This window comes from Candoia aspera, chromosome 2 (assembly GCF_035149785.1).
Source record: "Candoia aspera isolate rCanAsp1 chromosome 2, rCanAsp1.hap2, whole genome shotgun sequence".
In the NCBI taxonomy this organism is placed as follows: domain Eukaryota; kingdom Metazoa; phylum Chordata; class Lepidosauria; order Squamata; family Boidae; genus Candoia; species Candoia aspera.
In genome coordinates this window covers 41,863,252-42,007,430 of record NC_086154.1, presented here as the reverse complement: position 1 = coordinate 42,007,430, position 144,179 = coordinate 41,863,252, and the positions used below count along the sequence as shown (strand labels likewise).

General features: G+C 41.0%; 5 protein-coding genes across 7 annotated transcripts in view; 3 read left to right on the top strand and 2 right to left on the bottom strand.

The window, feature by feature from the left end:
• Window positions 1-60,592, top strand: part of LOC134489160 (netrin-4-like) — a 63,980-nt gene extending 3,388 nt beyond the window's left edge. The window contains exons 2-10 of the mRNA XM_063291670.1: window positions 8,145-8,677; window positions 21,705-21,968; window positions 38,077-38,203; window positions 43,532-43,720; window positions 52,178-52,391; window positions 53,519-53,655; window positions 55,747-55,815; window positions 57,665-57,835; window positions 60,095-60,592. Of these exons, the coding sequence (XP_063147740.1) occupies window positions 8,145-8,677; window positions 21,705-21,968; window positions 38,077-38,203; window positions 43,532-43,720; window positions 52,178-52,391; window positions 53,519-53,655; window positions 55,747-55,815; window positions 57,665-57,835; window positions 60,095-60,231 (1,841 nt within the window). The 3' untranslated portion in view covers window positions 60,232-60,592. The remainder of the gene's footprint in view (window positions 1-8,144; window positions 8,678-21,704; window positions 21,969-38,076; window positions 38,204-43,531; window positions 43,721-52,177; window positions 52,392-53,518; window positions 53,656-55,746; window positions 55,816-57,664; window positions 57,836-60,094) is intronic.
• A 7,256-nt stretch (window positions 60,593-67,848) lies between these two features.
• Window positions 67,849-78,713, bottom strand: CHCHD4 (coiled-coil-helix-coiled-coil-helix domain containing 4). Its single transcript, XM_063291669.1, has 3 exons — window positions 78,335-78,713; window positions 75,628-75,726; window positions 67,849-68,932 (listed from the first exon to the last, which is right to left on the bottom strand). The coding sequence occupies exons 1-3, from the start codon at window positions 78,354-78,356 to the stop codon at window positions 68,637-68,639; spliced, it is 417 nt and encodes a 138-aa protein (XP_063147739.1). The 5' UTR covers window positions 78,357-78,713; the 3' UTR covers window positions 67,849-68,636.
• Window positions 78,714-79,005: 292 nt separating this feature from the next.
• On the top strand, window positions 79,006-102,415 carry TMEM43 (transmembrane protein 43). Of its 2 annotated transcripts, none has more exons than XM_063291685.1 (12): window positions 79,006-79,084; window positions 83,695-83,847; window positions 84,988-85,122; window positions 86,017-86,111; window positions 88,318-88,367; window positions 89,552-89,621; window positions 95,723-95,793; window positions 96,754-96,875; window positions 97,091-97,165; window positions 97,269-97,370; window positions 99,768-99,885; window positions 100,493-102,415. In XM_063291685.1, exons 2-12 carry the CDS (start codon window positions 83,707-83,709, stop codon window positions 100,693-100,695), a joined length of 1,182 nt encoding a protein of 393 aa, XP_063147755.1. In that variant the 5' UTR covers window positions 79,006-79,084; window positions 83,695-83,706; the 3' UTR covers window positions 100,696-102,415. The 2 variants fall into 2 exon arrangements, with proteins under 2 accessions (XP_063147755.1, XP_063147754.1); XM_063291684.1 differs by lacking the exon at window positions 79,006-79,084 and adding an exon at window positions 79,352-79,433.
• A 2,360-nt stretch (window positions 102,416-104,775) lies between these two features.
• XPC (XPC complex subunit, DNA damage recognition and repair factor) lies at window positions 104,776-124,756 on the bottom strand. 2 transcript variants are annotated; one of them, XM_063291676.1, is made up of 16 exons: window positions 124,446-124,756; window positions 122,896-123,088; window positions 121,160-121,275; window positions 119,506-119,620; window positions 118,564-118,648; window positions 116,741-116,898; window positions 116,403-116,517; window positions 115,704-115,793; window positions 113,881-114,780; window positions 112,608-112,768; window positions 110,747-110,828; window positions 109,260-109,394; window positions 108,720-108,889; window positions 107,979-108,072; window positions 106,877-106,966; window positions 104,776-106,072 (listed from the first exon to the last, which is right to left on the bottom strand). In XM_063291676.1, exons 1-16 carry the CDS (start codon window positions 124,600-124,602, stop codon window positions 105,863-105,865), a joined length of 2,871 nt encoding a protein of 956 aa, XP_063147746.1. In that variant the 5' UTR covers window positions 124,603-124,756; the 3' UTR covers window positions 104,776-105,862. The 2 variants fall into 2 exon arrangements, with proteins under 2 accessions (XP_063147746.1, XP_063147747.1); XM_063291677.1 differs by lacking the exon at window positions 124,446-124,756 and adding an exon at window positions 122,573-122,639 and having other exon boundaries at window positions 122,896-122,985.
• A 732-nt stretch (window positions 124,757-125,488) lies between these two features.
• LSM3 (LSM3 homolog, U6 small nuclear RNA and mRNA degradation associated) lies at window positions 125,489-130,318 on the top strand. Its single transcript, XM_063296424.1, has 4 exons — window positions 125,489-125,547; window positions 127,157-127,267; window positions 129,574-129,669; window positions 129,971-130,318. Exons 1-4 carry the CDS (start codon window positions 125,527-125,529, stop codon window positions 130,049-130,051), a joined length of 309 nt encoding a protein of 102 aa, XP_063152494.1. The 5' UTR covers window positions 125,489-125,526; the 3' UTR covers window positions 130,052-130,318.
• Window positions 130,319-144,179: the final 13,861 nt, after the last annotated feature.

Genomic DNA, 144,179 nt, shown 5'->3' with positions numbered 1-144,179 from the left:
CAGAGCCCCTTGCTGTCAGTGCCTCCTTCAAGGTCCTCTTGGAGGAAAAGTCAGTCTTAAGTCTGGCATGGACTCTAGACAGCTTCTACAAAAATAAAGCAATCAGCATAACTCTCCAGAGCACATTCTGCCTTGAGGCCTCAGTCTGAAGAATCCTGAAGATTGGTTAATGTTTCCCATCAATCTCACTTGGTAATGGTGAACGATTTGAAAAAAGCAGGAAGCCCGTGTTACATGACACACACTATTAGTTTGCAATCTTTCCCCATCATCTCATAAACAAAGGCTGGGCAGAAAGTAAATCTGAAACCCTTGCTAGATATCTCCATGATGTACAGGGAAGCTTTCCAACTTCTATTTATTTAACTAAAAGAACCACAAAATGTGTCCTTTCCTCACTATTGTACATTGCTCAAAAGCTCAGAATAACCATCTGTGAATATTTGTATGGAGGAAACACAAGCTCTGTTCAGTTCTGTAATTCAAAACAAATTCCTGGACACAGGAATCATTACTATTGAATTTATATTTATTTATTTATATATATATATATATATACACACACACACATACATACACATATACATACAATACATACTTACACCAGGCTCTCAGACTTGTGCAATAATAATCAACAAAAAGACAAGTAGATCCCACTATCCTTATGTCAGCCCATTCCTACCAAAATCATATAAAATGGTCTAATTGGTTTAACAGCAAACATAATGACAGGATTGCATGGGGTACAGCAGAGGCACTCTGCTAGGCAAAGCTGGTGGAGAGTTTTAATCCTGGGTTAAAACTTAGTAGGGAGATAGAACTCTTCCGGGTCTCTGGTGACCCAATAACATCAGCCATGATCTGGCTTCACACAGAGAACTATGTCATGGTATTTCGAATGAGCTACAGTGGCCTGGCTTCTACATAATGCTAAGCCATAAACAACATTCAGTGGAGTTCAACATCACACTGACCCAGAAAGCCAAACAAAGTATATTATTGCTTTAATAGAATGGGCAGCATATAACATTTCTAAATGTGATGAGTGTGTTTGTGATGCTCAGAATGACATGTAAATCCAGCCTCATTCTTTCATTGGGGTTCTGTTACTTGATCCCACTGGTTCTCAGTTCGAGAGCCTGTTGTTTTTTCTTCTTTATAGAGCGGAATAGGAATACTAAAGCCCTGCTTGTTTACTTGACAAGTTGATGCATGAGATTAAGTTCAGGTGGATGATATTAGTAGGGCCCCACTGTAACAGTTGTAACTTTTCACAGAAAACTGTCACACTGCTATCTTGGTAGTCAAAATAGTTTGGTTACAGTGATTACATTCTCCCTCCCATCAACAATTAGGAACAAAGAAGGGGGCCAATGAGATATATGAAAACCTCTGCTAGATGTGGTTGAAAAGGGTAAGTGTAAGATTGATTTAATCAGAGTCTCTGCTGCAGAGTACATAAGAAAATAAGCAGAGCAGTGTAGGTTCAGGCCAAAAATACTGTTTTCTATATGGCTATGCCAGTAGGAAACTCATGGAAAGGACATGAGGGCATAATTTTCCCCACTTTTTCCACCAACATTACTACACAATAAAATCATCCTGATGAGTAGCCCGATAGCCTTATTAGTTTTCCAGTCCCCTTTTATTACAAGTGCTTTTATGCCATTTCAATACAGAAACGTAACTGAAGCAGCTTATACAAGTGGTATGCAGTAAACTATACAACACATAAAATCTAATAAATAAAAATAAAAATCACAATAATTGTGACCATTTCATGAACAGCACCCACATCTTCCGCATTTCAATCCTGAATGCCTCTTTAAGTAACAAAGTTTTCACTAATTTTCTAAACATGAACAAGTGCTGATCTTATTTCTGAGGAAAGCCAGTTCCACAGGAGAGAAGCTCCATAAAACAATGCTTACCTCTGAGTTGGGTGGTGGAGGATTATTTGCCAGATGTTATGGGCATACCTGGGGCGATCAGTTTCTACTTGGATAAGTGGTCCTGGTGCTCTGAGCCCCAAGCAGCTATCATCATACATGGGAACTGAAATTCCCTACTAGCAACTGTGAAGTATCACCTTTTTTTCTGTCCTGGTTCAGTCATTATTCATCTTCAGTGGATAAGAATTAAAAAGTAAGTTAGCATTCTAGCTGAATGTCACATCTGTGTTGGGTGAAGGCATGTCTTCATGCGGTCTCTGCTCCATTCCCAGATCAGATCTGTGTCATTGTGATTCTACACTCTTATATGGTTCATCCCCACCCAGATCTGCCTAGATCTAGGTGGGGCATTCTAGAGGGACAGGTGAGAGACATCACCACCTTTCCATTTTCCTGATTGGGACCCACTGACATTTGTCTCTCCCTCTACAAGAACTGGCTTACACATGATGACTATCATACATATATTCATATTCTATCCATTTTTTTCTTCTGTGGTTCCTCTTAGAAAATTTTGGTTCCTCTTCTAAATTTTAAATTGACTTCAGTGCATTGGTAGAATTGCAATATATTAAATCCCAAATAGCAAGGATAGGACAATCTAGAAAAATGCACTTCTAAAATACAACAGTACCATCATAAGTAAGTTTACTTTGAAGTAAGCCTGACTATATTCACTTGCCCCAGGGAAACCTCCAGCATGATCTAAGCTAGTGAAAACCATTTTGTGTTGTGAATATCAACTGAACATCCCTTATAAAGGCAGAATTTTTCAAAAACCTCTGAGTTGTGAGCCCACCCCTTAAGACAGAATGCAATCCCATCTGGAGTCAACTGTAAGATCATGCACTCTGGCTTTATAAACTTACAACACACTGACAACAGAAGTTCTCATGAAAACAAACATAAAAGACCACACAATACTAGTCAGACCATCCCTGGTCTTTTTTTAAAGTTCATTTTCTTACTTGATAATAGCATCGTCTGGAGAAAAGTACTCAAGGACAAGGGAAAAAAACTACAGAACTAATTTTCATTGAAGAAAAATGCAAAAGTGTTGCAAAGCATACTTAACTGCTGAATATTCGTTTATATGGTCCCACACCAATGATGACTGCATACATCTTTCTTTTTCAACATACATACAGGCAGCTGAATTCAATGAGAAAATTTCAGCTGTCTTTGCTGATAGTTTGAGTTCATATATGCTTCCAAAAAGGATAACAAATTGCATATTTACTAGTTAACATTTAATGTCCATTGGAATTGTCTGATTTAGCCATCACCCATTGAAGAGGTTGCCCAGTTCTGCTTTTCCAGCTGTGTGACTCACCCTCCATGGAGCCACTCTTCAATCAAGCCACCTCCAGCAAACAGCCACCTCTCTGAACAGTCCCCTGGGGACTGGAGTAAATACATAAATAGCCAAGGGGCAGGGATTATTTAGCAACCCATCCATCAAGAGCCAAATTCTCAATGACATGCAGCACCTGGGGCCCAGAAAAGAAAAATGCATTACAATCTGGGTTGTTTATCCCTTCTATGAATTATTCAAGGAGCCCCAGTTGGTATTCAGGCTAGATCCCAAGTTGCTTCTGTCCCTTCACCCATAGTGCCCCATGGCTGTGACCCCACATTTCAAGGAATAAGTGAGTGATAGATGGGCTGCCTGACTGGGAAGCCAAGCAATCTCCAGCACATTGATTTCTTCCAATGTGAGGCTCTTAATCAGCCCCAGATTTTGAACCATCCCTTCCCCCGCCTCCCCTGTGCTCATTAGTCTTGTCTTCTACTTTGCTGTTCCTAACTACACAACATTTCAGCAGAAACCATTTACTTACTGTTTTTTGTTTGTGCCTTCAAGTCAGTTTTTGACTCCTGGCAATGCCTGGAATAGTCCCTGTGGTTTTCTTGGCATGGTTTTTCAGAAGTGGTTTGCCCTTGCCTTCTTGAGTGACTGGCCCAGGGTCCCCCAGCTGGCTTTGTGCCTAAGGTGGTACTAGAACTCCAGGTCTCCTAGTTTCTAGCCTGGTGCCTTAACCACTACACCAGACTGACTCTGTATGTTCTGTAAGCTAAAGCTAAGAAACAGAGAAAGGGGAAAAGGTTTCCTGATCTCATCTATAAGAGGGGGGGTGGAAGTTTGATGCTTGCTTGCTTTTTTTTAAGTGGTGAAAACACCGACCTTCATCACTCCCACTCTCATTGAGTGCTTGCTGCTGATAATTCTTATTAATACCTAGGCAAGTTTCTTTGTGAAACAAACTTAGTGCAAAGGTTTCTGTTGGGCTGGATCCCTGTGCATGTGGAATGCATCTTACTCACCAATAATAGTTTTATACTTTAAGCTTGAGATCACAAAGAGAATTTCCATTTGCACAAGCCAAAGTATGGAATCTGCTCTTCTCCAAGTACATTTTGCTCCAATCTGGTGCTCTCAAGTCTTCGCTGTTCTAACTCTCAAGCAATCCTCTGTAAATAGTGTTAATAGCTGTCTTATTTCAGTTCACATTTGCCTTTAAAGCCCACTCGTTGATTTCTGGAAATCAGTAATGTACCCTAGTTTTCTCCCTCTCCTCCTTCTTGATTCCTCCAAATAAGAAATAAGAAACATCACACAGCTGACTGGTGTTTCATGCTGAACACAACCTAACAAAGGTAATCTGAATTAAAAGTCACCCCCAACACCCTGCTGCCAATTCTGATTGATCTACAGGATAGAGACTGCACCACTCCACCACACTTATTGTCATAGAATAAAAATAAATGTTGGTTTGCAGAAACTAAAGCAAAAAGCAAACCACAAATTCAGTTCACTAAACTACTTCTAACAACAGTGAGAGAGATTAGTGATGAGCTACCATAGTAACAATACTAATCAAAGTGAATATTTGTAGCTCAGGGTTGACCTGTGGAGTCCTTGGTGCTCTCTGAGCCTTGTTGTTTTCTTGCAGACATTTCATTGCCAGACTAGGCAACATCTTCCGTGCAAAGAGGGAGTGGGCCTTGCTCTCAGTTTATATACCGTGGCTTGCCCTGCTTGTGTTGGTGGGGGTGTTGTTCTCTCCTTGGGAGTTCCTTGATTGGGCTGTTGTTCACTGCTTGGTTGATTGCCTGAGTTAATAGTTCCTTGATTAACAACCCAACCTCCCACAAGAGAAGCTGTGTAAGAACATTATTCAGACAAACACTTACACACTGCAGCAACCCAGAACACCAGAAAAAAAAAGATCATCGGCACAGCATCTTCCAACAAAATGGATACCCGCTCAACTTTATCAAAAAGTGCCTCACCACCCAACCCACTACAACCCAACCAATGGAAACTATGGAAAGGATAACACTGCCATACATCAGAAACATCTGAGAAACCACCAACAGACTGTTACAACCACTTGGCATCACCGTAGCACATAAACCAACTAAAACTCTTCAAAACATATTAAGCAACCCAAAAGACCCAATAGCCCAAGAAGAAAAAACAGGAGTTATTTACAACATACAATGCAAAGACTGTAACAGCCACTATGTAGGGAGAAGACTAGCAGAGCGCCTCCACAAACACCAACTAGCAGTCAGAAGACACGATGAGAACTCCTTAATCTCACAACACATGGACAGACTCAACCATAGTTTCAACTGGGAAACTGAGCATCCTAAACCAAGCCAAATCCAAAAACGCCAGAGAATTCCTGGAAGCCTGGCACTCAGACAAAGCAGCCATCAACAGACACATAGAGGTAAACAACATTTACAGACCATTCAAAAGAGACAATAGAAAAGTCAAAAGACCAGGACACTCCCTTGCCAGCAATCAACACCCAGATATGCAAAAATCAACACTAGGATTAACACCAGATGAACCACCAAACAGCACAATACACCCTAATCAAGGAACTATTAACTCAGGCAATCAACCAAGCAGCAAACAACAGCCCAATCAAAGAACTCCCAAGGAGAGAAGAAGACCCCCACCAACACAAGCAGGGCAAGCCACGGTATATAAACTGAGAGCAAGGCCCACTCCCTCTTTGCACTGAAGATGTTGCCTAGTCTGGCAATGAAACATCTGCAAGAAAACAACAAGGCTCAGAGAGCGCCAAGGACTCCATAGTAACAATAGACTAATTAGCTAGTTAAGTTGTGTATCATATGGAATCTGCTTTGGTGTTTTTCAATTCTCATTTAGGTATACTGTGGACTTTCCACAAAAGGGTACTAGATCTGATTTGACTAATTGTTTAGAGCAACCACAATTTCTCAGTTATTAATAAACAAATGGCTGCTAAATTGCCATGCTGTCTTAGACTTCTGAGAACTATTATTTCCTATGTCTCAGGCCAATAGGATCTAGTGGCCATAGAATGCTGGCAGCTGCACATGGTAGAAAGGTGCATATGCAGGGACTTGCCCAGGAGATACTTCTGTCTGTCTGTCTTTCTACCTTAAAAACATATAGCCACCCATCTTGTGCGCTATGACCTTGGGCATCTTACAAAGAGCAATAAAACAGCAACCCATTTCACAAAAATTCTGCCCCAAAAATGACACTGCTCCACATCAACATTCAACTTTCCTGGGCTCCAGCCTCACTGTACCCCAATGTTTGTGAGAACAGCCAGTTCTTCAAGGCCTTCCAGAAGCTAAGAAGGTAGGGGCCTACTGGATCTCAGGAGAAGAGTGTTTTAAATGTCAGGGGATACTACCAAGAAGTTCCCATGCTGTCAAGGTCCCCTAGATGGCAACATTTAAGGGAAGGGACCTGGAGTGCACCCACCCTATCTAACCTGATGGAATAGGCAGATACCTTCAGGGAGAAGTGGTCCCACAAATAACCTGGCCCTATGCCATTCAGGGTTTTAAAGGTGATAACCCGCACCTTGAATTGTACTCAGAAACTGGAAGCCAGTGCAGGTCATGCAGCAGCAGTGTAACATGGGCAAACTATGCAGGATTCAAAATTGCATGCACCACTGCATTCTAGACCAGTTGTAATTTCCTGATGGTCTTCAAGAGCAGCCCCCTGTAGAGTACTTTGCAGTAATCCAGCCAGGAACTGACCAGGGTTTGAGTGGCTGTGAGCAAGGGCTTCTATCCAGGAATGGACAGAATTGGCAGACAAGATGAACCTGTACGAAGCACCCCCCACAAGCCACAGATGCCACCTACTCTTTAAGCAGTAGCTATGAGTCCAGAAGGACCCCCAAACTGTGGACCAGCTCTGTCTGGGGCAGTGCAACTCTGGCAAGTGTCAGGGATAAAATCTCATCAGATCCAGGGGGACCAAAAACCCAGAGCCACACTATCTTGCTAGGGTTGAGTTGGAGCTGGTTCCTCTCCATCGAAACAGTGGGGACAGCATTGCTTGGTTGGCCAAGAATAGAGATATATAGCTGAGATACTGTATATAGCTGGGTATCATCAGCATACTAATGGTACCACACCCTGAGGCTGTTGGATGGCCTCTCCTTGCAATCTCAGGTAGATGTTAAAGCGGAGGGGCAAAAGGCCCAAGCCCTGAGGCACCCTACATTGCAGGAGCCTAGGGTTGACCTCTCCCCACCCCACCAACACTGACTGGAACCAGCCCCTGAGGAAGAACCGCCTCAAACCCTGCCCCCCACTGCCAATCCCCAGAGCCAGTCCAAGGGGAAACCATGGTTGATGGTATTGAATACTTCTGAGAGATTCAGGAGCACAGGATGGATTCACCACCTCCATCCTGGGCCCTCCACAGGTCATCCACAAGCACAACAAATGCTGTCTTGGTGCTATAATGTGGCCTGAATGCTGACTTGAAAAGGGTCTGGATAATCCGCTTCATCCAGGGCCTTCTGAAGCTGTAAAATAGGTTTTCACACCTTGCAGATTTTTAAACTTGTTCTGTTCTGTGACCTCAGTTATTTCTGCTCGTTAATTCTCACTAGATACCTTTGCTGATTTTGCACCACACACCTTGCTTCTAAAATAAAGGGTTTCAAATAATTTAGTATATTCAAAAATGGAAAACCAACCAATCACTCTCTTTAACAGCCACCCAACAATATGGAAGATAGAAAGGCAGGCAGGATAGGGAACCAATAATAGTATGACCTTAAGTGTTCAGGAAGCAATTGGGGCTAGGGCAGGTGGAACAGAATGGTGCAGTGTATTGGTTTGTCATTGTTTTGTTTCTCTCTGTTTTTCTTGCAGATTCAGCGAAGCCACGAGCTTTCCGTTGTGACGGGCATTCCTGCAATCCTGCAGTGGGGAATCTAGCAACAGGCAGGACACCAACCACACTTACCACTTGTGGACAGAACAGCACAGAACTCTACTGCTTTTATCCAGAGCACAACCTGCACCATGTCTCCTGTGGATTGCCCAAGTGTACCAAATGCAATGCCAACCAGCCTAACAACTCTCACCTCCCTGATGAAATGACTGATGACTTCTTCCTGCATCCTGGTACTTGGTGGCAGTCTGCACAAGGGGTGCACAGGGAAGAAATCAGGCTGGATCTGGAAACAGAGTTCTACCTGACCCACGTCATTGTAGTCTTCAAGTCGCCCCGCCCAGCAGCCATGGTACTGGAGAGGTCCCAGGACTATGGGCAGACCTGGAGACCTTACAAATATTTTTCTGTCAATTGCACAGCTACATTTGGGCTTCCAGATGATAACAGTGAAGAGGGATCTCTGTGTACTTCCAGATATTCTGATGCAGTGCCTTGCACCAGAGGAGAGGTAAGTGATGGTAACTGAAATTGGATTTACCTTTCAAAAGTTACTCTGAACTTACGCTTAACAAAATTAGAGAGTTCCTCCAAAGAAACTGCTCCTGGATAATTAGTCAACCATACAACTGTGGGCACATATCCTATTTTATTGAGGATGGTCCTCCTTTGAAAGATTATGAGAGGATAGTTCTCTGTTTGAAAGCATGTTCTAGCTGAAGGATCGCTCAGTCCAAATAATTTAAAGTTTAAGAACTCTAGGGAAGTGGCTTTGAAGTTGCCTATCAACAGCACCTGGATAGCAGACTTGAGCAGGTATATTTTTCAAAAAATGCTGAGCCAAAATTCTGTTCAAAGCTTCCTGAAAATATTGTAGCCAAGGGAAGAAAAAAAATGATGTACCATATTCTTTTTATTTGAAAGAAATTGAACCTGGCTACTCTGCCTGGAATGGATTGTGAACAATGTGAAGCTACTGTATGTTGCATCACTCCACAGACGTGGCTGGAGAGAAGGGGCCTCTGAAAGCCTACAGTTCCTGTAAATAAGACTGAGGAAACAGATCATTTACCTGTCTCAGTATAAGGCAGTTCCTAGCACACCGTGACATAGCCCAGAGTTATGCACATTTATTCAGAAATTCCTTTCTAAGAGTGTTTAACGGGTTTATTCACAAATTATATACATAAGATGACAACCTTAAAAGCAGAGCGTTCTGTTATTTTGAATACTGTTTTACAAATGAGGTATATTTGTTCCCATCCAAAGTGTTGAACAGATGACCTGAACTTACACATTCTAGATGTGTTCGATCACAGCTACCATAATCTATACCCAGCATGGCCATAGTAGTTGAAGAAGATAGGAGCTGTCATGCAACACATCTGTAAGGTGCCAGGTTTTGTATCTTAAGATACAAAAAATGCATGAAATTGCATCATAGTGCATTTTTGTAGAGGATGAGTTTCACAGGATTTTCTGGTAGAACAAATACTGCTGGTGTAAGGTGGTGTCAGTATAAAAATTTGTATTTAATTTCTAGAGCTTATTTTCTTTGCTGCTAAGATATGTTGATCTAATAGAGACCATCGTCTAACTTCACCTACGCTGAACAGAAGATATGATCAAAAGCAGAAGCTTAGCTTAAGGTACTGATGCATTGAGCTTAAGGTCCCAAGTGAGATAGAAATAGTTATAGAAATGAAGATTTTTTTTTCCCATCTTGTCCACCTGTACAGCCAAGGGATCTGGGAAATGAGAAGCACATTTTTTAATAAAGCAGAGCATCCGGAAATGAAGACAGGAGTCTCTTCAGGAGGAGGACCTTGGAGCAATGGAAACCAGCCCATTACAACATTCTCCTTTAATGTCACAGGAGCTATACGTCAGACTACTCTTCTAACAAAGAGTACAAACACTTGCTTATTTCCTTGTTTATTTACACTTCTATTAGAATGTAGAGAAAGTTAAACTATCAAAAGGCCATTCATTTCAGACAAGAGCCTGTGTGACAGATGACACCAATGAAGTGTGCTAGAACGAGCCCATTACTGGAATTCACTAGGAAAAGAAGAATTGTGTCTGCTTGAATAAGGTAACCTGTTGCTATGGGAGCATGTTAAACATGCCTTGCTTGGCAGACTAGTTTAAGCTGTACAGTCCAAGCCATATCCTGCCCAACTGGGGGGGTGGGGGGATAGTTAAAATAAAACCCAACCAAGTGGGTTTTTAGAAGGCTTGAAACATATTTCAGAACAGAAAGAGGGTCAAATCCAGACCTATTCTGTTCAGCTTGTTCCTGAACTGGTAAACATGATTCTGATAGAAACTATCCTTGGAAAAAGTCCCAAGCTTAGAATTGCCAACACCTAATTTGGGCTAGTCCTGCTGTGCTTTTTAAAATGGCATCATAAAAAGATGTTCAGGAATTGCATTCTTCTCCCATCAGTAAAGCAACAGTGAGGGACTTCTGTCAGATCTGAGTGTGGACTCCCCTAGATCTATAACTGAAGGTGGATGCAAACATACACCTTCCATATATTTACAGAAAAAGTAACAAAAATGAGTTTTGTTAAAAAAAAAAGGTAACTTTCCATTCACTGTTCTCCTGACAATCATCATAGGCTGGAGCAGGTACCTGGTGTTGTATGATATAGCAAACAGGTAAGACCAGAAGTGACTTTGGGGGAGGAGGTTGTCTCACGGGGTCATGCCTATAAGGAAAAACAGAAACTTACACTAAAAGGACAGAGTCGCTTGCCGAGATGGGCGGTGAAGAAATGTGATAAATAAATAAATAGACAGATATGCAGAGCGCTAGAAGGAAGGAGGTTCAAGGCTACTTGTTAACATTATTTTCCTCTGCTTGTGAAACTCTTGAAATACTGTTCTGAGGTGGCAAGGTGGCAAGGTGGTGAGGTGAGGTAGCCAAGTAGATGGCATATTTTTGGATGCTGACTAGATTACTGGGTATGGGGTCATAGGAGAGGAAGAGCCTGAAAAAAAGGTAGTGAAGGATGCATTTATCCTTCTGAGCTCAACTGGGGTGATGGGAGAGAAGAGATTAAAGCTAGCCTGGAGATAGCCTCTCCTACAAATCAAACTTGACTCCTGGTGATTTCATGGACAAATCCATTCAGGTTTTTTGGCAACAGCATGGCAGTGATTTCTGATTTTTTTCCCCCAGTCTAGCCATAGCCTAGGTATTTCTTGGTGAGCTCCCATCAAAATGCTAACTGAGTTTGACAGTGCGTAGTTTCCAAGCCCAGACAGGTCAACCAGCTGCTGCCACGTGCTGATATATACACACAGGCCAGGACAGCATATTTTTCCATTGAAAATCAGGACTAGGAAAAACTCAGCAGGTTAAGCCAGACCCCGCTATGGCCAAGTTGCAACCTCAGGGCCACCTATTGAATAACAGGTCTTTGACTCAGCATTTCCGCTTTGGCCATCATGCCAAAGAAAGCTCATTGCAATTCTGTAGTTATTTCAGCTTCCAGCTGGAAAAGATCAATCCAGGGATTAGTCACTGCTAAAGGCAAGTGCCCAAATGTTATGACTAGGGCTGTCTGTTCAGTATTTCATTGAACTTGAGCTGCAGAAGAGATAAAATGCAGAGGCAGTGGTGGGGGAAGTAGTTACCCACGGCAGAATAAACACACAGATAGCACAGCCAGGTTCTGCTTCCCCAGAGGAAAGGCTTACAGTGTGCATTATGTGCTTTTGAGTGGTAGTAAGGAATATGGTCTTGTGCAGAAAAGACAGAACAGAGGCTCAGTCTACTGCTGCCCCAATGCAAAAGGAATTGTATTCTTCCAACAAGCATTTTAACGAGCAATATCAACAGGCTGGCTTTTTCTTTTTCTTTTTCCCTTTCCTTTTGACTTGAAATCCAGCCAGGAATAAGCCCTGTTTTCCCTAGTATTATTTCTTCACTTCCTGAACCCTAACAGAAAAAGGATCATGGAGGTGTTCTTAACTGAACTTGAACTTTCTCCTACTTCTTCCAGAACTTATTGTTGCTAGGCTCATGTCTCAATCTTCTTTTCAAAAGCCGGGAGACTACTCATAGGGGCCTCAATGATCTCCCGTGCAGACATTAATCAGAAGGGCATCTACTTGGGTTGCACGCTATTACAGTAGCAGAGATTCACAGACCCATCTCAGGAGTCTACCTTACGGTATCTCTCAGACCAGTGGTGTACCTTATAAGCTTTCTTTTTCCCCCAGCTAAGTTCATTTGAGTTAACTAGTTCAAATCTCAGTGCAGTTGGCAAGCAATGAAGGTAGTCAATTACTCTCCAGTGGCAGTGTGTGCGTGCACGTGTTTGTGTGTGAACTGACCCTGATAATTTACTGTCCCAGCTATCCATGCCACATGATTAGTACAGTGACCTTCAGAAGATACACTTGCTACTGTGTGGAAGCAAATTTGCAGAGCAATTAGTTGTTTATATATTGCCTTTTTATGTTGGATTTTATATTGCAAGTCCATTCTCCAATATGTAAATATGTCTGAAAAATATGTAAATATCTCTAAAAACACTCCAGGCAGGTGCTAATTTGCCACAGCACTTTTGTTCAGACGTAATTGAAATATTTAGACAGAAACAAAGATCAATACCGGACCACCAAAGATGGCTAGTTTGCTCCCTCTTTTTGGATACTTTAGAAAGTAAGCACACAGTGATCAACATTAACTTTAAAAAGAAATACAAGCAAAGATATTAAAAAGGCGTAAGAACAGAAATTGCATAAAAGAAAAAAACAGCTGAACACCCCACTTAGTTTGTGTGGTGTAGTGAAGGTGTTAAGCTGGCCTCAGGAAGACCCAAGTTCTAGTCCCTCTTCAGCCATGGAAGTGAACTGTGTGGCTCTGGGCCAGTCACTCCCTTTTACCCCAATCCACTTCAAGGGGGGAAATCTGGGGAGAGACCACTAGCTATGCCACCTTGAGCTCCTGTTCAACAGGTAGGATAGAAATCTAATAAATACATTTTAAAAATACACATACAACCAAGGAGAAATTTAAAAAAAAAACTTTAAATCCATATTCATTATTTGTATCTGAAATGTCAGTTGTGTAGACAGAGGTAATTTTAGATATATTTATATATCCTACCAAAGATGGACAAATATAGCAGTACACAAGGATTATTTATTGAAGATGGCAAGGTAATCTTTTCAGTTTCCTCAGCTTAATCCAAAACAAGTAATTAAATGGGCTTTGTCATCAGAGAGGGTAACACCTACCAGTCTGATTACAATTCCTCTTTCTTTCCAATCTAGGAAGCGTTTGCTTACAGTTTAAGGGGTTGTGGTACCATTTATGAATTATTTTATAGTCAATTCTTGCTGACTTTCTGAAATAGGTTCAAAAGGAGTTTTTTTGTGATAAAGAGTTCCAAGCTGAGTCATCAAATTCTGATCCTATATCTTGCCCCATATTTTTTAAGGATTTTCAAGAGAGCCAGTTGTATTTGACAGAAGAGTGCTATATGATATTGAAAATGATTGCCCTTCTTGAACTGGAATTTGTGACCAATTCTACAATATACTGTAAATTCATTGGAAATACCTCTCTTGTCAAGCTTCTAATCCTATAAAGCCTGCCATATACCCATTTATTGAACTGATCTTGTTTAAAACTTTGAGTCATCAAGGAGTGGGTGGAGAGAAACAAGCATTTTTAAGAGGGTACTGGATTATTTTAGTTCTATGAGGATCTGCAGCACCTACTGGACAACATGCCTAAAAGAGATGTTATTTTCATCACAGGAGACTGGAATGCTAAGGTGGGCAGTCAAATGACACCTGGAATTACAGGTAAGCATGGCCTGGGAGAACAAAACGAAGCAGGATATAGGCTGATAGAATTTTGCTAAGACAACTCACTCTGCATAACAAACACTCTCTTCCAACAACCTAAGAGACGGCTTTATACGTGGACTTCACCAGATGGACAACACCGAAATCAGATTGACTATATCCTTTGCAGCCAAAGGTGGCGGACATCTATACAGTAGGTAAAAACAAGACCTGGAGCTGATTGTAGTTCAGATCACGAACTTCTTCTTGCACAATTTAGGATCAGACTAAAGAGATTAGGGAAGACCCACAGATCAGCTAGATATGAGCTCACTAATATTCCTAAGGAATATGCAGTTGAGGTGAAGAATTGATTTAAGGGACTGGACTTAGTAGATAGGGTCCCGGAAGAACTCTGGACAGAAGTGCGCAACATTGTTCAGGAGGCAGCAACAAAATACATCCCAAAGAAAGAGAAAACCAAGAAGGCAAAATGGCTGTCTGCTGAGACACTAGAAGTAGCCCAAGAAAGAAGGAAAGCAAAAGGCAACAGTGATAGGGGGAGATATGCCCAATTAAATGCAAAATTCCAGAGGTTAGCCAGAAGAGATAAGGAATTATTTTTAAACAAGCAATGCGCGGAAGTGGAAGAAGACAATAGAATAGGAAGGACAAGAGACCTCTTCCAGAAAATTAAAACTATCGGAGGTAAATTCCAGGCCAAAATGGGTATGATCAAAAACAAAGATGGCAAGGACCTAACAGAAGAAGAAGAGATCAAGAAAAGGTGGCAAGAATATACGGAAGATCTGTATAGGAAAGATAACAATATCGGGGATAGCTTTGACGGTGTGGTCAGGGAGCTAGAGCCAGACATCCTGAAGAGTGAGGTTGAATGGGCCTTAAGAAGCATTGCTAATAACAAGGCAGCAGGAGACGATGGCATCGCAGCTGAACTGTTCAAAAACTTGCAAGATGATGCTGTCAAGGTAATGCATGCTATATGCCAGCAAATTTGGAAAACACAAGAATGGCCATCAGACTGGAAAAAATCAACTTATATCCCCATACCAAAAAAGGGAAACACTAAAGAATGTTCAAACTATTGAACAGTGGCACTCATTTCACATGCCAGTAGGGTAATGCTCAAGATCCTGCAAGGTAGACTTCAGCAATTCATGGAGCGAGAATTGCCAGATGTACAAGCTGGGTTTAGAAAAGGCAGAGGAACTAGGGACCAAATTGCCAATATCCGATGGATAATGGAAAAAGCCAGGGAGTTTCAGAAAAACATCTATTTCTGTTTTATTGACTATTCTAAAGCCTTTGACTGTGTGGACCATAACAAATTGTGGCAAGTTCTTAGTGGTATGGGGATACCAAGTCATCTTGTCTGCCTCCTGAAGAATCTGTATAACGACCAAGTAGCAACAGTAAGAACAGACCACAGAACAACGGACTGGTTTAAGATTGGGAAAGGAGTACAGCAGGGCTGTATACTCTCACCCTATCTATTCAACTTGTACGCAGAACACATCATGCGACATGCTGGGCTTGAGGAATCCAAGGCTGGAGTTAAAATCTTGGGAGGAAACATTAGCAATCTCAGATATGCAGATGATACCACTTTGATGGCTGAAAGCGAAGAGGAACTGAGGAGCCTTATGATGAAGGTGAAAGAAGAAAGTGCAAAAGCTGGCTTGCAGCTAAACCTCAAGAAAACCAAGATTATGGCAACCAGTTTGATTGATAACTGGCAAATAGAGGGAGAAAATGTAGAAGCAGTGAAAGACTTTGTATTTCTAGGTGCGAAGATTACTGCAGATGCTGACTGCAGTCAGGAAATCAGAAGAAGCTTAATCCTTGGGAGAAGAGCAATGACAAATCTAGATAAAATAGTTAAGAGCAGAGACATCACACTGACAACAAAGGTCCGCATAGTTAAAGCAATGGTGTTCCCCGTAGTAACATATGGCTGCGAGAGCTGGACCATAAGGAAGGCTGAGAGAAGGAAGATCGATGCTTTTGAACTGTGGTGTTGGAGGAAAATTCTGAGAGTGCCTTGGACTGCCAGAAGATCAAACCAGTCCATCCTCCAGGAAATAAAGCCAGACTGCTCACTTGAGGGAATGATATTAAAGGCAAAACTGAACTACTTTGGCCACATCATGAGAAGACAGGACACCCTGGAGAAGATGCTGATGCTAGGAAGAGTGGAGGGCAAAAGGAAGAGGGGCCGACCAAGGGCAAGGTGGATGGATGATATTCTAGAGGTGACGGACTCGTCCCTGGGGGAGCTGCGGGTGTTGACGACCGACAGGAAGCTCTGGCCTGGGCTGGTCCATGAAGTCACGAAGAGTCGGAAGCGACTAAACGAATAAACAACAAACTGGATTATTTTAAGATTTATTTGGGGATACAATTGCTTATCTTGGACTCTGCTGTTGAAACCTAATTTTTTTATTTTTTTTATTTTACATTTATATGACTGCCCATCTTGTGGCACACAACTCTGGTTGGCTAATAAGAATAATAAAAACACAAGCAATAAAAACAATACCAAAAGAAAAAGAAAAAAATCAAGAAAAACCAGGCGTCCAATCCAGAACTATAACCATTCATCTCTTTGATCCCTGAGCAACAACCTTACTATCTCAGTGCCTGGGGGAAAAGCCAGATCTTCACAGCTTTACGGAAGATTAAGAGGGTGGGGGCCTGCCAGATCTCAAGGGGAAGGTTGTTCTACAAGGCAGGGCTTGCTATGGAAAAGGCATGCTTCCTAGGTCCCACTAGATGGCCGCACTTAAAGGAAGGGACCTGGAGCCCATTCTGTCCAATCTAGGGACTGGGCAGATACCTCCAGGGAGAGGTGATCCTGCAAATAACCTCGCCCTGTGCCATGTAGGGCTAAGTTGATAACCAGCACCTTGAATTGCATCTGGAAAGAAACTGGGAGCCAGTGCAGCTTGCGCAGCAATGGTGTAACAAACCGAGAAGTGCCCAATACTGTGCACACTGATATATATTGGACCAGTTGTAATTTCCAGGTGGTCTTCAAGGGAAGCCCCCTGTAGAGCACATTGTAATAACCCAACTGGCCATTTACACTTCCCAGTCTCTCACTGACTGATTTCAAGCTGATCTGCAATTCTCACTTTTGCTGATCTTGAAGGAGGAGAGAATTCTGGGAGTCAAACAGGGCTTGTCCTCCACCCACCCAGTAAGAAGTGTAAAAAACATCATTCAGTCAATGCCTCCCACCCCAAGATGCTGTAGATTCAGGAGCAACAAAACTCCCCTCACCTACTCACCCTCATTTTGCTTTATAGAAAAGGGAAAAAACAAAGAGTTGCTAGCACCTATATCCATTCATGAGGCAATTGTTGGAAGCACTTTGTGTCCTATCATAGTGCACTGAGAAACAGAAATCTTGACAATACCATCCCTGTCTACTGCACCTGAACTGTGTCCATGAAGAACTAGTTGTAAGGATCAGCAAAGAATTAAAAGGGAAAAAAAGATAAATCCTGACTAACTTTTAAGATCATATCAGCAGGATGGTGTTTGTCTAATTGTATGCACACATAACCCACCCCCCACCCCCAATTAAGCAGTTGTGAAGAGGACTGTGAAGCCATCAAGCCATCTTTCTACTTTATCGACCTATGAACAGCTGAAGCACAGAAACAGAAATGTGGGTTGAGGCAGAGGTCTTGCCCAAGGGAAAACAAGCCATCTACCAGCTCTGCAGAGCTTTAGCATACAAATGGAAAGGTAGCTGTGTGTGTGTGTGTGTGTGTGTGCATGAGAGAGATTTTCGAAACACTGCAGTTGAACTACAACTAAATCATCGCAGCTGCTGACCTCAGATAATGGTGTGAGACAGAGAGGTCCTGAGGTGATTCTGGAGTGCTCAAAGAACTTATGTAGAATTAGGGTTATAGTAAACATTTTCAGTGCCTTTTCTAGGAGAATCTAATGATTAGAACCTCACACCACCCACCTCTTTTTGTTCTGCACATGACCTATTGGAGGTGGTGCATAAGACATGCTCTAACTCCATGACTCATTCATTTTTCTTGACCTTACTTGTGTCTGAATTCCTGATAAGAGGACCTTTTGTTGTGACCCCATCTTCTGCCTTCAGACTGAGATACTGGACTATAAGAACAGAACAGAATTCTTGGCATTGAGGTTGGAGAATCACAACATGGATGCATGGATGGTAGGAAATAAAAGAACAGAGACATTGTCTCTAGGATAAAGATGACCTCTCTGATAAAGATAAAGTAAGAACAAGATGAAAAAATCCCAGCTGCTGGAAACAAAATGGGAGAGAGAGAACATTCTCTTCTTGATTGTTGTCAGCTCCAGTTTTTATGTAGCTTCAGGGCACACCCAAATTTCCCTAAGTTTCGTTAAAGGTCAGGGACAGAGAAAACAATATTCTATTTTATTATTAATTGCAGCCAAGAGTTTAGAAACAATAGCACTTGGGAGATGAGAATGAAAATTCCAGCAACATACAAGCCCCCAGCATGATTCTGGATTATAACAAAAAGACATGGTTTACAAGGTCTTTTTTAAGGCAAGTCTGGAATGTCCACAATAATCTAGAAGATTATTATATTCTATTAATCATGGAGAGAGGCAATCAATAGAAGTTAGTTAGGATAGAACTGAAGCTGCAAAGAAGGACTTCTAGCTGCATCTTAGGCTAGTCTCTTAGCTTGCTTTGATTGGTCTCTTTACCTGGCCCACCTGTTCTGGAGGAAACTCAGGTGTTCACTTACAACAATAGGCAGGAAAGAAGGATAGGCAAGGGAGAGTTAATGAGTGGTGATTCTAGCTGGTCCAAATGCAAGAGAAGCCACCTGGATGGACCACAGAACCAAAAGCAGTCAGGCGCGTTCTAAGTGAGCAGGCTGAGAAACCAAATCATAGCAAATTAGCTTGCCTTGAATGGTATTCCCCTGGGCACTTGCCCAAACTGCCTCTGGTTGTTATGAGTCACTGACATTCCTGCCTTTCCTTTCAGAATCCTTTTTTACAGTAGACCGCTGCTCCTTTCCAGCCAGAACCGTTCCGCATGTTTTTGTTCTCCGTGAGCGTCAGTTCTCTTTCAGGAAGATACCACAAATGAATCATAAAACCCCGCTTTGAGACAGAACAGTGAACTTTATAAGAACGATAGGAAGATCTCATTGGAATAAGGCCAACTTTGCTATTAGGGAGGATAAAGTAGCCACTAAAAGTGATGTGAGAGTTAATTCTTGGTGTGATAAGAAGACCAGCAGTTACAAAAACAGTCAACAGCTGCATGTTACTCCACCTTAGCAAAAGAGGTGGCCTTACGCACACCCAAATATGTGAGTGTGTGTGAGAGAGAGAATTTCTCTTTCAAAATAAGGTGTTTGATGTAATTATTTTGCTGTGTCCTTAACCTTCCTTCTAGTAAATGTCACCAATCATAGCTGTAAGAGTAGGTGTCAGTGGGAGGGCAAGGAGAAAATGATAAAATGTGCAGACGCAAATATAAAAGGCTGAGGTTTGCAGTGCAATATGGCTGTGCACGCTTCACCATTTTTACATCTTTATGGATGATACTGGATGCCTCTGGCTATGGCGAGGAAAGCAAGCTGCACATGAGAAATGGCAGGAAGGTCAGTAAATCAGGATGCAGGCTTGCCCAGCCCCACCTCATTCCTTTCTGGTAAATTACCTTCACAGAGAGGTATTTAGGCCAGGAAGGAATGGACATTTGGCTGGGAAGGAAGATGGATGGAGCACTGCTGCTCTGGCTGCTGTCAAGAAGGAAACCAGCAGTCCAGTGTGCAAGCCAGGTGGGGATGGGCCTGGTTGGATGTAGGTGGCTGAATAATATGGAGGCAGGATGGCTTGATGCCAGTGGACAAATATACAATGATAGATATGTCTGCTGATGGCAGATTTGTTATGCCTTGTACTTAAAAGCATAACATAAGAGAGAAATGTTTGGAAATCAATCCCTTCCTGAAATGGTGTCCAGGTGCTACCTTTGTTGTGCAACTTCGACATCTCTTTTTTCCCTTAAGAAGATTCTTTATTTTTAAGACAGATTTGAACTGGACATGATCTACAGCAGAGGATGGCTTCAGAACAAGCCTGTCCTGTCAGGGACTGTCTTCTGTACAGGAAATATATGGCCGTTCATGTAGATTCAGCAACAACAACAACAGGAAAAAAAGGTTGTTATGCACAAACACACAATTCAGCTAAGATTCAGGATCTTTGGACCTCAGAATATTGGACTTCAGTAAAAGGAAATGTAGTCACAGATAAAGTCTTTGGGGGCTTTTGAATTCATGTTTTACTTCAGTGCTTTTTCTAATCAACAGTGAATTGGTGTGATCTGAACTGAATAAGCTGGTCTGTGAGTCTTTGTTTCCTTTACCCAAACCAAGGCAGGCATGTGCATTGAGTAAACTTGGTCGTTGGCCCTTAATTCCCTGGGTGGAAGGAATGCTGGGCACCTGTGCTAAACAGAATGGGCTATTTGCGCAGGGTTTCTTTCATTAGGGGAATGCAGACAGCTGGCCGGAAAAAGCCTGGGTTGTTTTCTCATGCTTTCATTGATCAGGGGAAGTGCAAGCACCTGCACTGCTTACACAGGCTGGGCAAGTTGCCCATTGCTCCCATGAACAAGAGACATCTCTGGTTTGAACCCCAGGCCATCTGCAAAGCTGTGTGTCCGAAAGAAGGTGAGAATGGAGCAAAGCTGAACTCAAGTAGCGGAAGAGATGCATGGACTGTTGGCCTCTCTCTGTTTCTTTGTCAGGCATACATGCTTCCCCAGCTCCCAAGTTAGACAGCTGAATTCTGTTCCTTCGACAAGGTTCATCTCCCAGGATTCTATTGGTGCATCATTAAATGTATGTTTCCAGAATGTTATTCCTTAATCTGGAAAACAAGAAATAGGGAGACATTTTTATGCAGAGCACATTTGGGAAGGAAGGTTGTTTACAAAAAAATGTGTAAGTCCACAAAAATGGCTGGAGAAAGTAGCAATGTCTATAGAAATACTTCAGCCTCACTGCTCAAACAGAAATTGCTGCTGCACAAAATATGGAGCAAGTGAGAGAGCCCAGAGTACTTTTGCTGGAACCCCAAGTTGTGATTCATGAATCTGCAAAATAGTACAAGCATATTTGTCACTCTGACCCTAATTTCTTAAACAGGTGGTCTTCAGTCTAGAGACCCTTGTCTGATTCTCTTTCGTGCTGTCATAAACCCTTGCAAATTTACTGGAATATCCTCTGAAGCCATGTCACTTGAAGTGCTATAAAAACACTGGTTGTGTTTTCACAACCCTTAGGTATACTTGTGTGTGTGGAGGGTGACTTCATGATGGAAGCCCTGCAAATTACATACCTGCATCTGACATCAAGATGCAAGTATGAAAGGGTGGCTTTGTGTTATGATGTCATGACATATGTTGCATCATTCTTTCATCATTTTGGTTTGTGGACATCTGTGGCACAAGCTACACATTTTAACTGTGTTTACTGAAGTAACCCAATTTTCACAAACCCGGAATGTTTCTGGGTTTGTGTGTCATGCTGAATCATGGGCTGACTTTACCCAACACACTGAGCTGAAAAGTGCTTGGTTGATTTCTATCAGATTACAAGCTGTTGATCATACATGTTAACTGCTTATTAACAATGCCATTCTCTCCCCTTTTTCAGGTGATCTTCCGGGCCTTAACTCCTGCTAACAAGATTGAGGACCCCTACAGTCCTGAAGCACAAGCTGTCTTGAAGCTCACCAATTTGCGGCTCCTCTTATTAAAGAGGCAAGATTGTCCTTGCCAAGGCTCAGGACTGCTGGAGAAACCGCATAGATTTGCCCATTACGCCATCTATGACCTAATTGTCCGTGGCAGTTGCTTCTGTAATGGCCATGCAGAGGAATGTCAGTTTGCCAATGGGCCAGGTGCTGGCAGCAATGTGGTGAGTATCAGTGCTGCCCTTTCTTATAGTATATTCAGCAAGAAAAAACAAATTCCCCTGAGTCACTGATGTCTTCCCAGTAGCATTAATTTTACCCGTGTAGTTAGTGTTGCATTTATTTATTTATTTATTTAATCCAATTGATATAGCCACCTATCTTGCAACAAGTGACTCTGGGTGGCATACAACAAAGATAAAATAATTAATAAATATCTAAAACAATTACCATCATCATTATTATTAAAAAACATTAAAAACTATAAAAAACAAAGCTAAAACAAAGAAATAGTAGGCAAAGGGATGCTGATAATAATGGAGCCACCTCACTAGTTCACCCGTCCCCTGGGGTCCCCAGGCCTGCTGGCATAACCAGGTTTTGAGGGACCTTCAGAAGCTCAGAAGTGATGGAGCCAGCCTCACCTCAGGGGGGGAGGATATTCCACAATGCGGGTGCCACAGCAGAAAAGGCCCACCACTTAGGGCCCACCAAATGAAGCTCCTTAGATGACAGAACCCATAACATACCCTCCCTGCTGGATCTGGTGGGATGGGCAGATGTAAACTGGGAGAGGCGGTCCCTCAAATAACCCAGTCCCATGCCATGTAGGTCTTTAAAGGTCAACACCAGCACCTTGAATTGGATCCAGAAACAAACTGGTAACCAATGCAGCTCGCGAAGCAGAGGTGTAACGTGTTCTATCAGAAACACACATAAAACTGCTTGAGCCATTGCGTTTTGCATTAGCTGAAGTTTCTGGATACTCTTCAAGGGCAGCCCCACGTAGAGCATATTACAATAGTCCAACTGGCAGGTAACCAGGGCATGAATGACCATGAGTAGGGCCCCTTGATCTAGGAATGCAACTGGTGTACAGTACGAACTTGTGCAAAGGACGGCCTTTGCACCAAAAAAACATAGATTTTATATATTTGAATATAACTTTAATGGAACTTTTGGGGGCCAGAGGCTGCACTTAATGGTTTTAAAGCCTCCCCACCCCTCAATGCTATATGTGTGAGAGAATAGCTACTGTATGTGCCCAATCTTATACTCTATCACCTTTGCCGATTTAAGTCCAAGAGGGACAGTGCAAAGGTTTGTTCATTCCTATTATTATTCATTGGTGCTGAATAATATCCTGAGTAAGATAACCCTTCCTTCCTTGAGTTATTTTAATAGTTAAGTCCACTACTAATTAATCACCATTTTCAATTCCAAGTTTAGTTTGGGTTCTGGAAAAAAACCGATATTTGCAAGAAGTCTGGGAATTCCTTGGAGGTTTTTGCAGGGAGAGGGGTAAACTGAAAACAACTTCATGATTATTTACTTATGCCTTCAAGTATTCCTCATAATAAATAAATAAAAATACATCTAAAATAGAATTATAGAATAAGAGCAAAATTGCAGAACACATTTGAATTTTGTGACTCATAAACAAAACCATGTACATATTTTTTCTCAGCTTTTATCTTTCCCAGTGGCTTAAACTGAGATTTAATACAATGAGACTGGCACATGTTGGCTTGATCTGAAAAATGCTGATTATAGAATAGAGGGAAAAACAGTGGTCCTTATAGGAGATCACCTGACCCACACACATTCTTTGTGTTCAGTTCCTTTTCCCAAATCTAAATCCATTTTATATAGCTAGATCCAAGGGCATAAATTTTATTACTCATGAAGTCTTTGAATGTGTAGACCAGTACTGGGGAACCTCTAACCTAAATCTCCAAATTTTCAAGTAACCCCACAACTACTTTCCTTCTAAATTTTGGTATTATGATTGCTGAAATTCAACAGCATGTTTTCCACCCATTTGGGGACAGAAAAGACATGAGAACTATAGTGTACACACTAAAATGGGCTTAGCACCCTTAAAAATGCAGAGGGGATTTTTCCCAGACTTTGGAAAAACAGATGATCCTAGGTCTAGCACATGTATGATAGGACCCCAGACATTTTGCATTATCACAGGAAGTAAGGATTGAAAGGGACCTTGAGCATCTTCTAGTCTAAACAGTGCAGTCAGTACACAGCTGAAGAATCCACTACCATAACATCACCCTCAAACTTTTGTTTAAGCATCTCCACCAAAGTCCATCACCTTCCTATAATATTGTTGAATATATCTTATTGTTTGGACATATTTTTCCTGATGAAGGACTGCTTTTTTGTGTGTCTTTGAGTCAGTTTTGACTCCTGGCAACTGCATGGATTCTTGGCAACATTTTTTCAGAAGTGGTTTGCCATTGCCTTCTTCTTAGGGCTGCAAATCACCCAGCTGGCTTTGTGTCTAAAGCAGGACTAGAAATTACAGTTTCCCTGTTTCTAGCATAGTACTTTTAACATCAAACAGTAATTTCTGCCTGCTCTGGGGAATTTAGCATATTTAACAAATAATTAAAAATTGAATAGAATAAGCTTATATTAGAGAAAATCCAAATTTTAGATGTTGTAGAAACCCACCAAACTTTAGATATAGTATGAACCCACCAAAAATGGTTTCCACATTGTGTTAAACACTGTATCAGATTTGTTTTTCAACTATGAAATTAATTTTGACATTGAGGCATATTCCCATAACTTAGTTTGACATTCTTCTACAGAAAGAATTGCTTGAAATTTCCAATGAGAAGCATAGAGAATCCTAGCAGCTATTTCCATGTACAAAGCCAGTTCATTATACTTCTGGGGGGAAAGGTTTAGTAATATTTACTGAAAAAAAGGCTAAAAAGTAAAATCCACATTTAAAATTTGTTTCATTCTACTATAAATCAATTTCCAGAATCATTAAGCTTTACGTTGCTACTAAATATGAAAAAAATGATCCAAACATATTTAGAGAATGAATTATCTATTTTGGCAATCAATTCTGGAGTGATATATTATCAGTAGAGCATCTTATACCAATTTTCTCTAAGTGCAATATTGGCTATAAATTTGATATTTTCCTTCCATTGATACTCCCACTGTTGCATGTTTATTGTTTTATTTCAATTCTGCATTCAGTTAATCATACACACTCTGACTTGTTCACTTTCTGAATCATATTTCAGAAGCAATTTATAGATAAGCCCGAAGAAGTGATCTGAATTTTATATGATACCTTTTTCAAATTCAGTCAAATCTCTAAATGCAGATATTAAAACCTGTGGGGTAGTTCTTGGCATTCTGGGGTTGAAACTCCCATTGCATGTACATTGCACATAAAAAATGAGCTGTGGTGGCAGAGTTTCAAACACAATTTTGTGACTTTTTAAATCATATCCTGCAGTCATAATTTTGACTTTTTAAACCATATCCTGCAGACATTCCTGCTTCATAGGGTTTAGTTTCCAGACTCCTTATCTTCCTGGTAGCTATCCTCTGAACCTGTTCCAACATTTCCATGTACATTTTAAAACATGCTGTTTAGAATAGGATGCAGTAATCTCAACGCTACTGCTAACATAGCCCCAAACTCCACACACAGTTTTAGTGGCTGCATCACATGGGTCACTCATGTTCAGACCCTGGGCCACTACTATCCTAGATCCTTCTCCCACTCACTGCTGCCAAGCAAGGTCTTCTCAACCCTTCATTTATGCAATGTACTTTTCCTCCCTAGATGCAGGAGTGTATGCTTGTCACAGTTGAACTTTGTCCTGTTTGATCTGGTCCAGTGTCCAAGCCTGTCAGGATAATTTTGTATAGTGATTTGTCATCCAGGGTATTAACTAATCCCCATCGATCGGTGTCATCTGCAAATTCAATAAGTGTCCCTTCCAACCCATCCAAATGGGGCAGTTGGCAGGTATGGCTCAGCTGTCTGATTTTTCAAAGCAGCCTAAATCTCTCAAGGGATGAGAATTTTTTTTTAAAGGTTCATATTATAAGTTTGTATCTGGTGATCCTACCAGATGGTATTCAGAGTGTCTAGTGACATGTGATTATAATTCGGGCACTTAGCACCCAACATATTGTACATGCTGTTATAATGTACCGATGCATTTTCCTGAAATGTACACCTGCTCTGTCATATTCTGTAAATTCCCCAGAAGTGAGAGTTTAACAGCATAAAATGCAGATTCTCGAGGAGGATTTTAAGAGAGAGAGAGAGAACACAAGGGGGAGGGAGAGAGAGAGAGAGAATGGTGATATACCAAAGCATGGCATGCCTGCAGTTGACTCCCTTCTTAATTCAAAGCCCTAGTACAACATTAATACAGCAAATCCTGGAGCAACGAAAGTCACTGAAAAAAATAGCAATCCTTTAACATATATTCCAGTACAATGAGACGAAAGCAATGTACTTTAAGCTTACAGTATAAGCATGGCTCAGTGCTAGTTTAACTTGTCTGTCCTCACAAGTAAGTCAGGAAATCCTTTGTGAGGGATTTCCCTGAGAGGGGTCCTTGTTTCTCCCCAGAGTGCTTGAGAGAGTTGAATGTGTAGTTTAGAGCATGACTGATTTTGGATTTCTCCTGTGTGAGAGAGCACATTCCCAGCTAGAGAAAATAAGAAACTTGGGAGAGCAGAGAACTCCTCCTTCCCAAATGCATTTCAGAGACTGGTATGTGACAAACTTCTCATTCCAATGGGAAATCTAGATGGATTTCTCTGTTTCTTTCTTAAAGCTCAGTAATCTTATTCTGGAACGATATCTTCTATTTAGCAAAAATTTTAAGGAGTTTCAAGGATTTTTTTTTTAAAAACTTCCTCTGTGTGATACTTTCAGAATCAAATGTTTTGTGTAATTCTGCTGTAATGAGGTTCCTGATATACTGAATATTTGGCTACATACAACCAAAGATGCAAAAAGTCTTTGAATCACTGCATAGGGAGGAAAAATTGAATAAAATTGCCCTCTGTAAAGAAGTTTCCTTGTTAGGGATGTTTAGAAAAATTTCCAGATTCAGGATGCAAACAGAATTTGACTCCTTTAATCCTAAACAAGCAACACCAGTCAACTACTGAATGCAGCCAATATCTCTGTTTGCCTGTTGGCTCGCTAAAGAAATACAAAAGCCAAAGCAGTTTGAAATGCTTTAATCTTGGCAGAGCTTGACATTAAAAAGTCAAAGCTCCTTTCATAAACTAATTTCACATCTCTCTAGACTTTTGTCATTTTGGTTTGCTTCCTTCTGAAAGAAAATTCCTGACTTCCCTTTCACTGATACCTTGACAGGATCGACAACTGCAGGGATTTCATGAAATGTTAACTGAAATTCTAGGCTACCACACCTTAATCACTGGTTAAATAAATAAATAAATAAATCTAGGATTCGTCATAGTATCCCAGCAACAAAGGATGTTATTAAACTCCACCTATGACAAATATGGATCCACTTAAGAAACAACACAAGAAGAAAATAAACTGCTAAATATTCTAGTTGTCTCATCAGATGAATAATACATTAAATTAAAGCAGCTGGTAGAAGAATAAACAATCTGCCCATCACAAGAGGAAACATAAAACGCCCCACACAAATGGCATAGGGAGTATAAACCATCACTAGATTTCTCTTTTTAATTTTATTTATTTTCCACTGCATGTTATGCCATTAAATGACTTCATCTAGCAGCAGAAAACTAAATTGTTTTGTTTAACCAAAATTCATAAGTTACTCATTTCTCAGACTTCAGTGAAAAGAAGAATGCATCCTGGAATGCGTACTGACACATTAACAACAGTTTTATTCTTCTGAGAATAAACTTGATGGACTGTTCCTCCTTTTCCCATTACATATTTATTTTATGATCATGGAAAAGTACATTCCATTTTGGGTAATTTAATTTAGGTTGCTTCCCTTTCTCCTCCTCCTTTATTATCAAGTCTCATCTGCAAACACTAAAAGTTGTAATTGATGTCAGTTTTAGCAACTGATTTGATGTTGTGGGTGATGCTGTGGCTTTGCAGATGACAGGGTGATGCCACGGGCACATAAACACTATCTTGGAAGCAATCGTGGCCAACAGCACTGAATGAAAGGAGTGAAAGTGAATGAGGTTCAGGATACTGAGGGTCAAGATGACAAAGCAGTAGCTGTGGGCATAAAATGAAGTCAGAGAGCAAAGTTATGCTGCCATTTTGTGAATCTGTTGGTGGAGTGGATCAAGTAGGAATTGAGTGAGAGCAAGCGAAGCTGCACAGGACCAATCAAGCTGTAACTTTGGTCACAGATACAGTAATTGTTCACAGCCAATATTTGTGCGTTGTGGGACCTTAAGATTGTAAATACCCAAACTTTCTCCAGTTCTAGTATCTAGAAATACTGTAAATTCAATGTAACATAGACATTGTTTTGTTAAACAATAGCCTTCATTGCCATTCTGGAAACATTCTCCTTGTGCAAGAAGTTTCTGGCTTTGGTATATAACAGCACCAGCTTATCAAATTTACAGTCTTTTATTTGTTATTCCCCTCTTAAGTTTACACTTGCTGAATGTTCAATCCTTACCCCAGAACAGGATTCTTTGGGAATCTTGTTCCTACGCCACTCTTTTTAATCTCATTGCCGGTATAAACTCTTTACCTTTGAACCACCATTCCTTTTTCTGCTGTTCCTGTTGTTGTTGATTTACTTGCAGCCTTTCTGCTCTGGTGAGCACTTAAAGGCAGCTAATAAATTTTTAAAAAACATTAAAAGTTTAATAATAGCAATATTAAAGTAAATACTAAAATCAGCTGTTTAAAGATTGGTAACAGAGATGCGGTTTTTACAGATTCTCTAAACAATGAGGGAGTGAGAGCCAAACACAGTTTTTCATAGGAACACATCCCACAGCCTGAGAGCAGTGCAGGAGAAGACCCTCTTTTGACTGCCAGAAGATGAGCCTTGGAGAACAGGGCCATAGATCTCCCAAGGGGTTGGCCTGGGATGCAAGTGATGAAATGTGCATTGTGATTTCATGATTCAAAAACCACAAGGTCAGGGCACAAGTATGTGAGGGTGGAGTTTCTGTCATGATGTCGCCACGGGCATGTTGTAATTTGAACCAATGTGTGGTTTGCTCTGGATGGCTTTGGAAGGGAACCTTCAAGAGGGCATCTCCTGTTATTAACAATAAGAGAAGTTTGTAAACTCTATTCAAATTGTAATGTGGGCACCAACGAGTTGCTGGGAAATAACAGTTTCTTCAACAACATTATATTGCAGTTTGAGCACTGGGAAAATATTATTTTGTTTTTATTTTTATTTATTTTATATCCCACCTTTATTATTTTTATAAATGACTCAAGGCGGCTAACATACCTAATACTCCTTCCTCCTCCTATTTTCCCCACAACAACAACCCTGTGAGGTGGGTTGGGCTGAGAGAGTGACTGGCCCAAGGTCACCCGGCCGGCGATATCCATGCCATACATACGACAGGTATATGGACCCTCATAGCTAGTAAGTAACAATTTAGCATGTATTATACAAATACTAAATTGGGTCCTCAGTGCAGGATCTCCCAGCAGAGCCTGGCAACCAGGGGCAGTACAAAAAGAGATTCATACCCCAAGAAATAAACATTATCACATTTCATATAATCAGTTCTTACTACAAAACCTGTACAGTACTGTTTTCTCACTATTTTTCACTCAGTTTTGTTGACATCAAAGAGAGATGAGAAAAGGAAGTCAAACAAAGGTAATTCATTTTCTTTCACATTTCATTTCTTACTACTGTTATACACTGCCCTAATCATGAACTGACTGCCAGACAGAGCATCATTTATTAAGCCAAGAAGTCTATTGCCTCTTTTAAAATATTTAAGCGATCTACAAGAATGCTAGTTTGTAAGTGTGATGCTCTGGGGAAGTGGTCTTCCTTGTGATAGATGATATACTCCTTCCTGGTATTTTCGCATCAGGTTACAGACTTGTGGGTCCTCCTGGACTCTGTTGTACCCTGTCCAGGAGCACAATTTATCAACAGGCTGCTGGAAGACAATTTATCAGCTCCATCTGTTGCATCAGTTTTGCCCTTGTCGGAATTCTGCCAATCGTTTCATGCTGTTACAGCATTTAGGACAAAGTCCCATGATCTCCTTTATCTTGAACTACCCTCAACAGGCTCTCGCACAGAAGGCGCCGTGGTTGCATTTGGGAAGTAGGACCATAGCAGTCCCATTTCCCATGTGCTTCTGAGCCCAACTGATGGTGCCAGGTTTTAACTTTGTAACCCTCTCAGAAAATGGGGAATGGGAACAGTGGGCGCAGAAGCAGTCTTCCTCATATATCTGGATAGCAGCACAGAAATCTGGGTTATGCAGGATAAAGGCTGCTGTTCTCTGGCCTACACTTTGTGGTCCCTTTTTCCTATAACATTTATCTCTTTCTCAGTACTTTTGCACTGTCCCAGTTTTAATTTCCTACTGTGTGCCGGAGAGATGGTTTTTGAGACAAAAGACTACATATTGCCATTAGCAGTAGTAGCTGTAGCAGCAGCAGCAATAGCAATGTCAATATTCAATTTGTTACTTTTTTTCAGTACAATGATCTTAGTCATAAAGCTGGTTAACCTAAAAAAACATTAAAGAGACATTTGCAGTAGCTTGGAAAACTGTGCAGATCAGTTTCTGCTGGGGAGAATTTGTCCACAAGGGGCACACTTTGTGTTGAATGAAAATTAGCGTGAAATGTCCCAGTGAACTTTTGGTTGTTGGGAAAAGCTACTTCAGACAGCAGAAATTAAACAGCAGATGCGCTAGTTTGGGAGAGAAAGCAGGTTTTCCATATATGCTGTCCTTCCAGTCTAACCCATCCTTGTCTACAGAATGTTTTTCCTCCCACAGGAAGTTAGATTTATGTTTAACTTCGTACCTGTGCAGTGCATCTGGGATTTCACACTGGGGGTGGGGGAGGGGAAGGAGGAAGCAGCTGGAAAGTGTTCTCTATAGGAACCTTGATCCTATTTTATATTTATATTTATATTGTCGATGTTGTATTTTATGTATTGTGCTGTTTTAGGGTATTTTAACTTTATTGTAAGCCACCCAGAGTCCCTCTTTTGGGGGAGATGGGCGGCGATCACCTGGTGGTGTTCTTAATTACCAAGGTAGGCATCAAAGTGCTCCACAGTTATTTTGGACTTTCACCCCCTCAGCCCTTTGCTTTTGGGTCAATGGGAGTTGAAATTCAAAATAACCTGAGATCCTCAGTTGCTTACCATAGTATAAGATGTGAATAAACCCAAACAATGATTGAGGTTAGAACCGCAACAATTAATAGATAGGTGCTGTGATAGAGACAAATCTATAATGTGGCATGTTGAGCCATAAATTGTCATAAATCAGTAATCCAGCTGCAGACCAAAGCTAACATCTGTATCCTATTTGGATTGTGGTACTTCATATTTTCGTAAAGTTATAATGTTAGAACCCTAAGGGCATTATTTCAAATATAGAAAAGGGAAGCCAATGGAGAAAAAAGCAGGCAATGAGATGGGGGAAAATATTTGTTCCTGGACCATACAAAACAGAAAGAGCTATTTCAGCACTTCGGTATATCACTGGAGGTGTCCCAGCTGTGCAAAAAGGAACCCTGTAGATGCAGGGATCTTTGTAGGGAGCGGTAGAGAGTCCCTGCATCGCATCTGCTCCAAGCACAGAAGCCCCAACAGTGACTCTGGCAAAACATCCTGGGCACTGAGGAACTGTCAGTCAGGATTTTCAGTCAAGGAAAAAGGCAGGCTTAAAACCAGAGCTGAAGAATAGAGAAATGGATACTTATCATACAGATGTATGTGCTTCAAGAGAAAAAATAAGGCACACATGCGTGTTTCATGCATAAATGCTGGAATATATCCTGTGGAGAAAGCAAACATTCTCAGTTTTGTGTATGTGTATGTGTATGTAATGTGGATTTTAATTTTGAAAGCCACCTGGAGTCACTGTGTCTTGTTGAAAGCTAGAGAAATCAAACCCACAACATTAGATTTGTGTTGTTTAGTAAAGTCCAGGGGAATCTATTATCCAGTTGCTGGTGAACTATAGCTTCCAACAGAACCAGCCAGAATGGCCTGTAGTGAGGAATGCTGGGAGTTGTAGTTCAGCAACATACTCACAGAATGAATTCCTCATACTTATAGAATATCCAGATTTTGACATTTTGTCATCTTTGCCATCTTTTATTCTTTATTTTGATTTCTTATTGCATTTCTTATTTTATTTTTTCTTTAATGCTTTTCCTTGTGAGCTGCCCAGAGTTGTTGGGAGTTGGGCGGAATAAAATTTTAATTTTATATATATTCCGCTTCAGTTTCTTTCCTACTTAACTTTTAGGGACATATGGACTAAAATCAATTGCTTAAAAGGAAAGCTACAAGACATTTAGAAGGAGACTGACTTGATTTTTAACTACTTAGCTACTTGCTGAAATATTTTAGTTGTGGTAGATCTATCAAATCTGAGCTGCAGAATTCAAGATGACTGTAAGATGGCAGCAAATTTAGACTTTTCTATTTCTCTTTGCTGTCATCTACTGGTTGCCTGGATTTTTGTAGATCAGATATCATAATTGTAATTTATAGCCTTCTTTTACTATAATTTCCTGTAGGGAAAAAGTAATCATGCAAATCAAGGCTTTTGACTGGAAATATTCATAAAAGTTTCATTGATTATTCATTGATTCCTCAAAACAACACTACATTTTCCCAAAAGAATATTTTGTTGTTATGTATCTGTTACTGGTACTTTATAAATAAATTAACTTAATTGGAATAAACTGCAAATGAGAATTGTTCTAAAATATGTTCCTTTTATTTTTTCTCCAACGGCAGCTATTGGCTGGTTCTGTATACCATCTGTATACCATTTAACTCAAACATTATGTTCTGCCAAAGCCTGAATGAATAGCCTCTTTTCTCCACAGCTGGTAAATGTCAATAGTAAGCAGAAAATTCACCTCATGTGTTCTCTAGACTGAAATAATACCTGTGATAAAAAGATATAAAGGGAGGAGTTTGGGGTTTAATTCATGCCCTGTTTTCATTTAAGGAAGATGTAAATAGATTGCCTGCTGTCCTTTCTGAAAATAATGCCAGAAAAAGACATGGTTTAGCTTCTCTCTTCGAGCAATCTCAGGAAGTTGTATATATGCTTGGCAGTTTAAGTTCACAGGAGCCAGTGGCCCCATGGATGGAGCTGATAAGAAAGGGCATGAAAACAGAGGGATACATGGTAAGGTCAAATGGGGTGTGTGTGTACAAATGAAAAAAGCAACACTGCATTGTCATATATGCATTTTGTGACATCACCCATGTGTAGACGAAAGGCAGAGCTTGTATCATGACATTCCAACACTACTTTCATGATTCTGACAAAGCATCAGATCCTGTGGACACTTCTGCACCAGAATAACTTTGGCAATGTACAGAGAAACTTTTCTTAAGATACCTTGATAATCTCTTATCCAAGCACTTTTAATTATCAGACCTTCATAGTTTCATTGATAGAAATTATTACAGTGCCTAAGTTCCTCTCGCTGAAAAACCTTGGGAGAGAAACTACTGCTGCTTCGAACCTCATTCTTAGGAGGCCTTAGGCTTTCTCTAGAACTTCTTTTGGTGGTGATTTGAAATTTTGATGGAGGTTGGTGCACACCTCTCCATTCTTCTGCATCCATTGCTGCCCACTTCCTGATCTGAAGAAGCCCCAGGGAGTTTTGTGCAAATAGGGAGCTGAAGGTTAGTTGTTGAATGAAGAGTGGTATATGGTGAAGGTAAAGCACGCGTAAGAATAAAGCAGTGTTAGTGAATGATTCAACACTGAGCAGGGAGTAAGACAAGGATGTGTGATGTCCCCTAGCTGTTTGAAGTTTTTATGGATACGTAAGGAGTGATTATATGTGGTCTGTTGTGTGGAATGAATGTGAGAAATATAAATTGAATAGAATGGCAATTGGTTACTTCAGAAGTGTGTATTGTAAAAGGGTCAAGAATGAATGGATGTTGAATGAATGGAAGTTAAGGTTGGAGAGCATTGACGAAATCCTCAAAAACAGAAGTTGAAGTAACAAAAGGCAGTGCATGGTTATGGTAGAAACAAGGATGGTTTGCAAAGACAGAAAGATAAGGAGAGACATATAATGAATGGCATTGTTGTAAACTAGCTTTAGCTATGTTTTATTTCTGTTGAGTGCAGAAAGGAGAAATATTAAAGTCAGATAAATTAATAGCTTTACTTATCTCAGGCAATTAATCTATTTGACATAGTATTTCTTCTTTTCTGCACTCTGCATAACATTGCTGACCCTAAAGGAGACTAGTGTGATGAGTATAAATGTGTATGTTTATAAATACTGTATATGTGTGTATAACATTTTATGTCAATACTGTTTATCTCCTTGTGATTGTGAAACTTTCAAAGTAGGAGACGGTATCATGCTTATAAATCCTTGAACATCAGGGGTAGACAACTTTTCTGGGGTCAGGTGCTTCCTGCCTCAAAATGTTGGGAAACTGGGCCATTGGGTTTTTTTGGCAGTTATGGTCTGAGAGGGCTCTAGGGTCTCGGAAAAAAATATTTGGGGACCATTTGTCACTGTGAGGCTTCAGGTTGCTGACCCCTGCTATATTTTCAAATCAAATCAAATCCTTTATTACAGTCACAGAGGTAGGTACAATTCAGCAACAATATTACAGAGGGGAAAGGGGATTGGGATAAAGGGGTAGCTGACCAAGTTACACAAAAGACAGAAGAGGAGAAAAAGTAGAAACAGCAAAGAAGAACTGGAGTGCCCGCCCATATTTAAAGGCAATGAGAACAGCAAGAAATGTTTAAATGTTAAGTAAATACAAAGCTATATTGCTGTATGACAGTCTAGTAGAGTACTAAAATATGAATATATTAAAACATTTAGATAATTAAAAATGTGATAAAATGCAGAAGTATATACTAAAATAATAAAGTTCTACCTGGAATTGAGAATGAACATAATTGAGAATGCTTACTCAATACCTACTTAGTTGTTGATTATAATCATAATTTAGGTCATATAAGAGGAGGAGGAGGAGGAGAGAGAGAGAAGGGGAAGAAAAATAAAATGGCCCAAGGATGTTGAGTTATCAGGTTGAGTCTGAAGTCAACTGTCGCCTTCTTTAACTGCTGCAGTGATAAATTTCACTGCTGTGTAAGTGATGTCAAGATCCGATCTGAAAGGAGGTATTCAGTGTAGAAATTGTCTGTTCTCCCCGGCACTCACAGTAAAAGGGGAGTTCTAACGTTGTTTCAAAGATCCTTGTAGAAATTCCAGTAAAGGAGGACTTTAGTTTGTATATACTATATGGAGGACAGGAACACATAACAGCAGAAGAAATTTCTATTCTCCCTGTCTCCCTGTTCCTTGAATGCTTACATTTTTTGTGTGAATCTTTGAATCCTGGATATGTATTCATATGGATATAAAAAAGCAGCATATGCAATACTTCCCTCCATCCACTCTGAACACCCTGAGTACTTTTCAGAGATGCATTTTGCAACGAACCCAGAATGAAGAGTGTTCCCTTCCTAGGGCAAGCAAGTTTTGCTGATTACAGGCAAATCTCTCCGAGGCCAAATTGGATTTGGCATCACAGCAAAGTGAACACGCAGCCCAAAGACAAATAATGTTGGCAAATGAGTGACTGTTGCCCAGTTCTGGAATGGTTCCAAAGCCCTCATTCAAATAGGGTAGGCAGGAGGGGGGAGGTCTGTTCCCCAGATATGCTGATGACAGCCAGGAAGTCACAACCAATACTACCAACAGCAGCAACTATCAGCAAGAGGGTGAAAGGGGATGAGTGGAGTAAACAAAATAGGAAGGAAGGATGAAGTGAAACTCAAATGGTAGGATAAAGCTCGGTCACAATAGAGAATAAATCCACAGCCTCTTCCCTGTGAGAACCCTTCAGGTATTGGAAGGCTGCTATCATGTCTCCCCTTAGCCTGCTCTTATTTAGGCTAAATAATATCTGACTGTAAACCACCCAGAGTCACTGGCTGAGATGGGCGGTGAAGAAATGTGAGAAACAAATAAATATCTACAGTATGTATGAATTTCATGGGTTAGTAGCAGGGTTGGCCTTTCATTGGGAAAAGGAGCTGACAATCTTTTTATTATTATTAATTTTTCAAGATATAATTAAAACAATGCAGAATATAAGACCGATAGAATACAAATCTACAAAAGAAACAGGAAAAACTAAAACGGTGCAGGAATAAACAGAAAAGCATATCAGACAAGTGGCTTTTGACCTTTTCCAGCACAGGTATAAAAGTACTTAAAAGTTAATCTCTTACTATTAATTAAGCATTTAGTAACATTGTATCACTAAAATCAAACCATTCAATCATCAAAACCTAGAATCAAGACTTCATTCTTTCGCGTTACAAGCAAATAGTCCAAGAGTGGCTTCCAGATGGAAACAAATCTAGTTATGGTGTTTTCTCTTATCAATGCTGTCAGTTTAGTCATTTGCGCCAATTCCATCAACTTAATCATCCAGTCCTCCATTGAGGGTATTTGTGCATCCTTCCATCTTTGAGCATACAAGAGTCTTGCTGCTGTTACTATATATAAGAACAGAGTTCCATGTTGCTTTTTAAGCTGTTGGTCCATCAAACCCAAGCAAGGGAACAACTAGAATTGGAAGGTTATACTTGTCAAAGGAGCTGACAATCTTGACCGGCAGCAGCATAGCCAACCTCATGCCTTTTCCTCTAGCTCTTCCCTTCTCCTGACACTAACCTCCGGTATGATGAAATGTAAGCGCTGAAGTGAAATGTCCAGCTTCTAATAGGCTTTCACTCACGTATGCCTAACTGCAGCACAAATGTGCTGGCAACCTTTTCTTGTCTGCTGTGTCCCCCATGACACATGTTGCCCCCCCCCCCCAACCCATAAGAGTGACAGGTTTCAGTCATCCTCAGCTATATCAGTGTTAAGACAGGCTTAAAGGGGATAAATCTGTTAGGGTTTACTTTAGAGCAGTGTTTCTCAACCTTGCCAACTTTAAGATGTGTGGACTTCCAGACTTCCAGACACATTGGCTGGCTGGGGAATTCTGGGGGTTGAAGACCACACATCTTAAAGTTGGCAAGGTTGAGAAACACTGCTCTAAAGGGAAGTTAGGTGGCTGGCAGTAAAGGAAGGCAATAGAGGCAGGAAAGAGATTGGCAGTGGGGATTCAACTTTTCATGCTGGTATATTTTTCTGCCAACTCAAGGATGAGTGGAGAAAACTTCAACTCCGTGCAGGGAACAGGCTCTGTGTGAGATGGAAAGAAGTCTCCATCTTGTCCTTTCCCGCAGGCAGCAAAATCTCATGGCTCAGTCTTGAAGACAGAGTATTTCTGCCCCTGCTTTATCCAGTCAAATGTTTCTTTCAGTCCTGCACTCATCTATATACCCTTTGTGAGTTAAACAAGGAGTCTGAAATGCTAAAGGCTGAAGCCACAATATTCTGTTGTTTTCCAGCCCCATCCTGGAAAAAGTCATTCTTCTTACATTCTAATCATTTTAAAACTTTGCACGACCATGTTCCTAGAGAGAATACCTAGAGATGCTCTGTATCGTGTACCCTATAGAAAAGAAAAGCACAAAACCAGCTAGGCTTTGGAAATGAAGGGAATCCTAAAGCAATTCTTGGCAGCTGTGGAACCATAAGGAGCCATTTTACATTCTGCACCAATTAAAGTAAGGCTGGCCTAACATCTCTCTTGCAAGTTTTCATCAGTAAATCTGCCATGCCTCTAATATATGTTGCTGCTCGGAAGGAACTACATGCCCAAAATTCTTACAGCACATCGTCCCCATTTTCATATTTAAGCCTTTCCCAATACAGCTGATTCCAAACAAACCCTTCCCAGAAATCTTGGAACTGCTGGAAGAGAGAATGGGAAGTAGGACATAAATTCTGGGGAGACAGCAGATAGAAGGCAGGGTTCCTCCTCACCCCTCCTTGCGAGGCATGTCAGAGCAAAGAATCCAGCCGAACACTTCTTTGGGATGCAGCGGCCGTATGCCCAAGCCGTACAGACCTTCTCCTTTAAGATTCTTGCCTGCCTGTAGCCATTTTTCAGAACATTCCAGTCCTTTTAGTGCTTGCAGCAACTGTTTACAAGTATTACTTTTTAAAATGATTTTTTTTTCCTTTGATAGGTCCATGGGAAGTGCATGTGCAGACATAACACTGCAGGACACCATTGTGAGAAGTGTGCACCATTATACAATGACCAGCCATGGGAGCCAGGCAATGGAAGAACCGGGGCAGCAAATGAATGCAGAAGTATGTGGGTCTGGGGGAGAGAGGGAAGGAGGGAGCAACAGAACGATGAATCTTTCCAACCCAGTAGGACAGCCCTGTGACTAAATCTGTATTTATGATGCTCTAGCAGCAGATGGAGAATTGTCATGCGCTGCCTGCCTCTGAATAATACTCAGACACTGGTTCGATGGATCAGGCTCTGGTTTATTCACAGCGCAGTTACAGCGTCGGAAGAAAAAAGCTGAGAGTGACAGGAGCGCGCCGGTGCGGGGTTTAAATACCCCGCGCCGGTCAGCGCCCCCTCACTCGCGGTCACGTCACCCCCCTTTGTCCAATACGTTGCCCTGCCGGTGGGTGAGGGGTTGTGAGGCCCCGCTGGCGTTCCGGGATCGCCCATCATCGGGTTTTCTATTCATCCGGTGATTGCTGTCAGCTGGGCGATCCCCGTTGTATTGGCGCTGATGGCTCGGGTGTGCTCCGTGATCCGTTTAGTTATTGTTTGTTGGCCGTTAGTCGTTGTGAGTTGATGGCTACTTATCTTGAGCCCCTTCTCCTGTTTCCTTGCTATTGTCATGTGTGCCATTGCGCTGATGACTTCAGCTCAACGGCACTCATGACATACTGCCCCCTGTCCGAATAGTGCTCCCCCCCGGTTTTCTTAATTTTTTTTTTCTTTTTCTTTTTTTTTTTTTTTCGGTGGAGCTGTCAAAACGGCACTTTTTTTTTTTTTTTTTTTCAAAATTCCCACCGGAGTAGTTGTCGCCCCTCCCTTTGCTCCTCCCTCTACCACGTGCCTTCCCAGGGTGTGTCTATGGTGCGCATGCCCGGGTCACGTCCTGGCGTGCGCATGCTCCAGCCACACCCTGTTTGTTTGGCTCAGTTCGGCGAGGAGAGAGGCGTGGCTGGTCGGGTGCTTATCAGCTCCAGGTAGGGCCCTTCTTTTTTTCATTTAAAGTGCGTCGCCTTTGTTATATCTCCTGGGCGTTGCCCCCAGGTTGCCCTGTTGACTTGCTTGCCACTCCCCTGCGGCCGGGGGGCGGGGGGAGGGTGCTGGCGAACGCTTGTCACCACCTCGTGGGCCCGGGGCGGGGGGAGTGAGTCCCGGGGGGGGGAGGTCCACCCAAGTCGCGGGCTTGGGGGGGCCCTTTCCCTTGGGGCACGGGAGGCGGGGGGGGCCTGCGGGGGGGGGGGTTTGCAGGGGACGGCTTGCTGACCTTGGTTGTGGCTTGTCGGGGTATGCCCGGTGAAATGCTCTGGTTAGGTCAGGCGCGTTAACGTTGTGCGCCGCCACCCATTCCGGGTGGGGGAAGTGTTTCCACCTGACCAGATAGTGTAGAGTTCCTCGTTGCTTGCGGGAGTCGCATTCCCCCTGGTAGTTGCGGTTGGCTTCTTCCGGTCGCCAAATGTGAAGGTGCGGGTCTCCCAGTTGATGCGCGGGTTGTTTGTCGCGAGCCATGGCATCCCCAGGACTGCAATGGGCCGTCCGATGTGAGTGACGACGAACGATGTGCGTTCGGTGTGAGTGCCCATTTGCAGGGTGACCGGCTCGGTTTGCAGCGTGGCTGGTTTCCCTCCCGCTGTGGAGCCGTCCAGCTGGTGGAATGCCAGCGGCGTGGGGAGGGGGAAGCAGCGGAGGTCGAGTTTGGCGACTAGGTCGGGGTGGATGAGGTTTTTTGAGCACCCCGAGTCCACTAGTGCCGCGGCCGTGGTGGCTCCGTTGCCGGCAGAGAGTTTGATTGTCGCCATTATTACGGGGCTTTCGTCGTTCCGTCGAGGTGGTCCGCGCTGCTGTCCCACCGCCTGCCTCGCAACGCGTTTCAGGGCAGGCGGGGAGCTTTTCCCGCCGGCTGGTCGGGGTCTACGTTATCCTCTTCCCCCCAGTAGGCGTCCCAGCCTTCCTCTGGTGTCGCTGTGGCCACGGTCATTCGGCAGTGAGGGGGCGGCCCCAGGTTGGGTGGTTTGGGGCTAATTTTCGGGGTGGGTTTAGGCGCACTGGTCGGCGGTCGGTTGGCGAAGCAATCCACCGTCTTGTGCCCTAATTTGCCACACTTCCCGCAGGGCTCCCGATTGAATTTCTTTTTTGGATATATGGGGCCGGCCATCCCCACGTGTGGTGCGGGTACCTTTTTTCCGGCATAGTTTGTGTCTTCCGTGGTTGTCATGAGGAAGGTGCGGTGCGCGTGTTCGGCTTTCCCCGCAAGGTGGATCCACCCGTGTAGCGTTTCTGGGTCGTCGCAGTAGAGGGCCCATTGGAGAACGTCGCGATTGAGCCCCCTTTTGAACATTTCCAGCAGGGTGGTCTTGGACCAGTCGCTGACCTTCCCCGCAAGGGCTTTGAACTCCAGGGCGTAGTCAGGGACCGTGCGTGTGCCCTGTTTAAGTCTTTGGAGTGCGCTTTTCGCCCTTACTTTGGCTAGGGGGTCTTCGAAGTAGTTTTTCATCTCATTGATGAAGGCAGGGAAGGTGGCGAGGGCGGGGGAGCTGGACTCGTACAGTTGGACGTACCAGTCCGCCGCCCTGTCTTGTAGTTTGATCGCCACGGCGGCGATCTTGTCGGCCTCGGAGTCGTAGGAGTGTCCGTGCCTCCCCATGAACTCCCTGGCGTTCATTACGAAGAACGAGAGTTTCGTGGGGTTCCCATCGAAGAAGATGGGGAAGTCCTTTGGGGCCCGGGCATTTTGCGCGGCCCTGCCTCTCGCTTCCCGGTCTGTGGTGTCGTCCGCCTGTGCCGTCTGCTGACCCTCCGCTGGCCCGTGGGGGTTCGGTGCTTCGCTCGGGGTGTGGGCCTGTGCGGGGACGTCGTTGGGTGGCGCGGGGGGCATAAGCGACTGGAGCATGGTCCAGAGTTCCGTCAGTTGAGCCCGCATGGCCGCGAGTTCAGCTCGTGCCTCCTCGTCCACAGCCCGCGCCGCCGCTGGGGCCGGTTCCGTTGGTGCGTCAGCGGGGGTGGGTTGCCGGCGGGGTTCATCCTCCCTCTGCCGCTGGTCCGCTTCCTCCGCCGTCTGCTGGGTGTCTCCATCGTCCTCCTCCGTGTTGACCGCCGTTGGGCTGTCGCTCCACGCCCGTTGCTGGGGTGCGATGTGGGGCGCGAGGTCCTCCGCTGGTTTCGGAAGGCATGCTGCTCCCTCCCGCGGTCGGGTTGCCTCCGTCGCCATCTCCCCTTGGGGTTGGAGCTGAGGCTCGGGTAGGGTGGGGTGGGCGTCCATGGCTCCGGGAGTCCGCGGTGCCTCTGGCCTTGGTCGGTCCTCCTCTGTCTCTTGCCGCGCGGCTCGCCCTCCTTGCCCGCGTCGCTCCGGCTTCATCTTGCTGGTCTTCTCGCCGTCTATTCCTCCCGCGGCTCGTTGTCGTCTGGTGGGGCTCGGCGAGGCTGAGTTTATGACTCTCAGCTTTATGTCATGCGCTGCCTGCCTCTGAATAATACTCAGACACTGGTTCGATGGATCAGGCTCTGGTTTATTCACAGCGCAGTTACAGCGTCGGAAGAAAAAAGCTGAGAGTGACAGGAGCGCGCCGGTGCGGGGTTTAAATACCCCGCGCCGGTCAGCGCCCCCTCACTCGCGGTCACGTCACCCCCCTTTGTCCAATACGTTGCCCTGCCGGTGGGTGAGGGGTTGTGAGGCCCCGCTGGCGTTCCGGGATCGCCCATCATCGGGTTTTCTATTCATCCGGTGATTGCTGTCAGCTGGGCGATCCCCGTTGTATTGGCGCTGATGGCTCGGGTGTGCTCCGTGATCCGTTTAGTTATTGTTTGTTGGCCGTTAGTCGTTGTGAGTTGATGGCTACTTATCTTGAGCCCCTTCTCCTGTTTCCTTGCTATTGTCATGTGTGCCATTGCGCTGATGACTTCAGCTCAACGGCACTCATGACAAGAATGGACTAAGAAAATTTATGAAAAACCTTTCAGGTCCTTCTCTCTTTTGCTCTTTACATGCAGAGAGACATCAGGCATGTTCTATGCCCCAGCAAAATGCAGGTAATCACTAAAATCATATGTTGATTAGAATTATTGACAAAGCAGAAATATTAACATTTAAAAGCAAAATAGTTTTTGACTCCCTCAGCTGTGTGATATGAATCATACATTCATTAGCAAGTGTGTTTCTATGTGTGCATTATGTTCATGCATACAAATATATTTAGCCTACTTGATATATTGTAAATATCAGTATATTATAAAATAGAATAAAGTTCTAGTTTTAAAGAGACTTGTCCTTTTTTACTGTTTTCTACTAAAGCAGGTGACAACATGCAGTAGGATTTTAAAAATTCACCAGTTCTCAGTGTTTTATGAAGGAAAGCATTTATTTCACTGACTTAAGGGTAAAAACTTGCAGCCATCGGTCTGCTGTTGTTTATTGTTATTAGGCTGACTATAGAGTGTATATCAAGCTGAAATAATCTTTGGTAAGAATAAGCTGGATAAAACAAAGCTTTAGCCATAGGGAAGTTCTTGGTATTTAGATAAATGATTTCTCTTTGTAAAGTTTCCAACTATCACAATCCTTTTGTCTAAATGCTGTGGTACAACCCACCTTTGCTTTCTTTTTGTTTTACTGGCAAGGTTTTATAAGCAGGTGGTCAGTATTCCAGAAAGAATCAAATTGAAGCTATTCAAAAGAGTAACAACCTAAAATTGGACAATGGTTATTCAGGTCAAATGCAGCAATAGACAATTTTTATTTATATCCCAATGTCCTTATAAGAATTAAAGGAGGGGCAGTTCTCCATCTTTCATATTTATTTAATAGTAAAAAGCAGCAAGCCAGCCAACTCATTGACTCATCACAATAATTGCTTAATTAAGAGCACAAAGGAATCAACAGAAATGTTATATTATTCAATTCTTTTTTTTTTTGAGTGCAGACTTAGCTACTCTTACAATAGATACTGAAATCAATCCTACATTCCTATACTCAAGGTATATATTTTTCAGATAGATAGATGGACAGACAGGCATCATGCATGCATGCATGCACACACAGACACTGATCCACCAGCTGTGATGCCAAGGCTTCTATCAAATGTAGATATGTGCACATTATGTCAGTCTTTTGCACAAATGAGCATACTGTAGCTTGAGAATAAGTTTCCTCGCACTGAATTTCTTAACAAGCTTGATCAGTTAACAGGAATGAGCAGCAAATGTCATTTGGGAGTGAAGTTTTATACTCACCTTTCTGTACTTATTGTAGACATGAGTAGCAAGCCCATCCAGAAGAAAAAGTTCACTGTGTGATGCCCCACTCACTTCTCTTAAACTGTAAGCAAGAGCCATGCTTTTCTTTCATTTAACCTCAATTTGTGTTTCTCTTTTCCCTCCCTCCCTCACCCCCCTCCTGCCTGCCACAGAGTGCCGCTGTCACCATCATGCAGATAGCTGTCATTTTGACCACAGGGTCTGGCTGGCCTCTGGAAAGAAGAGTGGGAGTACCTGTGACAACTGCAAGCACAACACTGAGGGCTCCCGGTGTCAAAGGTGCAAGCCCGGGTTTTACCGAGACAGAGACAGACCCCTGTCCTCCCCAGATGTTTGCAAACGTAAGGGGCTTTGCTTTGCTGAATGTAATCCTGAGAAATGCACAATGAACGTGTTTATAGATAGCAAAAGGAAAATGTCTTTATTCATTTCTTTAAAGGGGCTCATTCACTGCTTTACTTTGCTTTTCAAGGATGGAACCTCCACCCAAGTCTAGGAATAGGAATAGAGACATTCATTTGGATAGCAGTTGAATGCAAACATAGCTTATTTTACATTTTTGACCAATCCATGAACTATATTTAATGATTTTTCAGTTCTCCAAATTTTGCAGTGTAATTTGCCAACAGTAAGAGGTGTATTAGCAAAAAGAACCCTTAGATTTATTTATTTAATGCCTTTACCAATGAAATCAGGATAAATATACACATATTGGTGAAAATAATGTATAAAACTGTATTATATAAGAGAAATTTATTTTAGAAAGTGATGCAAAATTGCAAAGCAAAATGCAGGCTTAGAGAAATGTCCATCAAACTACATATGGATTTTAGTATGTCTGTATTTTTAAAAAATATATTGAGAAATCAAATTTGAACTTGGCATTCTCACAAAAATGGGTTGCCAAAGAAATCAGCATGGATAGATTGGTCTATCCATGTTGAAGACTTGCAAGCAACCTGAATCCATTACATATTCCACCACTGATTTCCTTAGCCGAGAATGGTTTGCTAATTTCACTACTGTAAGACTTTGCATCTCATGAGATTATAGTATTTTTACCCCAGTTTCAGATTTCAGAACTTGGATGTAAAATATTTCCATGCAAACACCTCCCCTAATTAAAGAACAAACTTCCATTTTGGAGGAGTCTTGATGTTCAGGTTCGTGGGATAAAATTATATTCTGCAATTATTATAGTTGTGCAATTGCAGTTGTGGCTGTGGTGTGAAAACTGCTGCACATCAGATTTTTAGCATGCAGAATGGATCATACCAGATCACACCAGAAGTCCTGTGGAAAGATGGAAGGGTGTCCAGAGGGCCCAGGACTTAAATAAGACCAGGTGATGCCTGGTATGCCAAGAAGCTGGACTGCATTGGTCTCAAAGACATAGCTTTTCATACTTGTTTGTTTGTTATATTTATAAGCTGCATTTGCTCTAAGGAGCTCAAACGTTAAAAACAACAAATGAACTGTCAAAGGCATTAATGTTCATTTAATATGTGGCGGAGGGATTATCATGGGGAGATTGGGCTAAAGTCTGGCTCGTTCATTAGAAGTAAGCATTTCAATTGCAAAGTCAAGATCTCTTTTTTGTAGTACACCTGCTTTCACTCTGACATTTCTTTAATCAACTTACTGACTACTTCTGGGGTTTCTCCTGCTTTGATAGACTTGATCAAGGTTGCCTTTAAACTCAGGTTACATAGGCTTTTCACACTGCGATTGCCAGCCCTCTGATGTTGCTCAAGTGGCCTCCAGTTCACAACACTTCCTCTGTTTGTGCTCTTTTGTGTTTGCCTTTCTTGAATGCAAGTGATCGCTCAGCCTCCATACCGCCAATGCCCCCCCCCGCTTCACCTATTTGTAACATTTTGTGTGAGCACATGGATCAAGGATCTGCATAACCTACTGGTATGCCCGACTGTGGTGCGTGACACCAAAGGGCTTCTCTTGTGGCTCTTTCTCCCAGTCTGAGAAGTCTTGCTCAAAAGGAAGCTTTGTAAAGTCGTCATTGCACCGGATTAAATTTCAAGACTTATGGCAGTTGAAAGAGTTTGGGTTCTCTTCTAAAGCCTCGTCGTGCTGCCAACACTCTCTAATCAGAAAGAAGTATTATTAGATAGTCACTTGGATGGGAACAACTTAGAAGTAGAACCATTATATGCTGTAGAAAAGACTGCATGAATGAAACTGTATCTCAGCTTTCTCCATGGCGCTTTTATCTGATCTGGCCACCGACTGCCCAATACAGTGGAGGCAATTTTTTTCTCTAATACTGAATTCTAAATTCACCTCTGTGAACGTTAGCGTGGGCAGCTCACCAAACTATTCTCATCCAATAATCCTCTTTGAAAATTACGGGCTATACTGGATATTGTTGTATGTTGTATCTGACAGCATTTGATACCTGCGTATTCAGTGGTGTTTGTTTTTTAAATCCTTGATCGTATGCCACCTGTGGCATTTGCCATATGCAGTGGCATTTAGTGCTTAACAGCTCATGAGATTTCATAATTGCCACCTGGAAACAGGACAGATTAGATGCAAAAAGGTGTAAAGCGTGTTAAGAGAGACAAATACATTTGAAATTAAATTTCGGGTTTGAAATTTCAGACTCACTGCTTAATTTTTAATTAATTTTTCTTTTTTAAGAAATAAATCCTGCCCTTTTATTGTATCCACATCACAAACTTTTACCATGTCTCATTTGTAACAGTCAGAAACTTTATCACATTTAACTTTTTTTTTTCCGGTTTTGCTAAAATCTTGCTAAAAAGAAAGAACAAAGAACAGTTTGGGGGCTACCTTAAGGATGCATAAACTGTCTTAGCACAGCTAGATTTATAGTCATGTGCCTCTTGTAGTGCTTGCCTTCTTCTATGGAACTGCATTTGCACTGCAGGTGCAGAATGCATGACCCACCTCCTGAAGGAGGGCACATAGCTTTGAATTTCTTTGGTCACTGTCCTAACAGTCAGGAATCACGCTGAGATGAGGAGTAGGTCTCTAGTGTTTATTACTGCTACATAAGACAGAAAATCCTAACAAACTGAAGAAGCGTGGGAAAAACCCAGACAGATAAACCTCAAACGTTAAGGCGGGTCTGATCTGTGTCTCTTTGAATGGCTGCTTAACTCCTCAGTACTACGCATGCGTTTTCCCCCCTGGATAGGGGCCCCCTCCTGCTCACCATCAGTGCTCATGACAGTCACTCTGAGTTGCATTCCAAGCATCATTCAGGTATGAGATGATGTGCTTGCATCACAGATGTACAAATTTGCAAAATAACTGCATCACACAAGGAGAGATGCTTGTTTCCCTCTTTTAGTAGCATAAGATGAATATGCTTATATAGATTGACAATCAGTATTAATTCTTATGTTATTGGGGATGGTAACTTGTAGATGTAACGGTATGTGGAAATGACCTTGGGAGATAGGGGGAAGAGACGCAGCCAAGGGAACTGTCAGATAAAAGGCAGCTTAGCCCGCTGAATAGTGGGCGGGGGAAGAGGCTCAGAAGAGACCCTCCCTAGTTTCTCCGGCTGTAAAGGGGATGTTGGGGAGAAATATACTTTCAGACTTGCAAGATTCTGTTAGTGTAACCTTACGATAAAATAGAATTAGCTCATCTGGCTGTGTTTCCTGTCTGGTGTAGCTCGCATGCTGAAAGTCTTATTGCCAAGTATTGTGTGGGGCTGCTTCAATACAACTCCACAAATGTGCTTCCCATTTGTGCCCATTATTTTTTATTTGACATTAGTCATATAAGAAAGGCAGAGACTCATTCCCACAATCACATTAAACTTGGAAGATGCTCGAAATACGGCAACTGTGCCTTTCTTGACAAATTCTGGCAACCATACTTTCTGGCTCATTTACCAAGGCTAATGACATTTGTGGATCCCTGTCACTGTGTGTGTATTCTCCTGAAACCATGCATATACAGTATGCATAAAGAAGTCACTAGTAGTCTTACGTTATGAGTCATTTGGTCGATGCTAAGAAAACATCTACAGTATATGAGGCTAAAAGCACCTGATGATTCTTTCTTGCAATGTTTGCATATGCTTGGTATGAATGCTGCTTATGTCTAGAAAGTGGAACACAATGAATTCTCTCTCTCTTGGCTATTCATTCTAATCAATTACTGAGAAAACATACCATGTGTTGTCAGTGTTATGCGTGTAAAATTGCTTTAAATGTCTGTCTGGCATCAGTAGATGTTTCTAATTAGCGTTTCATGCTTCTTGGTTTCCCAGTTGGTAGGTGATTTCATGAGAGCCCTTTTGCCTGATTAGTTTGAGGACTAGCAAAAACATTTTACTGCCCGAAAAACGTACTGTATACTGTACATACTGTATATGCATACAATAAGTTAATTGTGTGCATGTGTGTATCTTTTTTCCTATCTGCAATATAGCTATTTATCCAGCCATGTTAAGTCTATGAAGCTTCTGCTGTTACTGAATGCACGTTTGAGTTTCTGGAGAGTTGATACTTATTGTCATATTTGCTGTGAAGTCTGTCAGCTGGGGACTTCTGGGGGAGGCATGGCAAACTGAAGATGTCTCCGCAAAAGCGGAGCCGATGACCCTGGCAAAGACCAAAGAACTGGTGAGTAGACTGGTTCTTCGGAACCTCTCCAGATAAGGAGAGGATGGGAGATCACCTGCATGTGCTCCGGATGGCTGCTTCTCGTGAGTAGACCTCAGGACAGCAGTTTTCCGTGTGTTGGAGCACCAGGAGATGAAAGGATTAGGAAAACAGGAGAAGGAAGGAGTATTAGGTAGGTTCGCCGCCTTGAGTTATTTATAAAACAAAGATAATAAAGGCGGGATAAAAAATAAAATAAAATAAAATAAAATAAAATAAAATAAATCTTGCTCACAATTATGGCAGAGCCTTTTAAAGGACACTTTGCAAACCTCACTTTCTAATCACCTTCAAAGATTGTCTATTAACCATCTTAAAGCTATTAGAGAGTTTCAGAATGACAAGTGTGAAAAGTCGCTGGGTGAATTTAACCAGCTCTGAACAAAAGAAAAATTAATCACAAGCTTAAAAACTTAAAGAATTTGAAGTAAACAGCAAAAAACTAAATAAGATTTTGATCTAAAAAAGTTATAAACGGATTAGGGGTCTAGGTAAATTTGGATAATTGACTTGTACTATAAGATTTTGGAATTAACTATAAAAAATAAATAGCTTCTTATGGGAAACAGACTTGTTTTGGCTATCTTGGTTCATAACAAAGATAAGTGACTATCGTTTTAGAAACTGGACAGTAGAGGGGACTAAAGATTCTGAGTAGAAGGGAAAAAAAATACAAGCCAGCTTTTGGTGTTGGTTGAGATTTAGAGCCAGTTTGGTGTAATGGTGAAGGCATCAGGCTAGAAACCAGGAGATCATGAGTCCTAGTCCCACCTTAGGCACAAAGCCAGCTGGATGACCTTGGGCCAATCCATCTCTCTCAGCCCTAGGAAGGAGGCAATGGCAAACCACTTCCGAAAAACCTTGCCAAGAAAACTGCAGGGACTTGTCCAGGTAGTCTCTGAGAATCAGACATAATTGAACAGATTTTTTTTTTTAAATGGAGACTTATAAAATGACACAAAAGTCATAACATTGGAAATATTAAATGAGATCTTTGAAGAATGGAACCAGAAATTAGTAACTATATTATCAACAGTGTCAGTAATGATGTCTGATTCTAGGGATAGATTATGTCCAAAAGATGTCAATGAGAGAATGACAAATGTGGAGCAAATTTTGTCTGACAAGACAGAGAAAGTACCAAAAGTGGAACTACAAATGACAGGGTGAGAGAATGATTTGGAAAAGGACACTTTATTGGATACACAAAAGAAACTGGCTGAAGTTTTAAAAATCAAAAGGGAAATACAAGTGACCTGAAAAATGTTTTCTTACTGTATCTACAAAAGAAGCTTGTTAAATCCTTGAAGAAGAAGTCTGTGCAATGGGATAAAGAATTGAAGAACTGAAGAGAAATCAAATCCTACCACAACATTTGAATGAACTGAAGATTAAGGCTGTTAGGAGTAAAAGGAAGGAATATAAAGTTTGTTTATTTGATCAAGGTTAAAATATGACATTTATTTGCAAAGTTCTGGCAACCCTTTATGGACTTTTTGCTGACGCCAGGATTGAAAAGTTGATGTTCTATGGATTTGCTTATAGATAAGGGATGGGATATGGGATGAAGAGATATCTGTTTGTAACCTTAAGGGAGTGAAGAGTTACTAAATTTGTCTACACTTGTAATGAAGGTTGGAAGTCACTTCTTTATATATTTCTTTTCTTTTTCTTTATCATATTTTTTTTTCTTGCACTTTTTATTCTTTCTTACTATTCTTTTTCCTTTAAGTTTAGTTTGTATTAGTTTTTACTCTTGTAATCAAAATCCTTAATAAAAAATTATACATGAAAAGGAAGTCTGTCAACTTGTTAGATCTGGTAAAAATCCCACAAATGTGTTATGTCTGTTGTAATGAATACCTTATTGCTGTACAGTGATAATGAACAGTATTTATTGACATATTTATTCATGGTAATAAAAGGTACAGTATAAGCTATATTTTCTAATAACTAACTGAGCAGTGAGGAGGGAGCCATGTATGTAGGCAGAAAGAGTACCTAAAAGGGCAAAAGTATGTCACTAATCTCCTCAGGGGTCTTATCAGCCAGTTTTAGAGATGCTGGTTTCTTCCTTTTTTTAAAGAAAAATTCAACACTGTTGCTTCCTGTCTCAACTCTTGATGTGCTGACGCCACGCCAGAAAAAACAGTCCAGGCTTCCAACCTGCCTTGCATGCCTTGGCATCCAAAGAACCGTAATGGAGAAGATGAGATTATACCCCAGGCTCTCTGTTCCCCTGTGCACACTTAGAATAATTCTGAAAGAGACTGTGAACAAACTCTGAGTAGGATTTCTTCTCATACAGTCTGAGCCTATCTACATGGACAGGTTCTTTCATCAGTGAAGGCTCCTTCTCAAGCCTTGCAGAAGTTGATTGATGGGTGCACTCTTATTCCCCCTCGTTATGTACATTGACAGTAAACCAGAAGATGACATGTCAACAGCTGAACTGGCTGTCCTTTAATCAGGTTTCATCTTCAGGAGCTAATCCCACACACGGCTCCCCCGCTCATGAGCCTTCATTTGTGCCACACTTTGTCCAACAGATCTTAATTAAGCAAAATGCCTAAGGGTTTGATATCATGTTCCAGGAATAACTCATGTATCTGCTTCTTTTCACTGGGAAAACACCCTGATAAAAATTGCTGTGAAATACCTAAGAGAAAAATAACAAATTTGTCACAGCAGATTGCACAGATGTTTGTGAGATGAGCAATGCGGTTCTCAGCTCCCTTATGAGAAAACCACCCTTGCTCGCTCGCTCGCTCTTTCTCCCCAGTGGGCAGCAAGTTTGGGAGTGAAGGCAGATGAAAAGTCTGAATGAAATTCTTTATTAATCCCATAGCGAGAGCCTTTTTAAAAGAAGTCTTCCATTCAGAGACTGGTCCCTGGGCTTGTCCTCAGGGATAGGTTCTCAGGCGCTCTGGGGAAAAGAAAGGAACAGGACTCAGATGTGAAGATATCCCTCTGGTTTTGTCATAATGATCAAATACATTCCCACCTGATCACCATTGCTCACCTGAATAGCAAGTTCAAATATTCAAACACTAGGCAAGTCCTCCTTTACTGACTTCCTCTCAGTAGTAATGCTCAAACATCTCTTCAAAATATGAAATGCCTTAGCCAGAATAGGACTAACTGTGAAGCTATAGCTGACATTTCCGGCGATCCCATTAGACTGTTCATCTCTGACCTTTCGTGTGTGTGCTTGTATGAAGTGGCCACTGAATGACTGGTAGGCTGCACCCACATCTTTGTTTTAACCAAGGTGGCAGCTGTTTATGGTGGAGAAGATCCATGGCCAGATCTCCTCACTTAAAAAAGAAATAGCTGCCAGCAGCACTATTTAATCTACTTCCACCTACTGTACTTGTTTCCCAATCTAAATCACACACACCAAGTTGCTACTAATCTCTGTGAGAAAGAGGGTGGAGAGAGTCCAAATATAGGAAAGATTTAAGTTCCTGTACTGGAACTTAATAACAGAACTCCAAGGGAACAGCATGGGAAAAAGAAACTGAAGATTTCCTAACATGTCTGTCTGTCCTATGAATTGGTAGATGAGTTGCAATTTAAATTTTAATAGGATTTATTCAATCCAACTGTACAGGGTTGTAGCCTAGGCTTACCACCTTCTGGTTTGGCCAGTTTAGGACATTTTGTTCCTAAAATCAAGTCTAAAAATGCAACACTAGGAATAGGAAAGCCATCAAGAATCTTAAGTAAGCAGGCAGAAGGTTCATTCCTACAGAAATCCAAATACTTCGTGAACCTTTTGTTTACGGCTAGTGATAGAGGCAGACATTTGGTTTCCATTTAAACAGAACTGACCTATTCATATTTCCTGACATACTTCAGGAATCAGAAAACAATTATCCTTCAGCTTTCCCAGTTCTCTGTATTTTGGGACATATAAGAGGAAATGCATGCGGAGATTCATCAGCAACAGCTGTATCTACTGAATATTTGGAATAGAAATTTAATGATATTTCGTCCTAATTACAGCACTACACAATAATGAAATAGTCATACCAGTATTGCAACATGACTTTAAAACTCATTTGACTTAACGGCTTCCTGACCTAGAGCCCTCACTTGAAAGTTTTCAAGAGAAAAACTCACTTTCTTTTCCAGCTTGCTCCTGCCAACCCATGGGCTCAGTGAATGTAACGCTGAACCAGAATCAGAAATGTCACCCGAAGACTGGCTTCTGCTACTGCAAGCCAGGTGTTGCAGGACCGAGATGCGACAGGTGCCTCCTGGGATATTGGGGCTTTGGAGAAGACGGCTGCAGACCCTGTGCCTGTGCTAGAGACTGTAACAAGCATACTGGAGAATGTTTCCGCAGGTAAACTGGCTCTCTGTTACTGAAACGGAGGGCATTTTGAAACTTAAGAGTGTGTTGGGGAAGGATCTCCAGGGCAATTCGCTTTGGGTCCTCCTGACCCACCCTGCTTGGCCCCCACCAGCAACACTGGCTATTCCTTCTCCCTCTTGCTGGCAGGAGCCCCTAAAACAAGCCAGCCAATAGCTACTTGTCATTTTAAAAACAATAAATCCTCAGACTATCAAGCATAGGCAGCTCAACTGATCAGATATTGCCTTGGGGAGATCCTTAGCCAATCAGGACATGGGAATGGGATAGCTATGGGAGGGCCTTGTTGCTGATCCAGTGCTTTCCTTGGCCATGCACAAGGTGGCATCAGATTGGCTCCAGCGCCTGATGCTTGGATTTTAAAGAATACCATCACAGCTGTCTCTAGGATTAAGTTGTGGAGCTTCCTGAACAATAGAAAATACGTGCTGGAGTTCCATTTTTAAATAAATATAAATATTTACTTCTTGAATTTGTATGCACATATTTATAGTAAAATCAGCCCATGGCAATTTAGAGAGATCAGTAACAATAACATCTTTAGTTAAGATAAATAAACTGATTTATAAATATATCCGATTCTTAGAATAGCCATCAGTACCTAACATAAAGGAGGAGGAAGGAGTATTAGGTATGTTCGCTGCCTTGAGTTATTTATAAAAATAATAAAGGGGATAGGAAATAATTTTTTTTAAAAATGAAGTATATATCAGGAAGGAAATGGTGATTTAAAAATTTTTTCAAATTATTTTTAAAATAAATGAAAGAGGGTGAAGGGGAAGAGATTCCATAGCACTGGGGTCAACACAGAGAAGGTCCTGGCCCTAGTCATTCCAGCTTTCTGGGCAGCACCCTCAACAGACCCCAGTGGATCAGCAGAATTCCCAGGCAGTGAGAAATTGATGAATTATTTTCCAAGAAGTATTGTATCTTTTTTCATAGCAACTGCTAACAGTTGGTTCTTACAAACATTCCATGTTGAATTGGCTCATTGGCACTGCTTCTGTATTATTGAAAAAGATTAAACAGGTGTCTCTTATGGCTAATAAAACATCCTGTAATCTCACTCTTTTCTTGTCTTTCTGCTCTTCTCTTTCCAGTTATGACAATCCAGCTTTTCTCAATATTCCAATTGGTGGGAGAATCCCTCACTTCCTTCAACCCCCCACCAATGAAAGCGAAGATGAATGGCAGTGGAGTGATCATAAGCAGGGGTTTTCGGCCTTAAGACACCCAGGTATGATTCCCTCCCCTCAAAAAAACAGACTGAGACAAATGACTACTTTGATAAGGTATGAGAACATTTCAGAATACTTAGCAATATTTATCATTTTATTTATGAAGCATTGGCTAAATGATAAAAGTTCTAGGAACTTTCATAGCAGCATATTCATTCTGAGTATGGAATATACTGCCTAACTTCTTTTAAAACTGGTGGAATCCCAACATTAGATGTTCTAAGTGAACATGCATTTAAGGATGTCCAGTTGAGCATTGTGGTAAAACAGGGTTTATTTGATCAAAAGTGACCTAATTTGGTCAATGTTTATTTTGGAGATAAACAGTATACTTTGAAAATCTTGCTCCCACCAAAACATAATGAAAAATTCAGATTTTTTTAAAATACTGAAATTATCTCCTCTCTCATCCATTCTTTTCCTAGTAGCATAATATTTTAGATTGTGTGATTTGTGTGTGTGCCTGTGCCTGTGCCTGTGCCTGTGCTGGGGGGCATTTTATTGTATTCTGCCCCACATTCACTCAGAGGACCTGTTGATAAACAAAACTTTATGTAACAATTACACTGTATGAGCAGACAACATAGGATATAAATTGTCTTTAAAGAAGGACATCAACAAAACTTCTTTGGTGTGCTTTAATGATGCAAAAGGGGGACAGGAGTGGGAGGGGGTAAGTCATGAAAATGTGTGTGGTGCTGTTGTAATGCAAGCTCTGCCTCTTATAACACCTGCATGCAATACCACCAGCAGACTTGACTACTATTGGTGTTCTTCTTTTATTTTTTATATGCAGGTTATTTATTTTTCCTTCTTTTTTTTAAGCTGTCCAACTTTCAACTACCTTTTTCCTCACTCTAAGTTTTCTCTTAGAGTCCCTTAGCTTTTTCCTGTCTTTCTGCTTTAATTCTAATGCAGCAATCTATCATTTCATCACAAGTGTATATTTGAGTTTAGCTGGATTTGTCATAACCTGTAGACATCTATATATTTAGGATGGTGGGTCATATCATTGCTGGACTATTTTTTAAAGAAATAATAGAGCTTTCTCTGTGATGGCACCTGCCCTCTGGATGATATTCCCCCAGAGATCTGGATGACTCCCATCCTGATGACATTCAGGAAGGGATTGAAGACCTGGCTATTCTAGCAGGGTCTGGGGCAAAGTGAAGGTAGAGCTCCCGTTGGATGTGGTTTCTTTGGTTATATGTTGTTTCTGGGGCTGTTTACGATTCTTTTTGTGTGTGTTTTGTATTTTTTACTTTTAATTATAAGCTGCCCAGAGTTGTTTGGAGTCAGGCAGCCTATAAATCGGTGTTTCTCAACCTTGGCAACTTTACGATCTGTGGACTTCAACTCCCAGAATTTCTTAAAGTTGCCAAGGTTGAGAAGCCCTGCTATAAATTGTATAAATAAAAATATAAATAAAAAAGAAACAGTCATTTTGGGAGAGAAGAGGGGAGGGCATTTATAACCCATTATTCTAAATCCTACTAGCAGAGGTGATTTAAACAGATTGGAGAAGGTGAATTAAATATATTGAATGCTTAAAGTAAAGGTAAAGGTTTTCCTTGACGTAAAGTCCAGTCGTGTCCGACTCTAGGGGGCGGTGCTCATCTCCGTTTCAAAGCCTTGGAGCCGGCGTTGTCCATAGGACACTTCCGGGTCATGTGGCCAGTATGACTCACGGAACGCCGTTACCTTCCCGCCGTAGCGGTACCAATTAATCTACTCACATTTGCATGTTTTCGAACTGCTTGGTGTGCAGAAGCTGGGACGAGCAACGGGAGCTCACCCCGCCGCGCGGTTTCGAACCGCCGACCTTCCGATCGACAGCTCAGCGGTTTAACCCGCAGCGCCACCGCGTCCCATATTGAATGCTTACATTTAGTTATTTTTCACAACTGGAAAAATTTAGACAATATCTCAACTTTGTAGCTTACACTCCACAGCTGTTTCTTAAGTAAGCATTAATTTATTATAAGCTGTTACGAAAATCTGAGTGACTGGATTCTCCCTCTCCCTCTCCCTTATTCTTTTTTAATGCAACCTATCTTCTTTGACACGTTGGTTTATGATTTCCCGGCTAGAAAAGTGTGTATGCAAAGAGAGGATCCTAGGAAGCGTCAGCAATTTTTGTCAGATGAAATACGCCTACGGTAAGTGAGAGAAATTACTTTAAAAAATGAAACGCAGAACAAGTTTCTTGTTGCTTTTTCCATCTTCCAAAATTCTGAACTCTGAATACAGAATACTTCTGGGTCAAAGAAACTTAGCTTCTAGGCATCCTCCTAAATCAAAATTAGTCAATAAATGCCAAAGAGGCCATAGTAAAGCCTTTTAAAGTTTTCCTTATCCATACACAGAATGGGCTGATTCATGCACACCATTTGGCCAATCCTAATTACACACTCTGCCCTCCTTAACAGTGTGACTTTTCTGTATTGGGGTGGAAACCTTCTTTAGATGTTTGCTCCACTAGGTAGACCAGACCAGGAAATCAACTCCACAGGAAGGCTACTTTCATTGACACTGTCTGTAACAACAGAATCCTGCAAGTCTGATCATGTTGTACCTCCTCCTCCTTCTCCTTCTTCTTATACTCCAGTGAATTATACTCAGGGAGGCATCTGCCTGACAATTTCCCAGAGTTATCTTGTTTCTCAGGGCTTAAAAAACATTTCAGCCCTTTTTGCCTAGGTAACGGTTCTTGCATATTCTGCAGAGCTCATCTTCCTTACTTTCTACACCAGGATGGGTGGGTGAGTAGGTTGCAGTTTGTCTTTGGGCCAGAAGCATCTGCAGGATGGGGTCAAAGCAGTCAAGATGGCTGATGTGGCATAGCAATGCAAGCTCTATCCTTTTTGTACACATGTGTGTGACATTGACACACATGCAAAAGGGTGGGGCTTGAATCATGATGCCACATCTGCCTTCTTGCCTGTTTCAAGATCCCCACCCCACTGATGCTGCTGATTTGTGCCATGCCTGGTGGTTGCAGCCAGTAATGTCATATCATCTTTGGAGTGGGCAAGGCCCCGGTTCTTATATTTTAAGGTGAAGAGGGAGGAAAGATTTATAAGGAGTCGAATAATTGCCTTGAACTTTGCAGAGGCTTAAGATAGCTTTTTGCCCCTTCAAACCCACCAAAATAGGGGAAATCAGCCTGGTTTTGGAGGGAGGGATTTCTGAACTTTTAAGGGTGAAATCGATGCTCAACCTTCTAATCCTCAAAAAGCAATTTAAAAAAGGCTCAAAGGTTCAAACTTGCCCACACCAAGTGGCCTCTGGCAGCTACAAATGGGGGTTCCCTGCCCCTGTTCTGTGTGATTCCTGTTGCATTCATACTGCTCCTGGGAGCAGGCCTGTTTAACTTCAGTAACAGAGTTGCATCATTGGTTTCATGCTATTCTCATTCTAAGGGAATCAATCCTTAGGTAGCAGATAAATAATAGAAGGGGATAACAGCCATCTGCCTGGCAGCGATTATATATATTGATACCAATAGTGAACAGGTACTGTAGTTTGGTGAGGGCAGATTTTTAAGATTAAGATTGCAACATGATGGAAAGTGTGAACCCCCTTCCTTTGCAATACTGCTCTAGTTCTGTTCTGATGTTCCTTATGCAGTTGCTGTAATGTAATTTATGTTCACTTACAACCTAGCTGGGCTTTAAAAATGCTGAAAAGCCCTTCGGCTTCTCCCAAGGAACTCGTGAAAAAGGCAGGGCCTTTTGGTTAAATCTGCTATAGCATCCTAACTGAGCTGGGATAATCTTGATAAAAGCTAAGGAGGATCAGACCTATTTAGCACTGGTCAAGAGACCGTTAGGAAAACCCAGGGCTATAGAGAAGACTGGCAAGTGAGAAAAAAAAATTCAGAAGAAGGAAGTGGCAAGCCACGTCCATATTCTTGCCAGGAAACAGCATCAGTGTAGTGATCTGAGCTCAAGCTTGGTTCAAGGAAGACTTGAAATTACTTAGGTAGTGCATTGTGCTGTTTTGCAGTTCTAAGAGCAAAAGTTCTATCTGCTCATGACAAAGGAACCCATGCTGAAGTGATTGTGAAGATAAAGAAGGTTCTGAAATCTAGCAAAGTAAAAATCGCCAGGACTAACCGAAGTATATATCCAGATTCTTGGACCAACCGGGGGTGTACATGTCCTATCCTAAATCCTGGTAAGTATTCTTCTAGCAAGCTGAGGATCACTATCATGTCTTTAACACACAACCATAAAACCAGTGTTTTTCCAATTCATATGCACAGAAGAGACCCCTTAGTTCACTGCTGGAGCATAGTGTGGGCATGCTAAAGGGCTTAGGGTCCATCTCCGGCCCTTCTGGTTAAAGAGCTCAGGCAGCAGAAGGAAAGATTTCTCTTAGAGAGTTGCTGTCAGCCAGCACATGGACCAGGGGATTGATTCAGATACTGGGTTCATGCATTATGCTAAGCCAAGTTTGTTTAACAATGGTTTGCTGAAGTCAGGGTTGGTGCAATATGCTTAGTGAAACAAACCATAATGGTTGCTAAGCCCAAATCAAGCAAGCCAGATTATTACTGCTGGTAATGTATATGGCAGCTTCCTCCCTGCAGTTGGGGGCTGTATTTTTTTTTCCTATCCATTTGGGGAGGGGCTACAAAGGGCACAGGTGGCGTGGCTGTGAGGCAGAGGTGTCCTCAATGGATGGGACTACGTATTTTCCCTTTTATGCATTTTTCATGAAAGCCACGTAGGTACATTAAGCACAATGGAGACATAGCAGATCTATTGTTTGCTATTTCTTTAATAAAAAGTGCAGGTCTGGCTACTCCTGAATTCCACTGATATGTCGATGGATTTCAGGGACATCATCGTTGAGCTTTGAGGGCTCAGTATGTGTGTGCAAAAGAAGAGTGGCTCAGTCCGCTCTGCCTGAGCAGAATGGTGTGTGAGGGTCCTTACTGAATGCAGATAGGTGACATGCATGAGATTTTGAGTAGAAGAATAACTGTTTGGGGCTCTGTTTATGAAAATACCCCTCCAGGTGGCAGGGATATCTATGTATATGTCATGAAAAAGCAGACTGGTATCCATTTTAGCCCTGAACATTTTCTTGGGACCTTTATGGGCCAGCATTGAGTTGGAAGTGATTACCAGGTGAAGCAGCTGTCCTTTAAAATAAATGCTGGTGCTTTTCTTAGTCTAGAAGGTCCGCTGCAGCCCTGAGGGTTCCATCCAACAGCCTTAAATCATAATCCTCAATTTATGGAATCATGCAGTGGAACTGCTGCATCCATTTAAAAAACACCACATTAGAAACATCAATAAAGTCACATTTTTTCTTACTACTTCCTAAATATGATGTTGGGTTAGACATAGTAGTTGGCTTCACACATCACACCAAGCCATCACATAGCTTCTTTGGGTTTGGCTTAGCATGTTGTGTGAACCCACCCACTGCAGTTTTTCAACTACAGTTTATGGTTTACTATATTGTGGTGTGCATTTGGACAATCATGGTATATTCACTAAACCATAATTAAACCAACAATGGCTTAGCACAATGTGTCAACTAGCCCACTGTGAACTAGCATAAGACTGGATATATGATGTGATATCTTGTGATGCAGGAGCAAACTAGGAATTATTGCCCACATCCTGGTGCCCTTGGATAAGTTGTACTTTAACTCCTGCAGGCTGGCTGTGCTGACTAGAGACTACGAGAGTTAAATCCAGTCCTTCTGAAGGGCACAAGTTATAAGACTGCCTTGGAGAACTCACCAAAAATATGCATGTACATATATGCAGATCCTGTTGACTTCTCCTCATTCTTTAATTCTTCATAGCAGAGGCCCTATGAAGCAGCCTGAATCTTGTTCCACTTTTCTCTCTAGATGTTTGTCAGTCTTTTTTCTTTTTAGTTTATTTTATAGAACCAGTAACTATTGTTATTTTTCACAATTCAGTTGGCAACTAATCTATCCCTACAATCCATTGCACCATTTTGACTTGCATATCAAATTAATTATTTGCACTCACTTTTTAAAACATTTTCCCCAATCCAAAATTACATGCTTCACATGGTGCCACAAGTGCACTTGAAAATAAAGTCTCCTTTGAGTTGAGTTCAACTCTTGAGGACTTCGTGGACATGCCCCAGTATTTTCTTGGCAACACTATGAAAGCAATTTGCTATTGCTTTCTTCCAGGATTTTTAATTTCCCAGTCTAGGTTAAGTACAAATCTTGTTATGCAAGGCCAACTCATTAGCCTTGTAGTTAAGGATTCTGCATTTTAAGTCATCTTGAGCACTCTGTTCTGGTGGAAAGGGAGGGGAAGGAAATTTAATGAATGATCTTAATATCATCCGTGTAAAGCCTTCTGAACAATCTTTGGTTCTGTAGACAATGAATATTAAGAATCTATTCTCACAATATGTAATCCTTTTTCAAACCAGGTATAGACTACTTAATAGCAGGACAGGAAGACGCACGGACGAACAAACTCCTTGTGAACATGAACAGTTTGGTGAAGCCCTGGAAAGCTCACTGGGGGAAACTTGTAGCAGACATACTTCGAACTGGATGCAAATAACGTATTTTTTCCAAGTCAAGTCACAAACTTTTACATGTTAGTAATATGGCAGTGAAAAGCCTAGTTAGTTCTCTAATGGTTAATCAGAACATTTATCATTAAGCAGAATTTAAAAGCGAACTCTCTTTTCTCCATTCCCTTAAGCATTTTAGGCAGGAATCTTGTTCCATTTTTTCCAAGACAATAATCCTCTCTTTTTCGCACACAGGTACACACACTTGTAAAAAAAACTTACTGCTTAATTAACCTCATCCCTAGGCTCACAGCCTGGCATACAGCTTGCTTTATGATTATAGTATCCGGAGCTTTCAAACCCACCAATACATAAACTTGTAACTGAGGCCAAGATTACATTATGCTATTGATGAGCTATCAATTCTATCAGAAGAATAGAACTGCTGCACTATTTATTTTTCTAGAGCTTTTTTTAATAGTAACTATGAAGGAGGAGCGACAAATTTGCTAAGTTACAGTGCTACAAAATACTCATTGGGTGGCCTGTCACAAGTCTTGCTTATATTTGACTAGCCTCTTAAAAAAGTTGTTGTTTTAAGTTACCCTTAAAATAACTCAATGGGCTTTGGGATTCTACGATGTCTATGTCTACGATTCTATTGGAATTTGCACTGGAAATGAAAAGATACTGTAGATGTCTTGTAAAGTGTCTTTGTATCTACTTCATCAGAAAAGCACACAGGCAAAGCTGTTGGAAGCGTGGAAAGCAGCCAAAAAGATTCCCAGGACTTGGAGCTCCAGGGATTCTGGGAAGTAGAGCATAACAGGTCCCTGTTCCTGCTGGCAGGCATCCCCATAAACTTCCTGACAAAATTCCTGGGGAAAGGAGATGGCTGGCAATCTACAGATTAGAAATAGGAATAGCTTACTGTCCAAAACTTGATTAACACCAGGATCCAAAGATTTGCTTTCTGTACTGATGTTCTCACAACAGTGCAAGAGCCCAGCAATAGTTCTGGTTCTCAAACTGACCCCAACTACTCTCAACAGCTTTCTCCCACTTTGTCCTGCATTTAGCATTCATTGCATTAGACCAATTGCAGAACGACCACTGCTATGAAGGACTTTAGAACCCTACAAAGTTCTCTTAGGAGGAAGAATGCAGCAAGAGCTCACCTTGTGTACATAAGCAGCAGAAGTATTGGGCTTCGCTTTGGGGTTAGTAGATTTGCCAAAGCACTCTGGAGGAAGCTGTTGTTGTTTATTCGTTTAGTCGCTTCCGACTCTTTGTGACTTCATGGACCAGCCCACGCCAGAGCTTCCTGTCGGTCGTCAACACCCCCAGCTCCCCCAGGGACGAGTCCATCACCTCTAGAATATCATCCATCCACCTTGCCCTTGGTCGGCCCCTCTTCCTTTTGCCCTCCACTCTCCCAAGCATCAGCATCTTCTCCAGGGTGTCCTGTCCTCTCATTATGTGGCCAAAGTATTTCAGTTTTGCCTTTAATATCATTCCCTCAAGTGAGCAGTCTGGCTTTATTTCCTGGAGGATGGACTGGTTTGATCTTCTGGCAGTCCAAGGCACTCTCAGAATTTTCCTCCAACACCACAGTTCAAAAGCATCGATCTTCCTTCTCTCAGCCTTCCTTATGGTCCAGCTCTCGCAGCCATATGTTACTACGGGGAACACCATTGCTTTAACTATGCGGACCTTTGTTGTCAGTGTGATGTCTTTGCTCTTAACTATTTTATCGAGATTTGTCATTGCTCTTCTCCCAAGGATTAAGCATCTTCTGATTTCCTGACTGCAGTCAGCATCTGCAGTAATCTTCGCACCTAGAAATACAAAGTCTTTCACTGCTTCTACATTTTCTCCCTCTATTTGCCAGTTATCAATCAAGCTGGTTGCCATAATCTTGGTATTTTTGAGGTTTAGCTGCAAGCCAGCTTTTCCACTTTCTTCTTTCACCTTCATCATAAGGCTCCTCAGTTCCTCTTTGCTTTCAGCCATCAAAGTGGTATCATCTGCATATCTGAGATTGTTAATGTTTCTTCCAGCAATTTTAACTCCAGCCTTGGATTCCTCAAGGCCAGCATGTTGCATGATGTGTTCTGCGTACAAGGTGAGAGGATACAGCCCTGCCGTACTCCTTTCCCAATCTTAAACCAGTCCGTTGTTCCATGGTCTGTTCTTACTGTTGCTACTTGGTCGTTATACAGATTCTTCAGGAGGGAGACAAGATGACTTGGTATCCCCATACCACTAAGAACTTGCCACAATTTGTTATGGTCCACACAGTCAAAAGCTTTAGAATAGTCAATAAAACAGAAATAGATGTTTTTCTGAAACTCCCTGGCTTTTTCCATTATCCAGCGGATATTGGCAATTTGGTCCCTAGTTCCTTTGCCTTTTCTAAACCCAGCTTGTGCATCTGGCAATTCTCGCTCCATGAATTGCTGAAGTCTACCTTGCAGGATCTTGAGCATTACCTTACTGGCATGTGCCACTGTTTGATAGTTTGAACATTCTTTAGTGTTTCCCTTTTTTGGTATGGGCATATAAGTTGATTTTTTCCATTCTGATGGCCATTCTTGTGTTTTCCAAATTTGCTGGCATATAGCATGCATTACCTTGACAGCATCATCTCACAAGATTTTGAACAGTTTAGCTGGGATGCCGTCGTCTCCTACTGCCTTGTTATTAGCGATGCCTGGAGGAAGCTACAGGATTGTATATAGGGCCTACCCAGTTGGTGATTTAAACACTGGCTGCCTCTTGAACCAGCCACATGGTCCTTTTTTGTTTTCTAAGTTACTATTTGATTGTCAATTTCTGTTGCACTCATTTCACCTAAATGATCCATATTACCACTTTCTAGCTTCAGTCACTTGCCTGCCTTTACACTGCATATTCAAGACTTCTCAAAAGACGGATAGTTTCTATTCAAGGTATTTATTTACTACTAGCCAAGATTCTTCTAACAGAGAAACAGATACAGATAAACAAGGATACAACACCAACATTGCTGCCCTTTGCTCAAGAAGAGGCTAGTCAGAAAAGTACACAGTCTGTGCTGCAAAAAAGTTAGAGTCAATCCATAGTTCCCTGGCAATAATTTGTGCTTCATTAATGTTACATAATGTGCAAAACGTGGTTGTGGTTAAAATATTCCATAATCAATAGTGCTTGCAGTTGTAGTTTGGCAACATCTGGAACATCAATTTCTCCACCTCTGATCTAGACTCATACCTAATACCTGCATTTGAATAATATCACATCCTCAAGGTGATAAAAAAAGAGAAGAAAATTAGTAGTTCTGACCATTCCTCAAGGTGTTAGATACTGATGCTGCATAAAGAAGTGTTCCATTCTAAGGCAGCCATTAAACCTAGACATTTCCATATAACTTGTACTGGAGGAGTAAGATTGATGTGCGTTGTTCCATTTTTTGTTCTAGACTATGGAATTTCTTTTGAAAGGCACTAAGTGTTTGCACTAAAAATTAATCTCTCCTAAAACATGGGCAATAAGTTAACAGAAGAAAAAGTTTAATTTTGAATATATAGTAAATGATTTGTACTTAAGCTTTGGCCAAGGCATTATAAATCTTACTGCTCTTTTATTGTAGGATCTGATATGCATGTCAGTTAATTTATGGACACAGACCTTTGTTTTTTTAGCTCATCACAGTTTCAATTAAAGTGCTAAAGTCACTTTGGACACATTGTAAACTATATGTTTATGTTATACTGTCTGTATTTTTTTCATAGTTTGTCTGATGAATGTTCTGTCAGATAAAGAGCTAGATGGTCTATTGCTAGACCTAAGATATTACATATATCTAAAACATTTTCTTAGAAGCTCTGCTTTTTTAGCTGCAGTTCTGTGTCTGCTGGTAAGTGAAAAGGCCGTTCAAATATCCAAAATACCCAATTTAAATGCAGAGACTGAAGGGGGGAAAAAATGGTAAAATAGGGTATGAAGAGAAAGGAGAGCAACTCTTCTACTGCACAAAAGTAGGTACCAGAGAAGAATGGTGTTTGCTCCATTTTCCCCGGCACATTTTGAGGTTCTGCTGCATTTCCAAATAATTGCTTTTGGGCATGAACAGTGTGGATTGGACCTCGGGAGTCCCAGGTTCAAGTTCCCATCTACCCAGGGAACTCGCTGGGAGACCTTGAATCACTCTTAGAACAACCCACTTCACAGAACTGTTGTGAAGATAAAATTGGGGGAGACCTCATGTATACTAACTTGAATGCCAAAGAAAAACAGAATAAAAGTGGAATTAGATACGTGAATAGGAACAAAAAACATACAACTAATCCAGGCGTGTGACCTACTGATCTTAACATATAGTCAGTGTATTTCACATCCAAATAAATAGCACTGGTGTTAACTTTCTGGTGAAAATGACCTATAAAGGGAAGCGTTCAGCTAAAATTGATGGAGTTGGTTGAACTTAAGCCCTATTGCTTGCACTGGGGATTTATAGCTCATTTGCTGCGGTGATTTCAACTGAACCCGCATTTTATTGCAATTTATATAGTAAATCACAATTTATTAAATTCAGATTTAACCTGCTACCGTATTCAAATGCAGACCTAGCAGCAATGCCTTTATATATGGTAGCCCTGTGAGAATCCTATGGTGAACGGACGTATCCTACAGGGCTGTTGTAATGGTTGACAGCATTACAAAAAAGCAGTTCCAAAGCATTCTTGCCACAGATGTCTTATTAACCAGACAATACCAAATGAGTAGTATAATATATGTATGTAATAAATCTTTAAACCCAAGGGGGGAGACGACATTTCACCAGCCAGGCACCAGCTGTTGATAAGTCAGCCACTGATGTCCCTTTTGGCCTGGTCTGGTTCAGGTAAGCCCTATTCACAAATGCACTCCATCTGATTCCTCAGAACTTGCTCTCCATGGACGGCTGTTTAGGGGCCACGTTTATCATCTCAGCACCTTTGGCGTCTGTTTCACTGACACTGCATGCAGACTGAAGAGGCTTTTTCACACACTTTCTGAGAGGGTCAACCTGGTGCTTATACTTTACTTCACTAAATGAAAAATGGCGGAGATCAGAGAGCTTCCTTGGGGCCTTAGAGGCAAGCAAGCAAACCCTTTTACTTCATATTTAAATTAAGAATGGACTTATTTGCCTGTTTTCCTAACTTTTTATAGGGGTTGTTTTTTTTTCTGTCTCGCTTTTGTGCTTTTTCAAAACGGAAACTTCACACATCTTCTGATCCAAAATACAACATGAAGAGAAATGCAAAGAATCTGGACAATTCCGGACCATGCATTAGTTCAAAAATACACACTAGTTTGGTTTGTATCATGATGTGAACCAAAGAAAATTGACTTTCATCCTAACGTAAGCAAGCTGAAAGCCATGCAGATTATTTTATTATAGCCTTGAAGAAATATGGGCTGCAACATTACAGTACTAACTTTTCAAGCTTCTTAATAAAATTCTAAACATATCTTAAGTTGGACCTGGGAATGCCAAGGTTCAGGGGGTAGGTCAACTGATGGAGGGGCTAACTATTAATTACACTTTTTCAGAGTGTATCAAGTATATATTTGATTTCTAAATGTAGGCTTGGAGTATTTCTTCCTCATTAGATAATTGCAGGAGTAGGGTGCAAGCGATCCATTAACTCAGCCATAACCTTGAGCCAGTCACTGAGAGGGAAAAGCTAACTTCTCTCTCAGCACTATTTATTCTGCCTTGAGCTCTGGAGAAAAAGCAGGATACAAATTTAACAAGCAATTCTAACAAATACATGTTTAGCATTATATAGTTTGGGTTGCCGTGTTATCTTCCAAGACACAACCAATCCACCTACATCGCAAGTGATTCAGAATCACCTCCTCAGCAAGAGGGCAAACTCAAATTTCATATTCATCAGCTACTAGACTGAGTCATCGCTTGCAAGAAAGAACTCCATCCATGGAATGTCACTGAGGATTCATGTAATATATTTTTCTACCGCATTAATCCTATGTCTAGAAAACAGAAATAAATGAATTTCAAACATTAGACCAGATAGAGAGGAGGAAACCACTGAGAATGAAGAATAGAAAAGGGAAGGAGAACTCATGTTCAGAGTGCTCTGACAGCTTTAATACTGAAAGCACAGAATAGAAGTCTTTAACAGTTTGTATTGATGCCTCTCATATCGGCTGCTGCCAGACATAAAAACAGAATGCGAGTAAATCAAGGTCGGCAGATGTATGGTGTGTGTAATATTGTGTGCTTCCATCCAATTAAGATTATTTGGTTCAGTAGAGGCATCCATGAGAAGAGAACAAACTTGATTCTGCAAAATCTCCCTTTTTTACAAACACACAGCTGACCCCACTGTTTATTACATTGCTCCACAGGTTCCTCAAGACCCCATTTTGGCAGGTGCAGGGCATCACACCAAAAGTGTCAGTGAAATCACCTCTTTCCTTTCCATTCACATTGGAGTATTTATTGGATCAAGCCCTTGTTCAAATGGAAGGGCACAACCTCAAAGATTTATACATTTATTACACACCTGCAGTATTTTGCAGCAAATAATCTGTACTTTAAAGATGATTTAACCACCACGACTATATAGGCCATGTACATTTAAAATTTTATTATTAAGCTAAATTTTTGGACAGGTTGGCCTAGCACTAAGAACATATATCCACTGATGATTCCAGAGCCGCCACCTCCCAGAATGCAGTTCACAGGAGGCCAGAATTTTCCTCCGAACAAATGAGGGTACGGATAGCCCTCACTTAGTGACCCTAATTGGGCCTGGAATTTCCATTGCTAAGCGAAACAGTTAGGTGAAACAGTATCGCAGTTCTGGTAGTCCTTGTTACGGTCGTTAGACGAGGACCTCACACTTCTTCTGCCCTGCATGAACTGCTGACTCCGTCCCGCTGCCTCCTCCCCAGCCAGGCCTGGCAAGCTTCCTTCAGTAGGCAAATCTCTGCCACCTGCCGCACTTGCCTCTGCTTCATCTCCCCCCACCCACCTATCTCCCCCCAATCTCTGCCCTTTTGGATGCCTTGCACTCTGCCACCACTCCCTATAGCTGACCTTCACTGTCTTCTTCCTCCTGCTGCTGGCCTGGGACCCAGTGGCTGGGTGAGGCTGCCGACCCAGGACACACACAGCAGAGCCTCATTTGTTGAAGGAAGGTTGCCAGACCTGGCCGGGGAGGAGGCAGTGGGACAGAGCTGGCGGAGGAGGCGGGGCGGTGGTGCAGGTGGCTAGCATAGCGCTGACAGCTATCACCTTCTCCCGGAAGAAAACAGTGAAGGTCAGTTGGGGGTGGCAGGGGTAGGCAGCAGTGGAGTGCTGGGTGGCCAAAAGGGCAGAGATGGGAGGGAGGGAGGAGTCGAAGCACACACTCTGGTCATAAATGCGGGCTGGTTGCCAAGTGCCCAAATTTTTATCACATGACCGTGGGGTTGCTGCAATGGCCGTAACTTCCGAGGACAGGTTGTAACTACCATTCATTCAGCACTGTCATAACTTCGAACAGTTGTTGAACAAATGGCCGTTAAGCGAGGACTACCTATGTGCCCATTTAACAAAACAAAGTAGCCTGTCACAGGGAACAGTCATTAGCATTAACAAAAGACACAGGGGCTTCAATGCAAAGTAAAAGGAATTCACTTTTAATATACAATCAAATCACAATATCTATGGAGAGGTTTGTTACTCCAGGTAACATTGCAGTTCTCCTATCAAGGTCAGCAATCTGCCTGGAAGAGAGAGGGGTTTGAACAAAGGAAACCCCACAAACAGGAATTATTAGGAACATTAAGGAACACAGTGGCCAATGTTTTTCACTGTCAATTCAGTTATGGCAAGGCCTGATGAACATTTATTTTAAAATGGGAAATCAACACACTAACATTAATTTTCTATTATTGGAAATTAATAGTATATGCAAACTTCCTGTGTCATCAGGCACATAAGACTGACCAAGTGAAAATTTTACCCATATTTCTGAATCTTTCTGGTTGTTCTGAGAAAGAAATTAATATTAATTTTCAGCATATAAAATCTTGAAGACAGCTAATGACTGAAATTTTGCTGATCCAATATCCTTGCCGATGTGGTTTTCCCAAATAAGCATTGGCTCCATCTCTGTTTTTCTTCAAGCCAACCTATAGACTGAACATGACTGGAGAAGGAGAGAAAACTGATAAAGCACTGGTGGTGTCTGCATTTCTTTTATACTGACTTCACTGCAACTTTTCTTTATTAAAACCATAGGGCTGAGGTTTCTTCTTCACAGTAAGTTATTTCACATGATACAGTATACAGAAGTGCATTCCTTGAGGGATCAGTGGAGTCAAGAGAAAAAAGAGGAGAAAAGATACATTGCCTAAGTCTGTATGTCTTTGAATATGGAAAGGAGACCACAGTCTCCGCAGTCTTTCATTAGCTCGACTTTTCTTTGCCAATAGAAGGTGTAGTTTCTAAATCTTTGCTTTGATTATCTTCTTCTTCATCTTCATCATCATCATCATCATCTTCTTGAGGATACAGATCTGGGTATTTCTGCATACATTCTTGCATTGCACGAAACTGGTCCACACAATCCGAGCCCTTAATTTCTTCCTTGCTATAATGAAAACAGGAAAATGCTGACTTGAATTGTTCCCCACAAGGACCACTAGCCATTCCACCAAGGCATGGGCAATTCCAGTTGATATCTCCATTAGGCAATATCAAACCTAAGAGGAGAGGAAAAAAGCAAGTAAATTACAAAATTATTTTACATTGGGACTTTATATTGGGACTTTACATTGGCTGGGTTCATGCACAGCAAGGCATAGATTCTTTAACCATATTCAGACTCAAGGTTTAGTGAATACAGTAGGTCATAAGCCAAACATTAGTTACATTGGCTGTTGAAATGTTTCAGTTTTTATAAGCTGCCCCAATATGTAGGCATGTTCACCATACCCTAAACCAAACAAATTACATTTTACTGAGCATTGTGTGTGATCCAAGTCACTAAGTTTCATAGTCTGTAGGAACCTAAGTGATAAATTCTGTATTTTGGAGTAACATCAACCTATTTGGTGGTGAACATACTTTTGATCTTCCTAAGAAGCCTGAGTGGTGCCACAAGAAAACAAAAGAGAAGAGCAACTTTGTTTTTAGGTCTATGGCAAAAAGGAGGAGGAGGCCACCACCAAATTTAGGATAGAAAATACTAAGCCAATGAGAAAAGGCTTTTGTTCGTTTCTTTCACAAATGAAAACTTACAGAAAAAGTTGCCTGACTGTTCAGGACATTTATAAGCACTCAAAACAGAAATGTGAGCAGTTTTCAGAAGCCAACTTTCCTTTTCCTAACCGTAGCCACAAAAACCTCCAGATGCAGGGCACTAAGGTCTGCTGCTGCCCAACTAACATGAACATGGATAGAACTGGACATGAATGGTTTTAGCTCTTGAAAGAGATCATTTGCCAACTAATGTGTAATAAACCGCCGTAAACAGAGAAAGGCTTCTCATAAAAATACGTGAAAACTAAAAGGAAGATAATTTGAATGCCAAAGAGAGAGAGAAAAAGCTAATTTGGATTTCCTAGACCTTTTATTAATGTCAAAAGTCCCTATCCCATTGTGTATATAACTGATCCTAAAGGAGAAAAGAAACCGATGACTGGAAATTACATTGTGTTTCCTTCATAGGAATGTTTGCACACGTCATTATTACATCACTCTTATGCAAATCTGTTTCCTGTTAACTGAGATCTGATTTGGATGTAACATTAAACAACAGTTCTGCATTTTATGCATAAGCTCAGACTTCTTACTGACACACACCCCTTTCCTGCCCGTATGCTGCAAGGAAGATATTAGCAGTTTTTTTCAATTATCCATAGCTGATTGTTTTATCTGCACCTGGGACTGGTTAATAATTTACTACCGTTTCAGGAAACAAGCTAGCATTGTAAACCATAATTTGAAGTTGGTTTATTTTCCAAATCATACATGTTATCATACAGCATTATTTTTATTATGACCAGGTATAGACATAAGGAGAGCAAAAGCTTCTGGTTTTCTTCTTGCAGCAGTGCCAGAATAGGGAAGGGGAGCATGAGCAAGCACAAAGCTCATTCAGAAAACACTACCCTCCAGTTTAGCATTAGGCAGAAGTGCAGTTACTATCTCAGTTTAATGGCAAAACAGAAAGAAATCTGCCTGGTTAATTAATGTCTGGGAACCTGCATAACCTGGAGAAGAGTTGGTTCATTTTTTTTTTCAGGTTGCTGATGCATCACAAACTACAGAAGCCCAGACAGGTGGCCCTTATTATCAATGTTTCTTGTATAGTGGTTGGAAAATACAGACCAAAACGCATTATCTGTTTAGTATATCTGCTGTTATTGGCAAGGTTTTTGTCTATTTTACGCATATGCAGAATGGCAGATTTTTGCACATGGCAGGCATAAAGCATTTTTTGCAGTCTTGCTATCCATGGTAGTTTGGCTAGAACAGAATCCCCATGAATAACAAGGGCCCCCTGTACAGGCAGTGAGGCTATGTGCCTGTTTTAAAGGATTCAGTATATGATGCAGTCACAGATGGCTACCAATATACCACCTTGCTTGTGTCTATGCTTGCTAAAGAATTGGAGGCTCTTAACGTAAGATTTAAAATATTAGATCTTGCCTGATTTGTTACAATAAAGAGACTGTCTCAGATTAGATATTCTTATTAATCATTCACTATGACTGATTATTATTATACTGGTTGCCTTTGTTAATTATTCAATATTGATTTGATTTTAATAATGATTTTGAAGTGCTAATACAAGGTCACCTTTATTTGCAGTACTAACTTAACATTACTTCAAAATTGTTATTCAATTTTATACAGCTTGTAAATCACTTTTCTTTTTACTCCTTTCTTTTTCTGCTATGTTTTCATTGTGCTTTCAAGTATCTATTAACATAAATAAACAAACAACTGGGGGCTCCACTAGCAACTACTGTCAATAAAAAGATTGTTGTTTATTCGTTTAGTTGCTTCTGACTCTTCGTGACTTCATGGACCAGCCCACGCCAGAGCTTCCTGTCGGTCATCAACACCCCCAGCTCCCCCAGGGACGAGTCCGTCACCTCTAGAATATCATCCATCCACCTTGCCCTTGGTCGGCCCCTCTTCCTTTTGCCCTCCACTCTCCCTAGCATCAGCATCTTCTCCAGGCTGTCCTGTCTTCTCATTATGTGGCCAAAGTATTTCAGTTTTGCCTTTAATATCATTCCCTCAAGTGAGCAGTCTGGCTTTATTTCCTGGAGGATGGACTGGTTGGATCTTCTTGCAGTCCAAGGCACTCTCAGAATTTTCCTCCAACCAATAAAAAGATACATTTTTATAATATAGTTAAATATTAGTTAAATATTAAGACTACATGCAGAAAATAGTAACATTTTCCAAAGAAAAAGATTTTCTTTCTAATCAGTAGGCATTTTTGTTCATTTTTGCAGAGTTTGTTTTTAAAATCTTAACTTAGTTTGTCCTCTATATGATAAAAAATAAAAATACATGCACAAAAGGCCAGTGCATTATAAACCCTGTTTCTCTTGATCTATAATTTTTGTACAGAATTTTTCTAATAGACATTTTATAGGCATGGCCACTGAAGAGCCACATCACAACTATAAGAAAAATGCAGTACTGATCATTAGTTTTGGATTGTTAAATTGCACATTGGTATATTAAGTTAGGTAGCTTTTCATTAGTACAAATCAAAAATTCCTCAGCTATCATTGTAAAAAACTCAAATAATAAGCACACACATAATCCACTTGACCCTCTAATGTATTATAACTTCACAGGAAAAGAAGAGTTGATTCATAAGAACAATGCAACTCCAGGAAAGCTAAAAATTGGTTCTTACAGTCAATTGTGACACACAGTTGCAAAGTAGCTTTATAGGACTAATTTAGTTTCCATTTCTATAAAACCAATTGGCTCTTTTATTTGGAAACAAGGATTGCTTCTAACAAAATTGCCTTCAACTTTTCATGTTGATTTTCCTCTGGACAGACCTGCCTTTCACTAAGGCAAATAGAAGGGTAGGGAGAGAAGCTTCAGTCATTCTTTGTTTATGTATGTATATGTGTATTCATGGCCAGTAAGCAATTCAGCTTCAAACCTTTACAGAAGCTGTGGCAGGAGTCACAAAGCAGAGATCATTTCTATCCATTCTAAACACTCTGCCCTGGCTCCTGGCCAGCAACACAGCCTGTCTGAAATTAGAAAGGTTGAAAGATGGATTTCTCCACATCCTTTGGCTATAATATACAGATGGCACTTAAGGTCTAAGAGCTGCGGGAAAGGTATCAGCAATTCCTTTTCATCTCAAGAAGGGTGCAAGGTTAACTTCAATCACATCAAGGCTGAAAGTCGTTTTTAGTATCTTACTATGAAGTGTATTAACTAGTATGCTCTAAGAATGGCTGCTTCCAATTACATAATTGAAATTATGTTTCTGACCAAGAGTCTTCCCTAATTACTTATAACATTTTGATGTATCTTCCTGATGTTGTGCCCCTTGCAATACCCTGATTTAGTAGGCAGCACTTGAACATATTGTTTCAAGTGACAAGGTTTTGATCATTGTTGGATCAGAAATAGTGCTCAAGATGAGAAAAAACAAAACACAAAAATAATTAATGAAACCATACATGAAAGCATAAAACAAAATTACAAACATTGGAAATAAAAGAGTGATATAATAAAAACAATTATTCAAAAGATTAATATTTCGCAATTCTCCAATAATTCTCCAACTTATACGTGCACAAAATAGGAAATGTATTTTATTATGAGTTCAAAGCAAAACTTTAAATATTCTGTCTGTCGGGGCAGACTCAATTGACTATCTTCTGTCAGAACAAAACTTGAAGTGTTTGGTTCCCACATTCAAGCAAAACTTTTGGAACATAACTATGTTTTGTTTCAACTCTGAAACACTCAGACACTGAAATTGGAACATCCCATTTTAAGTTTGTTTTCTTTAACTGTAACACTAAAAACACAATCACCTGAAACTTTGTTCCAAAGTCAGAATAAAACAGAGTGCTCTGTTTCAACCTCAAAATGAAACTTTTGAAACATGAATTTTGTTTCACTCAAAATGGCCATTTTGGGCTCAAAATGTTTTGTATACCTCTCATACAAACCTCTTCTTTCATGCCTGACAAGGGGCTAAGCATGAGTTGGATTAAATGCATTATGAAGGCCTTGCTGTTCCTATGGCACCACATCAGCAAAAAGACAGGTTTTTTTTCACTATCCTAATATTGTTTTTATAAAACTTAGATTAGCCTTGCCCCACAAAAGGCACAGGGGTTTCAACTGGCCTACTCAGGTTCTCCAGTGTGGCCCACAACTTGAGCATTGAGTCTGCCTTGCTAAGGCTCTATTGGCACTTGCTGCAAAGATATCAAATAATCTCCAGACTTCCTTCCAACTGAACAGCTGAAAGGTGGCAGGAATGAAGCCTAAAAATTATTAAGTTACAATCAGCACTGAGAGTTTTGTTAAAGCCACCATTCCCCAGACATACAATATATTAAAGGCACACTTTTTAATATTCATGCTATACCATAGAGTGATTGATTGATTGATTAAATTTATACACTGCTATCTCACTGTGCCAGTGACTCTGAGCAGCTTGCAAGTAAAAAAGACCATAAAAAATCCATACAAGAAATATACAAAGTTAAAAAATTAAAAAGAGAGAGCTTCCTCAAGCCACCAACCACCCCTAGGGCTGCATACCACTACTGAATCCCCAGGCTAGTTGACAGAGCCAGGTCTTAACACTCTTCTGGAAGGCCAGAAGAGTGGGGGCCAACCTCACTTCAGGGGGCAGGATATTCCACAGGGCGGGACCAATGGTAGAAAAGGCTCCCCTCCTAGACCCCACCAGTCGGAATTCTTTAGCTGACAGGGTCCATAGCATGCTTCCCTTGCCAGAATGGGTGGGATGCGTTGATATGATGGGGACGAGATAGTTCCTCAGGTAACCTGGGCCCATGCCATGAAGGGCTTTAAAGGTCATCACCAAAACTCAGAATTGGACCCGGAAGCAAACCATTACCCAATGCAGCTTGCACAGCAGAAGCATTACATGAGCAGCCCTGGAGGTACCCATAACTGCCCGTGCATGGATATACAAAGTCTACATACCCCTGGTAAAACACCAGGTTTTTGAGATGTAAAAAAATCAGATCAAGATAAATCACTTCAGATTTATCTTGGTCTCTAGGCTTTTTAAGTTTGAAACACCTGATTTAATTCAGAGGATTGATTCTACTCATGAAAACAAGGAATGTCACACAATCCTTTTTTATAATGCACATCCTATATTATACCAATTTACAGGTTTAGTATATAAGCTGCTTTACTCTGGACAAGTACAATTAATGGTGTCCATTACCAGCCAAAACCATGTGACTTAGGTTTACGCTAAGAAATAAAGCTCAAAGAGGATCATATATAAAAGACAACCAACATAGCTGTGTTTGAACTATCAGAGTGAACAAATGCTGCCCTCTAGAGATTACACTGAAATAATAGATTTTTCACCTACATTTTGAAATAATAATAATAATATGCTACCTGACTCTCAACAACTCAATTCAAAACTGACTTTTGCAAATTAGAGTATAGGAAATATGTTAAACATGAAGGAGTACATGTAAAATATACATTTTAAAAAAAACCCACTCAGCATACTTCTCACTTCATTGAGAAAATAATTCAATTTTGTTTCACTTGTAAAATGCAAAATGACAATCTGCATGTTTTCCTTTAATACTACTAAAGAGAGACTCTCCAACAACTGCAATATTCTCCATACATCATAAGTGCCTACTTCTATCTTATTCCAAGTTAATGAGGATGATGAAAGAAGAGGATAAGATTTATTCTATATCTCTAGACCCATCCACAGGACCAGAACCCCCTTTTTGAATAAAGTGTGAATAAACTGGGATGAAAGATAACAGTCTTAGCACATGAGAGAGCATATAAGTGGAAACTCATTCTCATGAAGCTGAAACGTAGGTTGCTATTATACCTCAACAGGCTCAAGGTCATTTTTTATTACAGTCTAAGAAAACATAGGAAAAACTGTTATACCCAGTATCATCCACAATATTTGGGTGTATCCATATTGAATATGGAGAAGTTAAAACACCAAAGAGATTATGCTGTATAGCCAAGGAGAGTTAGACTATTTTTTAGTTTTGAGATGTAATTTAAATGATTACCTGCTATTTTTTTAGATAATAGAGGTGCGTAATGTAACAAATCTCAACATTACTTCAGTAAAACACAAAACCCAAGACAATGTTAACATGCTTAAATAGAACCCAATGCTTATCTCCATTCCACTGACCATGATCTTCATAAGGATCATTGGGATCATCAGCCACCAGTTCAGCACTGCTTGGTGTTTCATGGTCTTCTTTGGTCACAAATATAATTCTGTCCTTTCCTAATTATTAGGGAAAAAAAGCATAACCAATATCAGAAGAGCAGATAAGGGACTAATCTGCCACAAGCTTCTGAAGAAGTTCATTGACAGACGACACTGTCCCCTGGAGACGCTTCAATATAAGTCACGTATGTCTTGACATTAACTCTGGTTAAACAAACTGAAAATCGTTAAGGATAAACATTGGGATGAATCTGAAGATACCTTAACTCCTTTGGATCCTACTTATTTCACTTTTCAATTTTTTTATCACTTGATCCAAAACTTTACTATCTATCTATAATTTTTATTAAGAATTTTGATTATAGTAGTAAAATCTAATACAAATTAAACTTTTAAAAAGAAAAGAGAATAGGAAGTAGTAAAAAGTATCCATGTACCCTTCCTTTTACTTCTAACAGTCTTAATCTTTAGTTCACTCAAATATTGTCGTAGGATTTGATTTCTTTTCATTTTTTCTCTGTCCCATCACACAGAGTTCTTCAAGGCTTTAACAAGTCTCTTTTGTAATTCCAATAGGAAAAAAATTATCCAGGTCACTCTCTTGGTTTGTCATTTGTATTTCATTTTTAAATTTTAAAAACTCAGCTAGTTTCTTTTGTAGATCCAATAAAACAGCCTTTTCTAAGACATTCTCTTGGCCTGTCAGTTGTAAATCCACTTTTGATACCATCTCTAAGTTGTCAGATAAAATTTGTTCTACATCTGTCATTTCTTCAATAATAATATTATATCTTTTGGATATAATCCATCCATAGAAACAGACATCATTACTGACATTATTGATATTTTCTGATTTCATTCTTCAAAAATCTCCTTCAATATTTTCATTGTGATAATGTTTTGCAACATTTTACAGGCTTACAGATCTTTCTTCTACCTAAAAACTTTAGTCCCGTCTAGTGTCCAGTTTTTGAAATCATGAAATTGCTTCTTTGTTGTGTCTTGTAAAAACCAAAACAGAATTGATTACCCACAAGAAGCTGTTCGTTCTTTATAATTAATTCCAAAATCTTATTGTAAAAGTTTCAATATTCCAAGTTTATCTAAACCCTTAGTCCATTTATAACTTTCTAAGATCAAAATCTTACTTAGCTTTTTGCTGTTTATTTCAGATTAAATTCTTAAGCATACAATTAAAATTTTCTTTTATTCAGAATTGAAGCAAACTCACCCAGCATTTTAAAACTTGTCATTCTGAAAGTCTCTAAGAGCTTAGAAATAGTTAATAAGCAATTTCCAAAAGCGATTAGAAAATTAGGTTTGCGAACTTAGTGTCATTTAAGTCTCCACTGCAGTTGCCAGCAATATGGCTAATTCCATTGTCTCCTGGCTCTCAAAGCCATGGAAAACCACTGTCCTGTGGGCTCCTCGCGAGGAGCAGCCGTCAGGAGCACATGTGGCCAATCTCCCACCGTGTTCTTATCTGGAGAGGTTCCAAGGAACAAGTCTACCCATGGTTCCTTGGTCTTTGCTGCAATTGTCGACTCCACTTTCATAGAACTGCCTGCAGTTCACCATACCTCCCCCAGAAGTCCACAACTTGATACAAAACATGAGAGTTAAAGACTGCGTTATTTTTAAAAATCAGATTGCTTTGTACAAATGCTTTAGAAAAAGATAGAATGCTCTCCAAAATTCCTGCTGCAACCGTCGTAAGTGCAGGCTGGTTGCCAAGCACCCAAATTGTGATTACATGACTGCAGGGATGCTGCAACAGCTGGAGCTTCGAAGATCGGTCATAAGTACTACTCATTCAGCACCATTGTAACTTTGAGCGGTTGCTGAATGAGTGGTTTAACTCTAGGACTACTTGTATGGTTTGTGAGATGGATCTACCTCAAAGGGGATGTGTGTTTTTGCTGATCTCCCTAGTTGCACATCTTAATGGTCTTGAGGCAGGAGGTGGCACTATAGAATTTATTTCCCAATTGTCATTTGGTTTTTTTTTTTTTACAAATAAGGTGCACAGACTGCGAGGGCCATTGCTCTCTCACACACTCACTCACACTAGGGTTAGTGAGGAGGGTGCCAGGAGGAAAAGACATCACCCTGGAAAATAGATAGTGACAGCAAAAACTACCAAGACCCACAGGAATGCAGGAAGGCAAGGCCAGGACCTCTAAAGCCAGAAGATTTCTGGGAGAAGAGAGTTCAGATCCAACTCTCACCCCCAAAGCTCAGTCCTGCTATTACAGGAATGTCCTAATGAAACACCTACATTCATTTATTTCCTCTGATGGGACAGCATAAATTTTATTCATTCATTTATTTTCTATCTCACTTTTATTATTTTTATAAATAACTCAAGACAGGGAACATACCTATTCCTCCTTCCTCTTCCTCTTTTCCTCACAACAACAACCCTGTGAGGTGGGCTAGGCTGAGAGAGAGTGACCGACCCAAAGTCTCCCAGCCGACTCTCGTGCCAACCTCCTTGCCCCTTCCGGCACGGCCCACTGTTTCTCTGGGCTCCAGAAGGCAGAACCGCGTCGCGGCTCGAGGACATAAAGGCCCAGCAGGAGCACAGTCCAAGGAGCCGGCCCGACCGCGGCCATCGCCTCCTTCCTCCTCGCGCAGCCCCTTCCCTCCTCGCGCGCCCCGGTACCTTCTTGCCTGCAGTAGGACATGTCTAGGGCGAGCTGGGAGCGACTCCGAATGACCCAATGAACGACCCGTTAATCGGCCACAGCTACCCGGCAGCACAGCGAAGCGCACGCCTCTTCCCTCGCGCTCGCAGGCTCCCTCGCGACAACCTCTCACCCAGAGGGAAGGACCCCAAAGAGAAGCCCTGAAGCCGCCTGAGCGCCTCTCTCCCCCGGGCATTCACATCCGCAAGGGGGCCCACGAATCACGCAGCCCCGCGTCAGCTGGAGCACAGTCTTTCCTCCTGAGTGGCCCGAAGTTGAAGGGGGAGAAATGAATAGAAAACCGAGCAGAGCCGTTATTCATAACGGACTACATGTTCCAAGAGGCTATGCGAAAGAACCGGTCCTTCCGCCGCTTTCCCGACAAGCTTTGCGACCTATGCGGGTTCTCAGTTTCTTCTCTCCTTCCCGCCTTTGTATGCCTCGAAAGTTCAATGATATTCCCAGGAATGCTTTGCGAAGGACAGGCACGTCAGGACTCTATTTCCCAGCATGCTCCAGAGCTACATTTTTCGCCTCCCTCCTCCTCTATCTCTATCTCGCACGCACGAGCCGTCCCAGGTCGGTGGAAGAGGGCGGGGTTTGTGCTGGAAGGGGAGGTTCGGGTCTGGTCCGTAGGAAACTTTGGCCGTCCGATCTCTTCCATCCACTTTAAGAATAGCTCAGGGAAGTTGATACAGTCATTAAAAGCTCAAAGCACACCGAGATATGTAAGTATGGGCTTTTTTCCCCCCTTTATTAAGAAAAACCGTTTAGAGATTCTTTGCATTGGGAAGCAGCATAGAAATACTTCTAATAAATAAATGTATATAACCAGTAAGAAACAGGCAACCCTCCAAAGTGTGTTGGCAGTCAGGACTGTGATCCAGGCACGCTGATTTCAGAGGAAAGGGATCGTATAGGAAAGGCGCGTGGCTGATTTGTCAGCAGAGGCTTTTTTAAGGAGAAACACATTTGCTTCGTCCGAGAGGTGATGATAGGAAGACTCTCGCTACTTTTGATTGGCAAGCGTGAGAAATGAATCGTTTCCCTCGGACCAATTTTTGCATGAAGGATAGGGTTGTTGCCGCTGAACCATTTAACGGAATGAGCTTGCGTGTATGCGTTGCTGTGTGATTTCATGCTGCTTGCAATGAGCACATAAATTCCCATGGAAAAGGGCGTCTGCTTGTAAATTGTTGTAGGGTGTTGTCGCTTGCAGTGTTTAAAAATGGCCCAATGCATTCCGATGTTTGCATACTCTGGGCAGAAACTTTTCAGATTGCCTTTAATAGTGTCTGCTCAGTTTTGAAGTGCCTTGCTTCCACTTTCTGTCTCACCATAGCAATGTCCATCCGTGTGTAAACAAATAACAACATGAGAGAGGCTGCATGGACAGCAGTTGTGTTACAGCGTTGTATTTAACTGAAAGTAAGCCTCTTGAACTTAACGAGGCTTATTTCTGAGCAGGCGTGCAAAAGATTATTTTGTTTAAAAGGCATGGCTGAGAAAACTAAAAGCAATGATTCGTGTAGTAACGATCAAAAGTCTGCAGCAATAGCATTTCAGATTTAAATGCTGTAAAAACTAAGCTTCATCACAATCTTAAAAAAACAAGTAAAATTAAGGGAGCCAACTAAAAATGTCAAAATACTACTGAATAGAGCTTGGAGAGAGGTTTGCAGTGTAGTTGTAAGCATATCAGTTTAGAAGTACATTCTTATAATTTTAAATGTGATTTATTCCAAATCAGTGTATGTCTAGCCAGGATTAGGACTATGCATGACTGCAGCACATAGATACCCAGGATTAAACATCATTTTTAGAGCATTTGTACCAACTGTTCCCACTGAATGGAACAGTTATCTAACTTGGGATTTATGAAGAAAAGTTCTCCAGTTCTTGAAAGCTTCAGTGTCATAGTTGATAACCCATCACTAACTAATAGCCCATGTTTCATATCCACATTTTTGAAATATTTATTTATTTATCAAATTTGTCACCGCCCATCTCCTCCCACTGGAGGGACTCTGGGTGGTTTACAACAAAATACTCAGTAAAACAATAAATATATAAAATACATTATAAAATTACATATTATTAATAATATAAATAAAAATAAAGTCCAGATGGCTGTATCTCATTCAGTCTTCATGTGGAAGGGGGTACTTCAAGGCACTAGCCAACCCCAGGCATGACTCCTCACCGCCCCAGGCCAGCTGGCAGAGCCAGGTCTTCAAGTTTCTCCGAAAGGCCAGGAGTGATGGGGCTAGCCTCACCTCCTGGGGCAAGATATTCCCAAGGGCGGGCTCTACTGCAGAGAAGGCCCGCCTCCTGGACCCCGCCAGATGGAATTCTCTTACCAACGGGGTCCTCAGCATGTCTTCTCTGCAAGATTGGGTGGGGTGGGTAGATGTTACGGGGAAGAGGCGGTCCCTCAGGTAGCCTGGCCCCATGCCATGTAGGGCTTTAAAGGTCATAACCAACAACTTGAATTGGACCCAGAAGCAAATTGGTACCCAATGCAGCTCACACAGCAGTGGTGTTATATGTGCCCTTCTAGGGGCGCCACAAATAGCCCGTGCGGCTGCATTCTGGACCAGCTAAAGCTTCCGGATACTTTTCAAGGGTAGCCCCATGTAGAGCGCATTGCAGTAGTCAATATGGGAGATAACAAGGGCATGAGTGACCGTTTGAAGGGCTTCCTGACATCGCCAGTGTTCTTTAGGGCTTTAATAATAATATAACCCAATCAGTTTTGTAAGGCTGGTATTGGAAATTTAGGAAGGAGAGAAATACTAAGTGGGGATAATTATAATTGTGTAGTTAGCTGCCCTGGAATGTCAGAAACCTGCCTAAAGAGACTGGTGCAAGTATTAGTATGAGGCAGACAATGTGAATACGCCTTTGGTAAACTGTGAAGCTTCATTTTCTGGACTGAATGAAGTTACTCAGTACAGCTAGTTGAGCATATGAATAGGAAGAAATAGGTAGATTGGGCATGCAAATTTAATCATGCCTATGAATTAAATGGAAGTGTCCCATTAGATTGTACCCCAAGTGACAAATGGGCATATTATTATCTTGTGCATACTTGGGAACAAACTCCATTGAATTGAATTGGCCTTATTTTGGAATAAACCTGTATGAGACTGTGCTTCAAGGGAATTTGAAAGAGCCTGTTCAAATAGGGGATGTTTAGCAGTATCTTCTTTAATTGTATCACAGTGATGGTCTTTTCTAAATAGCTTTAAGAATTATTTCTGTTAGTAATCAGTCTATTATTATGTTCTGCTTCAATGTTTAGAAATTAAAACTTGATCAGAATATCAAAACTGCAAATTAGTGGAGTTCTTACTCTATTATTTGTGTGTGTGTGTGTGTGTAAATCTGATTTTCTGGACATAGAATTTTTGACCTTGCTAAAATTTGATTGCTTGTTTCCAGTTGTCTCCATAATCAGAGGATTGTCCTCTTCAAAATAATTATCTCCAGTTAATACCTACATTTTTTTTCATTATGATCACTAGGATAAATAAACTAGATTTCTCCTATTAAGCAGTTTTCTTATTAAGCTATTAAAAAAACTTTTGGGTTAATAAAGAACTGGCTAATAAGGAACTAATTTAGTTTTATTGCTGGCTGCGTGTTTTGATTTAGTTCAGAAGGCACATAATCTGCGAATAAAAGCAAGGAAAAGAAAATATCCTTCCTGCAGAAGACTGTGCACTCCCTTTCTACTGTTTTGTGTTCTGATATTTAGGCTTGATCCTGTTTTACAATCAAAAATTAGCCCTGGTGTAACATATGTACATGGATTGCTACAGCAAGATTGTTCGATGCTTCAGATTTGTCTTGGAAGAGGGGCTTCAGAATGCATGAGAGCAACACCTCCCTGTGACTCATTAAAGCATCTGTATCTTTTTCAAGCATTCTGTGGCTGCTGTAAAGAAGTTTTCATAGCAACCAAGATATTCTTGGGATCAAATCTGTATTTTTTCAAAGAATTGCAGATAGGCATTGCATGCCACTTCTGAAAGTTCTGAAGCGCCTCTTCTAAACTGAACCCAAAGGTTGTACAGACCTTCTGTGCCCAAGTTATTTTCATGATGTTCTGTGAATAACTATGTATCTATGCAACAAAGCATGTTGCTATAATCAACTATTGCAAAATATTATGTCATAGACACACTTTCAAATATGTTTAAATTGGATGACAGATAATTTGTTATTGCTGCCCTTAATGCAAATTTTAAATTGTATTATATAGCCCTGTAACCTACAATTTTTGGGAAGCAGCTTCTATAAATAATATGGCTTTATATTGAAAAATCATGCATCACAATAAGCCATAATGCAATTTATTCAGTTTTGGCTTAGGTTGATATGTGAAAGCATATAGTATCTGGCTCATGTATTGGCTGAATTCACACATTATGTTTTCTCCATGGTTTATTGAAGAAGCCTTTGAGCACACACTAGGCCAGGGTTTTTCAACCTGGGCCACTTTAAGACGTATGGACTTCAACTCCCAGAATTTCCCAGCCAACATTGCCATCCACACAGTCTACACATCTTAAGTGCCCCAGGCTGAGAAACCCTGCACTAGACAATAGCAAGAAATGTTAATGGCAAGATTCATACAATGTGCTAAGTCGGGTGGACAACCATAGCTGTGGGCTGTATGTCGTCCCCAATCCCATTCCAGTATCTTGAGATCGCACTGCAAAAATTCAGCAACAAAATAGAATGGTTTGGAGCATACCTTTCCTGAAGATGCCACAGAGACATGGAAGGCCTCTGAAATGTTGCCCATTCTATTTTAAGTCACAATCAAATCAGTGGCATATGTGAACCTAATCAGTGCCACATGCTGTCATATGGTCATGCTCCTCTTCTGCTGTCACAGAATTGTGATCCTGTAGAAGGATGGACTACTAGCCCAAGGACTGGACTGAAAGAGCACTTCAAAGGTAATAGTTTGAGAAGTTAGTCTTTTCCCATCTATGCATAGATGGATAGTTCATCAAATTGAAAGTTAGTAGTTGAATTCCTGCCCTCCAAGATAAGGTACTAATTGATGTTGTCAGTTTTTACTCACAAATAAAATCTGAATATGTACCACATGTCCTGTCCCCAACTAATTTTTCTTGAGAAATTGTCATCCCCTCCTTCATGCTGCTAATAAGCCCAGTGAAGATATGCTTTCCATTATTAGTAGATTTTCTAGGTACAGAATTCCTTGTAGCTGCTGCTACGTTGCCAACTTATACTTGAGTTGTAAGGGTAGGTGGTAGCAGATGTGCTGTCAATAACTCTTTTCCCTTTTTGCTCTCTTCAGTCGTTCTCTGAAATGGGTGGCAAGAATGAGCATGTGAAGGTCACAAGTGAGCACAAGCCTGCGTTTCTGGAGCGCCTCAGTGAGACATCTGGCGGGATGCTTGTTGGCCTTGTCACTTTTGCCCTGTCTTTCTACGTTCTTTTTACCAACGAGGTGAGAGGGAATGGGCAAAAATGTCAGATTTCAACTGTTTCAAGTTTGGAACAAGAGTCACACATATAAAACAGGCTGTTCTGATCATTTTGGAAGTATGCAAAATGATGCACATCTCCAAAACAATGGAAGCATCTATTTTGAATTTGAAATGGGAATGGGGGATGGATTTAAAATGTGTTAACATTTTGCCCAGAACTGAAGGATATGTAAGAAGTGTTTGGACTATTTTCAAGGGCACCTAAGATTAAGGGCAGTGCTACCTGTATCATACTTCACACAATGTGGTCATTTCCAGGACGAAGAAGCTGCAAAAAGAGATCCATTTTTGGAAAGGGCCTACTTTGTTGTTTTAACTGCTTCATGGGGTAGAGACCTTCGTTCGTGAATTTGGATAATCCGTAAAATATGCTATATGAAACTGGATATTGGAAAGCAAGGCAGGCTTTACACAGCAATCTTGGCATAGTAGGCTCTCTTTTGAAGCCTTCTTTCCCCTTCCTCCTTGTCATGATTATCCTCCAGGAAGTGTCCTAGTAGTTTGAAGTAACTGAAGGTGGAGATCTGATGCTCAGCAGATTCATTGAGTTGATTTCTTTCAGTGAAAGAAGTACTGAGGCTTGTGGGGAAATTGTTATGGGTGGAGCTTTCCTAGATATTGCATCAATTGTTGAAAATTAAAGAAAAACACTTCTCCTTCAAAATGCTTGTGGTATGCTGTTTTAAGAATGAACAAGTCATTCATTAAGTTCCAACCTCTTTTTAATGTGGTTTCAAAGAGAACTGAACAATCCTGTGTCAGGATGCTTTGTATTTTTATATTTGGCATCAAACTCAGAATTTTAGTTCAATGACTCCTTGTGCCAAACAGTTCCATTGGCTATGTAAGCTGCTTTGCACTAACAGTGTATAAACCTGTCTGCCTACCTAGATACTATTTACTATTCCAGCAAGATTGGAATATTTAAAGAAGAGAAGGTTGATCATTGAGTTCCTGCAACCAAAGTACTTTATTTTTTCCTGTGTAAATGAAGTTTCATTCAAAAAAATCTTTTCTGTGGTGATTTCAGCATGATGCAGCATTGACAAGTTCTTGCCTCAAGGGCCTACTTGAACTACTTTATCTCTCACCATTTCTAGGGGCGAGCTTTGAAAACAGCCTCCTCTCTGGCTGAGGGGCTTTCTCTAGTGGTCCCACTTGACAACATCCAGATTATATCCCAGGAGAATGACAAGAAACTTGTGCACTTCTCTGGTATCCTTAGAACATCAAAGGTAAATAGCCTTAGTTCAAAACTTTCTTCACCTTTTCACATTAGTTGGTTTTTTTTTAATGTGTTGCTTCTTCTGTCCTCCCCCAAGTCCTGATGTGCTACCTCATTGTGGTGGTGGTGGTGGGTGTTCCTGGGAGGGATAAGCAAAGAATGTTGGGAGTGTATGCCAAGAGTATATATCCCCAGCAGGGTCACCCAAGGCACAAAGGTCATCCCAGCTGCCAAGCTAAAGCAAGCAGGCACCTATATTGGTCAGCAGCGATAGTTAGTTATCCAATTTATATAGCCACCCGTCTCACCAAAGGCAACTCTGGGCAGCATACAACAATCAGATAAAAACAGTAAATATAACAGTAGATAAAAATATAAAAGCATTATAATAAATACCATAAAAACCAAAAATACAAACCTTAAGTGAGGGAAGATAAAAATGCCCCCCTCAACAAAGGAGCCATCTAAGCAAGTCTCCATATATAGGAAGATGCCAGAGGCAGATGGTCACTTTAGTGACAATGGCGAAGGCCTCAATTAATACTGCACTGGAAAAGGCAATGGTAAACCACTCCTGTGTTTTTACCATGAAGACCAAGAAAAAGGTGGATGGACTCAGTTATAGTGGTGATGAGTGCACCATTGGGAGACTTGAAAGCACAGGTTAGGGATAGATCATCATGGAGAAAATCTGTCTGTGTGGTTGCTAGGAGTTGAAGACGACTTGATGGCACATAGTCAGTCAGTCAGTCTGTCTGTCTTCTGTCCTGCTAGGTTGAATGACTCATGGGGAAAAAATTAAATTGTATCTTTCTTTTCTTTCTTGCTCTGCTTGCTGAACATCTAAGGAAGTCCTTGTAGATAATAGATCTCTTACCAACTGACATTTGTTTGCATTTGCTAGCCTTTATATGATCCCAGCTATGGGCTTTCTATTCGGGCAGTCAAGCTCAAACGTCAGGTGGAGATGTATCAGTGGGTTGAATATGAAGAATCCAGGTAAGATGCTCACAATGTTCATATTTTCTCTACCATAAACTGTGTGTATGTTTCCAGCAGGGGTTAGGAATGAATGAATTTTTGAATTGTATATTATCGAGTTTAAGATTAAGAGAAAATACTGACATATTTATTCTTACTTGTAGTTTTTCCTAACTTTTTTTTCCTTTTTATCCATGGGTATATAATAATGGTTTGATCCAACCTTCTGGTATCCATTTTTTTTCCACCTATAACAAGTACTGTAGTGATTCAAAGCTATAGAGAGTGAATGAGCACAGAACTATGAGTCATTTATTTATAGCTGGCTTCTGGGATGGAAAGTATGAGCAACTGAGAGGAGGTGGGAAAATAATCAGAAGTTGTCATGCCTACAGCAGCCTCCATACCTCATTCTGGGTGTGTGAGATGCCAAACTGAGCTGCAGTTAAGCAGTATATAGCGTGAACGCTGGAATTTTGGCTCTGCTTCAGATTTCTCAGTTGTAGCAAAGTTAGGTCTATTTACTAGGAATCTTACTTAGCTGAGATAATTTTTCCATGAAGTTTTGAAATAGCAAGTCCTAGTATTCAGAAGGAAATGGGGTAGGAGAAATTTAACTAGGCTTTTAGGGAAATGCATCTTCTTTGTCATAATTTCATTAATCTCAAATCCCAATATTTCCCCATGCATTCAATTCAGTTCTCTTATTTGGAAAGCATTATTCTCTAAGTTTTAGACCACAGAGAGATCATCTCAGGCTTTAAAATGCTGACATGTTTTCATGTCACAAGCATTAAATCACAAGATAGTTAAGGGTCTGTCTTAAAAGGAGGCAAATGTATACAACTTGGGGAATGGGTGGATATTCGTCACTGGCATTGTGGTGGGGAAGCTTAGGCTGTTCTATGTTGATCTAAAGCTCCAGTGAGATAGAGAAAAAGCTATATATTTTTATCTAGCAATAAGTCCGATGGCAAATATCTGGACTTGTTTTCACTTTTTGATACTATTTATGATTGAAATAAGACAGCATTTAAAGTACTCAAAGAAGATTCCTGAAATGTTAACATTTTTCACCTCAGAGACTTCTTCCTGAAATTTATTCTGCTTTTTCAATCTCAACTCAACACTAAAAATCTCTATCACAATAGAATATGAACTAATAACTCTGCACTAACCATTTTTGTGGCATCCAATGATTGATGGATTGAATGATTGGTAAATGAGTGCCAATCCAATACTAGCATAAGAAGAATACAATACGGTCTGTTTACCTTCCTAAATCAACACACGTTATTACTGTAGAGCAAAAGAATAGCTTTTCTCATTTCAGGTTGGGCTTATAGGGCAACTAAAAATATTTGCTCCCTTGAATCCAGCATGAATCAATAAAGCTTCTATGTTAGTTTATCTGTGTTTTGGCTGGTTGAGGAAGGGAATTTCCATCCATCTGAAATTTCAATTTTATCCCTCAAAGTTTATGTCCCCTTTCAAAGTGTGCCTTGATTCCCCACCATCCCCAAGGAAGTCTGATGGAAGTATAGTTGGTAGAAATGTGCATGTATGTCTGTGTAGTGGAAACTTAGAAACTTCCTACTCAAGACTACCAGGTTTTGAACTTAATGGGAGCAAGACACAAGGACATAGATAAGCAGGCAAGGAACCATCAAGCAATGAACTCAATACAAAGTTCCTTCTCTGGACAGGAGGCTTGCATTTGTAGTGAACTGTGAGGTATAGACATGGTTCCAAAAGTTGATACATTTATGCCTCAGAAATGTTTTAATAACTCTGCAAAACCTTTTAAATTGATAGTACTGGGGGCCCTCTGCATGACCACATTCACATGAATTAGTTAAAAGTTTAGCTAATTTTGGCTAAAAATTATTGTTCATAGTGTGAGAAGTAGTTTGGTGTAGCGGTTAAGGCATTAGGCTAGAAACTGGGAGACCGTGAGTTCTAGTCCCACCTTAGGCACAAAGCCAGCTGGGTGACCTTGGGCCAGTTTCTGTCAGTCCTAGAAGGGAGGCAATGGCAAACCACTTCTGAAAAACCTTGCCAAGAAAACTGCAGGGACTTGTCCAGGTAGTCTCCGAGAATCAGACATGATTGAACGGGAAAAAAAATGTTTATAGTAAACATTTTTACAAACATTGTGTAAAATATGATGGGCTTCTCCTAAGCTCCACTTTACATTCATCTTATTTTTTTCCCCTTCTTGTAGAGAATATGAAGAAAATGGTGAAGTGAAGAAAGAAACAAGATATTCTTACAGTAAGTTTGCTAGTACAGAAATTTGTCTCATGAAACAATCACTGTTTGATTAAAGGCAGCTCTTCTTCAGCCAGGGCAAAACTGTCCTGTGCTGCTACAACAAATGACAGTGAGAGCTGTCTGTTGAATTTCTGCCTGTCACATAGCTGTTATAAGGGAGAATCCCTGAAAGGGAAAAAGTTAGTAATTTTATCTGTGGCATTCTGAACTTGGAACATTGTTTACTGCATTCGCATTCTCTATGTCCTTCATGAAGTTCAAAATAAAATAAACAGGGTTGTTTGGTTGATTCTGTTTAGTTGACTTCAAACTGCTGAAGGAGACAAAAGTATATTTTTCTTTTTAGCCATAATATTGCATCCACATGACTGATGTTTATGTTATGCCAAGGTTGTCTGAGCTTCAGTGCTTGCAAACCACAGAAAGTAGGTTTTCACTGGATTTTATTCATAGGATCATAGAGTTGAAAAGTGGCTTGGCAGTCATCCAGTCCAAGCCCCTTCTTTGGGTAGGACCTGATAAAACATTTCAGACAGATGGTTATCTCTGTTTGAAGATCTCCAAGGAAGGGGAACATAACTATTTCATGAGGCAACCTGCTCCACTGGCTGACAACTCCATCAGGCAATTCCTCCCGATACATATATCCATAGTTTCAGTTCATTGGCTCTTGTCCTGTCTTCTGGGGCAACAGAGAGCAAGTCCACTCCTTCCTGTATATGATAGTTGTAGATTGCTATTTTATTTCTTCTCACTCTTCTCTTCTGCAGGCGAGATTTACCTAGTCCCTTTAACACCAGACTGGGTTTCCAGTCCCTTCACCATCTTCATTCTAGTTCGTTATTGCCATTTTTAGACTGTGATGCCCAGAACTGGAGTCAATACTGGGAAATACAGAGTGGGAAAAATATTCCTCATGACTTTATGCTCCTTTTAATACATCCCAAAATAGCATTTGTCCTATATGTGTGTCTGTTCATGAACAGTAGACCCTGAGAAAAAACATAATTAGCATGTGCTTAGAGAAGAATCCTACCTGTGGTGTTCACCAGGACTTACTCCCATATAAAAGCATACAGAATTACAGGGACAGAGGGAAATATCCATCATCTGTGAGTCCTGGGACATCTTTCAGGAATCAGGATAGCATTCTTCATATTCTTATTTCTGTACTTCCCTCTTAGATACAGAATGGAAATCAGAAGTTGTGAACAGCAGAAATTTTGATCGAGAAATTGGACACAAAAACCCTAGGTAATGTCATGAGTACTGATGGTGAGCAGGAGTGGGCCTCTATCCAGGGGGAAAAACGCATGCATAGTACTGAGGAATTAAGCAGCCATTCAAAGAGACACAGATCAGACCCGCCTCAACTTTGGGGTTTTCCCATGTTTCTTCAGTTCGTTAGGATTTTCTGTCTAATGTAGCAGTAATAAAGCACTAGAGACCTAATCCTTGTCTCAGCGTGGTTCCTGGCTGTTAGGACATCAATCCTAACAAACTCCCTACTCCATTGAAAGAGGGAGGAACAAAAAAAAAAAAAAAAGGAAGAGACATTTAGGAAAACGTCTTCGGAAAACCAGGAAATTCGGCAGGCCATCCAACAACTGGCAGAAGCATTGCAACAACATCAACAGCAAGTAGATCTCCAGATCAACACATTACAAGCAGCTATGCTACAGCAGTTATAACAACCAGCTCCAGTTAACGCACAAGCAGTTACAACAAGCAGCTCTGCCAGTAGTCTTGAGATCCCAGGGCAGTTTACCAGAGAAGTTTGGAGGAGAAGCAGGACAGTTGAGAACCTTTCTCACACAGTGCACAATGTTTTTTCAACAGCAGACCGGCAGAGTTTCCCACAGACCGAACCAGAGTCACCTTCATTTTAAGTCTGCTAAAGGGCCCAGCAGCCAAATGGGCTATTCCCATGGTGGAGAACAACGACCCAATTCTCAACGACTACCAGAATTTCCTGGCAGGGTTCCAAGCACACTTTGACGACCCGATCAGAGAGGTCACTGCCAGCTGGGAAATTTGGAAGCTCAAGCAAGGCAACAAGAGAGTGGGAATCTACATTGCTGATTTCAAGCTGTTAGCAGGAGATCTGGACTGGAATGAGAGTGCCTTGAAAGACCAATTCAAACAGGGGCTGGATGAAGAAATTAAAAATGAATTAGTGCGCCAGGGGACATCAGCTACCCTAGAAGGTTTATATCAACTGTCTGTGGTCGTAGACGCCAGGCTAGAAGAGCTCAGACAGATGCAGCCGGGGAGAAACAGGGGCCTCAGAGTGCTTCCAGGATTTCCAGCTCTCTCCGCAGCATCTCCGTACTCAGGACCAGAGGAGCCGATGCAGATCAGGGCAAGCAGGAGGCTTATTTCCGAGGCTGAGAGGCAGAGAAGGAGAGAGAGAGCCCTCTGCTTTTACTGCGGAGCCCAGGGGTACATTGTGAGAGCTTGCCCAGCGAGAAGCCAAGCAAATTCCGTAAGAGCCCCAGGGCAAGCGGCAGAACCAAGAGCCACCTCCACCTCAACTTCCAACCAGGGAAACTCCATCGGTCTCCCTCCACAGAGCTCAGCAGGGAGACCATCAATCAATTAAGACGGGCTCATTCCGAGGATTCCAGGCAATCCTTTTACTACTTACCAGTCATGAGTACTGATGGCGAGCAGGAGGGGGCCTCTATCCAGGGTGGAAAATGCATGCGTAGTACTGAGGAATTAAGCAGCCATTCAAAGAGACACAGATCAGACCCGCCTTGACTTTTGGGGTTTATCTGTCTGGGTTTTTCCCACGCTTCTTCAGTTTGTTAGGATTCTGTTTTACGTAGCAGTAATAAACACTAGAGACCTACTCCTCATCTCAGCGTGATTTCTGACTGTTAGGACATCATTCCTAACAAACTGAAGAAGTGTGGGAAAAACCCAGACAGATAAACCCCAAAAGTCAAGGCGGGTCTGATCTGTGTCTCTTTGAATGGCTGCTTAATTCCTCAGTACTACGCATGCATTTTCCACCCTGGATAGAGGCCCCCTCCTGCTCACCATCAGTACTCATGACATTACCAGTCATAATGCACGTAAACCCAGAGCACTAGGTCAAGCCTCGTGGATTCCGGAGCTTCCACCAATTTTATTGATGTACAGACTGTACAAGACCTCAACATCCCGACCATAGAATTGCCACGTCCCATAGAAGTGGAGACGATTGACGGCCAGCCCCTCAAGGCAGGGCCGATTAGAAGGTTCACAGAACCTGTGCAACTAACAACGAGAGACCACACTGAGTGGATCCAACTTTATGTTACTGCATCACTTAATGTGCCTATAGTCCTGGGCACACCTTGGCTGAAGATCCACAACCCATTGTTGGACTGGACTACGGGAGCAATCTCCTTCCCAGCTAAGGAATCCCAGCACCACAAGATTCAAGCCGCTCTCCTCTCTCCAGCAACCAATGCAGCCATGGAAGCAGGGGGAGTCCAGTTGCCAGCCAAGTATGCAGATTTCGCAGACATTTTCAGCGAACAAGAGGCCACAGCACTACCCCCCCATAGGGACTGTGATTGCACCATTGAGTTGATACCAGGAGCCAAGATTCCAGCAAGGAAACAATATCCCATGTCCCCCAAGGAACTAGCCACCTTAAAGGATTACTTGGATTCTAATCTCCAAAAGGGTTTCATCCGACCATCTACTTCCCCGGCGTCTGCTCCTACCTTCTTCGTACCAAAGAAGCCTGACCCGTTGGCATCGGCAACCCAGGAGGCACCCATGAGAGTGGTACACGATTTCAGTTCCCTCAATAAACTCACGGTCAAAGAAAATTACCCACTCCCCCTAATATCTGATCTGCTGGATCGCTTACAGAAAGCACGCATTTTTACTAGGTTGGACCTCAAGAATGTGTACAGTCTGATCCGGATGAAAGAGGGGCATGAATATCTGACTGCCTTCGATACCAGGTTTGGTAAATTTGAGTGCCTTGTTTTGCCCTTTGGCTTGTCTAATGCAGGAGCCATATTTTCCCGATTTATGAATCAAATTTTCTCTGATTTACTAGATAAGTATCTGGTCATTTATCTATGACATATTAATATTCTCTGAGGATGCTACAACTCATGTAACCCATGTACGTAATGTCTTACAAAGACTGAGAGAGAACAAGCTGTTTGCCAAGCTAGAGAAGTGTGCCTTCAATTTAACTGAATTACATTTCCTGGGCTATAAAATATCAACAGAAGACATATCCATGGATCCTTCTAAGGTCCAGGCAATTCTCTTGTGGCAACCCCCCCGAAATGTGAAAGAGGTACAAAGATTTCTAGAGTTTTGCAATTTTTACAGGAGATTCATAAATTTAGTGACAGGGCTAAACCCCTCACACAGCTTTTGAAGAAAGGATCAAAATTCATTTGGGGGGAGAGAGAGCAAGCAGCCTTCCAAGAATTTAAGCAACTCTTTGCATCCCAGCCGCTTTTAAAGCACCCTGATCCCACGAAGCAATTCATAATGCATTCAGATGCTTCAGATATTGCCATTGGTGCAGTTTTATTGCAATATACAAACAAAACCGAGAATACATTGCTCCCTTGTGCATATTTCTCCCGCATGCTCTCACCAGCAGAGAGAAACTATGATGTTTTTAACAAGGAGTTGCTAGCAATTAAAGCAGCATTTCAAGAGCAGAGGCACTGGCTAGAAGGTGCAACCTTTCCTGTGAAAGTTTGCACCGATCACAAGAATTTACAGCTTCTACAAAACACCAGATCCCTCACCCCACGCCAAATCAGATGGAGCCAGTTTTTCTCCCGTTTCACTTTTGTTATTTCTTATGTTCCCGGGGCGCAGAACTGTTTGGCAGTTGCCCTGTCTCGACCCATTCAGGCAACCCCCGCTACTCACCAGGAGGCACAGGCTACTATATTACAACCTCACAACTTTCAGCAGTCTATGAGGGGGAACCAGACAGAGATTTTAGCAGCAGGCAGACAAGCAGAGGACCTATTTACAAGAGTCAGAGCTCAGCAGCAACAGGACCCGTATGCCAGGGCCAGGATGGATGACCTCCAGAGGGGCCCGCAAGACACTGCCTCCCCCTTTAATGTGGAGGCAGGAATCCTCTGGCATAGCGGGTGATTATACATCCCCCCCTCATTGAGGGAAGAAGTACTGAGACTTTGCCATGACCATCAAACAGCAGGCCACAGAGGTGTTTTCAAAACTCTCCATAAAGCTCTGAGAGACTACTGGTGGCCCAAGATGACTGCAGACATAAAGGATTACATTGCTTCTTGTCATACCTGTAGACGAGCCAAGCCTCTCCCAGGGAAGCCCACAGGACTCTTGCAACCCCTACCCACCCCCAGTAGGCCTTGGGATACAATCTCCATGGATTTCATCACTGATTTACCCCTGGTCCAGAGGCTGACTTCCATACTAGTGGTGGTGGACCTTTTCACTAAAATGGCGCATTTTATTCCTTGCAAGGGACTCCCATCTGCGCAAGCCACAGCGCAGTTGTTTATGGACCATGTTTTTCGGTATAGAGGCATGATAAATCACTTGGTGAGTGACAGAGGCCCTCAGTTCACTTCCAGGTTCTGGAGGGTGCTTTTCCAGTCATTAGGGGTCCAGATCCACCTATCATCATCGCATCATCCGGCTAGTAACGGGCAAGCTGAGAAAATTAACCAGTGGTTACAGCAGTATCTCAGGTGTTACACCACTTATCAGCAAGACAATTGGCCAGCCCTGCTCCCCATGGCAGAATTTACTTATAACAACTCTGTGCAATCCTCTACCAAGATGTCTCCTTTCCAAGCACTCTACGGGGTTAACCCTCGGGTGTTGCCCACCTCCTCTCACAGGGAACTGTTCCAGCCATGGCTGATTTTCTTAAAGAGCAACAAGCCACACAGGAGTTGTTAAAGGAGTAGCTGAACAGGGCAAAGAGTGCTTACAGGAGAGCTGCAGATGCTCACAGACAAGAGGGGCCAGCGATTGCGGTAGGAGACAAATTGTGGCTCTTTACCAAGTTTTTGACCTCTACCAGGCCCTCCAAGAAGTTGGACTCTAAGTTTGTGGGCCCTTTCACTGTGGTACAGCAGATAAATCCAGTGGCTTATTGCTTAAAGCTGCCAGCATCCATGAAAATCCATCCAGTCTTGCTAGCCAAGGACCCTCCCCCAAGTACCTTATGGTCGCAAATGCCCCCCCCCACCTCCAGTAATTGTGGAGGGGGAGGAGGAATACAAAGTCGAGGAAATTCTGGACTCTAGGAGGAGGGGAAGGGGCATCCAATATTTAATACACTGGAAAGGGTACCCTGAGGAAGAGCACACGTGGGAGAATGCCAGAGATGTGCATGCACCAACGCTGGTTCATCGATTCCATCAGCTTTTCCCTCACAAACCCAAGCCTCTCACTCTACCAGAGATTCCTCACTTGACTGAGCAAGCAGAGGAATCCCAAGCAGAGGAGTTCATAAGTTGGCAACCTCCACCCCTGCCTGGGACTCTGAGGCCAGAGACAGAGGAGGAGGGAGAGCCGCAGCCCTCCACCTCGGGCTTGCATTTCCCAAGGGGGAGGGGGGAAGAATCTTCTAATTATCTAGCTATTTTCCAGCAGCAGCCACCTGGGCCAGAAGCGTTATCAGACCAGCACTGATTCGTCCTTGGAGGAGTTCTCCTTTGAAGAATTTCCATTGTTGCCCAGTTCCCATGGGAGCTTAGAGGAGGAGATGTACTTTTATGAGACCTCTGGAAGGGAGGGGGCTGAAATGGAATGTGAATCTGGAGGGGAGGGTGATGTCATGAGGACTGATGGTGAGCAGGAGGGGGCCTCTATCCAGGGGGAAAACCCATGCGGAGTACTGAGGAGTTGAGCAGCCATTCAAAGAGACACAGATCAGACCCGCCTTGACTTTTGGGGTTTATCTGTCTGAGTTTTTCCCATGCTGCTTCAGTTTGTTTGGATTTTCTGTCTAATGTAGCAGTAATAAAGCACTAGAGACCTAATCCTTGTCTCAGCGTGGTTCCTGGCTGTTAGGACAGGTAAACTTGGTATTTCTCTATACTATGGCCCTTCCAACACTTCCCTTAGGATTCTAAATTAAGAATCTGAGTGAGATTTCTAACTGATTCACTAGACTCTATTCTGGAAGCTAGACAGGGTTGCAGGATAGCAAATGTATGTATATGGTTTTCTGGCTGGGTATACTTCCATGCTAGTTGTTTTGTTTGGAAACACGAGTATGTCTTTGTGGAGGTTAATAGCTAGAATATGTGCTGACTCTTTTGTGACTTTGTGTCTACCATGCTAAAATTCATCCGGTAATTCTTTTGTCTGTGCAGTGCCATGGCTGTCGAATCTTTCACTGCAGTTGCTCCTGATGTTCAAGTTGGCAAGTTCTTTCTTTCCAGGGGTATGGAGTCTGTATTTGTTTAACTAAGATATATTTAACAAGGGGGAGAGGGGGGAAATCGTCCCAACTTTGTAACATTTTGGAAGAGTAGTTAAAGAAACTTTAATTTAAATCATCTTAGTTTTCCAGTTTCCATGGTTTAAATTTTATGGAGCAGAGCATGAGACAGTATCAAAACGTCTGCATATGCGTATGCTTTTGGAATAAGTACCGTGTTCTAAAGCATAGTATAGTTATTCTATGCATGGGAAACCTTGCATTCTTATCTGGATGTTAGGCAAGTCTGCATGTAAACTCTTCTGGTCTGACATGCTGCTCCTTACCACCACGCCTGCCTTCTCCCTTTTAGTTCTGCATGGTGAGAAAGGGGAATTAAGGAATCATAGAATTAAAAGGCATTTTTAAGCTGTTGAGTCCAATCCCTGCTCAGTGCAGGAATCCAGCATCAAGCATCTCTGACAAATGGCATTTTAGGCTGTGCTTGAACACATTCAGTGAAGGGGAACCCACTATATCTCTGGGTGGTTGCTTCTGCTATTGAACTGCTTTTACCGTCGGGAAGGTTTTTCTAACATTCACCAAGAATCTGTCTTTGTGCAACTTAAGATAGTTATTCCACGTCTGATGCTCTGGGATGATAGAGAGTAGCTCTTAGCCTTCTATGTCGCATTCATGTGGGTACTTGGAGTGTTATCATATTCTTCCATGGTGCCCATTTTCTTTTGTTTTTCTTCATAGGAAGAACTTAGAAAGTTTGTCAGATGACCATATAGCATGGATTGGAGTGAGGAGGGGCCTTGCATGACAGCATGAAGGATGGCCACATTTGTTCTGACCTTTGGCCATGCCCACTTTATGCTGCGGCCCTGCCTCCTGCAAGAACATGGCTTCAGTGAAGTTTCCCAATGTCTCCATAGGCCTCAGGCAAAAATGATTCCTTATTCCTACTCCTACTTTTAGGCCTCATTGAGAAGATTGACAATTTCAAGCAGATGAGCCTGTCGAAACTGGAAGACCCTCACGCAGATGTGATCCGCTCAGGGAATTACTTCTTTCATAGTGAGAATCCTCGACGCCCAGAAGTAAGAAATCAAGAGGAAAAGAAACAATTAAAAGAGTAAACTCTTGTTTTTCCCCCTATTGTTCCTCTGCATTGTACTTTTTGCTTCGTCATATCCTTGTGCCAGGAAACCTCTTTGAGCCTGAGCATGGAAGATATGAGAACCTTAGATCTTAGACCTGCACTGGGAAGCTTTTGTTGCCCAACGGTTTCATTTTTGTTTTTTCCTGTTTTCAGGTTGGAGATCTTCGTGTTTCATTCTTCTATGCAGGTTTGAGTGAAGACTTGTCGCACACGGGTCCACCAGATACGGTAAATGTTCCATATCTCTTCAGGACCTCCGCATGTACCTGGCTAAAGCTCTCCAGTGTTAACGTGCACATTTCTTTAATTTCTCACCTCTGCCCCTTTTCAGGTGACCATAGTTGCTCGTCAGCAAGGGGATCACTTGGTTCCATACCAAACCAAATCTGGGGATGTCTTACATATTCTCTATCCTGGAGAGCTCACGGCTGAGGTAAGAGTGACAGATCAGTAGAGAGGAGAATGGTAGGGAAGCGTTATACATCTTCTGTTTGCATAAATAAAAAATGGGAGGACATCACTTTTTCTCCCACGTCCTCCTGAAATATCTCTCTTCATGGAAGGACTATAGATCAGAGTTAAAGCTCAGTCACAGCATATAAAACAACCCTGATTCAGTTTCTGGCAGATCTAGCTCCTGATGGCGAAGCTCCTATCTGAAAACCTAAACGGCTGACCTAAATTTATTTATTTATTTATTTGATTTATATTACCGCCCCACTCCCCCAATGGGGGACTCTGGGCGGTTTACAATAAAAAAGATAATAAAAACATCTAAATCTCAGTCACAATTTTAAAAACATAAATAATAAATATTAAATCCAAGAGGAGATGGAATCCCGATCCATAGGGGCGCTATGGCACCAACCACCCCCAGGTGGAGCTGTTACCCTCCCCATCCCAAGCAAGGTGGCAGAACCAGGTCTTCAATTTGTTCCAGAAGTCTGGGAGTGAGGAAACCCATCTCAACTCCAGGGGCAAGATATTCCAAAGAGTGGGCACCGCCGCAGAGAAGGCCCACCTCCTGGACCCCGCTAGATAAAATTCCTTTGTTGATGGGGTCCATAGCATGCCCTCTCTGCCTGACCAGGTGGGGCAGGTCGATGTTATGGGGATGAGACGGTCCCTCAGGTAGCCTGGTCCCATGCCATGCAGGTCTTTAAAGGTGATAACCCACACCTTGAATTGGATCCGGAAGCAAACTGGTACGCAATGCAGCTCACATAACAGTGGTGTCACATGGGCTGATTTTACAGCACCGATAACTGTCCGCGCAGCTGCATTCCGGACCAGCTGGAGCTTCCAGATACTCTTCAAGGGTAGCCCCATGTACAGTGTGTTGCAGTAGTCTGTGTGGGAGATGACAAGGGCATGAGTGACTGTTCAGAGGGCATCTTGATCCAGGAATGGGCGGAGCTGGTGCACCACCCAAAGGTGTGTAAAAGCCCTCCTGGCCACGACTTCCACCTGCTCTTTGAGCAGGGGTCGCGAATCCAGGAGGACCCCCAGGTTCCGCACTGGTTCCGAATGGGGCAGTGCCACCCCATCCGGAACCAAAGATGACAACTTCCTGGAAGCCGAGGGGCCATCAACCCACAGCCACTTTGTCTTACCAGGGTTCAGTTGAAGCCTGTTGTTCCCCATCCAGACCCCCACAGCCCCCAGGCACTCGGAGAGGGTAGAGACTGCATCACTTACTTCACCCAGGATGGAGATATATAACTGAGTATCATCAGCATATTGATGATACCTCATCCCGTGGTGATGGATGATCTCACCCAGCGGTTTCATGTAGATGTTGAATAGGAGAGGAGAGAGCACCGAAATTGGCAATCCTTGTAGGCAGTATTGATCTTAACTAATTGGACCAGTGTGAGTTAGCTTCCTATGGACCTTTCCCCCAACTCCACTGCTGGAATTTGGTCCTGATCAGTGCAGATGTTTCATTTGTAGACCTATCTCCTCTTCACAGAATGATTCCATAGCAGTGCTCTCTCATACCTTCTTCCAAGAAATACTGCTGTATGTTCGCAGTGCAGATCAGTTTGTAGAACTATCATTTTATTTTATATCCCACCTTTATTATTTTTATAAATAACTCAAGGCAGCGAACATACCTAATACTCCTTCCTCCTCCTATTTTCCCCACAACAGCAACCCTGTGAGGTGAGTTGGGCTGAGAGAGAGTGACTGGCCCAAGGTCACCCAGCCGGCTTTCAGGCCTAAGGCGGGACTGGAGCTCACAGCTTCCTGTTTCTAGCCTGGTGCCTTAACCACTAGGCCAAACTGGCTCTCATGGTGGAGCAAGAGGAAAATGATTATGTTCTGAGTAAAAACTATTTTTCCTAAAACTCCATCTATACTTTTCATAAACTTGATTTTTCCCATGCCTCATTCTTCTTCCATCTTACCCTGTCTTAAAACTACTAAGTTAATCTGAAGCTCAGTTGCAGTTGAAAATTCATCATAAATGCTCTGGTGCAGCCATGAGAACAAAATTTAAAAGCTTTGCTTCTGTTTTCAACTAATGCAAGTTTCTTACTATGTCCAAACTTGGATCCAATTAGTTAGTTTTAGCTATGTTTTGTCAAAACAATTTAAAACTATCATTATAGCCCAAGGTTGTTTGAAACTAACATTCCTATTAGAATATGATAGCTGATTGTGGAAGGGAGGGAATAGGTTCAGGCCAATAATGCTAGATTAAGCTTTGGCACTGTGTCCAATTGCAGTGTGTTTCCTGCTGATCAAAAGAGTTATCATAATTGGGTGCTGATAAGATACCAAGTGTGCGACTGGAGGCACTAACTAAATACAAAATACATTTCAGGAAGTATTTCAGAAAGAAAATGAGAGTAACAGCATGAAGACCTGGGGCCTACGTGCAGCTGGATTGCTGTCTATGTTTGTAGGCATCAGTCTTATGACCAGAATTGTTCATACTCTGGGTAAGTGATGCTAATGTCCCCAAGCATTAATCAAAAAGTTGTACTGAAGCACCTTCAGGTCTAAGAAACATAATCATCTAACATGATAAGAATATTAATTATTACTGTGAAGGTGAATATTGTTCCCGGGCTCAAATGTTGACTAAGGAAATAAAGCTTAGTATTTTCCTTACTCATGCTTTGTGTTAAACTAATGTTAGAATCAAAGAGGATATTTCAGTGATCTGGATTCTCTAGTTTAGGTAATAATTCATTGGAATGGGAGGGAAGGCAAGTAGTTATTTCAGCACTGAACTACAGTAAAAATGTGTTTCTATAAGCTATGAAAACAAGGAACTAACCAAAGCTTATTCTGTAAGTCTGTGGCTAAGCTGAGATTTGAATACTAATACTAGTCTTCATTGTTGAGTGCTGAAAAATATATTTAATGTAGTAGGTAAAGATCTGGCTTTTTTTACCCTTCACTTAATGGTCAGGAGTCTGTAGAGATGAAGATTACAGTAAAATCAGTAGACGTTGGATTAGATTTAAAGCAGATTTAGTTTGCAAATATTCTATAAGCTTGTCAATACTTTTATTATTTTTATTTTATTTTTCCTCATTACAGTGGATTGGTTTCCAGTTGTCCGGGATCTGGTTAACATTGGTTTGAAAGCATTTGCCTTTTGTTTAGCCACTTCCCTATCATTGCTGACCATTTCAGCGGGCTGGCTCTTCTATCGGCCATTCTGGGCAATACTGACTGGTTCCTTGGCTATAGTTCCCATTCTGATTGCAAGATCTCAGGTTCCAGCAAAGAAACAGCAGTGACATCATGGAGGAAGTGCCTTATTTGTACCCGCATTTCTTTGGAAACTTCATACATTTAGCGCTTTTATCATATTTGAAGCAATTATCATTGTGGGTATTTTTGCTCAAAACAAAAAACTTCACATTGCAATACAGAAAATGCAACACCAATGTGTTCTATAACGGTTTTAGATGTGTTATTTTTATTATGCAATCCAGGGGTGAGGAACTAGTGGCCTTTTATGTGCTTCTGAATTACAGCTCCCAGGAGCCCGATAGCATGGCCAGTGGTGGCAGGGATGCTGAGATCTGTAGGTCAGCAGTGTCTAGACCAGGCCTGTGCAGCTTGTAGAGGAGAAAAGGCCACATGGTAAAATTAAAAATAATTGCAGGCTGCAGAGGAATCCCTGGTACGCCGACCAACTGTTTGGCAGCTAGCAGAGTGGTGGCAGTGTTGAACGTGACAGTGAGGCCTGGAGTTGCTCTGTGGTGTGTCTTTTGGGGCAGCAGTGAATTTATTTTTTTAAAAATGCCAGCATGCTGCACAAGGCTGCTTGGCTGGCCAGATGTTGTGCAGGCCTGATCTAGAGGTTCACAGGTTCCACACCTAGTGGCATCAAATGAAAAAGTGCAACTGCCCTAGTTTTTTTTTTTTTTTTAAATAGAAAGATGAATGAAACGTAACAAGTCTAAGCAGATTAGGTTTCCTGAGTAACTTGTTTAAAATGTCTTCTAGTCTTCATTGAGAAGAATAGTTGATATATGGACTCCATGGGGACCATATGAGGCTTTGAAGAGAGCGGGTAAATCATTGTAATATTAATCTGCCCATTTCTTATCTATACTGTAACTTCATACATTATAGTTTTACTGCATGCAACAGTTTGAAGTTTTTGTCACATTTATAGTGCCCTTTGCTGTTCTTACTATCCTGTGTGAATTCTCATGTAGGTAACTTGCCTTATTTGTGAGACCTTGTATTATACATGGATCAAAGCATCCCACACCACACTGGCATTGCTGCAATGTTTATTTTCCTATTACTATGTTCAGCATTCTTGTATCAGTTTTATGATTTCTCCTTTCCCATGCTTCATTTTTTTTAAAATGTTAATACGATTTATGGACTCAGCTAGGTTTTTAACCTGTGACTTGTCAGACTGAGGATTATTTCCTAAACCAACTTAGTAATTTACTGATGTTTTCATTAAGAATTTATGGTTTTTAAGTCTAAACCAAAGATATCAACAGGGAGAAGAGACTATTTGCTCTCCATTAACTTGCTCCATGGGCAAATTAATATATTAGCTTTTACTGAAAAATTATGTACAGTAGGGCTGGGTACTGAATGTACGGACTGTATTCTAACAAGATTTTGCTTGAAGCCTGCACAATTTCAGAAAAAAAAGTGTAGTGGTTTAGAATTGGGTTCTTTAAATTTTTAAAAGTTTGTAATTTTGTTGATTTTCTCTGGAATAAACTGCTGAATTTGAGACAGACAAATGTGAAGGCTTCGGTGACCTGGATTTTTTAACCATTGGTGTTAAACAAGCCATAATTACCTGCTGTGTGTGTGTGTGTGTGTGTGTATTCTGCCATTCAGTTGTGTCTGATTCTTGACAACTGCCTGGACTAGTCCCTTCAGTTTTCTTGGCAAGGTTTTTCAGAAGTGGTTTGCCCTTGCCTCCTTCCTAGGGCTGAGAGAGAATGACTGGTCCAGGGTCACCCAACTGGCTTTGTGCCTAAGGCGGGACTAGAACTCAGAGTTTCTAGCCTGATGCCTTAACCACTACACCAAACTGGCTGTTGTTATATATATAATGCTAAGCTAAAATGGATAAGTCCACACATTATGAAAACAAATGAATTACTTTAAACTTAGTGCTGCAAAAGAATGTGAGCAACTATCCATATTTGATGCGTAAGGTGAGCCTGAATAGAGGTTTTTTTTCTATAGCTTCACTGCTTTTGCCAGGTTCAGAACTGTAAATTGTGCACACAGCCTTCTGACAGTCCCAATTCAGTTGGGACTGTTTTACAGAGATGTTATTTTAATTTGTAAGCCACAGAATCTAAAGTAGTCAAATTTGAAAAAGCCAGAGTATACCCTATTGCAAACTATTATTGCTAACAATGAGATGATCCGAAAACATGGATTATGTAGAAGCCTCTGGTGGAGTACATCTTTTATATGGATGCAGTCTACCAAGACAGAGAGGTAGGCTCTCATACGCTGTATTTAAAATAATTGTCAATCAGTATTCTTCTCAGATCATTATTAGAGTACATAGAATTATTCTTGCAAGCCTAAGAGTAACAACTATTTGGGAAGCCAAAACCGTGGAAGTAAATTAAAGTTCATTAGTATCAGCCTGTACCTGCCCTCTTTTAATTTTGGATCCAAACTTAAGTGTGAATTCCTTGGTATTATGCTATCTAATATGATCTCATTTCATTAAAGTCCAGATACAATTTGCTGTGCTGTTATTTGACATTTTGTTAAGATGTCAGTTGTATCACTGGTACAGAATGAAGCATGGTGACTGCTTCCAGCTAAAATACAAGTTTGTATTCTTTATTTTTAGAATAACATTTTTTTTATTTTCTATGAATGGAAATGCCTTTTCTATTTTATGAATAAAGGTTCAAGAAAAATAAATGATTTGTATGTGTGTTTTGGAACCACAATTCATTATTAAAGGTAACAGAGTGAAGAGGTGGAAGGTGCCATTTAGACCAGACTCCAAGCTCCTGTTCAGTGTAGGAATCCAGAGTAAAGTATCCCAAACAGATAGCTGTCTAGCCTCTGTTGGAACACATCCAGCAAAGGAGCATCTGCCATCTCTGGTACTTTGCTCCACAAAGTGTTCTTACGGTTAGAAAGCGATTTTCTAGCATTCAGTTGGAATCAGTTTTCCTGTAACTTAGAATCAGTTATTCTGTGTCCTGTACTCAGGAACAAGAAAAAGACCATTCTCTTTGTGACGTCCTTTTAAGTTTTTGAAGAGAGCTATCATTTCTCCCCTCAGTTATCTTTTATCTTACACATACCTACCTCTATCAATGTCTGTTCATAGGACTTAAATTTCTAATCTTGCTAGCTGCTCTTCTCTGTTCCTCTTCCAGTTTGAATCCTTCCAATGTGCCTAGAATTGGACAAAGTACTTGAGGCAGAGGCCTGACTAAAGCAGGATAAGCTGAAATATTCCTGAATTTTTCAAATTATTTTTTTTAAAAAGATCTACCCTGTATTTAGAGCCACATTCTAACTAATAACTTAAAAACACTGCTGGCAAGGCAGGTAGACATCTGACCCATCCAGTCTCAACCCAGTGCTGCCAACAGGAATGATACTGCTGCTTGCATGACAATCTTTGGGAAGCTTTAGAGCTTCCCCATAGCTTGACCCAGAATATACTAGAAGCTAATTCCAGAGCAAATTTCACAACTACGTGGGACTGTCAAAATGCTTCTAAGGTGACAAGAAGGAAGTTCTGAGGGGAAAAAACACATGAAAAATGTTGAGGTTTTTAAAATACTCTTGCAGCAATTGAAATAATAAAGCCTTGTTTTAGAAGTCCCTCTTCTTGTATTTGTGTACCATTCTGTAAGTTTTTAGCATTTACTGGGAAAAAAAAGTGTGAAATAAAGTCAATATATTGCCATTGCATATCGGATGTTTCTCCAGAACAAGCTAAAACTGCTGATTATCACTTAAAAAGCCCTAACAGCAAGGCACTGAGCTCTTTCAGGGACACCCTGACCAAGCACAATTCAAACACTGAGTGGGCCTGTTACAATTCCCTCTGCACATGAGGTAGAGGGGGTACAGGCCCTCAAGGCAGGCCTTCTCAGTAGTGGCCTCCACATTTTGAAAATGCCCCAGAGGAGCACCTGGCCTGACCATCCTTGTATTCTGAAATATCTTTAAAATCATGTTATTTCACGGAGCCTTGGGCTGTAGGGAGACTGTGGATGGCTCGTATACTCCTTTTCCAAGAGAAGATCATCTAAATTGCTCGTGTGAGGTATGAATCAAATAAATGTTCAAGTGTCTAAATGTGCAAATGGCAGTCTTAGGAAAAGAAAAAAGACTGGTGCTCAGGATTCAAGTTTTTATTTTTTGCCCAAGATTCAGTATAAAAAAAGCTTTTTTTCTCTGAACAAATTTAAAGTGCCAAACCATCTCTGGCCAGGTCAAATGGATGGAGTTTATCGTGACAGAATCTAAACCAACCAATGCACTTCTAAAATAGCTTTGAGTAAGACAGCTGCTAGTGTTAACGTTTCTTTTGCCCAGAAAAGGTGTACATTGGTAAAACATTCAAAATGGCACACTAGGCAATTAAGGAATTGCACTACGACTGAACATGTGGTGGCAGACTGCAAGCAATTTTTCTAATAGGTCCCACTCAGACTGCATCATTCTCGAAGTCTGAAATTGGGATCTGTCCCATGATCAATACACAGAGTGATAAGGCTCATGAGAGCTTCCTGTGAGGATACAGAAGAGGAAAAGGGCAAAGGAATAAATCCAGCTCGGCTAAAAACTATGTATCTACTCCACAAATGTCCTATACCCATTTATAATACTAGCCTGCTGCTCACGTTGGCTTCCTTTGTAAAGATGAATGGAAGCTGTTCAAGTTGCAGACGTTTCCTATACATTCCCACATTTATTCCCACTTTTTTAATATATATATAATACAACTTGAGCCCAACTTTTCTACTGCAGCACGTGTGTGAGTACACATACATGTTCCTTTCATAAGACTTCCCCAAAGCTCATGAGTAGCTTGTTAACAGAAATGATGCAAAGTTTCCAAGGAAAGGAATGTACTTGCAGGCACTGAGATCTGACATCGAAAGGTATTTTGCTCCAGCATGGATGTGCTTGCTGTACCTCTCAGCAGCACCTCAAAGAAACTGTGCCTATCGTGATTCTAGGGGAAAGTACAGCTTCTTTAAGGTGCCACTGACCGGTATAGCAGGCATGCCAGCAGCAGGTCCAGAACATCTTTCCTGCTTCAAATCCAAGTCCTGCATCTTCTAGGAATGCAGTATTAGAAAATCTGGTCGGAGGCTTCTTGAGTTGTTTAGCTGCTCCTACTGGCAGGAAAAGTTCAGTGCGAACATGCATCGGAACAATGTAAAAATCTTGCTTCCAAACCTGCCCCAAAACTCCTTGTCACAACTTCTCAAACGGGAACAAATGTTCTGCTTCTCCCTTCTTTTCTCTCTTGCTCTTTTTGGTTCTTTTTCCTCCCTCTCTCTGTTCCTCAGCTTGTCGATTTTGGGGCCAAGAAACAGCCACATCTCCAGCAGGGATCTCCGAGTTTGGTCCTTCGTCATCGGATGAGAAACCAGACCCCCTTTCCGACGTGACTCTTGTCTCGTTCTGGAAGAGAAAGGAGTTTGAATATTTCACTGACACGGTGGAAGAGCTCCCCCTTTAATGGAGGGCACTGCAACAAATCCAGTGACAACAGGCTGTGCAAATCCACGTATGCAGAATTTATATTTTCAGATTCAACAATTCTACTGCATCTGTGAGAAAGAAGAATCTTCAGAATGCAAGGCAAGCGTTATCAAGATAATCATGAAATGCTATGGGAAAAGAGAACACTTTTTTCCTGTTGGTTTGGCCCTGAAGGTCCCACTTTCTGAAATGGATGACCACACTCCTTTCACAAATAACACATACTTCGCTCCCCAAAGCCACTTCGCATTACCATAATATAGTTCCATTAACATTTATATTGTTGACACAATTTATGGTTTCTTAAGTTTTTGATCTAAGCCACTGTCAGGTCATACCGCAACCCTTTTTAAGTGTACTCTGAAGTAAGCCCCAGTAAATTCAATTATCCGAACTGTGCATAAGCAAGCAAAATATTTCATTTAATATTTATGCAGTGAGAAATAATGGCATCACTTGTCATTTCAAGAGTAATAAAAAAATATTCTTTCTATATGGGAAGTTATATTTAAAGTACTTGTTGAAATGCAAGGTGTTATGGTGTATTTACACAGATTTCTTGAAAAGCATTTTACTTCAGATTATATCTCCAATTAAAAAAAAAAAAAATCTATACATGTAAACATTTTGTTCTTTCCCCAATCTGAACACGAACTCCAGTGTCCAGATGGCCTAGAATAACTTCAGATTTGTGATCCATACATCACACCAATGTTTTATTACCTTGGTAGTATAGCGCTTCTTTAGTCTCTCTTTGATCAGAAGTCCCTTCACCAGCAGTTTCCAATTTCCCAGCACTCTCTTCTCCCGCTTCTGTTGTTAAAGTTCACCCAGAATTGAAACCAAAGGGCGCACACTCATTACGTCTGTGGTTGGCAAAGTAGCACCTCTAGTCCCTACAGCATCTGTGGCAGCCTCAAATAGCATCTTTTTTAAAAATAATCTCTTCAATCATGTCCAATTTATTTATTTATTTTTCACATTTCTATCACCGCCCATCTCCCCCCAAAAAGGGGACTCAATTCCCGGAGACTGCCTGGACAAGTCCCTGCAGTTTTCTTGTCACGGTTTTTCAGAAGTGGTTTGCCATTGCCTCCTTCCTAGGGCTAAGAGAGATGGACTGGCCCAAGGTCACTCAGCTGGCTTTGTGCCTAAGGTGGGACTAGAACTCCCAGTTTTCTAGCCTGGTGCCTTAACCACTATACCAAACTGGCTCTCTAAACAGCATCTATGGGATCCCTAAATTAGATCAAGATTTCAAAAAAACGAATAATTAAATAGGGCCAAAACCTCATGGAAGTTCAGTCTTTTGAGCCTTAATGGAGAAGGGGGGGAATTCTACATGCACATGGCAAGAAATGGTAAAAAGAGAAATGCTGCAGGGACTGAATTGTTGAGGACAGCCTTCCCTAGAGTCTTGTACAAGTGGGTGGCCTTCAAAATTGAAATGATAAATTATAGATAATTATAAATTAATTATGCCCTCCACTTGTGCTGAGACAACTCCCTTAGTTCCAAATCATTGAAATCCTTACACATTTGGAGGGCACCAGGCTAGAGGAAGATTAGGAAATGCTATCAGAAGCTGCAAAAGTATTGACAATCAGCTTGCTCTGTAATTAAAATAACCATTCATTTAGCTTGGTAACGCTGCTAACAGCTAGCAGTTCAGCCCCCTCCCCTCCCCCTAATAAAGACTTCAATCCCATCTTTTACAATTTTTTTTTGTAAACCGCCCAGAGTCCCTCTGGTTGGGGGAGATGGGCGGTGACAAATCAGATAGATGGATGGATGGATGGATAGATATCTTCAAAGTGATTCTCACCTCCTTTTCCCTCTTTTCCCTTTCTGACTCTTCATTCTCCCAGGCTGCAACAAGCACTTCTTTGTACTCTTCACAGACTATATAGCCTTCAGTGCTGTGAAAAGGGTCCAGGTTGTCATTTATGCACTGAATTGGAACAAAATGTAATCCAGGGACTTGTGTTCAGATGTGCTTAGGACTGGGCAACCACCTTTGGCCTTCTAAATGTTACTGAACTCCAATTCCAATTCATCCTTGGATGGGCAACAGCGAGAGATGCTGAGACATTTCAACATCTGGATGGCCACAAATTCCCCATCCCTCGAACAGACTGAATATCAGTACTTTCAACAGCATTTGGAGAACTAGGTGGAAAGCACCCAGAAACTCAGGAATACAAAGATGGGATATAAATGTATTCATAAATGAGTAGATAAGACATTGCACTACTTTCTTCTAGGAAGGAGTGTTAATTACTTTAGCATCACTCACCTGAATGCCATGGATATAAAAATATTAAACAAGCAGGGGTAGAAGAGGAACTAAGTTAATCCACCTTTGTGAAAGTGGATGATAAGAAGGGGAGCAAGTGCTGGGCTCCTACTCTGTTTCAGACATGACTCGATGACAACTAAACTGCTAATTCTGCCTTTCTGCAATACTGTGATTAGCCACGTATTCTAAGTAACTTCAAAGACCCTGCGGTACAACAGAGGACCACTGTGTATCCTACTAAATCCAGATCACAGGTCTAGGACTTACACAGGGTGAGAGTAACCACCATGAAAATCAAACCCTGTAACAGCTGGAACACAGTCAATATCCAGTTTACGGGCCACTCTATGAAGGTTAGGAAGCTTTAGCTGCACACAGCCTATTGGTAACATGCAGGGTTGGAAGAGGTAGACGTTCCCAAATTCATTCCGAGGAACCTGAAAGTGAAGAGGAGCGAAAGAAAAAAAAGACATTACGGACATGCTTTTAAGCAGCTGCTGGTTCTTACTGAGAAGGAAGCCCTCAATTAAAAAGACAAAACAGCAGGAGATTTGGGGCAAGTGTGAATATCAAATTTAGAGGAATCTGAGATTCATTACAGTACAAAGCCCTGAAGTGAAATTCTAAGCCCATGATAAAAAGCTGCAGTTTAGAAAAATGCCTGCTTTGATGTAATATTATTCTTCATTTTCAGCGTCAAAGAAAAAAATGCTGCTGTCTTCAAGTCCACATTTTAAGGCACTTGGAACAACTTACATTGGAATAAACTTATAAAAACCTGCCCGTTTTGCCTAATTGCCAGCTTACCCTTCCATCAACAGCCAGAGGTGGGTGATATTCCTCGGTCTGCCAGAGACCAAATAACGGCAAATCCTTTTTGTCTCGAGTTGCAGGTTCCGCCATTCGTGCCTTTCTTGCTTGGTTGGAATAACCTTTAACCATCTGCGCAAACAACAGAGTTCAGAGTGGCATCTATTCCTTCTTCTCGCTCATAACTCTCAAAGCAATGATCACGGCCTCTTCCTCATGGAGAAACACGTAAGAGTTAGCTGTGCACCAGGAGCTTGCCCTTCTCCTTAGGAGTAAGAAGCACCTAACCTTCCCAAATCTCCATCACAGTATTTGGCAATAAAAGTCCATTAAATCAGGTTAGGTAGAGGTGTATCTGTCAGTGCCAATATGCCTGTAACCCCCTCTCGGGTTCTGCAGTCACCCTGTTCCACCGAACTTTATTTTTAAAGAAATACTTTTTAATTAAAAAATTAAGCAAAAAAGAAGCTGATATGCTGCAAAGCTGACGTGCTTCTTCCTGTTATTTCCAAGAATGTCTCCAGGGCCCATATATCAGCCCCACAACCATCTTAGAAAATAAATGGTGCATAGCTATTGCCCAGTACTGTGGAAGGGTGTTCACTTGCTCAGAAAAAAAGAAAAGGTTAATTGGGGTATCAAGGGATATCCTGGGGAACTAAAGGTGATAAGAGGAAATAACCCCACCAGTTTGACTTCTGGCAAAATGATATTTAGAATCGAGCAATATCCACCATGGCAACCATTTTTGAGAGCACACATGGCATGTTCTCAACATAACTTACATATCTACTGGTTCTAAAGGTTTGTCTACACCTTCGTTACAGTAAATGCTATTCCCCTCTCCTTAATATTAGTCACCCATTAATGGGTCTAGCGTTGAATTTACCCTTGAGAGTCTTCCCAACCGGCTTACTTTTTTATTTTCAAGACAGGTGAATGTGAATGAAACAAATTAGTCATGACACTACCATGGTAGAGCGCACAGGAAATGGCCTCGAAGGGCAGGAGGAAGAGCCGCTACTAAGGCAAAGGTCAGATAAGAGGGAGAAGACCAGAGCAAGAAAATTCCTCAAGAAAAGGTCTCAGACAAGCCCCTCCCAAGTTCACATGAAGATAAAGTGGGGGAAAGGGGACGCACACAAAGACTTGCAAGATTATGTTACCATAGCTGTTAAGAATAAAAGTAGTCCTGACCTAATGGCATTGGTTTCTTAGAGTGGTCTACCTTGTAGGGCTGACAACCATGCCTCTGAATAACAGCAATGGGAACAACGGCAGGAGAAAGCTACCACTCTCCCATCCTACCTGTGGGAATTGTGTAGTATTTAGTGATGAAAAATAGATGATAGGCAAGAGAATCCTTTGATCTGGCTCAGAGCATTTTTTAAGTTCTTCAGCTTCAAAGTTTCATATAGTACATACATATTCCCCCCCCCACAAATTTCAACATTAGCCCCAAAATATTGTTGTTATCACTCTACCTTATAAGGCACTTCTCCAATCCTCACCACTCGAGCTTGCTTCAGCCAGGTATCTTTGGAGTGCAGCGTATGGATACAGTCTCTGAAATTACCCAACACCATTCTTGGTGAATATTATAACCTCATGTAGATACTATACACAATATACTATTGTGTTTAACACAAGATCCAGCATTTTAATGAGGTAAGGTACTAGAACAAATTCAGTATACATAGATTTCATTTTTAATAATTTGTTACAAGCTTGCTATTTGTGCTATGGAGGGAACTAAATTCCTATCCTTTAACCCCTTCACGTCCCCCCATGATAATGTAGATGTACTTCAAATATTTTAGTTTTTTCAAACAAACACTATACTTCTGATCTAGTATTAGTAAATCCTGATTATTATTCTACATTATATGAAAGTGCATGTAGGTTATAGAATGCATTTATAGTGAATATATTTACAAGTACCTTTTGACATTTAACATTCTAAATTTATACCAACTGGAAAAGAAAAGGGTTGGAAGAGGGTAAATGCAGGGTCACAAAGAGGCTGGCTGACCTTCAGCTCATTCCTCTGAATGCTTACTTGCAAGGAAGTCCCACATTGTTTAATGTAGGGATTTGAAAGCCTGGAAAAAAAACATCAGCACAGGTGGACTTTTCTGGTACCAGATTTTGGGAGGTCAAGCAGAAAAACAGGTTTCATGTATGCACTCTGAGTAGCCCCCACCTGCCCCCAGTGTCCAGCCCAAACCTTCCTACAGAAGTGGAGGGGAAAAAATGGGATTCATTTTAGAAGGGAAAGGCCAAGGGATGAAGGGGATGTTGGCTTCCCACCCACAAACACCATTCATCCTTCCTATCTAACCTGTAGGAACAAGCTATGGCTTCTAGCGATGGACAGTCAAGGCCCTCGGTCCTCAGCCAGCCAGCTCAGGCCTCACTTTCTCAATGAAGTTGGGTGGATGGAAATTTATTCTATGCTGCACCACACCCTCTGAAGTTTAGTCAAGTTTGGGGATAATTACCCATACCAAATTAGATAAGGCAGCTCTCTGTACCCTGATAGAGGATGAGTAACATTCAGTATGGGGAATGCAAACATGTATCCTTGCCTAAATGTTGAACATTAGTAGTAGTAAGGTGTTGCTTAGAGGGAGAAAATGTAGAAGCAGTGGAAGACTTTGTATTCCTAGGTGCGAAGGTTACTGCAGATGCTGACTGCAGTCAGGAAATCAGAAGACGCTTAATCCTTGGGAGAAGAGCAATGACAAATCTCGATAAAATAGTTAAGAGCAGAGACATCACACTGACAACAAAGGTCCGCATCGTTAAAGCAATGGTATTCCCAGTAGTAACATATGGCTGCGAGAGCTGGACCATAAGAAAGGCTGAGAGAAGGAAGATAGATGCTTTGGAACTGTGGTGTTGGAGGAAAATTCTGAGAGTGCCTTGGACTGCCAGAAGATCAAACCAGTCCATCCTCCAGGAAATCAAGCCAGACTGCTCACTTGAGGGAATGGTATTAAAGGCAAAACTGAAATACTTTGGCCACATAATGAGAGGACAGGACAGCCTGGAGAAGATGCTGATGCTAGGGAGAGTGGAGGGCAAAAGGAAGAGGAGCCGACCAAGGGCAAGGTGGATGGATGATATTCTAGCGGTGACGGACTTGTCCCTGGGGGAGCTGGGGGTGTTGACGACTGACAGGAAGCTCTGGCGTGGGCTGGTCCATGAAATCACAAAGAGTCAGAAGCGACTAAATGAATAAACAACAAAAGGTATTGCTGGTGGGACATTAAGAGATGATTCCAGACTAGTGTACCAAATGAAACCATGCTTCACAGCATATGCACCTGAGAAATGTCTCACCTGGAGTACACAGCCTCCCCTCGGCAATATCCTAGAATAGAAGCTGTCTCAGGATATATGGCCTCATACTTAAGGAGATGCCTCTTCAAGGCATAAAGCGGGTGATTCTTGTATTCATTGATGGATCTTGGCAAAGGCTGATCTTGAAGTTTAGCTAGAAACTGGGAATCATGTTATTAGCAGTAGACTAGAGAGGAAACCACTTACAAATATATTCTTCAGATTTTGGAAGATTAAATAAAAAACAATATTGAGGCCTGGTATGTTCACCCTGCCTTAGTGCAAAGCTTTGGATTTAAATAAATATTACAGATGTTATCTAAGCACCACTGCCATCCCTACTCTTCCCAGAAGAGATCTCAATTTTGCTTGCTTTCACTGTGTGGATTATGCTGGAAACTAAGGAGTTTTGGTTCAAAGGTATGTGAGAGACCAAGTCAGCTAAACCTATTCCTGCTATGAACTTTCTCAATTATGGAAACGCAGGAGGCCTTCTTCTATGTGGCTCCAGGCTATGGACTGCTGTCCCTAAAGATGTACATTTTACCCACACTTTCCAGAATTTAGGAAATGTAAAAAAGCATCTCTATCCCCAAACTTTTAACTGTTAATTGGTTTAATACTTATTCTAATGTCATCTTTTATACTTTGTATTTTTATTCTAGTTACTTTCAGCTGCCGTGGTGCTTATATAAGCAGAAAGGTGGAGTATAAATTTAATCAATCAAATGTATTACAATGTTGAATATAAGTATTAATCCACTAGAGTTGTGCTGAGGATAGAACATACATGTCGGGTGGCATCCAAACTGAAAAACAAACGAACAGTATACAACCTAAAGAATTTTGCTCACTTAATTTTTACATATAAATTCTGAGATCTGAACACTTCTCATCAATGGGAAGATGTCCTTGAAACTTGAGAATGTGTAGGCACTTGCCTCTTTAATGGCTATAAGGGCTAAATAGCCAGCCATACTGAGGAATATTTAAAGAGGTCAGTCCGCAAGCTCTGCTGTCATCTGGCCAAGAACCGACTTGAAGGGAAACTCAATAAAGGCACACGACATCTCAGTTAGTGGGTAGACCAAAAGGGACAGATTAGCTGAGGACCTGGATGAAAGCAGTAGCAAAGCAGACCAAGGTAAAAGGAGAGAGCTCCATGTTTTTGCAACCCATCTAAATCTATCAGAACAGGGTAAAGGAAAAATCGAGTCCTTCTGGATGTAATTTTGGTTACTGGAAAAATGTCCTCCAGTTCCATTTTATTTACCTCTATTTCTTCTTTTTTCTCTCGTTCAACAAAAGAACTTTTGTATGGCTCCAAGGTATCTTCCCACCACTGGGCATCCACACGACACTTCCTCGTTGAAGTCATCCATGCTGGGTCATATCTTTGTGTTACATCCTTTACATAACCATTGTTGTCAATGCCAATGATGTAGCACACTGGCTTTGAGGCATACTTGAAACATAGCAGAGGCTGTCCAACACTGCCACGAACACAGTCCACACATACCCACTGGTCTTCTCGTTCAAGAAACACCTCTACCCACTGGTCTGTGCCTCTCAATGTAACTGACCTCTGCTCTTCTTCATCATCATCATCACTAGAAATTATTTTGTTTTTCTTCCTGGATGGGTTTGAAGAACATGGACTTCCTGTTTTCTCTACTGAACCACCAACTATTTCTGAGTTCTTGGGTCTTTTTGACCCAAAAGGCACTGATTGCCGCCTCTTGTTAACAGCTACTTTTGTTTTAGGAGTTGCTAGTGGTGACTTCAGTTTTTTTCTGGGAATTTCAAAATCTTCATCAGATATGCTACTCTCATCATTTTCCTCTGAAGGACAGAATTCAGAATCATTATCCTCACTGTTTCCACTCTCTTCTTTATAGGACACTTTTGAGGCCACTTGCCGTTGTCGGTCATTTTTAGGCCTCCCTGGCCCTTCTTTTGCTCTCAAGCTCCCCTTATCATTCTCAGATTTTATATCTTTCTGAACATCCCTCTGTATTGGAGATTTCTTTCTTAGCCTTTTGGCCCTAGAGTGTCTTGGCTTCTTGGTAGTATCTGGTCCTGGGCATTCTCTTGATACAACCACAGAGCTTTTGGCAGAATCAGGCAACATCCCAGAAGCTCCAAAAACAGAGCCTCTCTTGGGGGACTTTCCCTGAAACAAATAAGCAAGAGAGCTGTAGATTTTGAGAGGCAAAAGCAGAACAAAGCAATATGGATAGCTCCACTGAGTTAAATTTCAAGTTGCTGACTTTAGAAAATGACCCAGCAGTTAGATATATTAGCTGTTTACCACCCTCAGCCCAACATGAATTATAGTGCATCAGTGGAGATGCTGGATCTGTGGATTGTGCTGTTTGTCTCAGCGACACAGGGAGCTCTGTGTAACAACTTCCATCACCATCACCATTCCTCATCTTTTGCAGCCTTTACGATGAGGGGCTGCAAATCTGCGTCACATTTCAGTCCTTTCTCTCTCTTAACCCCACTTATTATTGCAAGTAGACTGCTTCCCTTTAAAAACAATGCATTATCTAAAAAACTAGTTCTATTACTCAGACAACAACTTTGCCCGTGCACATCCCATCTGCAAGATCTCTAGTTGCATCTCTTTATAGGGTATGGCTTACCCTACCTACTTCCCATGCATAGGCTACCGCCATCTCATTTCTCAACGCCAAATTCTACATTCCGCAGATCCTGAAGCAAGAGCTATGTAAGAATATTTACCCTTCTGAAGAAGTGACTGCAAGTACAATCCTATCCCACTTTACATACAAGCCATAGGGAGTCTGACCTACTCCCTGAACTGTAGTTAGCTCAGTTAAAAAAGAAAACTTGAACAAATAATCTTAAATTTATTTATTTGGATGAACAGTCATTGGATTTATTTCAAGAATAATCAGGAATTAAGAATGACTTGAAGAAATTAAGGAAAACAAACCAAAGCCACACACATAAACATAAATGAAGGTATTAAAAACAGACACAGGACAGGTTTACTAAGTAAGTCTCAGTGTGTTCAGGAAGGACCTTCTTCTGGAAAAGCACACATAGCCACAATTTTGCCATACTTACCTTGCCAGATGGCTCTTTCAAGGGGATGGGTTGTAAAGACAATACAAGTCGGCAGAGTAGGTGCAATGCTCGAAGAATAAGTAAAAATATCTATTAGAGGAAAAAAAGCAGTTTGGAATCTGGCTTTTGTGGCTCTCCTTCCCCCAGTCAGTGTTAACACTGTCTACACCAGTGTTTCTCAACCCTGGCAACTTGAGGATGTGTGGACTTCAACTCCCAGAATTCCCCAGCCAGCATGGTATGGCTGGCTAGGGAATTCTGGGAGATGAAGTCCACATATCTTCAAGCTGCCAAGGTTAAGAAACTCTGGTCTACCCACAGAACAACTGGCGTGAACGTTTTGAAACCAAACAAATGCATAAAGCAGACTTTCCCCCTTACAATTATGGCATATTGGAGCATTAATCTTCTCTCCAGGTGCCATGAACAGTAAAACTGCCACATGTCTGTGTCTGTATGTGTACACACACATATATAATGTCTGATAAATTGCTTGTATGCTATGCTCAGCATAAAACAGAGAATTACCAATGATGACATAAATGGCCAAGGGAAAGAGATGTGTATAGGAGTCTCTGTGTGTGTCTTTCTGTATATGAAAAATACAAGCTTCCAGTCTCTCTCTCCCTCACATTATCCTTACCATGATTACAATATAGCAGGGTTCCAGCATGCCCTGCAAAGCCTTCTGTCACTTACATGCACCAGTTCCACCTCATCTCGGGCAGCATAGACAGCAAAGCGCCTCTCTAGGGTAACCTGCCAATCTTCATGGTTGGAGAGCTCATTGTTGAGAGTGAAAGTTGCAGTGAACCTTTATTTTAAAAACAACAACAGAACCGTAATTTATTCATTTCCCCAGTCATTCATCTCCTCCATGGGAGCTAGCATAGGGGCTAGGGAAGCTATCTCACTCTTACAGTTAAACTAAAAAGGAGATAAAGCCCTTATTCTTGGAGTAATCACAGTCATGAAGACCACTCTTTCCACTGTTGGATGCTAAGTTCAATTAACGAAAGAAACGGAAAAGACCTTACCAATTTACAAGATTTGACAAGAAAAGACGGTTGATGCGACCTGCAGGTTCTTTGGTGAAGCGAGTGGGAATGATAGACAGGCCAACAGCTTGAAGGTCTGGCTGAAGGCAGATCCTGTTCCTGTGGAAACCGTTGGCTAACAGGCACAGTAAGTGAACCTGTTGGGAAAAGGACATGGATCCTAAGGACGCAAGCAGCCACAGGGTACGTCACGGACACTGAAGCGCTCTTTGCATTTCAGGGGACAGGCACAACACGGGCCAGATCCACTCAGTTGGACTTGTCTACTTAGCCCTGCTCCCCCCACAGCACTCCAACATCTTTCTCATTGGCTGACAGGAGACAGAGAAGCCATAAGAAGCGTAAATTTTAAGCATCCCAATCATCCATGTCACTGTACTGGTTAATTCCTATTAAGAAATATTTTATCCCATTCTTTAGTCCAGGCATACACAATCCTTTTGTGGAACAAGACCTGCATTTGGACTTTCAATGGCGTGCCAGGGCTAAACTTCAAAAAATAGGCAGGGCCAGGGCAAACTGAAATTCTGCAGCTTAATTTTTGAATATAATTAGTTTTAAATAAATTAACCATAAGTCATGTGATTATTCCTCATACAGTTAATAATTTCTTCTCACCCCCCATTAAATGAAACATTAGAATTTAGATGGCAGCATTTGGAGGAGCTCTGAGGACCAAAGCTTCAGGGAGCTGGTAGTGGCTCTGAAGTCTCAAGTAGGTCACATCCCTACTTTGCAAGACAAAAAAAAAAAAAAAGGGAGCAAAATGCAAATTCAGGAAGGTATTTGTAGAGTTACAGTTCTTATCATGACCAATTGGAGTGAATACTCTGCTTTCAACCAAGGGGATGGAATAGCTTTATTTCTCTTCTCTCCCTGGATTAGTGATCCAATCAATTCACAAAGTTCTAGTGATGGTATTATAGCCCTCAGTTCATACATTTTGCAGGGCAAGTCCCATCTGTTAAATTTGCAAGGTTAAAGTACGCACTGAGGCCAGAAGGGCTTTTCCTGCATGGTCCTAACAAGGTAATGATCTCTTGTGAGAAGCTACAGGAAGTTAGTATTCTCTGCCTCAAGTCCTGTATCTTTCTACTGTCACGGAGCTGATCTTTAACCAAGTGCCGGTTTGACAGATGGCTTCTTTTTGTGGTTGTATCTACATCTGCTACTATTTTAACTGCTCAGTTTATTTTCAAGATGCATGTGGTGGTTGAATTCTAAAATGTGGTTTTAAATTTGCATTTATAGCTCATGCTCCTCTGAGCAAAGCAGCAGCAATAAACAGGTTTTTCAAATGAAATCCAGTTCTATTCTAAGACTTAAACAGAACTGTGCAAGAGAAATTAATCCTGAGTTATGTTTATTAAGCGCTAATTTAAAATACTGTACACAGGAACATTTTTAAACAAGAATTTAGAAGGCATTTTGTTCCAGTAAGAATACACTGAATTATTTTGTGGAAATCACCAACATATCTGGATGTCTATTATGTTCCTCCAATAGTAAAACTTGCTCAGCTGTGAAACAGATTGCTTTTACAGCAGTGAGCTCTCCTTTCAGAAATTTGATTATGCAGAGCCTGGATAATTATTGATTAAGAATATCTTAACAGTATACTGCACTGTAAGTCCTGCATTGAGCAGGGGGTTGATTAGATGATCCTAACCCTACAGTACCCTCAAATCCAATTATTTTAATTGCCAGGGTAAATTGCTATAACAGATGTGATGCTTCAGAAAGCTGAGCTTTGCCCCTAGAAGTCTCCCTATTTTCTGACAACTTAACGCTGAAGACCAAACCTTATGTGTATCTTCACGGACTTCTTTGTTGAAGCGTTTTATCATTCGACGGAGATATGTCTCAAACTCAGCTTGCCGTTTCTCTCTGCAAGATTCCATATAAACCAAAGTAATTATGAGTTCTACACTGTAATGACTTTAGGATCTCTCTTTCTAAATAAGCAAGTCCCATTTTGTTGTCCCTGAAGGCTCTTTCAGAAATGGTTGCTGGGAATCCTATCCACTTCAGGCAAGAAATACATGAAGAGAGTAGCAAAACTCCAAATCAGTAAACTCCAAAGGAGCCCCTTCCCAGTCCTTCCAGGAAAAACAAAAAATCTCAGTTCTGATTAAATGTATAAAGCAGCCCTCCATTTCACATCACCCTCTTAAAAGTGTACCGTACCCACCCCTAATTTAGGTTTTGAGCAGTCATTTAAAGCTAGAAACCACAAGGACTGCTTTATATATTACAGTTTGCCAGAAGGAAATTGTATGTGACTAGTGGATGTGTGAATTTCTTTTATTTGGCAGTATGTATATTGTAACTTGCTTCCTAATATCATGGGAGTCTAGTAAAATAAGACAAAGCAAAATATAACAAGGAATGGCTCTGGCAGCCAAAGATAAGGACAGCACAAACACTATGTCAACAAAGGTCACCAAAACCCTAAGCAAGCAGAACTGCTTTTTCTTAATCCTAAAAGCAAGTAGCACATAAGCTTAATAGATATAAATAGCAAAGGACATTTATAAAACATGGGGACCATTTTGGAAAAAGTGAGAGATGATAGCAAAATCTCAGAAAATCTTTGATATGGACTCTTTCCCTCTAGTGTAGAAAAACCAAAGGCCAAGTCAGCTGGGAAGACCCACAGTTATTTTTATTTAGTTAGTTAGTTAGTTAAATTTATTGGCCACCAAACTCCAGTGGGTGTCCACTCTGCACGGGTGTCTGCCTACCTTCTCTCTCTTTTCTTTGCTTGTTCAGGTGTTTCAATTTCTATCTCAACAGTTGTGTTGGACAGCTTTGGTACCATAGCTTCTTTCAGCATCTCTGTCTCAGGCTCACAAAGTTCTGGAAACAAAAGTCTAAATCTAACCAGTGTGTTCCAAACGGAACTGAACAATTCCAGTTCAGGGCTGCTTCCAACATTTGGTTTCAAATGTCAGATAATTAAGAAGACATATGAAGGCATCAGGTATGAGAGTTTATGAGTATTTCTGAGTCACGTGTTTTGGCAACAGGCTAAACATGCTAAACAACAGGCTAAACGATGTGTTTTGGCAACAGGCTAAACATGCTAAACAACAGGCTAAACAATGTGTTTTGGCAACAGGCTAAACTCTATCTAACACATGTTTTGCCTATCAATCAGGCAAATATCACACTCTTTTATGAGTCACTCTTTCCCAACTGGGTGCCCTATGGATACTACTGGCCATACTGGTTTGGGTTTTAGTAAGCTATAATTCCAACGTAACTGTAGGGCATCAGATTGGGGAAGACATCTCTAGATGTCTGTTTTGACACAGGACCCACATTACATTGGAAATCTAGTATTTAATGCAATCTTTCACTCTACTCTAACACCAACCCAACAGCTATGTCCAGCTCATATGGGATCACCATCAAATGAGTTAACTTTTTAATAAGCAGTCTTTGTTCAAGATAGAAAATAATGATTACTGAAATGTTATAGATAAAATATAGGTTCACCCTTCACTTATTTCTAGGGGAAAGATTTCTAAGAGAGGGCAGTTTCATTGTTGTTGTTTATTCGTTTAGTCGCTTCCGACTCTTCGTGACTTCATGGACCAGCCCACGCCAGAGCTTCCTGTCGGTCGTCAACACCCCCAGCTCCCCCAGGGACGAGTCCGTCACCTCTAGAATATCATCCATCTTGCCCTTGGTCGTCCCCTCTTCCTTTTGCCTTCCACTCTCCCTAGCATCAGCATCTTATACTAAAGCATAGTTCAGCATCAGAATAAACCTACTACAGATTTTTCATTCTTCCTCCCCTTTTTACAAGCTTTTGTTTTCATTTTTAATTAATCATAGCTTACTGAACCATCTTACCTCAGATAGTTGTAGTTTACAACTAGTGGAAATAAATCACAAAGTGGTTGTTGTGAGGAAAAAATAGGTGGTGGGATCACTATGCATACGACCTTGAACTCGTGAACAAAAGGTGGGATATAAATCTAACAAATAAAGTTGATTTAAAATTATTGTTTAAAACACTGCTATGTTTTCACTACTTATATCTAGGGATGATCTTTGTGAAAAATTTGGACGACATGCGAAATGAAAATTTCAGCCAAATTAGTTTCTGGAGGGGTGAGGGGTAGTTTCTTCATCTTACCCTCAACTGAAAACTCAGTGTAGTTCTCTGTAATTTACTTAAGGCTCGATCTTCCCTGCAATTCCTGGGAAGAAGCTTTTCTTAAGTCAGTCAGGCTTAGGCATGCATAAAAGAAACCCAACATTCAATAGATCTGTAATAACCTTTGAATGACTTTAGTATGAAAACACGCATAAAACATGAGAAGCCAAAATAGCCATCAGAAAATGAAGCAGAATGGCTTATATAGCAGAAAATGAAGAATGCATTACCTTCCACATCTTCCCATTCTTCCTCACTTTCCTCATCCTCATCTTCTTCTCCCTTCGTAATTATTAATGCCTTTTTTGCATCTGTCTCTTTCTTTAAAGGAGTGCTCTGCAAACCACTGTTGGATTCAAAAAGAAATACATTGTGATTTTTTTTTGCCTTCTGTACTCTGCTTTTCTTCCCCTGATATGATTCACACTGGCAGCAAAATTAATCACTGATTATTACTTCAGACAACATAACAAACTGTGTGTAACCAAAAGCAGAAAATAAAAGCCTCTCAGTTCCGTATAGCCATTGCAGAATGGAAAAAGGACTGCCGAAGTTAATTCATGTCTGGGGGTTTAGTGTGATGTTTGAATGTGGCCAGTTCTGGGTTCTATACAATGGTATCATTTTACTCTGGATGCTGTTCCATCTACAGGACAGTTGCACAATCCCCATTGTATTCTTAGGGGAGCAGAGGGATGGGAAGAACAATGCAAAACTTTGCTATTATCACAGGGCTCTTCCACCTCCTTGCGCCAATAATATAGACAATCTGATTTCTGTGTACTCCATCTGGTGCTGTCCACGTATATACATGGTGCTCTGGTTGTTTAAACACTGTATTAGTAATGAAGAAATCCCTGGACTGAGAGATATTGATAAACTGTTATCCTGCTTCATTTCTGCCTCCTAAACCATGTGGTCCAACGGTTTTCCTCCTTACTGTTTCCAGCTTCGGCATTCCAGTCTCCAACCACAAGCAACTGATAGAACATCTTGCTTCCATGTTCTATCAGTTTCAGACTTAACTTGACTGTACGAGTCATCCATCTCCTTTCCTACTGCATCACCTGTTGAAGCATAAACTTGGGTAATTGTAATATTAAAGGGTTGTCTGAGAAGTCTAATACATATTATTTGGTCATTGACTGCATTGTACCCAAGTATGGTCTTTGCTATATCCTTCCTTTGAAAGCAGGGCATTCTTCTTTGTTCTTCACGTCTTGAGTAACATGAGGTTCTGACTGAAAGTGTCCAACTCGCATAAAATTTAATAGTTACAAATGCAGCATTCTACACTTAGGAAAAATAAACCTAATTCACAGGCATAAGGTTAGGAGATATCTGCTTTGGTAACCATAAGTGTGAAAAAGCCACTGCAGTTTAAACTTTGGGAAATAAAAGTTCCAATATCTTTTGCATTGGTCGGATCCTGTTCTGGAGTACTCTGTCCAGTTTTGGGTATACTGTAAGAGACTATTCTAGTTTTTAGAAAAATTGGAACAGGAGCAAAGAAGGATGATCAGATGATAAGGAACTAAGTCTTATGAGAGGTGACTGAGGGGACTAGGTACATTTAGCCTTGAGAAAAGGCAACTGAGAAGGGATGTAATGGCACTTTCCAAGTATCTGAAGAGGCACCATACCTCTTCAGAACATCAAGTACAGTACTATTCTCCATCTTTCCAGAGCTCAGAACCACCAAATAATGGTCTGCAATTACAGAAAAAAAGGATTCTGGTTATATTTTAGAAAAAAGGAACAGTAAGAGCAGTCTAACAACAGGAGATGCTGGGCTCCTCTTTTCTGTGTTCCAGAAGAGGCTAAACAGCCATCTGTCAGAGATGCTTTATTCTGGATTCCCTCATTAAGCAGAAGTTTGCACTAGATAACCTTAACGGCCTCTTTCAATTCTAAGAATTTGTATTTGTATTTTGAAAATGTCTACAAAAGCTCTGAAGCTGCTCACCTGCATTTTCCTGCTTTTGGAAAGGATCCTCGGCTGTCTACTCCTCTATTCATTTCCTCCTTCACTTTGGGTTTTGGTGGCCCTTTTTGGTTGGAATTTTTACAAAGTGGCTGAGGGACATGTTCTTTTTCTTTCTTTTTTCCAGATGATGGTTTGGGCCTACTTTTCTTAGGTTTTTCATCTTCAAAATCATCTGTATCAAAAATAGAGAAAATTACAAAAGCCACTGGGGAAAAAGACTTTTTCCACAGACTTTTAAGCAACTTGCTAAGAAGGAAAACCCACTTAAAACCCACTCTATTCAAAATTCAGCTGCAAGGATTTGTAAACTAACAGGATGCTTCTACTTAAGTGTGTAGAGAAGCAGATGGTTTTTTTTAATCAGTTCAAATAAGTCAGTGTTTTATTTTTGACCACTGATAATCTTGCTTATTCTTAGATTACAGCACATGATACTGCAGGAAATAAATGAACCCTAAAACTTCCTATTAATGACAAAACCATTTTTGATTCTCAGTAAAGCCTTCTGAACATCCATGGTGCATTAACAAAAATAAGGACATAACAACTTGATAACATAATCAGCAGAAAGAAGTACCCCATACACTTTCATTCTTCTGGTAGAAGAATAACAAACTTAAGTCAGCCCTTGATTTCACTCTTCAGAAAAAAAAAGTGAAAAAGGAATTACTCAAGGTCCTCTCTTTCCATGAAACATTTAGTAATCTATATATTCACAAGAACTTTGATTTATGTAACATCAACAGTAACCCTACAAAGGAAAGGAGGGCGCCATTCAATCAGGTGGCATAACAGAACCCATGTTTCATTCACCATTCTGCACAGTGCACTTCGGTGTCAGCCTTCTTCGCACATACCCCAGAAAGGTGTTTTAAGATGTAAGATTAAGAAATACTTATTTTAAAGAGAAAATTAAAGGGTTGAGCAATAGAGTGTTAGTGGGGAACTTTCTCATAACATTCCCAGCCCCCACCCATAAGGTTAGCTCCCTCCCTGTTACAGTATCATTCCGGAAGTCCCTCAAAACCTGGTTATGTCACCAGGCCTTGGGGTCCCAGGGAACTGGAGACATTCTTAGATGGCTCCAATGTGGTTCATCTTTTTACTCTTTCCATGGGGTTTGTATATTTTAATTTTTATAGTGTTTTTCATTTTTAATAATGACTTTTTATAGTTTTATAATGATTGTTTTTTTATACATTTGTAGTTTTATTGATTGTTGTGAGTCCAGAGTCCCTTCTTGTGAGATGGGCGGCCTTATAAATGTGATTAATAAATAAATCGACATTTTTACATAAGCGTTGCATAACAGAAATCCACCCGAAGCGGTCAAAACGGCTAACTTCGTGTCGCGCAGGAAGGGCAAGGAAGCTCTTCCATGAGAGTCGAAAGAACGCGTGGATCCGCAAGGACTGAGAAAAAGCTGCTTTAATTGCACCTACTCCTTTTTCGGCCCTGAAATAACTTTCTACGCTGCCCACCACCCCGAAGCTCATCCTACTCCCTGCTCGAGGTCTGGCTGTCTTTACCGTCTCGCTGCTCACAAGTTCTCCCACCCGGGGAGGCGGCGGCTGCGGCTGGACCCTCTCTTCTCCGACCCGGGGAGGCGGCGGCGGCTGGACCCTCTCCCTTGACTTTCTTGCTGGACCGCTGCACCTGCGAGGCCCCTTTACGCTTCCCGACCATCCCGGCTGCTTTTCCCCAAATGAAAGAACCACGATCCACTACTACGAGGCGCGGCGGGGTCGCAAAGGAGAACAGCAACTCGGGAAGCAGAAGCGTCTTTCGGGCTTAGCGCAGGGCGGCTGGGTGGGCGTACCGCCCGCTCGTCCTCGTCCGCTGCAGCCGCCCGCTGTTATTCTCGCTTCTCTAAGGAGACAACTAAGGCAAAGCCACGCCGGGCGCTCCGGGCTTTCTCCTGGCGCCTCCTTCCTGACGTCCCTTCCGTGCCGGCGGCTTCGAGGTGCCTGCTCTGCAGCGGGCCGGGGGCTCTGGCGGAGAAGCGTCTGCAGGGACGCTTGTACTTGTGAACCGCTGCAGTACTCCGAATTGAGCCGACTGCGCATTGCATCCCTTCCCCCTCATCGGAGGAAGCGCCCGTAACTTATTCCTTAGCTCCTTTGAAGCTTCCAAGATGAAGCGTTACTCTACGAAGCGGTTCCCCAAAGCTTAACGTCCGACCCTTGAATATTCATTCACACGGGCGGTTTTGAATCGGTTCAAAGTGGAGCTGCATCAACGAACAGCCTGAGATATGCTAAGCCGCAACAGGGATGGCTTGATTTCTAGCTTCGTTGTATGTGTGAACTCAGCTAATTAGTCTCGTCCAGTGTTTCGCAACTTGAAGATGTGTGGACTTCAACTCCCAGAATTCCCCAGCCTGGGAGTTGAAGTCCACACATCTTCAAGTTGCCCAGGTTGAGAAACGTTGGACTAGTCCACCAAGCAGGGTTAAAAAAAAATTACAGTACCGTAAAGGCAAAAGAGCGGTGATTAAGCACCTAACCCGGAAGCTGGACGTCACACGAGTATCTATTCTCGCGGCTCTATATACTCCGCTAGGCGGGCTTGATATAAACTCTCGCGAGAAGAGGGGGCTGCCTTTGAAAAATGGCGGATGAGGTGGATCAGGTGGGTTGAGCGCCGGGTCGGGGGACTGTTGGCCGCTGAATCTTCCAAGGATTTGATTCTGTTGCGGTGGAAAGTGTGGCAAGCCTGGGGGATGGCTAGCTGCAGCTTCAGTTTCCAGCTCTGGCATCTGCTTTGAGTTTCGCGAAGCCTCAGCAACAACTTCTGGTTGGGCGTTGGTGTTTCATTCATCAACCTGCCTCTCAGGGTTTATTTATTTAATCGATTTATATGGCCGCCCATCTCAAATACATAACTCTTGCTTTAAGCTGCGTCGGTTTCCTTTTCCAAGTCTTGTCCCTTCTTCAACAGAGATACATACATAATAAGATAATATGAGTTTTGCAGTGGATGGAATGCTAGTTAATGGTTCTGATCAAATGCCTTAAACCAGTGTTTCTTAAAGTGTGGGGTCCCCCAAGACCCTCCCAGGGGTTAGCAAAATCAAAATTATTTGCCAGCCTATGTTGAAAAATAATACAGTATTAAAATCCCATCAAACAATTGTGAGAAGTGGCAGTGAATGCATCAGTTTTAATTTTTAATATGATAAATAGTAATAAATATAACCCATGCAAACAAAAGTTATTTTGGGGTCCACCATAATTTTTAAAAGTGGGAAGGGGTTCTGAGGGAAAAAAGTGTAAGAAACTCTGCATTAAACCAATCCATTCTCCATTCCTTTATTGATCCTTTAAAATTTGAGCTTCACCTGGATTAAACCCAACAAGCACTTTTTTCCATAGTGGGCACCACTAGTGTGTGGCTGTGATCTGGGTGCACATATTAGTGTGAGCTCTGGCTGTTGTATTCCTTTTGTGTTAAAGAATGTTATAATTTACCTCTTTGTTGAAGAGAATGGCAAGTTGCTACAGATACAGAAATGATGTGTATAAATAAGAAAGCTTACCCTGTATTTTATCTAAGAGGCTCAGTTGTATGAGCATATCCTTTATATGTAACTTTTTAATGATTTTATAGCTTTTTAGCTATTGTAGTTAGCAACCTTTTTTCAATATTGGAAAAATAAAAATATAAACTTGGACTATAAAACATTTTTTAAAAAGCGTATGGCCATATAGTCTTTGTTTGGGATTGGCTAGTGTTATGGTTAAAGTAAAATTTAAATGTATGTAATAGCTTTATTTGAAGCACATTGGCTCAAACTGTGTCGGCAAAATATAATCATTATAGCACTTGATAAAATAGATTGGGTCTTTCTAGTGAAATGCACATCCAACCTTCTGTTTAACAAAGGAGAGGTGGTATATGAATATACCAGGTAAAACAATTATCTATATGGTCTTCAAAGACTTGCTAGGCTGAGAGAAGAAGCAGTATAAATTTTCTCTAATTTTACTTACATTTTTCTGTTGGTCCAGTCATTACAAGTGAGCTCTTACCCCTCTGAAAGCTGATAAAAATTCACAGAATCTTAGATTATGTTAGAAGCTATAACTGATTTGCTTCTCATCTGATTTCAGTAGGCATTAGTAGTTATCAGATTACTTTGGGGGAGAGATGATTACTAGTAGCCAACATTTACTATTTATAACTCGGGTTTCTTTGTTAAAATATATATCACTATAATTTTTTAAAATATATTTTATAGCAACAAACCACAAACACTGTAGAAGAGCCTTTGGATCTCATCAGGCTTAGTCTTGATGAACGGATTTATGTGAAAATGAGGAACGACCGAGAACTTCGAGGCAGGTTACATGTAAGTAAAATTACATGGGGGGGGGCTGAAATTTTAAAGCAGAGTTGTACAATTTCTTTCAGCACAAGGATTGCAACAGATTTTATGGTCTCTATTGAGAACCACACTCCAAGCACAAGTATAGCCAGGGCCCATTTGCAAGTGGCTCTGAAGGGGTGAAATGCATCTACCAGGCTTAGCTCACCTGTTTTGCTGCACTTTTGTACTTCTGCTTTAAAGATTATTTTTTTCTTAAGAGTAAAACAAATTAGGAGCAATGCTCCTTCAGTAGTAGGTGATTGTGGAGAAAAACTAGTGTTAAGTTATAATTTAACCATGGTTTGTTATACAAGCAAAAATCCAGTCAGTTGATCAAAGTAGTGGTAGCTTGTTTAGCTTGTTTCTGATTTCTACTTTCCTTTCTAAATCTGTTTTTGTGTTATATCTCTGGATTGGTTGGAGGTTTGATATGAGCACAAACAAACTAGTGATAAGTTAAAAAACATATACAAACCTTGAATCTTCGTTTTTAAATCCACAGCTTTACACCACAGCTGCAATTAGTTAGCAAAACAATTAGGGTTTCAAATTATGGTTTATTAGTGATCTGTATGCATAGTGATATGTATTGTGCTCTACCAAAAACAAATTAATCACAGTTTTTCATTGGGTAAGCTGGTACTTATGCTTTTCTCAGGCAAATGCATCAATCATGCTTTGTTTTATTTTTTTTAAAAAAAACTGAACTACTTCAGCTGGTTTTAAAAGCAAGATATAATGGTTTTTGTTTATTGAAAGGTTAAAGTTTCTTTAGAAAAATAGTAGCATTATACATGGGATGGAGGACTACTTTGGAGACTCAAATGTTGGCCCTCAGTATTATTTCAATGTTGTGGAGAAAGAGCTGAAAGTATATTCCCTTAATCTACACTGCATAACTAGAGAAACCTTTCACAAGGTGATAGAGGTTACCCTCTTTATCTGCAGTTTCATAATGTGTAATTTTGCATATCCACATTTTTGGCACATAGTTGAAGGATAATTTGGGGGGTGTTTTTGTATATTTTATGCATACATAAAACATAAAACAGTAAAGTACATTTTTGCATGGTCTTATCTGTGGTTGTTAGAGTGGATTGCCTGTTCCCTGCTCCAAATAGCAAGAGCCATCTTTGTGAATGCACAGTAAATTACAGAAATAGGTTTTCTGTTCACTGAGTTATAATAACAGCAACTAGTCAGTGAATATTGTTCAGAACTGTCCAGTGTGTGAACAGAAGGATGCTCTTCACTTAGTGTCCTGCTTACGAGCTTTTCATTAAAGTTCGGATGGCTGTGTTGTGTGCACAGAATATTTATTTCAGTATATATTTAAAAATCCTACCAAGAGGAAACATAGTATAAAAAATTAGAAAAACGAAAAAAGAATAGAAAAGAGTTTTACAAACTGAAAATTAAAATTTTGAGGTATCATTAGATCAGTACTGCATATTAAAGTTTCTTGTATTAATTTGAGATTTCAAAACCATTATTAAGATCAAGTCCATATTCAATAATTAACTAAAGTGCTCAGTATAATTAGTCAGAAGTCAGAACAACCTATTAACAAAAGTATCTGTCAAATACTACTATTCTTTAGCAATTCAAACAGAGGCCATTATATTAAATCCTTACGTTGAGCAACCCAAACTTTGGATGTAGTACATGTCCCGATGTAGAATTATAATCCATAAATGGTTTCCAAGTTGAATTAAAATTCTGTGCCAAACTTGTTTTTCAAATATGAAATTATATTTGACTTAGATGCGTACTACCACAACTTAGTTTGCCCTCTCTTTAGAGGGAATTATGTGTGATTTCCAGTAAAAGGTACAAAGAGTCCTGACAGCTGTTATAAGAGCCATCTTAGTATAGTTTTAGGGATCTAAGGTTTGATAATGTTCAACAGAAAAATAGCTGGCAGGAAAGAGAATTCAACATTTAACATTTGTTTCATTCTGTAATAAACCCATCTTCCAGAATTGTTGGGTTTTATACACCAATATAAAAGAAAAATCAGCCTGAGTATTGCATTTCCAACAATTATGCATAGAATGTAACCACAGAAATCAGTTTGGAGTATGCATGATAATCAGTTAGGTTGAGCATTTCCATTTTTATCCAAACTGGAAAAAAGCGGAAGCAAATTACTATATATTAAAGCTGGGATTTTTAATTCTTTCCCATATGGGGGAGATGGGCAGTGATAAAAATATGATAAATAAATATTTGTGCCACATAAATGATGCCATCAGAACAATATTTATAAGCCTGTTTCACTTTCAAAGGCATATGACCAGCATTTAAATATGATTTTGGGTGATGTTGAAGAGACTGTGACAACAATAGAAATTGATGAAGAAACTTACGAAGAAATTTATAAGGTAAGAATTTCTAATGTTTTTAAACGCTTAATGTTTCAAATATTAGAAGTGCGAAGGTGCATAAATTTAAATGCTATCTTACTCTTTGCTAATCAGATCGGTGTTTTGTTTTGACCTGAATTGTATTATACAGTGTTGGATGAAAGATTAATATGGTTAGTATTCATTGTGCAAATAAATTTAAACTGAATAATCTTACTTCCAGAATGTATGAATTCAAGGCACTTTAAGCAGAACTATTTTTGTATTTGTTTTGTATTCTTGAATATAGCCTAAGACTTGCTGCCTTTTCCCTCCACAGTCTACCAAGAGGAATATTCCAATGCTGTTTGTCAGAGGGGATGGCGTTGTATTGGTTGCTCCTCCACTGCGGGTTGGCTGATGTTGCAGGTTGCTCCTTCCCTGTGGATTACTGGACTTCCGAGACAATAGTTCCTGCACCCCTTAAATATTAGGACTATCCAATATTTCACAGGAGAGTTCCCAATCTTGATTATGTATTGCAGAAGCTTGTTTATTTGGCAAATAGGAGTCCTCCACCTCTTGGGGCAATTAAATCAACTTCATCAAATCAGTGGATTTTCTTGTTTAGTTAATACCTGTGGTCCATGATGTACTTTTTAAAATAAATCCGTTCACTTGTTTTGTATATGTGTATCAATACTCTTCATGCTCATTACAGTTTAGTGTAGTGTATATGTATCAATATTTTGGGGTAAATTTTAGTCTGCTGTCAGTTAAAGTTCATAGGCAAAATGCATATCTTAGAAGCATTTGAAAAAAATCATAAATGTCATCAAATTTGATTTATATTTAAATGAAAAATAGCCACAAAAGGCCAATCCAGTAACATCTGGCTTAAGAAAGGGAACATTTTAAAAAATCCAGAATATTTAGGAATTACTCAGCTCACTATTCATATGAATACAATATTCGTATGTGTATAAGAAGTATTGTTAGTGAAATTACAACGTAGTTAATCAACTTAGGAAAATAAAGCTGACATTAGAAAATAGAATTTTTTCTCCAAGTGAAGAAAAAAATGCACAAAAGAAATATGGAATGAAAAAAATTAGGGAGCATATTGCTATAAAGACTAAATACAAAACGAATACGTAAATATAATTGGCTAAAATGCCATGTGGTGATCCAGACAAGTTAGAGGAAAGCAAAAGGATGAGACTGTAGAGAAGCTGAGTCATCTGTGTCTGTTTTCACTGCACATAATGGAGGATAAGTACTCAGTGCTTAAACAGATTTTGTTTTCAGGAAGTAGAATTTGAAAAAATTGAAAAATAGCGACAAAGGTTAAATTTTTTATGTTAACTATAGATGTGCAAAATCTACTCTGGAGCAAGTCAGTCCTGGTATTTAGGTGGTCAATTTTCTGGAAGGTAGTAATAAATACAATCTATATGCAGTTTGCAGTGTTCAGGACATAGTCTCCCTTCAAAGAGGCTTACTTCATTTAGAATACTACAGTCTGGTTTAGAGGATTAATTTCTAAAAACTTACAGAGCACCCAAAATAATGGACTCAGCATGGTCTAGAGGAGAAGCAGGACACTGTTCTCAAAAAACTTATGCTTTGCACTTAGCTAACGTGCAAAACTGACAGTCCAGATGGTATTTATCTGAATATTCTGAAATACCTCAGGTGAAAATGTATCTAATAAAATAGAACTCAACTTTCCAACCTATAGTTCTTTGAGGATATGCAGTGTATTTAACATCAGTTTCTAGAAAGGAATTCATGGGAATCCAGGGAACAATACACCAATTTAATGTTATCTATACTAGTTTAATAATTGTTTTTTATCAATTTAAAATGATCAGGCATTTTAGAAGTATTTTGCTGGAATATAAATTGAAGGCAATTCCTACAATCTCTTGCTAAATTTCAGAGTTTTTGAGGATGCAAATAATTGTATGGGTGAAACTATATTGGTTGACATTCTTTACTTGCAGTTTCAAATATCTTTTGTTAGTTGCCTGCAGATTCAGCAGCCATGCGAGAGGTCATGTTATAGACTGGTAACTAGTTAAATAACAAAGTGGTAGGAATAAATGTTAAGGTTTTGAAGTGGAGCAATGCCATTTGCACCCATGTGTAATTCAGGAACAATGTTCTAGAGAGCTCTGGGATGTTTGGTTCCTTCTCTGAACCATGCTGTTCCAGAAATAAATCCTCAGAAGCAGTTCAGGGTCTCCTGGATAAAATAAGCCTGGTTTGGGGCCAGACGCATCAAACCACTTCTAGTTCAGAGGATTTACTGTCAGAAATTGCCCAACTGTCCTTAGAATGGTATGGCCTGGAGGAAGTTAACACAGTCCAGATGGGGAATGGCATGCTTCTGGATTGGTGAACTTTGCAGTAATTTGCGTTGGAGCTGGTGTCTTTAAATTTGTTCACAATATATTTGGCCTGAACACTGAGCTGTCCACATCTGCTAATGAATTCAACTTGCTTATGACGACTGAGGCAAAGTGGTTACTAAAGAGTTCCAAAAGAATGTATCCAAAGCAGAGAGAGAGGCATTACCATGGCAAATGCGGTTTAGTATATACAAGCGTACACTGATACACATTTGTGCAATTGCTAACTGCATATATATATTAGCAGCTGACAGTAACTAACCAAAGAAGTGCTGAAATGGTATAAAAATCAGCTGCTGATTATATGTTTTCTAGATAGGCCAGAAACCTCTATTCCTAATAATTAATTTATGAAATTAATACCCTGTGTTGTTTTTCTCTAAACTGGAGTATATATTTAGGTAAATGGAATGAGCTGTAGTGAGCTTGAGAGAACTCAGGAGTCCTTGACCCACTCCGGACAACAGCTGTTACTGTGATAACGTACATATAAATATAAATTTAATACATTATCGGCCAGAGAATGGAACAAACAGCATGCTGAGCATCGGTCTCCAATGAGTTATCATAACAGGTTTTTCAAAGCAAATCGCTACACTGTTCCATGGCTTTATCTCTTTTTGATTTTCATTTGGTGCTGCTTTGCCTGTTGCTGCAAGAAACTCCTCTCCATGCTGCTGAAGCCTAGGGTTTGGAGTTGCTGCTTCCTAGATTAAATTGGTGTCCCATAGAAGGCAGGCCCTGTAGTGTTTCCTACTGAATTGGCCTGTGGGGGTAAATTAAGCTGCTGCTTTTTGTATAATGCCAACCTAGCAGTTTGAAAACATGCCAATGTGAATAGATTAATAGGTACCGCTTCGGCGGGCAGGTAACGGCATTCCGTTCAGTCATGCCGGCCACATGACCACAGAAGTGTCTTCAGACAACGCCGGCTCTTTGGCTTTGAAACGGAGATGAGCACCGCCCCCTAGAGTCGGACACAACTGGACTTAATGTCAAGGGAAACCTTTACCTTTACTTTTTGTATAATGTAGCAGAACATATCATGAATTCCCATTTCAAAGAGCAGAGCTGTCTTATCTGATTAGGATTCAATGAACCTTTGAAAAATAAGCAAAAGGTTGGAGCTTATCTTCTTGAATTTTTCTCACTGTTTTTGCCAAGGGCTAGACCAGTGCTTGTTGGCTGTATATATGATGCATGGTAATCGATGCAACATCATCTTTGAGTTTATCTCAGTAATCATCAAGATGCAAAAATGCATCTAGAAAATGCATCTGCGATAAATGCTTGCCAAGTATCTCGTTGGTGTCCTTTATGGGCATTGCACTGTTCTAAAGAAATAAACTTTGCATCTACATTAATCAGCTTCTAAAGTGAATTTATTTGAAAGGTACACTGTCCCCCTTCCACAGTAACTTATTTTTAAAATGGGAGACTATATTAGTAAATTCCTTGAGAATGCAACCATCAAGACAAATGAGGTTTGTGTTCATTTAATCTTTGGGGAGGGGGACTCATCTTAAAATTCTAGTAAATAGGGTACAGCTAGATTTTCTCATTCCCCCAGAGAGAAAAGGCTATTCACAAGTTTTTAAAGTTTCAACTTCTGTCTGGACTGGATCAGAGAATCAACTACCATAATAAAATCTTTTGCTGAATTTTGATGCTGCCACAGATCCTGTGTGGCTTAGATATATAACATTATATTGAAAATGTGTTCATATATAAACTGTCAGTAATTTTTAGTTGAAAAAAATATGCCTTAATATTAGTTTAGAGTGGTCACTGGAGCCAAGATTGTAGAGTAATAATTGTGTTAGTGTCAAAGTGGGAAAAATTGAGTTTCAATTACTTTTTGGCTATAAAACTCAAAATGAGTGATCATGGGGTAGTAACTCCTATCTTTTAGGAAGTTCCATAAGGGATGTGTGAGGGACACATGGGATTTTATATAAATATAGATAAAGGCATAAATATTGGAGGAGGGAAGCACTGAATATAAACAGTCTAGGCATCCATTTCTGGCATCATCAGTAAAAAGGATTGATGGTAAGACTGTTGCCATGCATTTAAAAGTTTTGAGTCAACTAACTATAGGACATAACTATATAGCAATTGGAGCAATGAGCCCCAGACAGATTGGTGGTGACTGGGGGCCCTGCTCTGGGGGTCGTGGGCTTCTCAGTGCCTGCATGTAATGTTGAGCTAGGGATTCTGCTTGTATATTGCCTACCTTGCTGTATGGCAGAATCCCTGAGCTCCTGGAGTTCATGACAAGGCTGCATTTGGTGTATCCCCAGCTTATAGTGCTAGAGGACTTCAATTTCCATGCCTTGTGGTGGTGGTTCAGGACCATTCATGGCCTCCCTTGCAATCATTGGCTTATCCCAAATAACCTCTGACTCGTCTCACAACAGGCAATCAGACTGTAGCTGATAATGTGATCTCGAAATGGAGGAGTTCTTTGCCATGGTCAGATCACTCCCCAGTTCACTTGAGGCTTGTCCCTGTTTCAAACCCCTGTAGGGTAAGAAGACCCATTAAGTAGGTCTTATGGAGCTAAGTGGACTTCCAAAGGGACTAGGGCAGATTCTCAGCAATCTGGGAGGTAGTCCCATTGTGTGCCTGATGCAATTGCAGACCATGACGTGTCTAGAGTGCTTAATGAGATTGTCCTTAAATGGCCTTTTCCTATTTGCTAATCCTAAGGGGCTCATTGAGGAAATGAAATGGCAAAAAAGATTGTTTAGAATGATACTTCCTGTTGAGTCAGTAAGATCTTCCCACAGCCTATTGTGAGATTTCTGGGCAACATTTCACTAATAAAATCCCCCAAATTCACTCATTCAGACTCACATGGGCAGGATCTATGGAGATTACATAGATAGGAAGTTGTGATAGTATCTGGGATACATTTGCATCCTGTGGGTACCAAGGAAGTAGATAGCATGCAGGGCAGTATGCTTATCAGCCTCTTTGCATACCAGAACCTGTCTTGAAACTACCTGGAATTTCCCCTAAATGAAAAGCACATTATTGAATTAGTAGCAAATTACAATATTTGTGGCTGTGTTGAGATTATAATTTAACTATCCTTGGCATGGCCTTTGACTTTTGACGAAATGTATGTACTTATACAGCCCTACTATACAGCCCAGGGTTCTGTCTCTAGAACAAATCATGTCCTGGGAACAGAGGTACCAGCAGAACACTGCCCGGTTTTCTTCAGAGCTGTGATACTGCAGGTGCTAGCCTCAGCACAGAGCCTCATTTGGATTCTTGGAAGCAATCCTTGGATATTCCAGAACATTGGTTAGTAAAACCCTTGGGAGGCCATGTTTACAAAAACCAATTAACCCTTAAATACCTCATTCAGACAGGAAGCAGGTGCTATTAATCCCACAAGTGTGCCTACATACTCTGGTGTTTGAAATGCTGATGAAAACTAGAACAATACTCAAGTTATTTAGACTCATGGGGAAATTTAATTTTATTATAAGTTTGTGTCCCTATCCAGACTTTGATCTTGTGGTGAATTTGCTTCTGAAGCCGATTTTTGATACTATACAAACATCCTCTGGTGTGGGCTGCTCCATGAAGTCATGAAGAGTTGAAAGCGACTAAATGAATAAACAACAACAACAACAAAACAAACATCCAAATAGCCCTTTTTTATTCTGTAAGTTCTGAGCAATAAGCAAATGCAATTAAGTCAGGTTTGATTTCCGGTGACTGCATGGTCAGATGCTTGTCATCTGGACCTGCCTCTATTGGTAGTAGTAGTGGTAATAATAATAATAATAATAATGATTTATTAAATTTATATGCACCCAACTCACAGTGACTCTGGGCAGTTTACTAATTGTTAAAAACATTAAAAATGTTTAAAAACAAATAACAATATAAAAATGAAAAAAGAAACAAGATGACAAAGAAAAACCCAGATGGGAACAAGGGAAAGAAAGAAAAGGGGTATCAATTGTCCTCACCAAAGACCTGCAGTCCTTCCAAGGATACTCCAATAAAGTATTTGATCCTGTCTATCCACTGTATTTACTGTTTTCCCTTTTTCCCCTTCTTTCATCCTGGCCAGTCATAATAATTCTTTCTAGTTCATCTTGTCAGATCACATGCCCAAAGAATATCTTTAGAATACAGTCCACCTTCTTTTTCTTAAGGTCTCAGACCAGAAAGATAGGTAGGTTACATTAAGACATGCCCTCAGGTATGAAGTTTTACATACACTATCATCTACAGCAGGGGTCAGCAAACTATGGCCTGTGGGGCAAATCTGGCTCACCACCTGTTTCTGTACAGCCCACAAACAAAGAATGGGCAAGCAGGCAGCAGATCACCAGGCCCAAGCCTCAGCTGAGCAACCAGGGCTAGGACAGGGGCAGGGGGCCATGCCATATTTCTGGGGGGCCACAGTCTTTATACGATAACAGTTTAGATTAATAAACAGTGCGGACAGTAAAGTACCTTTCCCCAGCTAACAGCGACTATGAAGGGGATCACAGAAGTAAATGAAGGTCAGAGAACCCCTGATCTAGAGTTCCAGAGTCCTTGTGAATAGTCATGAGAAACATGATATTCCCTGGAGAAATCCTGGGATGACGACCTTTGATACCTGCTCAGGAGTAATGGTGGAGAGCTAGGGTTTTAAAAAAATAATACCGTCCAGCAGTAAAGTTTCAGTTTAAGGAACAGTCATTTTGTTTTTAGCCTGAGCACTTGTGATAGTGGAAATAATATTACTTTGTTGTGTTTCAATCAAGAGGCCAGTTGTTGCAGGGCCTTTTCCCTCATTTCCAGTATCTTTGCTTTATACCTTTTGTATAAAGGTATGTGTATGCTTTTTTTAAGTACATAAAGGGTATCACATTTCTGTTTAGCACTTATAAAAGCTTTATATAATTCTGACGTAAGTTCTTTTCCATCCTTATTTTTTTTCCAATTGTTCTTTTAAAAAATTCTTATATTTATTTTTCCATGAAACATAAGCAATAATTATGTGCTATCAGGTCAGCACTGACTGTTAGCAACCACATAACTAGACTTTCTTCAGGATGATCAGTCTGAAGATCAGCCAGATCCTTCACATGTCCCAAAGATGCACCCATTGCTGCTGTAACTGAATTTACCCATCTTGCTGCTGGTTTTCCATTTCTTCTGTTTCCTACCACCTTTCCCAGCATTATGGACATCTCAAGGCAGCTGGGTCTTTCCATAATGTGTCTAAAATACGACAGTTTGAACTCTCCATTTGTGTCTTGAGTGAGAACTCTGGATTGATTTGTTCTATGATCCATTTGTTTGCTTTCTTGACTATCATGGTGATAGAAGATTTTACATATATAGAACTTAAATACGAATATATTTCATTTTCATATATTTTATATGTAGTGTTCATATATTAGAGACCTTTGCACTTGTATTATGGCCCTGAAGCTGTGTTGTATTTCCTAGAAGAATTTTGTTGACTTTCTTACTCTTCCATTCTAGCAGGCCTTGATAGATAGCTGTGTGGATAGAAACAAGATAAGGTGTACATTCCAAGGATAGCTTCTCCAGAGGAAAGGCATTGTTTAATAATGGTCAAGGCTCCCTAGCAAGGATAGAATGTTAAGATAAGAGTAAAGGAAGGAAATTCCTAATATGGAATGAGGTTAAGGTGGAGTATGGGTAACTGAGTAAGGGGTGGTATTCTGAAGGAGGGGTTGAATGGAATGTATATAATGTGCTGTAAGAAGGGGGTCCTGCGTGGCCGCCCACCTAACAGTTTGATGTCATTGCTTTTGCTCTTGGGTGAAGAATAAAGAACTTAATTTCATGCCACTGCCTGTTTCTTTGGTCCCAACTCAGAAATGAACCTGATAAGGAAATATAAAAAAATTCTAACAATTCTCCAATACCAGAATTCAGAAGAGTCATATACTCTTTCTGTCCTGCTTCTTCAAAGTCCACCTTTTGCATCAATAGAGTATCTCGGGGACAACCTTTGCTTGCATGACTCTAACCTTTGTAGATGTCAGCCCTGTAAGCCCTACAAGGTGGACCGGCCAGAAACTGACTCTACAGGATGTCTAGAACTATAGTTTATTGAGGTAAGTTTTAGTAACAGAATCTTGCCTAAGTTTTCCCATCCCTTCCTCTTATACCCCAGAGAGTCAGGGAGGAGCCAGTCTGAATCTCTTTCTAATACTTCCACTTCTCATCCCCCCAGGCTTAACACATCTTCTGCAGCTGTTGTTGTTCTAATGGCTTTTGGATGCATTCTCCAAGGTCATCTCTGTGGCACCCTACACTAGGTGTAAACCCATCAAGGCATCTGAGTATCTTTTCCAAGGTCTTAATTGATACCCTCTCAAAAGCTAGTCTGTGGCGTATTTCTTGATTCCTGGTTCCTTTGCTATTAATAGTGGATCCTTCAAAACAGAAGCTATCCACCAGTTCAATGTCTTCATTGTGAATTGTGAGGCTGGTTGCTGTACCTGTTGACATTCATTTGGCCTTCTTTGTATTTAATCATAGTGCCCGTTTTTCTCATTGTGCTAAAGCTTGCAGATTGTTTACATTTTCAGTTTCTAATGGTCTCTGAAGTGATACATTTCTCTGAAGTGGTCTGCAGCATTAATATTAGCTTTGGTACCATATTTAACCAGGCTTGCTGCTTGCAAGGGTATTCTCTTTTCTATGCTAAATCTTCTGATCACAGTGTTACAATAACATCGTATCTCAAAAACAGGAAGATATTTTTCTTGCCAAATAGTGCACTGATTTTGAAATATATTTGACAAAACCGTTATTACTTTAGTATATTATAGCATGTGAAGAATTTGAGAGTGGGTTTTTAACAAATGAGAAAATTACTTTGATCATATAAAAGTAATAGCTTGTGAAATTTCAAGCAATGACTATTGAGATATTTTTCATATTAAGATTTATCGGGAAATAGTCCTGAATCAATCATCTTATTTTAAGCCTTGCATATTTCAGTGATGATCTCTCTGCGTAGATACGAATAACAATCTTCATCTGAGAAAATAACTGAGTTTTCAGAAGATGAAGGAATTAAATAGGGTTAAATGGAAAAGTCCTACTGATTGTTAAATACTGTAGTAACTTGAGCATTCGCTTTGAGTTCTTTTGCAATGCATGGCTTTACCCACAAGATGGCAATGTTGAATAAAGTTGGCAAAAAATAATTGGAGTGTCTTAGTTTGAAGTTCAGTGGGCTATATACTTGATTAAGTTGAAATGCAAGGCAAAACTCAAGCAAGATCTGCGGGTTGCAACTTCTGTCTAATATATTTTCAGATACAGCTTTGGAATTCACTCCAGGTTGTGTAGGAGGTGAGTGAAAGCTCCAGTATGAAGAACATGAATGGAATCCAGTTTCAGCTGTGTTCTGAAATCCTTGGTGGCAACTGGTGGCAAGCCCAAGTACCATGGCATGGGTATTGTTCCAGGCTACCCAAATGTGAACCCCACTGAATGTTGCTATTGCTGCTGCCATGGTTAGAATTTATTACTGACTCTTCCAGTTGGTCTCAAGAGAAAAAGTAAACATATTTTCAAGAAGGTAGTGGGGGAGGTCATAACGAATCTATTCTGGTTACAGTTAGGCTTTGTTTGTGTGTGCTTTTCAACTGAACCACTTCCTATGTCTAAAATAAGTTCCTCCAGTGAGGAGTTCAAGTTGTCCAGTGAAACGAGTGATTCTCTGTCCCTTCAGCTGAATTAGTTCCCAGTCTCCTGGGAGTTGCTGGCCTGGATTGGGCACCCATGCAGGTGTCCTGGAATTGATCTAATGTTATCAAGTTTTGCCTCAATATTAAGGACAGGAAATGAGTGTCTTGGGGTTGTGGGGAAATTACACAGAGGCCTGGGTAGCTTCACAGTGTATTAGACCAGGGTAACCCATGTTCAAATCCACTTTCAGCCCTGAAAGCTTACAAGGTTATTTTGAGCCAGTCTCCTTTCTCCCAGCCCAACCTACCTCACAAGGCTTCTCTTTTGAGGTAAACTTCTCAAGGCGTTCTTCTGTCTACTTTTGCCCCTTCTGGATATTGCACACAGTATCAAAGAGCTGTCTGGTGGGATAAACTTGAACAGATTATCGGGTGGGGAGCATTAGGCCAGATCAAGACTATACCTGGAAGTTAAGGCTCCAGCTGACTTTTATCCAGAGCCAAATTGGGCAGTTATGCATACTTGCTGCAAACTTGTTAGTAATAAAATCATGTGTTTCTTTGATCCTAAGTGAACAGTACTAAATTGCTGTGTTACCTGAGGTAGTGCCACATAGTTGACCATGGGTTTTATGTCTGTACGTTTTACTTCACTTAATAGTTAACTGTATTTGCTCTTTCAATCTGCTTCTTCTCATTCACAGTACAGAATTTAAAAATCGCAGTTTTGACCATTTCCAAGTTAAATGTGTGTACACTCATCTCTTTAATGACTTGCAGCAAGTTAATAGGCTTACTATTGTGTAATATTACCTCAGTCCTATCCAGTCCTTTATTTTTCTTTTTGCAGTGTAATAAATTATTTTGCATAAACTCCAGAACTAGGTAAAGGCTGCAATTTCTTACTGTTATTAAATTTCAAATTAATAAATTGAAATATGGACAAGGTTTAAATTATTTCTCACTGAGTCTTATATCTGAAAGAAAGACTCCTTTCTTGATGTTTTAAATAACTTAGCTGTTTCTTGCTTTATGTTTTATTTTCTTCTACTGTCACATTTAGGAGTGTAGATGTTTCTGGAACGATCTGCATCCTGTTCTGAAAGGGTAAAATTTAAGACTAGAGCAAGGATGGCCTACTAATGGTCTTTGGCTCACTCACACACACACATACACGAACTCCATTTGAGTTGTCGAGGATCTGATTTCACCAGATTACTGGCATGAAGCCTTGATACCTATTCCAATAGCAAATGAAACCTATGTTGAAAGGCCAAAACTGACAGAATTAACATTTCGTTTCCCCAAAATACCTTTTTTGTATAATACTTTTAATATAATGGCTTGAATGTAAAGTTAGTCTGTGTCTTTTATCATCAAACCCATGGTTTAGGTGCTAGATGATTTTCTGATTTACCTCCTAGGTGGAACATTTTATTTGACTGGTTAATGCAAGAGTCATTCTCCCCGAGGAGGCTGGTTTCCAATTATCCTACACATTTTATATAATTGAGGAAAGAAAAAGGGCCTCCCTAACAACTTGCAATCAGGAAGCCCAGATATTCTCTCCAACAATCCTCTCTGGGATTAAATTTGAACACATGCTGAACCCCAAGATCTTATCCAAGCTGGTAATGAGTAACTAGTTGAACTAAACTGACAGCACATATTTTACACAGAATTCTCTCTGTGTGAATGTTGCCTTCCTTTGGTTTTCCTGAGTTTCTTTTTCCCAGTAAACTTTTCATATCTAGAGATCTGGCTTCACTGCTTCAGCAAGAAACTCATCATAAAACCTTCCTCATGGGCAAGACTGAACCATGGCACAACTCTGATGGACAAGCCACCCTTAACTGGGGAAGTGGGAGGCTCCAGCTGATAAACAGAGGAATGCAAGGATGAGCGGTACAGGGAACCGACTTTGGGCAGTTTTGCTGAACTTTGAAAGACCCCTACCCAATTATAATGGAAAAACACACCCCTTGAATATTCAAATGAGCATTAACAAAGACATGCTAGATATATTATGGGATGTTAATATGTAACATGGGAAGCTTACATGCAGGCGCGAGCAGCTGATTTTAGTTAGCCAATCACAATTTTATACAGTATATTCCCTCTTAATGAATGGTATAAATGTAACCAATTGCAACTGCTTGGCATTCTTCTTGGCCAAGAGGCAGAGGATCCCTCCTTGCTTGTGCGCACAGATGAAGAGTTACTGAAATCCTTCTGACTCATTTTGGTGATTGGCAGATCCGCACAGGGTTTTGGGTTTTACGAATCACCGGCTTTCCAGCCAACAGCTCTCCTTATGTTTCAGAAGAGGCACAATGTTTGTTAAATTCTGTGTTTCTGGCCTTTGTGAAGGAAAACACAAAGCACCTTATTTTCAATTTTTTCTAGGCCTGGACTGAAGGGAGAAGTGGGAAGAACTCTCTAGCTAGATAGACTAGGAGGTTTACCCTGACTGATAGCAGCTAGTCATAATGGGGAGGCTTAAACGGTCCCCTTGCACAGTGCAAAAGAGACCAATATTCTGAAGTAGCATTTTTAAAAAGCTGACTATAAGATCATAAGCAAAACTGTTGCTTATTACTGGAGTGGTATAGGGTTTTATGAGATACAGATGAGGAGTCTTAAGGAGGCTGTTCTTAGCTTTGGGGAGTCAAGGTCCATAGTATGTGGGTAATGATGCAAAGGGTAAGTGAGGTGGGTTTCAATTTTTTTTTTTAAGTAATGAGTATATTTTAGAACTGACTTTACAGTTTTTGGTGTTTTTTCCTGAAAATGATGGAAATCCACTGACTTCTGGCTGAGCTCAAGCAAGCAAAAAAAAAAAAAAAAGGTATTTGAAGCTGTGGATTGTCCATGACTGCTATAAGATATCAAAACCACCACCACCACCACCTGAAATTGGAATAACTGACAATGATCTTCAAAAACCACATACCTCAGGAAAGTTGTAAAATATTTTTCTGCAGACTTGTGCAGGGCTGCAACTAGGGTCTGTGTCACCTGGGGCAAACATGGATTCCGTGCCCATTTTGGCGCCCCCCCCCCAGTGCTCATTTTGGTGCCCGCCCCAGTGCTCAATTTGGCGCCCCCCCAGCGTGGCGCCCCGGGCACATGTGGCCCTGGACTTGTGGTTGTTTAGAGTTGTTTTATCTTTTCACAGTAAATTGGACAAAGTTCCTGAATCCTAAGGCTAGAAAAAAAATTCAGAAATTCTGGCTCCACCTGTAATTATTGTCTCTCTAGATCTTCATAGAATGATAAGCACAATTGTTGAATGTTGTATTAAATGAACTTGGTCTCCAAAAAAGGAACTCCTTTCTTCTTCCAAATTTTGCAGGCTTAGTATCTTTGTTCTTAAGTTCAGGCTCAATTACACATTTTAATCTATTAGAAAAGAATGTTCTCCTTAAATCCTATTTAAAAGTTCTTCAAAAGGAACTTGAACTTTCAGTGTACAGATGAAGGTGTCACTTTCCTATTTTGCTTTTGGAAATGGCATAGAGTATCGTCAAAGAAAATGAAACAAGACTCGAGATTTAAGGCCTCATCTTGGACAATGAAGGGCATTTAGCCAGTTTCTGTATCCCAGCATGATAGGAGGCACTTGTAAGACTTTTGCAGGTGTGCTTCTAAAAAAAGACAGTCACTTATGAGTGAAAATGCCAACATTATCAAGTAGAACCTATGATAGAAAGTATTTTGCTTGCATTCCTTAATTAGTGTTCATTCTTTTATGGTATTTGGAAAGTTTTGCAGAGATAGATGGTGCCAAAAGGAAGAGGCAAGAATGGATGAACTGCAATATTTGCAATATTACAAAAATTAAAAAGAAAAATGCTCAAACTCCATAAATGTGGTCAGATAGATATTTCTGCCTTCATTTGCTGTATCTAACTTCTGGAGTATTAAAACAGTCAGAACTCTGTAGCTTCTCCTTTGTTAAAATCACATTATTGGTGGGAGTTGCAGACTAGTTTTTTGATGTGATTTATTACCAGAGATGGGCTAGTAGCACTCGTAGCATGTAGAATATGTGACAATTGGCAAGACACTGGAAGTGGTTTTTGATTATGGATCGTACACTTTGATCTTTTCTAGCAATGGTAGGGGTGCCTGATATTCTCCAGATGCTTTTAAACTACACGGCCCTTCATCCCTAAGTAGTGGTGATGAAATCTGAAGTCCTTGGGACAGGGAAAAGGCCGTTTCCTCTCCTCTGTTTTATATCCAGTTTTTTTTGCAGGAGTTATTTGTTTATCTATCAAATTTATATGGCCACCCATCTCACAAAAAAAAAGTGACTCTGGGCAGTGTACAACAATGAAGTAAAACAATAAATATATTAAAAACAATCATCATTAAAAGATATAAAAGCAATAACTATTAAAATATAAAAACTGAAGGCACAGGAGAGAGTGAG

Excerpts from the sequence above, each read along its gene's own strand:
- CHCHD4 (XM_063291669.1), bottom strand. The coding sequence starts at position 78,356 with ATGTCCTACTGCAGGCAAGAAG. Across the intron at positions 75,727-78,334 it reads GTCCTACTGCAGGCAAGAAG|GAAAGGACAGAATTATATTT; the intron begins GTACCGGGGCGC and ends CCTAATAATTAG. Across the intron at positions 68,933-75,627 it reads TGATCCTTATGAAGATCATG|GTTTGATATTGCCTAATGGA; the intron begins GTCAGTGGAATG and ends CTCTCCTCTTAG.
- TMEM43 (XM_063291684.1), top strand. The coding sequence starts at position 79,392 with ATGAATCGTTTCCCTCGGACCAATTTTTGCATGAAGGATAGG. Across the intron at positions 86,112-88,317 it reads GTTGAATATGAAGAATCCAG|AGAATATGAAGAAAATGGTG; the intron begins GTAAGATGCTCA and ends CCCTTCTTGTAG. Across the intron at positions 97,166-97,268 it reads ACACGGGTCCACCAGATACG|GTGACCATAGTTGCTCGTCA; the intron begins GTAAATGTTCCA and ends GCCCCTTTTCAG.
- XPC (XM_063291676.1), bottom strand. The coding sequence starts at position 124,602 with ATGGTCGGGAAGCGTAAAGGGGCCTCGCAGGTGCAGCGGTCCAGCAAG. Across the intron at positions 114,781-115,703 it reads TGAAAGAGCCATCTGGCAAG|GGAAAGTCCCCCAAGAGAGG; the intron begins GTAAGTATGGCA and ends TATTTGTTTCAG. Across the intron at positions 108,073-108,719 it reads GGTGGTTACTCTCACCCTGT|CACTGAAGGCTATATAGTCT; the intron begins GTAAGTCCTAGA and ends CCCTTTTCACAG.
- LSM3 (XM_063296424.1), top strand. The coding sequence starts at position 125,527 with ATGGCGGATGAGGTGGATCAG. Across the intron at positions 125,548-127,156 it reads TGGCGGATGAGGTGGATCAG|CAACAAACCACAAACACTGT; the intron begins GTGGGTTGAGCG and ends TATATTTTATAG. Across the intron at positions 127,268-129,573 it reads AACTTCGAGGCAGGTTACAT|GCATATGACCAGCATTTAAA; the intron begins GTAAGTAAAATT and ends TCACTTTCAAAG.